The sequence below is a fragment of the Nycticebus coucang genome, chromosome 4, assembly GCF_027406575.1.
Source record: "Nycticebus coucang isolate mNycCou1 chromosome 4, mNycCou1.pri, whole genome shotgun sequence".
NCBI lineage: Eukaryota > Metazoa > Chordata > Mammalia > Primates > Lorisidae > Nycticebus > Nycticebus coucang.
The window spans coordinates 98,003,300-98,147,478 of NC_069783.1; the positions used below are offsets into that span (position 1 = coordinate 98,003,300).

Genomic DNA, 144,179 nt, shown 5'->3' on the forward strand with positions numbered 1-144,179 from the left:
TGGAGAACTGTAAATCAATATGGTGGGCAAATGCTAGGCACAGTATAGTCTAGGTGCTGTTTCATATGGGAGATTGACATTTAAATTTCCAGGAAACAATGAAGCTGTTTTCTAAAGTGGTTGTTCCAACAGCCACGTTGTACAAAATGCCCATATTCTCATAAAACTTTGGCATGGCTAGCCTCTGATACATTTTTCCCAGACAAAGAACCAATATCTGCATGTTACTATTAATGAACCACAATTTTCTTGGGTTTCTCTAGTTTTCCCCCCAATATTCTGTTTTTTTGTTTTGTTTTGTTTTGTTTCTTTCTGGATCCTATTAAGGCTATCAGTATAGCCTACAGGCTACAGTATATTTAGTCATTCAGTCTCCTTAATTGCTCTGGCCTGTGACAGTTTTTTAAACTACTAGTCTAAATTTTACAGAATCCCTCTGCATTTTTTAAATGATTTTTTTACCTTGTTCCAACTATGTTATGGGTTTTGAGAAAGAATATTATAGAGGTAAGGTGCCATTCTCAAAACATCCTGTCTAGAAGACATGCAGTCACACTTATCACTAATGATGTTAACCTTGATAACCTGTCAAAGCAATGTTTGAGTGGTTTCTTTCCTGTAAAGTTAACCCTCCAGCCTCATACTCTACTCTTCAGAAATAAAACACTGAGTGTAACACACATTAAAGGGGTGAAGAGTTAAGCTCCACCTTCTTGAGAGTGAGGTATCTACATGAATCATTTGGCATTCCTCTGTGCAGAGATTTGTCTCCTTTTCATAGTTTATCCAATAAATTATTTACATCAATAAGACTCATGTATATTTGTTTTCTATTTTGAGTTGTGATCCAATATCATGGGTTTTTTTATTAAAAAAATTTATTTTTTTATAGAGTCAAAGCATTCTATAATAGACATACTCTTATTTGACAATGTGAATGTTACTTTCTTTGCATCATTATTATTATTATTGCTTAATATTTCAATGCAGCATTTCTCTGATTTCTTTTCTGAATGTATTTATGTTCGTTCATTCTTTACGAGGTTTTTGTTTCTAGTCCTTATCTTAAACATTGTCATTGTTATTAAATTTTAAACCTCTTTAATTTTGTGAAGGCAAAAAATTAAAACCTAATAAACACATGTATAGGTAAAAATAAAAAATAAGTAAGTAAATAAATAAATAAATAAAAATTAAAAAAAATTATTTTGTAATTCAGGTTTTTCTAAGGTCTTCTAACAAAGTCCACTGGAATCTCTTTCAGGTTGTCCTCTGCATTCTTTTTGACATGAACCCATTTTGTTCATGTTTTGTTTTTGTTTGTTTATTAAGAACTTCATTATCTTCTGGCTCTACAAGATGCTCCAGGCTCATGTTGTGTGTTTCCTATCCCAACCCTATAGCTGGCCAGTTTTCCATGGTTCCTGGTTCTTTTACTGGGAGATGGTATTAAAAAGCAAGATTTGGAGGCTTGGTATGTTCATTAATACTGGGATGTTGTTTCTAGTCGTTCTCGGCAGAATAAAATTACATATTAATTTACACTCTCATAATCTTTTTTATATGTATCTGTTTGCATTTATACTAAGCTGGACATGAGTTTATATTGACGTCTCTCACTCTAAACCAATACCACATGCCATATTCCAGTCTTCTCACTTTTCTTCTCTATAACCTCCCTTTATTAAAATTGGGAAGCCTGGTTCCCAGGTTCATTTCAGTACGCATGCACATCGCTTTCAGAATTGTCGACCTTTACCTTATGAGAAGCAACCTTACTAGCTAGAGGACAGGGACACGTATAGTTCCATAACATTTTTTCCTACCCACTTCAGTAACATTACATTATTTTGTCATGGACTGAATTAAATCTTGCACTCTCTAGAACTCCTGCTTGCTTGTTTTTTTTTTAAACTTGCATATATTGAACCCTATTCTTTGTGCAGTGAAGTTTGATGTGTTTTGACAAATATCTAGTTTCAATATTATACAATGCCTCACAAATGATTTTCACCACCTTGAAAAATCTCCTGTGCTTCTCCAAGTAAAACTACCTTCTCCCTAAATGACTGGAAAGCAATTTTTTTTTTCTGTTTCTAAAATTTGGCTTTTCTAGAATGTCATTGGAATAGAACCGTAGCATATTATATCACCTTTCCAGGGTTGTCTCATCTGCCTAGTAAAATGCCTTTAAAATTCATCTATGTTGTTGCATGAATCAATAGCTTATTTCATTTTATTACTGAATAGAATTCCATTGTACCACAGTTGGTTTATCCATTCAATCGTTAAAGACATCTTGGTTGCTTCTAGGTTTGGGCCCTGTCAATGAAGCTGTTGTAAACATTCATGTGTAAGTTTTTGAATGGACATAAGTTTTCCAGTCAATTAGATAAATAACTAGGAGACTACAAAACTACTTTTAGCTTCCCAGGAAACTGCTGTCTTCCAAAGTGTTGAAACCATATTGTATCCCTACTAGCAATGATGCTACACATCTGATTTTTATTTTAATTTGTGGCTAGCCTTTTAATTTTAGCAATTCTACAGGATATATAATGTTATAAGATTATAGTTTTATTTTGCATACTGCTAGTGACTAACAATATTGAGCATGCTTTACGTGTTATTTGCCACTCAAATGTCATCTTTGAAGGTGTCTCCAATCCTTTGTGCACTTTTAAAATTAAATATTTTATTTTTAGATCATTGTAGGTTCACATATAATTATAGAAAATAACATAGAAAAGCCCTATGTGCCCTTTTCCCTGTTTTCCCCAGGAGCATACCCATGATAGTGACTTAAAACAGTCAGGATACAGAACATTTCCATGACCGCAAAGATTTTTCTTGGTACCCTTTTAAAGATAAACTCAATTTTCTCCCAACATCACTCTCTGGCAATCATTTATATATATTTTCCACTTCTAAATTTGTCATCTCAAAAATATAAAAGGTTGTGGAAACAACCTCAGTGCCCATCAACTCAGAAATGGATTAACTAATTGTGGTACATGCATACCATGGGATATTATTCAGCCATAAAAAAGATGGTGACTTCACATCTTTTGTGATATCCTGGATGAAGTTGTAACACATTCTTCTTAGTAAAGTATCACAAGAATAGAAAAGCAAATATCCCATGTACTCAATACTAATATGAAGGCAGTAGACAATTCAATGTTTGCCCAGATGGGAGAAAAACTCATTTCAATTCAAGTTGGGGAGAGGGGTAATGAAGGATGGGGAGGGGGATGAATGCTCTCACTGAATGGACACGGGGCAAGGGAGGTTGGCATACTTTTGTGTGTGGGACATAACTGCACGGTGAACTATACCTAACAAAATCAAATAGTTTGACCTGGTTGCTTGTACATTCACATTAATCTGAAATAAATTTACTTAAAATAAAAAAAATACACACACACTGTGTATTTTTTGCAGTTATGTCTCACACACAAAAGGTAGAGTTCACCTTACAGTTATGTCCCACACACAAAAGGTATGCCAATCCCCCTTGCCCCTTGTCCATTGTGATATCCTGGATGAAGTTGCAACACATTCTTTTTAGTAAAGTATCACTAAGATGAAGGAATGAAAAAGCAAATATCCCATGTACTCAACATCTCCCCCTCCCCGTCCCTCATTACCTCTGTCCCCAACTTTAATTGAAATGAGTTTTTCTCCTATTTGGGCAAACATTGGATCATCTACTGCCTTCATATTATTTTACAGATGTCCAATTTCTCCAGAGGTATTGATATTTGTTGAAAAGGCTATATATATATGGAATTACAAAGTATGTAGCTTTGGGTATTTGACCTTTTCACTCAGCATTATTTTCTAGAGATACATTTAGGTTGTTGAGCATATCCATAGTTTGTTCCATTTTTATTGTCAATTGTCATTGCAAGGTGAGAATGTAGTGTATTACCCATTTACCTATTGGAGAACACCTGGGTTGTTTCTGTATTATGCTACTTGAATAAGTACCATTTACCTATTGAAGAACACCTGGGTTGTTTCTGTATTATGCTACTTGAATAAAGCTGATATAAACATCTGTGTACAGGTTCTTATGTGAACGTAAGTCCTGATATATTATTAGTTGCATGTTTAGCTTATAAGAGACAGCCACATTCTTTTCCAAAGTACACAGAAGGAATGCATTAGTGATCCACCTTCTTTACATCCACACTAGCATTTAATGTTGCCACTACTTCTTTTTGCTTTCTTTCCTTTTTTTTTTTTGATACAGAGTCTCGCTTTGTTGCCCTTGGTAGAGTGCTGTGCCATCACAGCTCACAGCAACCTCAAACTCCTGGGCACAAGTAATTATCTTGCCTCAGCCTCCAAAAGTTTTATAGACTTACATATTACATTGAAATCTTTTATCCATTTTGGGTTCATTTCTGCATAAGGTGCAAGACTCAAGATGATGTTCATTTTGTTTCTTGTGTACAGATGTCCAATTTCTCCAGAGCTATTGATATTTGTTGAAAAGGCTATCCTTCCTACAATGAACTGTTTTTGTAGCTTTGCAAAAAATAAATTGGTTATATTTTGCATAGTTCTAGGTATGAAATCTCTAATCTGTTTCACTGACCTAGTTTTCTATTGCTAGGCCAGTTAGCTTTAATTATCTTATTAATGTAAGTTTTCAAATTGGGTAGATCAATTTCTCCCACTTTTTTCTTTTCTTCAAAATTGTTCTAGCTATCATAATCCTTATCTTTCCTTATAAAACTTAGAATAAACTTATCTGTTTTTATAAACTAATTGATACCATTGTGGTAAGAATCATATTAAATCTATATTTTCAGTTTGGGGAAGACTTGGTATATTTATTATGTTAAGTTTTCCAAATGATGAGCATAGTATATTTTATTAGACATTTGATTCTTTTTTATCTCTGTGTGAAGTTTTCAGTGTTCATGTGCTATATGTCATTCACTAGATTTACACATTAAGTATTTCAGTCTTTAAAAATGATTTTAAATAGTATTCGTTTTAATTTCAGTGTATTTATGTTCATTGCTAATATAAAGAAAAAATTAATCTAAATTTAATCAAAGAGATGAAAGAGCTGTACATTGAAAACAATAAAATATTGATAAACAAAAATGAAAAAGGCACAGATAAATGTAAAGATATTACATGTTAATGAACTTGGAAAAATAAAATTGTTAAAATGTCCAAACTCCAAAAAGTGATATACAGATTCAATGTAATTCCCAGAAATATAACAAAATACCAATGACATTCTTCACAGAAATGGAAAAAAAAATCTCCAAATTTGTATGGAACCACAAAAGACCCCGAAAACTCAAAGTAGTCTTCAGCAAAAGGAACAAAGCTAGAGGCATCATGATACTTGACTTTTTAGTTTGATCATGTTCTATTCATTTATTTTTGGTATTGTTGCTGCAATTGCCAAGGGAGTCTTCATAAAATCTTTCTCCATGCCAATGTTTTTAAGAGTTTTTCACACACTTTCTTCTAGAACTTTTATTGTTTTGTGTCTTAAATGTAAATCTTTTATCCAGCAAGAGTCAAGGTTTGTAAATGATGAGAAGTGTGTGTCCAGTTTCAGACTTCTCCCAAGTGGCTCACCAGTTCTCCCAGCACTATTAATTAGATAGGGATTCTTACTCCCAGTGTGTGCTTTGGTTTGGTTTATCAAAAAGCATCAAATAGCAGGTGATGCTATGTGACTGGGTTCATCTCTACATTCTCTAGTCGATTCCATAGAATTTTATCTCTATTTTTGAGCCAGTATCATGCTGTTTTGATCACTGCAGATTTGTAGTGCAATATGAAGTCTGGTAATGTGATGCCTACAAATTTGTTTTTATTTCTTAGAATTGCACTGGCTATTTGAGGTTTTAAGATGGAGACTTTACATTTTTCATATTTACCTGGAATGAGCTGAAGAACATTCTCATTGGTGAAGTATCATAAGAATGGAAAAGCAACTGTCCAATGTACACAATACTAATAAGAATCTAATAGATAAACAACTATACACCCCCGTGAGAGAAAAACACAATTAAATTCAAGTGGGGCAAGGGGGAGAAAAGAAAAGGCAGAGGGAAGGAGGAAGGGGGAGGGTAAGCTCTCACCTAATGGGCACAACGTTAGGGTGTACAGGACACTCTCTGGGTGAAGGGCTCGACTACAGCTTGAACTTTACCTAACAAAAACCAGACAATATAATCTAATCATTTTGTACCCTCATATTATTCTGAAATAAATAGAAAAAAGAAATATATTCCAAAGTTTTATTATAGTAACGGCACAGAAACATGAAAACAGAAACATGAACTCCTGCAATACAATAAAGAGCTCAGAAATAGATACAAACATTTATAGTGCACTGATTTTTAAAAAAGATGTCAAGAGCACAGAATGGGGAAAGAATAGTCTCGTGAATAAAGAGTGTTGGGAAAACTTGTTATCTACGTGCAGAAGAATGAAATTAGACCCTAGTCCCTCACTGTATACAGGAATCAACTCCTAAGGTGAGTTAAGACTTAAATATAAGACCCCAAAGTGTGAAATTGCTAGAAGAAAACATAGGGTGAAAGTGTTAAGATGTAGGTCTTGAGAGTGATTTTTTGCATACAGCTTCAAAAGTATAGACAATGAATATGTTCCAGCTCCATCCATGTAAACATGAAAGAGGTAAAGTCTCCATCTTTCTTTAAGGCTGCATAGTATTCCATGGTATACATATACCACAATTTATTAATCCATTCGTGGATCGATGGACACCATATTCTTCTTAGTAAAGTATCCCAAGAATGGAAGAAAAAATACCCAATGTACACAGCCCTACTATGAAACTAATTTGGGACTCTCACATGAAAGATATAACCCAGCTACAACTTAACAATAGGGGGAAGTGGGAAAGGGGGGGGTGGGTAGAGGGAGGGGAATCGGTGGGATCACACCTGTGGTGCATATTATAGGGGTATTTGCGAAACTTGGTAAATGTAGAATGTAAATGTTTTGGCACAGTAACTGAGATAACGCCGGAAAGGCTATGTTAACCACTGTGATAAAAATGTGTCAAATGGTTTATGAAGTGAGTGTATGATGCCCCATAATCATATCATTGTATACAGTTATGATTTAATAAAAAAAATTAAAAAAAACAAAAAAAAAAAAACAAAAGTATAGACAATGAAAAAAAAATAGAAACTTGGGTTTAAATCAAACAAAAAACTTTCTGCATAGCCAAGGAAACAACTGAGTGTATAAGCAACCTACAGAATAAGAGAAAAATGTGGAGGGTGCCAAAAATATATATACATATTTTAAGAATAAAAAGCTATATTGAAATGATAGTATTCAATATATACCAATAACTAAAGATGAATACAAGTCACGTTGAGCACCTCTTGTAATTGAAGAGTCAAATGCAACTTGAGTATTACAAATTTAATACATTTTTTTCCTTTCTTCAATGTGTATATTTCTTTTTGGTGCTGCTTTGTGTTCCTAAACTATGCATCAGTAGTTAAATTATTAACAAAAATACATAAAGAATTCAAACAACTCATACAAAAAAATAGCCGGGTGTTGTGGCAGGCACCTGTAGTCCCAGCTACTTGGGAGGCTGAGGCAAGAGAATCGCCTAAGTCCAGGAGTTGGAGGTTGCTATGAGCTGTGTGATGCCACGGTACTCTATCAAGGGAAATAAAGTGAGACTCTGTCTCTACAAAAAAATAAAAAATAAAAAAAAGAATTCAAACAATTCAATAGCAAGACAATAACAATTAAAAATGGGCAAAGACTGCATAATATTCCATGGTGTACATATACCACAATTTAATAATCCATTCCTGGATCGATGGGCACTTGGGCTTTTTCCATGACTTAGCAATTATGAATAGGGCGACAATAAACATTCTGGTACAAATATCTTTGTTATGATGTGATTTTTGGTCTTCTAGGTAATTCCTAGTAGAGGAATTATAGGATTGAATGGCAGATCTATTTTTAGATCTTTAAGTGTTCTCCAAACATCTTTCTAAAAGGAATGTATTAATTTGCATTCCCACCAGCAGTGCAAAAGTGTTCCCTTTTCTCCACATCCATGCCAACATCTCTGGTCTTGGGATTTTGTGATATAGGCTAATCTTACTGGAGTTCGCGCCTGTCTTCTTCAGAGAAGTTTCTCTTCAAGTTCCTTGCCCAGCCTGCGATGGGATCACTTGTTCTTTTCTTGCTTATACATTTGAGTTCTCTGTGGAGTCTGGTTATTAAATCTTTGTTGGAGACATAATCTGCAAATATCTTCTCCCATTCTGAGGGCTGTTTGCTTGCTTTACTTACTGTGTTCTTGGCTGTGCAAAAGCTTTTTAGTTTGATCAGGTCCAGGTAGTGTATTTTTGAAGCTGCTTCGATTGCCCTGGGGGTCCTCCTCATAAAATACTCACCCAGACCAATTTCTTCAAGGGTTTTCCCTTCACTCTCTTCTAGTATTTTTATAGTTTCATGTCTTAAGTTTAAATCTTTAATCCAGTGGGAGTCTATCTTAGTGAATGGTGAAAAGTGTGGGTCCAGTTTCAGTCTTCTGCAGGTTGCCAGCCAGTTCACCCAGCACCATTTGTTAAATAGGGAATCTTTTCCCCACTGAATGTTCTTAATTGGCTTGTCAAAGATCAAATAACGGTAAGTAGCTGGATTCATCTCTTGGTTCTCTATTCTGTTCCGGACATCTACTTCTCTGTTTTTGTGCCAGTACCATGCTGTTTTGATCACTATTATGTAGCCTTAAAGAAAGATGGAGACTTTACCTCTTTCATGCTTACATGGATGGAGCTGGAACATATTCTTCTTAGTAAAGTATCTCAAGAATGGAAGAAAAAGTATCCAATGTACTCAGCCCTACTATGAAACTAATTTATGGCTTTCACATGAAAGCTATAACCCAGTTACAACCTAAGAATAGTGGGAAGGGGGAAAGGGAGAGGAGGGGAGAGGTGGGCAGAGGGAGGGAGATTGGTGGGATTACACCTGCGGTGCATCTTGCAAGGGTATATGTGAAACTTAGTAAATGTGGAATGTAAATGTTAGCACAATAACTAAGAAAATGCCAGGAAGGCTATGTTAACCAGTGTGATGAAAATGGGTCAAACGGTCTATGAAACCAGTGTATGGTGCCCCATGATCACATTAATGTACATAGCTATGATTTAATAAAAAAAAAATGGGCAAAGAATCTGGATAGACTTCTCAAAAGAAGACATGCTAACAGCCAAAAAGCAAACTAAAAAGTGTTCAATAACAATAATCAGAAGAAGAAGATGGCAGCCGAGTAACAGCTTCCTTGCATCTGGGCACCGTGAATCTGGGGAGATAGGACTCCAAGCATCTCTGGCTGGTGGGATCTGCCTATCATCAGCCCTGAGAGGATACAGGGAGTCAGCAAGAGACTTCTGGACCCCAGGAGGAGGACTAAAACAGTGGAAAACCAGCAAGTGGCCGCATGTGTTCAATCCGTCTACACCTGCCCGCAACTGTAAGTTCAGTAGCAGCGAGACTGCAAACCAGAAAGGCCTTACCTGTGAACTGTTTTGGTGTCTTTGGACTTGGCACTCAGCTGAACTGCCTTGGGGAGAGCCTGAGCGGGAGTGCAGAGAACTTTGGCCTTTGTCTAGGGCCCCAGTCTGGGTCTAATAGTCTAATAGTGTTTGGCTCTGGGTCACAGGCAGCCATTGTGAGTGATCTGCCCCGGCAAGCTCCGCCCTCAGGGTCGCAGAGCTAGAACTGGGTGGGAGCTGGTAACCCAGCGACCAAGTAGCCTAAGGGCGGGGTCTGAGCCTCCTTGCAGCCCTAACCCTCGGGGGCAGAGGGAGACCAGTTTTGGCACACAGGGTAAGTGGATAGCCACTTCAGCAGTGATTCCAGTGACAAGCACTTCCCTGGGAAAGCTTCTGCTCAGCAATTGAACAAGCTCAAAGTGCCTTTTAAGTGGGCTGAAGAGAGATTTAGGGTGTCTACTTGCTGGGATTTGAGAAACTAGCAGCCTCCAGTCGTATCAGAACTGTGATTAACATCTCATACCCCAGAAGACCACGTGTTGCCCAGACAATATTCAATAACATATACATACTGCTTTGTTTTTGGTTGTGTTTTTTTTTTTTTTTTTTGGTTTGGTTGTTTTTTTTTGTTTATTTCGATGTTGTTGAATGTTGTTTTGTTTTTTAAGTTCAAACTTTTCCATACAGATCCTTTTTCTTTCTCAATTTTTCTAGTTTAATTATAATTTCCCATTGCTGCCTATTTCAATAATTAGAACTTCAGTTTTGTTAGTGTTTCTACTGCTATTATTTGATTTTCCACCCAATTTTTACCGTAAAGTTTTCTGTTTGCTTGTTTTTGTTTGATTTATAGCAGTTTTGTCTTTCCTCTCTACTTGGTGGAGGTGGGGTACTGTGTCTGATCAGGTTAGCAAAGAGCTGCTGACCTCAAGGGAACCACCCAACTGGGCACCCCCAGAAGGTGGGTTTTTTTTAAGGTTGTATCAAAGTACCCTACTGTACACCTATATTGCTCTGTCTCCCTCTTTCTGTGCCTCTCTTCTTTTTGTCAATATTCCTTTTACCCACCCCCTCTCCTTTCTCTATTTTTCTTTTTTTTCCTTATCACTCGGTTCTCCTTTCTTTCATCCCTTTTTTGCTCTTCAACCTTCTCACCCTTCTGGTCCTGTAACCCTTAGTCCACAGGCACGAGAACCTAAAGAGCAAGAGGAAGTGAAAGGAAAATTAGGGCGAGGAAACAGATAAAAGAAATCACTCATGAGGAAGAATCAGCAGAAAACTTCAGGCAACATGAAGAACCAGTCCAGAACAACCCCGCCAAGGGACCATGAGGTAGCCACTGCGGAGGATTCCACCTATAAAGAAATGTTAGGAATGATAGAAAGGGAATTTAGAATACACATGTTGAAAACAATGAAAGAAATGATGGAAACAATGAAGGAAACTGCTAATAAGTGGAAAATAACCAAAAGGAAATCCAAAAACAGAATCAAATAAGAGATGAACGATATGAAGAATATAAAAAGGATGTGGCAGAGCTGAAGGAACTGAAACAGTCAATTAGGGAACTTAAAGATGCAATGGAAAGTATCAGCAACAGGTTAGACCATGCAGAAGAAAGAATTTCAGAGGTAGAAGACAAAGTTTTTCAGATAACTCAGATAGTAAAAGAGGCAGAAAAGAAGAGAGAGAAAGCAGATCATTCACTGTCAGAATTATGGGACTTTATGAAGCGTTCCAACATACGAGCTATAGGAATTCCAGAAGGGGAAGAAGAATGCCCCAGAGGAATGGAAGCCATACTAGAGAATATTATAAAAGAAAATTTCCCAAATATCACCAAAGATTCTGACACATTGTTTTCATAGGGCTATCGGACCCCAGGTCACCTCAACTCTAACCGAGCTTCCCCAAGACAGATTGTGATGAACCTGTCCAAAGTCAAGACAAAAGAAAAGATTCTGCAAGTGGCCAGGAGTAAGCGCCAGTTGACCTACTTGGGCAAATCCATCAGAGTGACGGCAGACTCCTCTAATGAAACTTTCCAAGCAAGAAGACAATGGTCATCTACCTTTAATCTACTTAAACAGAACAATTTCCAGCCCAGAATTCTGTACCCTGCTAAGCTAAGCTTCAAAATTGATGGAGAAATCAAATCATTTATGGATATACAAACATTGAGGAAATTCGCCACAACAAGACCAGCTCTACAGGAAATACTTCAACCTGTTCTGCACACTGACCACCACAATGGATCAGCAGCAAAGTAAGAACTCAGAAATTAAAGGACAGAACCTAACCTCCACACTGATGCAAAAGATAAAACTAAGCAATGGACTCTCACCAAATAAGACGAATAGAATACTACCACACTTATCAATTATCTCAATAAATGTTAATGGCTTGAATTCCCCACTGAAGAGACATAGATTGGTTGACTGGATTAAAAAACACAAGCCATCCATTTGCTGTCTGCAAGAAACACACCTGGCTTCAAAAGACAAATTCAAGCTCCGAGTCAAGGGTTGGAAGACAATTTTTCAGGCAAATGGAATTCAGAAGAAAAGAGGAGTTGCAATCTTATTTTCAGATACATGTGGATTTAAAGCAACTAAAGTCAAAAAAGACAAAGATGGCCACTTTATATTGGTCAAGGGAAAAATACAACAAGAAGACATTTCAATTCTAAATATCTATGCACCCAATTTAAATGCTCCCAGATTCTTGAAACAGACCTTACTCAGTCTGAGCAATATGATATCTGATAATACCATAATAACAGGGTACCTTAACACTCCTCTTACAGAGCTGGACGGATCCTCTAACCAGAAATTAAACAAGGATATAAGAGACTTAAATGAGACCCTAGAACAACTGCGCTTGATAGACGCATATAGAACACTCCATCCCAAAGATAAAGAATATACATTCTTCTCATCACCCCATGGAACATTCTCCAAAATTGATCATATCCTGGGACACAAAACAAATATCAACAGAATCAAAAGAATTGAAATTTTACCTTGTATCTTCTCAGACCATAAGGCACTAAAGGTGGAACTCAACTCTAACAAAAATGCTCGACCCCACCCAAAGGCATGGAAACTAAACAATCTTCTGTTGAATAACAGATGGGTGAAGGAAGAAGTAAAACAGGAAATCATTAACTTCCTTCAGCATAACAACAATGAAGACACAAGCTACCAAAACCTGTGGGATACTGCAAAAGCAGTTTTGAGAGGAAAATTCATCGCTTTAGATGCCTACATGCGAAAAACAGAAAGAGAGCACATCAACAATCTCACAAGAGATCTTATGGAATTGGAAAAAGAAGAACAATCTAAGCCTAAACTCAGTAGAAGAAAAGAAATATCCAAAATCAAATCAGAGATCAATGAAATTGAAAACAAAAGAATCATTCAGAAAATTAATGAAACAAGGAGTTGGTTTTTTGAAAAAATAAATAAAATAGATAAACCATTGGCCAGACTAATGAGGAATAGAAAACTAAAATCTCTAGTAACCTCAATCAGAAACGATAAAGGGGAAATAACAACTGATCCCACAGAGATACAAGAGATCATCTCTGAATACTACCAGAAACTCTATGCCCAGAAATTTGACAATGTGAAAGAAATGGATCAATATTTGGAATCAAACCCTCTCCCTAGATTCAGCCAGGAAGAAATAGACCTCCTGAACAGACCAATTTCAAGCACTGAGATCAAAGAAACAATAAAAAATCTTCCAACCAAAAAATGCCCTGGTCCAGATGGCTTCACTCCAGAATTCTATCAAACCTTCAAGGAAGAGCTTATTCCTGTACTGCAGAAATTATTCCAAAAAATTGAGGAAGAACGAATCTTCCCCAACACATTCTATGAAGCAAACATCACCCTGATACTAAAACCAGGAAAAGACCCAAACAAAAAGGAGAATTTCAGACCAATCTCACTCATGAATATAGATGGAAAAATTCTCAACAAAATCCTAGCCAATAGATTACAGCTTATCATCAAAAAAGTCATTCATCATGATCAAGTAGGCTTCATCCCAGGGATGCAAGGCTGGTTTAACATACGCAAGTCTATAAACATTATCCACCATATTAACAGAGGCAAAAATAAAGATCACATGATCCTCTCAATCGATGCAGAAAAAGCATTTGATAAAATCCAGCATCCTTTTCTAATTAGAACACTGAAGAGTATAGGCATAGGTGGTACATTTCTAAAACTGACTGAAGCTATCTATGACAAACCCACAGCCAATATTTTACTGAATGGCGTAAAACTGAAAGCTTTTCCTCTTAGAACTGGAACCAGACAAGGTTGTCCTCTGTCACCTTTACTATTCAACGTAGTGCTGGAAGTTCTAGCCAATACAATTAGGCAAGACAAGGAAATAAAGGGAATCCAAATGGGAGCAGAGGAGGTCAAACTCTCCCTCTTTGCTGACGACATGATCTTATACTTAGAGAACCCCAAAGACTCAACCACAAGACTCCTAGAAGTCATCAAAAAATACAGTAATGTTTCAGGATATAAAATCAATGTCCACAAGTCAGTAGCCTTTGTGTACACCAATAACAGTCAAGATGAGAAGCTAATTAAGGACACAACTCTCTTCACCATAGTCTCAAAGAAAATGAAATACCTAGGAATATACCTAACGAAGGAGGTGAAGGACCTCTACAAAGAAAACTATGAAATCCTCAGAAAGGAAATAGCAGAGGATATGAACAAATGGAAGAACATACCATGCTCATGGATGGGAAGAATCAACATTGTTAAAATGTCTATACTTCCCAAAGCAATCTACCTATTGAATGCCATTCCGATCAAAATACCAACATCGTACTTTCAAGATTTGGAAAAAATGATTCTGCATTTTGTATGGAACCGGAAAAAACCCCGTATAGCTAAGGCAGTTCTCTGTAACAAAAATAAAGCTGTGGGCATCAGCATACCAGATTTTAGTCTGTACTACAAAGCCATAGTGCTCAAGACAGCATGGTACTGGCACAAAAACAGAGACATAGACACTTGGAATGGAATTGATAACCAAGAAACGAAACTAACATCTTACAACCACCTAATCTTTGATAAACGAAACAAGAACATACCTTGGGGGAAAGATTTCCTATTCAGTAAATGGTGTTGGGAGAACTGGATGTCTACATGTAAAAGACTGACACTGGACCCACACCTTTCCCCACTCACAAAAATTGATTCAAGATGAATAAAGGACTTAAATTTAAGGCATGAAACAATAAAAATCCTCCAGGAAAGCATAGGAAAAACACCGGAAGATATTGGCCTGGGGAAAGACTTCATGAAGAAGACTGCCATGGCAATTGCAACAACAACAAAAATAAACAAATAGGACTTCATTAAACTGAAAAGCTTCTGTACAGCTAAGGATACAATAACCAAAGCAAAGAGACAACCTACACAATGGGAAAGGATATTTGCATATTTTCAATCAGACAAAAGCTTGATAACTAGGATCTATAGAGAACTCAAATTAATCCACATGAAAAAAGCCAACAATCCCATATATCAATGGGCAAGAGACATGAATAGAACTTTCTCTAAAGATGACAGATGAATGGCTAACAAACATATGAAAAAATGTTCATCATCTCTATATATTAGAGAAATGCAAATGAAAACAACCCTGAGATATCATCTCACCCCAGTGAGAATGGCCCACATCACAAAATCTTAAAACTGCAGATGCTGGCGTGGATGTGGAGAGAAGGGAACACTTTTACACTGCTGGTGGGACTGCAAACTAGTACAACCTTTCTGGAAGGAAGTATGGAGAAACCTCAAAGCACTCAAGCTAGACCTCCCATTTGATCCTGCAATCCCATTACTGGGCATCTACCCAGAAGGAAAGAAATCCTTTTATCATAAGGACACTTGTACTAGACTGTTTATTGCAGCTCAATTTACAATCACCAAAATGTGGAAACAGCCTAAATGCCCACCAACCAAGGAATGGATTAACAAGCTGTGGTATATGTATACCATGGAATACTATTCAGCCATTAAAAAAAATGGAGACTTTACATCCTTCGTATTAACCTGGATGGATGTGGAAGACATTATTCTTAGTAAAGCATCACAAGAATGGAGAAGCATGAATCCTATGTACTCAATTTTGATATGAGGACAATTCATGACAATTATGGTTATGGGGGGGGAACAGAAAGAGGGAAGGAGGGAGGGGGTGGGGCCTTGGTGTGTGTCACACTTCATGGGGGCAAGACATGATTGCAAGAGGGACTTTACCTAACAATTGCAATCAGTGTAACCTGGCTTATTGTACCCTCAATGAATCTCCAACAATAAAAAAAAAAAAAGGAAAAAAAAAAACCAATAATCAGAAGAGAAATGCAAATCAAAGTCATAAGGAGATTATCAATCATTCCTGTTAGAAGAGCTATCATCAAACCGACAAAAGATAACTGTTGATAAAGATATTAAGGAGAAGAAACTTTCACACACAGTTGATGAAAATTTAGATTAGTACATCCACTGTGAAAAACAGTGTGGGGCATTCTTTTAAAAAATTAAAAATTGGGCAGTGCCTGTGGCTCAGTCTGTAGGGTGCTGGCCCCATATACTGAGGGTGGTAGGTTCAAACCCAGCCCCAGCCAAACTACAACAAAAAAATAGTTGGGTGTTATGGCAAGCGCCTGTAGTCCCAGCTACTCTGGAGGCTAAGAGAACGGCCTAAGCCCAGGAGTTGGAGGTAGCTGTGAGCTGTGATGCCACAGCACTCTACCGAGGGTGATAAAGTGAGACTGTCTCTAAAAAATAAATAAATAAAGTAAAATAAAAAAATAAAAATTAAAAATTAAATGTAGTCTGGGCACGGTGGCTCATGCCTGTTATTCCAGCACTTGGGGAGGCCTTGGCAGGTGGATTGCCTGATACCATGAGTTTGAGACCAGCCTGATCCAGAGCGAGACCCATCTCTAAAAATAGCTGGTGTTGTGGTTGGTGCCTGTAGTCCCAGCCACTTGAAAGGCTGAGGCAAGAGAATCACTTGAGCCCACGATGTTGAGGTTGCTGTGAGCTATGTCACAGCACTTTACTGAGGGTGACTATGATGTCACAGCACTTTACTGAGGGTGACAAAGTGAGTCTCTGTCTCCATAAAATGTATATATTGTATACATTTTATATATACAAAATATATTGTATGTATTTTATGCAGATAGAGACATTTTAATTATATATATATATATAGTTAAAAAATAGAACTACCACATGATTCAGCAATTCTACTGCTGGGCATATAGCCAAAAGAAATGAAATCAGCAATAGAATACTATTCAGCCATAAAATGAAGAACATTCTGTTCTTTGCAATACCATGGACAGATCTGGAGGACATTATTTTAAATAAAACAAGTCAGGTACAGAAGTAAAAATACCACACAACCTTACTCAAATGTGAAATCTAAGAAAGTTGATCTCATAGAATTAGACAGTAGAATGGTTGTCACCAGACACTAGGGTAGTTAGGTGGGAGGGAGAGGTTGAGGAGACATTAGTCAAAGGATAAGTAATTACAGTTAGATAGAAGTACTAATTTTAAGATCTCCATTGTATAGCATAGGGAGGATAGTTATGATGATATATTGTATCCTTGAAAAATGCTAAGAAAGTAAGTGCTCTCACCACAAAAATGATACCTATTTGAGGCAACACATTTGTTAATTAGCTAGATTTAACTATATTTCAAAACATTATATTTTATGTAATAGAATGTATAATTTTATATGTCTATTTAAAAATAAATTTAAAAAACAATTCTTTATGTTATCTTATATCCTGTGAACTTACTGAACTCACTAGGAGGTTTTTTGTAGATTCATTGGGATTGCCTCACAAAACATTATGGCTTATGGGAATCTGAACTATTACAAACCCTGCATAATCTTGGATTATTCAACTTGCTCCATTTTGGTTGGTTCTTTTCCTGGACTGAATAGTTGCCTCAGTCCATGCACCAATCATGATTCAACTGAAGACTTGAAAGGAACCCTCTTCTCCTCATCACAGCTCTCAGAGGATCTCCTGTTTCTCCAGTACTCTGCTCTCTGACTTCTAGTTGCCTTGAAATTTCCAGCTTCTCTACTCTGTCTCCTTGACACATTCTTTGGTTTCTTTCTGCCTTTCTACACCTTAGTCTGTAAATTTTTTCCAGCTTGGAGCAATTGAAGGATTTATTCTTTTCCTCTTCTTTCAGGGACCAATGTCCCGAGTCACCGGGCGTCCAATGGATGCAAATATTTGTTTTATGTAATTTGTCCAGTGACATTGTTTGAAAAGGGAGGTTAAGATAAGTTTCTATTACTACATCACAGTTGAAATAAAAAGACTCCCTCTCAGACTTACTAGGTAGGAAAGAGAATTCATTTCCTGTGTCCAGACAGCTGTAAGGAAAGGTAAGAGGCAGTCTGGAGTGAGGCTTAGTGGAAAACCTGGGACTGGGCTATAAATTATTCTCAGCATAGATTTACCTGTTCTTGGATCTTTGTGAAGAGCTTGTTGAGTTAAAACCATGGATCTAACCCTCTGTGGAAAGGAGAATGGCCATTGCACTGTTGTACAGACTAACTAGAGCAAAACAGTGTCCCTAACTTACAGTCCGGTAGTGGTGATAATTGAATAGCTTAGCACAGGGGGAAAAAAGTGCGTAAAACTTTCCCAGTAACGTGAGTAGAGGAACATATCCGTGTAATATTGACATTTTGTATTCCATGAAACTTAAACAATTACTCAGTGAACACAAGCTGAAGTGAAATTTTCGTAGAGAAAATATTGTCAACATGAAGAGATACTTACCTAGCATTCTATTCCAGCTTTCTTGTAGAACTTTATTAAGCTTAAACAGTTGCATTGCAAAAGCAAATTTTCGGGAGAAGGAACACGTATAAATGAAGTAATTATCCTTATTTCACAGTGATTATTATATCACTGTGATTATTATATGTGTTAAACGAGGGATTGATACAAACATTTGATAAACATATATACATATATTTAAATTAGAAAAGTAGCCAATAGGAGAGAGATGTTAATACGGGATCAGATATTGGGAGAAAGGGAAAGAAGAATTAATGTAATTGAGTTAATTCTTCATGTTTCTTTTGAGGAGTCAGTGATAGTGTCTAAATTGCAATTATAAAATAATGGTAAAGTGTGTCTTTAGGAATGATAAAGATCAGTACAAGACAACTTGAAATCAGAAGCTACAATAGGCTGCCTCTGAGGTCTGTCACTGGGGTGGGAGCTTAGAAGACTATTGAATTATACTGCTTTTGTTGCCTTTGTAGAAAAGTAGTGTATAAAGGACTAAGATCCAGTTACCTATAATGCTTTTTTACATGAATAACTTGTTCTCAAATATTTTAATTAAACATTAAATAACACAGAAAGAAAAAAAATTTTAAATAGAAGTTCTAAAATTGTCTTTATGTCTATAATAACTCTTTGCTGAACTTTGAACAATCGTAACCAAAATTATGTAAAGAGAAGTTGCAAATCTTAATTTCAATGTTAAGAGGCATTGTGGAGCACTGTGGGATTCATAATTTATTCTATTCATAGTCTGTTTCTTGGTGACCTTGAAAGCAGACAAATTTCCAAGAGCCTCTGTGGCATCTTGTACATATTTTAAATCCAAACCACCTGTTCAAAAGAACAAAATGATTCCATGAGCAGACACATGAAGATGGACTATTTATTAAAGAAAACTTACTTTAGATAAGCAAGGTTATGAAGAACAATGTCACCAAAAGTAAAAGCCACCAAGTCTGGTTTAAATGCGAAGACCAAATGGAAGCAATTCTTATGAACAGGAGAATAAACACTATAAAAACAGAGACAAAGCAGAGTAAAAGTACAAACATCAATACTTCATGTAAATTGCATAGTTGCTAAAGTTTAATGACCCCAAATAAAAGATAATTGAGGAGTGTTACTAAAGTGCAGCATTTCATTTTTTGCAACATGCTTTGAGTTTGGCAATATCCCCAGCTCACTACAGATGTGGATCTGTAATCTAAAGACCTTAAAATTAGTTCACTAAAGTCAGAGTAGGAACACAAGTCAGAGTCCAGATTCTGAATCAGAACTGGAGCTTTTAAAATCACCACTATATTGTTTTATTTGTCTCGAAAAAAATATTTTATGCATAACCTTGGGCCATCCCTCCTCAAGACGTTTCTTACACTCACACTGTTTCTTTTGCAAAGAATGTCCTTTCCGTGTGTAATCATGTGGAGAATTCCTACACATCTCTTAAACACACCCAACTGTTACCTCTTCTGCCCAGATTTTCCTGGTTTACTATGGGATTTCTCCCCACTTTTTGTTCTTGGTATCAAAATTGCTCTCTTTAACCAAAGCACTTATCATTTTTTTATCTTTTTGGCCAGGGCTGGGTTTGAATCTGACACCTCCAGCATATGGGGCCGGCGCCCTACTCCTTTGAGCCACAGGCGTTGCCCAGCACTTACCATTTTTAAATACTATTTCCCTTTCGGTCACCCTTTACTGGATCCTCAGCTTCTACAAGAGATGATTTCTTATGTGAGTTGATAACCAGACCAGCTTATAACATGACACTCAGCAGAGAGTGAGTACATAATAAATACTTTTCATTGGTTGAATAAATAGATATTTGGGAAACTGGCAATACACAAAAACGTATGTTGAGCTTTGTGTCTGAGAATGTTTTAGATAACAGTGCTGGTTCTATTTGCTCTCAATAACTAAGTAAAGGGAAACCATGGCTCTCAAATGTCTTTAATTAATGGGAATGACAGCATAGAAACAATCTTAATATGCCTATGTGTGTGTTTCTTTCCACTTTTGATCCTCAGGGTGACAGCAGGTAAATTATGCCAGGCACAGGGCTGAGACTATTTCGTAAAGTTTGTACAGTGGAAGGTTATTTTAGATTTCTTGCCAGCTTCCAGTTGCAAGCCTGTTTTAGTCTAAGTGGCTTTCACTCATACAGTCAAGATTACATGAACACGGAGCTGTTAAGATGAGCTCTAACAATTTTGCGGTTTCTGGGTTATCTCAAAGTTTTTCTTTCCCAAAGTACTTGTATCTTGTTCTTGTTGATTCTTCACTGGATTGAAATTTTTCTTTTTACTTCCATCCATTTAAAAGTTTACTTTTTAATTGAGATTTATTTTCCACGCAACTGCACAGGTGTTTCATAATGTGAAGGTCTGAACTTGACTTTTAATTCATTTACTTCAAAACCTTGAGATGTCTTCCATTTACATAGCTATCTCCCTGAGTGATGAACTCCACAGATGACTTTCACAAGCTGTCAATTCCCTTTGTCTTCGTCCAGTAGGAGAATAGCTATCCTAAGGAAAGAGTAGGTACAAATTACTGTGGAAGGCTTTATCTCTTGAGGGTCATGCGTGCAGCTGGTTAAATTATATTAATGGTGCACCATTATGCATCTACCTCTGAAGATCTACAAAATATTTGAGTTAAAAGGTGAAAGGGTGGTGATGGAGGAGAGGGTGATAGTTGCAAGTGTGTTCTCTTAAATCCCTAGCAGTTCATTCTGCTGACTCTCAGGAGCATTGCCCAGCATGTGTCCACTCTTGCTTTGTATCTTGCCTCTCCTCCTTTTGAGATAAGGCACCATTCAGCTCACTGCATCACTAACTAGAATGGGAATTATGTTTCCTAATTAATTTTGTGAATAGGTGTGCAGAAGATGTTTACAACTTCTGCAGACAGTATGAGGCAGCTTCCAAGAATCCTTTCAACCATGGTCTAGGGAGGAGGCCTTTTGCTCTGTTCTGGAAATCTTCTGCCATGGGGTTGTTTGGCATGTGGGAGCTGCTACCTTGGAAAAGGAATCCAAGACTGGAACACACATCTCACAGGGGTAGATTGGAACCACAATGCAGAGAAACCAGCCTCACGTACTGGGCCTAGGCTAATCTCCCCCAGGCGTTTACATGAGAAAGATAGGAACTTCTGTTTGGGTTTTCTGAAAACATTTGTAGTTAATACAATATCACCCTTCATTGCTTTATTTTCAGCTCTCTTTTGTGAAAAGATATACTTTCATAGCACTAAAAGAACGTAGATGGGCCCAAGTGTCTGTCCTGTTCAGTGTAGCTTCCAGTAGCAGCGTGGTGAAGCACAGAGGCTCAGACACTCTCAGAGGGGACTTCAGCAGCCTGCAGGTGACAGGCCCTTCAGCTTTTCTTGGGTCTGCCACAGTGGTGTGTTGGGACTGACATGACAGATCTAGAAGGCCTGGGAGGAGTCGTGTTCCCCACTGCACAGTAGGGTCCGGTGGTGCAGGGGCTGGCACAAGGCCTTCGTGCTCTGGGTCTACCCTGAGCTTGCCTTTTCCTAGGCTCTCAAACTACACCACTTACTGGTTCCTGCTTGAGTTCCCATGGCACAGGTTAGTGTCTGGAACATCCACCGTGGTGAGACGTGGGAGAGTCTTATTGGCAGTGGGATCCCTGTATGTGACTGAGTCAGGGGCCTTTGGAAAACACAGGGCCTGCCTTATATGTGTGTGGGAACAGAGAATATGAGAAAGTTTCGAGCCTGGATTGGCCCACTGTAGTTTTTCAGAGGACTTGGGCCAATGGAGTTGTGGATTTTAAAAAGTTTTACAAAAGCTGTTCAGACTGGAAAGGGAACGATACCAAAAAGTCAGCAGCAAGGACTGAGATCCAGAGATAAGGTAGGGGTCCTAGGTCACGTGGTTTCAAGGCTGGGGCTGGGGATCAGGGAACCAGGAGGCTGTGGAGCCCCTCTGCAGTCAGTCACCTCTCAGAACTTTCCACCTCCTGCAGATTGACACAGACCCTGTAAAGGAGGATTTTGTGACCTTTGAGGAAGTGTCCGTTTACTTCCTCCAGGAGGAGAAGGAGATCCCTAATGAGACCCAGAGGCTCCTATAGAGTGATGTGATGCTGGGCAACTTAGTACTTAGAACATCTCCGGAACTTGCTTCATGCAAGTCCCCCATAGTTGGTCCATCCACCTAGAAGAATCTACCCCTGTGAGATGTGTGTTCCAGTCTTGAGAGACATTTTACACCTGGATGAGCTCTAAGCCACATAGCCTTGATGGCAACCATACCTGGTGCTCCAGAGGCTTCTGGTTCTGTACTAAACTTCACCAGCTCCAGAAACATGATACTGGACCATAGCTCTTCACCATGGGCATGGATATGCCCTTGTTTATGAGGAGCTGCAGATTCCATATTTCAGGAAGCCCTTTTCCCATGAGGAGGTTGAGAAGGACTTTTCATCCCCTTCAAGTCTTCTCCAGCACCTGGCCGTTCCCAGCAGTGAGATGCCTCACAGTACCATGGGGTGGGGGAAGCCTTCTAATAAGGAAAGAAGTCATAACGAGAGGAGTGAATGCAGGAAAGTTTTCAGGAGCAAACATATTCTTCACCACCAGAAATTCCACACTGGAGAAGAGCTTGATGGATATATAATACCAAACATGGGAAAGGCTTCAGTGGCAAATACTGACTTTTTCAGCATCAATGAATTCATATTGGAGAAAGGCCATATGAATGTAGTAAATGTGGGAAATTTTTAGCTGAAAAACCCACCTAATTAGACACAGGAGAGTCAGACCTCATCCAAGGACAGTTCTGATGGCTATTCCAGAAAAAGATTTGCAAAATTTCTTTGAAGGGTGGGATAGGCACTGGCATTGGTCTCTGGTGATGCTTATGATGAGATTTATTCAGCTTCCAAGTCACCAAACCAGGGACTGCCTGCTGCCCATTATACTGATTTATGCAATAATAAAGGTCTTTTTGTTTAAATACCTTCAAATTTAGAAATTCTATTCACCATGGAGTAGTCTGAGAAGGTAATTGAACTCTGCCTCCTTGGAAGGGTAAATAACCTTTGTGAAGATTCAAATTTTGTATGCTTAAAAGGGGACAGAATGATGGCAGGGGATACTTCTTCCTCCATCTTTGGCCCAGTTTGCATTACAGCCATGGCCTCCCGGGGAAGACTGTAGGGTCTTGTGGTCCTAATATTTTTTCTGGATGCCAGGGGTCTGGTGGCTCAGAAATCAATCTGAGGCAGGGATAGCTATGCTAACTCCAGTGCTTCTGGAGATAAAATGATTTTTCTCTTGTTCGTTGGGATCTCCTAATGTAAAGCTATGTTGGGAATCTCTTGCTCTAGTCCTGCAAGGGAACTGCGGGTTCTGAAGCCCAGAATTCAGTAGTCTATTGCTAATAGTAACCTTGCTGGTAACTACTGCCTTCAGCAGCTGGGACAAAAGAGCACCAGCACAGAATGTACCTGCAAGGTCCTTCTGGGTCATCAGTGGGGGATTGAGGTCACAGCTGCATTAACAATCACAGTACGTAACTTTAAGAGTTACTAGTACTTACAGAACCTAGCACACCTGGAACAAAAATATTGGACAGGAAACCCAGGCAGAGAAAGGGAGAGGGGATCCAAGGGCCAGGGCTTTTCAACTGGGTCTGGAGCATCGTTCAACCAGATTTCCCATGCAAAGATTTAATTGTGGCTTTAAAGAAAGCGGGTACTTGCTCCAAAAAGCCACACTCTGAGGGAGAGTTGGAAGTTCACCTGCAAATGTCTGAATGGTCCTTTTCCAGGAAAGGGTGGAAAAGCAGGGATCCCAGACTGTTAGGCAGGAGGGGACTCTAAGTTTTCTCTCTGGCCACGCACTGGAGCTGTAGGGATGGAGTATAGTGCTGGCATCTGTGTCAAGTGTGGCTGAATCCTGCTTTGGGTATGAGTAAGTTAAACTTATATGTAAAATTGGATTCCAAGGCAACAAAATTCATAAACACTTGGCACATAGTTTCACTAGTGTGAAACTATAGGAACCAAGGGGAACTTTAATTGATAGAGAGACAGGGTTGATACAAAGGGGTGGAGGAGTTGGCAGTGGTAGCCAACGATGCAGAATGCTCCTCTTTATAAAAACACCCTCAGAAATGTTCCAGTGACTGAGCCTGCAGGGTCAGTGTGTACACTAAGCCTCAGGCTCTTCAGAACCAGGTACCTTGTGTAGCTGAAGTCATTATCAGACAAAATAATCTAATGGTTTTATGGATTCCTGTATCCTCTCTGCTCTGTTTACCTTAAGGCAATTTCTCCATAGACAATAAAAGAGGGATGAAAACAAAGAAGATCCTATACTCCAGGAATGTGGCTTTTGTGATCCAGCCAGCAGCCTTCTTAATTCAGGTCACAATAGCCTGCATGGTTCACAGGCCTTTCCTGCCACTGAGGCAAGGCTGCCCTTCCCCAGGCAAGAGGAGATAGATGGTAGAGTCATTATCAAGTTGCCAAACCTGATTTTCTACAGGTGGAAGATTTAGATTGTTATTTTGAGCCATTTAAAAAAGTTTGATTAAGGTATAATTGACATGCACTACAACACAGATATTTAAAGTGTATAGTTTGATAAGTTTTGACATGTGTAAACTTATAAAACCATCAAGGTAATCATGACAATGAGCTTATCTCAACAGCAAGTGCTCTTAGAGAATATCCTTCTGGGTCCCCCAAGTAAAGGATTTACATTTCTTTACACTGTACATTGGTATGCATTTTCTAGAATTTTATGGTTGGAGTCATAACGTGTTTACTCTTTTTTTGTCTCTGGTTTTGTTCCTGCTATGTAATTAGAGATTCATAAACAATGCTTAAATGAATTGTTCATTCTTATCTCCAAGTAACATTCTTTTCCATGGGTATACAACTGTGTTTATTCTTTCATCTATTTATGGACATTGCGTAATTTTCAGTGTTTGGCTATTGCAAGAAAAGAAAAGGGGACTACACACATTTATATACCATTCTTTACTTGCATATTTGTTTTTCTTCTTTTGTATTAATAACTCAGGGTGCAATTTCTGAGTTATAGATGGATATTTAACTTTTCAAGAAACTGCCAACTTGATCTGAAATGATTGTTCTATGTTATATTCTCACCAGGAGTTGAAAAGGAAACTGTTAGAACTAATGAGCGGATTAATAAAAGCTGCAGGATACAAAAGCAGCAAGCAAAAATCAATTGTCTTTAAATACTAACAATGAACTCTCTGAAAAGGAAATTAATAAATCAAACCCATTTTTATAGCATCAGGAAGAATAAAATATTTACTAAATATTTTCCTATTTATTTTACTATTTATTTACTAAAGAGGTGAAAGGCTTATAGGAAGAAAACTATAAAACATTGATAAAAAATTAAAGAAATATAGATAAATGGAAGGACATCTCATGTTTACAGATTAGAAGAATCAATATTATTAAAAAGCCTAGTATCAAACATCTACACATTCAGTGCAAGCCCTATCAAAATCTCAATGCAATTTCTTATAGAATTAAAAAAAAAATCCTGCAATTCATACAGAACCGTAAATGACCATGAATAAGCAAAACAATTTTGAGCAAGAAAAATAAAGCTGGAGGGATAATATTTCCTAATTTCAAAATATATTTCAAAACTATAGTAATCAAAACAGCATGACACTGGCATAAATACAAGCAGACCAATTTGTTTGGAACAAAATTAAGATCCTAGAAAAAAAACCCACATATATACATTGAAATTACCTTTGATAAGGATGCCAAGAATATAGAACAGGAAAAGAATAGTCTTTGCAAAATGGTGCTGATAAAACTGAATATCCAAATGCAAAAGTATAACTTTTGACCCTTTTCATATACCATTGGCAAAAATCAATTCCAAATAGGATTAAAGACTTTAATGTAAACCTGAAGCCATAAAACATCTAGAGAAAACATAGATTAAAAACTTCTTGACATTGGTCTGGGAAATAATTTCTTGGATATATACCAAAAGCTCAAGAAACAAAAGCAAAAATAGTAAGTTTGACTTGTATCAAACTTGAAAGCTTTGGCATATCAGAGGAAACAATCAACAAATGAAAAGGCAAGCTTTTCTCTCACACTGAGGGAAAATATTTGCAAACAGTCTACCAGATAAAGGGTGGATATCAAAAATATATAACAAACTTCTAAAATTCAATAGTAAACAAAAACAAAAACAAAAAAACCTCAAATAACCTTATTTTAAAATGAATGGAGGGTTAGTAGGGGGACCACACCTATGGAGCACAATGCAAGTACAAGTTGGATCTAGCAGGTGTAGAACACAAATGTCTTAAGGCTGTAATTGGGTAAATGAGGTGAAAGCAATGTTGATTAGTAGGATGTAAGTACTCCAATTTGTACAAATAATCAACACATCAAATCCCATAATGTTAGCATTAAATAAAAAAAAAATATGGCAATTAATTACATAATTTATGGCTGACAATCCCCCAATCTTACAAGACTCCCTAACATTGCCCGAGGATGTGAAAAGTTTCTATTCTGGCCATTGGAGGCTCTATTTCTGATTTTTTGAAGTTATTGACTAATCCATGATCATTTCACTTACCTGGATCTCACACACGGACTACTTAGAGACTTCACTGAGGATTGACATCTGTTCTCCTTTCTCTGGAATGTTTGGCTGTCTCATACTAGTACTAGCTAGTAAATGTTTGGGGGACTTGATGTTACCAGGTGAGGCATGAACTGTTATTTTCAGCTTCTCTTGTAGACATACACTCTTTCTAACCAACCTGGATGAACATGTTTCTTTCTCATTCCAGGAACCGGTTGTCAACCATAGTTGCTGTAACCCATGAGCAACTTTACACAGAGTTGCTCCCTAGGTCTTTTTTGTCGGGTGGGTTACACTATATTGAGTTTCCCATTTCTAAGAAGCTACTTGTGTATGGTCCTACTGCCCCTCCACCACCCAGTGCCCAGAGGGAAACTCGTACATCCTAGATGTGTGATACAGGTTTTGTTTATTGAAAACGTTTGTCTATCTAATAAGAGATTGAAGTGACGTGCAAAGAAACACACATGTTAAGGTGGCTGGTTAGGCACCAAATTCTGCATCACATATAGAAGTTTACAATGGGAGTGGAGAGGGATTAGTTAGGTGCCCAGGTTAAATTTTATTCTTAAAATCAGCTTAAGCATTTTCGAAGGATACACTTATTCTTCAGTACACTTATATCAACAATAATACAAGATAAGATATTTGAAAATGTCAATTACTAATTAAAATTTAAGTCAAGAGTAATAGGTATTGGATTGTAGAACACTGATTTTATGTTTGAAAATACTAAAGGCTATTTGATAATTGGCTATGAGGGCCTACCTTGATTTCATTGCTTTCAACCAGAAAAAAAATATTACTTTTCTATGACTTGTTAAGCATCTGCCAACATTTTATAGGGAAGATGTTATGAAGAAGACTTCTGTGGCAAGTCCTCTTGCAACAACAACAAAAACAAATGAATGAGAATTAATTAAACTGAAAAGCTTCTGCACAGCTAAGTTCACAAGAATCAAAGCAAATAGAAAACCTTCAAAATGGAAAAGATATTTGCATGTTATGAATCTGACAAAGGTTTGATAACTAGGATCTATAGAGAACTCAAATTAAGCAACAAAAAAGGAGCAAACAATCCCATCTAACATTGGGCAAGAGACATGAACAAAACCTTCTCTGAGGATGACAGATGAATGGCTAACACATGAAAAAAATGCCCATCATCCTTAATCATCAGAGAAATTCAGGTCAAAACCACCCTGAGATATCACCTAACCCCAGTAATATTAGCCCACATTACAAAGTCCCAAAGTTGCAGATGATGGTGTGTGGAAAGAGGGGAACACTTTTACAGTGTTGGTTGAACTGAAAACTAATACCGTCTCTTTGGAAAGAAGTATGGAGAATACTCAAAGAATTCAAATTAAAGCTTCCATTTGACCCCACCATCCCACTACTAGATACCTACCCAGAAGAAAAAAAAATTCTTTTATCATAAAGACATTTGCAGTAGATTATTTAGCACAGCTCAATTTATAATGGCCAAGATGTGGAAACAACCTAAATTCACATCAACCGAGGAATGGATTAACGAACTGTGGTATATGTATACTAAGGAATACTATTCAGCCACAAAGATGGTGACTTTACATGTTTTGTATTAATGTGGATGGAATTAAAATACATTCTTCTCAGTAAAGGTATCACAAGAACAGAAAAGCAATTATTCAATGTACTCAATACTAATATGAAGCCAGTAGATGGTGTAATTCACACCCCACATAGGAGAAAAACTCATTTCAATTCAAGTTGTGGAGTGGGGGAATAAGGGAGAGGAAGGGAGGTTTGGGGTACTCTAATTAACTTAATGGGCACAAGTTAGGAGTGTATGGCACCCATTTTTTATTTTTTATTTTTGTGATAAGACATTTATAATATACTCTTAGTTGTTTTGAAATGTACCCTTGCATTGTGTACAACAGGTGAGATCCCTCCAGATACCCTCCTTCCACTCGTTCTCCCCAATCCCCTTCACTCGCCATCCTCTCCCATCTTTCTTTCTGGACTATCTTTGTATTTTATTATTCATATGAATGTGTAAGTGTTTATATATTGATTTCATAATAGTATTGAGTACATTGGATATTATTTTTGATTCTTGAGATACTTTACTAAGAAGAATATGTTCCAGCTCTATCCAGGTAAACATAAAGGATATAAACTCTCCCTCTTTTTATGACTGCAATGTATTCCATGGTTTACATATGCCACAATTTGTTTATCCATTCATGATTTGATGGGCATTTAGGCTGCTTCCATGACTTGGCAACTGTGAATTGAGCTGCAATAAACATTCTGGTGCAAATATCTTTGTTGTAAAATGATTTTTGGTGTTCTGGATATATACTTCCTAGAGGAATTGCAGGATCGAATGGCAGGTCTACTTTTAGTTCCTTGAATGTTCTCCAAACTTCTTTCGAAAAGGACCATATTAGCTTGCATTCCCAACAGCAGTGCAGAAGTGTTCCCTTTTCTCCACATTCACGCCAACATCGGTAGTGTGGGGATTTTGTTATGTGGGCTACTCTTACTGGAGTTAGGCAGTATCTCAAAGTGGTTTTTATTTGCATTTCTCTGATGATTAAAGATGATGAGCATTTTTTCATGTGTTTGTAGGTCATGTGCCTATTATCTTCAGAGAAGTTTCTATTCAAGTCTCTTGCCCACAAAGAAATGGGGTTGTTTGTTCTTTTCTTATTGATTCGTTTGAGTTCTCTGTAGATTCTAGTTATCAGACCTTCATTAGAAGCATCACCTACAAAAATCTTCTCCCATTCTGAAGGCTGTCTGTTTGCTTTACTTACCATGCCCTTATCTGTGCAGAAACTTTCTAGTTTAATCAAACTCCAGTAATACATTTTTTGTATGGTTTCAATTACCAGGGGTATCTTCCTCATAAAATATTTTCCCAGGCCAATATCTTCAAGTGTTTTCCCTGCACTCTTTTCTAGTATTTTTATAGTTTCATGTCTTAAGTTTAAATCTTTTATCCAGTGAGAATCAATTTTTGTTAGTGATGAAAGGTAAGGGTCCAGTTGGAGTCTTCTACATGTCACTACCCAGCCTTTTGAGTGTGGAACACAACTACAAGAGGGATTCATCTTAACAAATATAAATATTGTCATCTGTTTATTTGTGCCCTCACATTAACCTGAAATAAAAAAAAAAAGATAAGAATTGGCAAGATACAGGGGAAAGAAATGCTGTACATTGTTGGTGTGAATAAAAATTGGTGCAGCCACTATGATTGTATGGCAATTCTTAAAAAATTAAAAATAAAATAACCATATGATCCTGGAATCCCACTGCTGGATATATATTCACAGTCATTGATCTGTATCTGGATCTGCCTCTACTAAAAATAGAAAAATTATCCAGGCATTGTGGAGGGGGCCTGTAATCCCAGCTACTCCCGGAGGCTGAGGCAAAAGGATCCCTTGAACCCAGGAGTTTGAGGTTGTTGTGACCTAGGCTGACCAACACTGTAGCCTGGGAAAAAGACCAAGATTGTCTCAAAAAAATGAATGGACAAACACCAAAGAAAAGCCAAAAAAAAAAAAACCCTCGAAGATGCTACTGAGTTTTAAAAAACAGCAGAATGGGATATACAATGCGCCTCAATGAACACGTTAACATTTTGCTAAAGCTAAAAGCATTTAAAAGTATTTCCCAGCTCTTTGTCTTCCTGGTTATTTACCTGACAAATGATATTGCTTGTTGTAGTATCTGGTACATAGTAATAGCTCACCAAATGGAAGTATATTTATTACAAGTATTATTATTATGATGCTTATTTAATTAATATTTGTTAATAGATTCAATGGTGATAATCATTATGGCACAGAGGTAGGAGTATGAGGAAGAATACATCACCAAACATTCTCAAGTTAAATTAAAAGGAGGAAATGTTATTTTTTTCTTCTAACTACTTATCCCTCTACAGAGGAGTTATTCATGCTTGTATTTTCACAACCTTCCACAAGAAAAAAGACTTGTATTGCTATAATGCAATTAAGGAAGAAGGAAAGTATTTCAATGAATAAATTGACTTTAATTTTGGAGTGATGATGGAAATAATTTATTAGCTAACAGTTAAAATATAGTAAAATTTTTGTATAATATCTATGCTAAAAATGTGGAATGAATTAGTTCTGGGGATTAATACAAAAATTAGAAATTAATTAATAATCATAGACCACTTGCAGCAATATGTTTAATGAGTCTTATCATTCCCATTTCTTGCATAATTTTTCCAACAACCTAATTATACTAGATTTTTGTTGTTTTGGTTTGAAGTGATTCAATATATTATGCTCTAATGATTCTTTAGGAACGATTTCTCAGTTTAGCAGTGTTTCAGAAATTGTTCTCCATTTCAACCTATCCATACATTGATTGGTTGGCTTATTTCTGAGCAATGTCAAGTTGTGGACACACATCACATGTGCACTTGCACATACACACATACATAGAGTGAACAGGAATCTTGGCTCCATCATGGGAATAGAGCCAACATAAACAATTAAGCAATATTTATACGGCTTATGAGAAAGCTGGATGTGAATCTTGGCTCCAATACATATAAAATAATTTTACTTCTCAGAGCCTCAGTTTCCCTAATTACAAACTATGATTCATAATAATCCTTACAATGTAGAGCTTTTATGCCTAGAAATAAGCCTTTAATAAATATTATATTAATTATAATTTTTTCCAGTAATTATAAATTTACTTATTCATTTTAGAACATTAAGCATCATACAGGGAATTTTTTATAGGTCTCTGATAAAAAAGCCCAGGGTCTAAAAAATCACTACTTGTAATTCAACAGTGGTTTATTATCACTAAAATCAAACCTTGAAGGTTTTCCTAGATCCGTCAAGGCACGTTTTATTCATTTAGTTTTTGAATTTTAGGCTATGTATACTCTATGCCACATGATTTTCTACTCAATTACATTATTATGTATAAGAATAGTTGCTTTGGGGGTATTGTTTGTATCCGTAAGTGGATTTCAATTTTTTTCCCAGACCAATAGTTCTCATTATTGAAGCCTCTTACCATCACGAGCTGAACTAAGGGACTTCAGTATAAAAGATTCTAAGACACCGATTAACAAGGAAGAAGTGCTTCTCAGGGCTGAATGAAAAATAAGATTCTGTCATCAGCAGATAAAATAAAGATACAAAAGTTTTGTTTGGTGAATACACATCTATTGTCTACCTCATTTATAAGTAAAATTATTCACAGAAAATTCCAGATTAATCTTCCCTGTGATCTAGTGTTTTTACTATAATAGAATTAAATGTTAAAAAAATTTAAATGATTAGTTCTTAGTCCTTGTGCATAAGTAGATACCGGTTATGATAACATATTAAAAATATTTTAGTGCCAAGCACATCAAAATGATATTGAATTGTACTCCTAACTATTTTACTTTAAGTTTTGGATTTGAAATGTTCAAATACCAAATTTAGTCTTTGTGGAAAATGAAAATTTTATTTTCCTGTTGTTTACTTAGTTGAAAACGAAAGAGCAGGGCAAGTATAGAAATGAAAATACCCTTAAAATGGTGAAGAATGGAGTTCAGAATACATTTAGGTCATATTCAGAATGTTCTAAAATATAAATTTCTGTGTCATTAAGTTAGATAGAGAAACTATACTTTCTCATTATTTCTTGTTATGCATCGTATTTTATTTCCTGAACACAATATACTTAACTTTGTATGAGGTTTATCTCAATATCACAGTCTTTAGAATTTATCTAATTTTAGTGCCTTAACAAAGTTGTAATCAATTTACAGCTCCATAGAAGAAGCTATTCCCAAAAATTCTTGGAGAAAGATTTGTATTGACTGACATAATTACCAGGTTTGGTTATGACTTGGAGGTGCACAGGGCTGGATAGGGAAAACAGAAACTAAAAAAAAAAAAAGAAAAAGAAAAGGAGAGAATCAATAATAAAAAGAAAAATAACTTGCCATCAAAAGGAACATTTAAGGCAAAATTCCATTTGAAGAAATCTAATGTTAAGAAATAAAATAAAATGTTATATGTCATAATGTTATTTCAGGTAAAATCATTTTATCAAAAAGACATCTGTGATCAAATGTTTAACACAGCACAATTCACAATTGCAGAGATTTGGAATCAGCCTAAGTGCTCAGCAATACATGAGTAGTTAAAGAAAATGTGCTTTATATATATATATACACCATGGAATACTGGTCAATTCTAAAAAGGAATAAAATAGTGTCACAGACAGCAACTTAAATAGAGACAGTGACTATGATCCTAAGTGAAGTATCTCAGGAAAGAAAAATGAAAACACATTTTCACTAATAAGTAAGAGCTAACTGAGGGGTGCACACAGGCACAAAAAGACATAAAGGACCTTGACTAGGAAGGGAGGGGAGAAGGATGAAAACTTACCTATTGGGTACAATGAACACTGACTTGGTGGTGGGGACTCTGAAAGCCCTGACTTCAGCAGTGTGGAGTATATCCATGTAACAAATTTTGTATCCCCTAAATATTTTCACATTAAAAGAATATTTTATGTAATAAAGTAAAATAAGTATGCTATGAATGTCTGAAGAGGTAATTAAAAGTATTTTCATGAAAGAGAGAACAATTAATTGTGAAAAATACCTGGCATTAAAATAAGAGCATTTAAGTGTGACAAGTAATCTGTGAAATATTTTAGAAATGAAAAATATAGCCTTTTAAATTAAGCTGTAATTGATAAAACAAATTCTAAACTAGGATAAGACAGAGAGTAAAATGACAAATGTAAAAATAACTCTTACCAGTTCACCAAGAAGACAACATGGAAAACATAAAAATGTTTCAAAAACATTTAGGAAACATAAAACATAAGGGACATTGTGATGATATTTTAAAATCAATATTATTTTAACTGAAAATCATAATTGTATATTTAGTGAACATAATGTGATATTTTCATATATCATTGTATATTTAGTCATTTAGTTGCACTAAATCAAGATAATTAATGTGTCTATCATCTCACTTACCTATCATTTTTCATGCTGAGATATTTGAAATTTACTATCTTAGTTATCTTAAAATGTACATTATTAGTGACTATTGTAACTCTGATGTGCAGTAGATCTCAAAACTTATATCTACTATCAGAATCTTGTACCTGCCAATCAGTAACTCCACATTGGATTCCTCTGTTCCTCGCAGCCTCTGGTAACAACCGTTCTATTCTTTAATTCTGTGAGTTCAGTTTTTAAAGTACATGTATGGGTAAGATCAGGTGGTACTTGTCTTTCTGTGCATTTCTTATTTCACTTAATGTCCTCCAAGTTCAACCATGTTATCACACATGGTAGGATTTCCTTCTTTCCTAAGGCTGAATGGTATTCTATTGTGTAAATATATTGCATTTTCTTTATCCATTCATCTGTTGACAGACACTTAGGTTGATTGCATAGCTTGGCTAATGTGAATGGTGCTGCAATGAACATGGGTTTACAGATGTCTTTTCAACATACCAATTTCAATTCCTTTGGGTATATACCAAGGTGTGAAATTACTGGATTATATGACAAGTCTATTTTTATTTTTTTAAGGAACTTCCATACCATTTTGCAGATGGTTGTACTAATGTACATTCTCCCGAACAGTGTACTGTTGGCTTCCCTTTCTCATCAACACTTACCTTTCATGCTATTAGTAAATGCCATTCTGTGAGGGGATAGATCATTGTGGCTTTGATTTGCATATTCCTAATGATTCATGATGGTGGGCATTTTTTTTTTTTTTTTGCAATTTTTGGCCATGGCTGGGTTTGAACCCCCCACTTCTGGCATATGAGGCCAGTGCCCTACTCCTCTGAGCCACAGGCACCACCCGATGGTGGGCATTTTTTCATGTACCATTTAAATGGCCATTTCTCTTCTTTTGGGAAATATCTGTTTTGGTCCTTCACCCATTTTTTTTTTTTTTTTTGAGACGGAGTCTCACTATGTCACGCAGCCTAGAGTACCATGGCATCGTAGCTTGCAGCAACTTCAAATTCTTGGGCTTAAGTGATCTTCTTGCCTCAGCCTCCTGAGTAGCTGGAACTACAGTCATGAGCCACCACACCTGGCTAGTTTTTTATTTTTTCTATTTTTCAATAGATATAGAGATCTCATCCTTGCTCAGGCTGGTCTGGAACATCTCAACTCAAGCAATCCACCTTCCTGGGCCTCTGAGAGTGCGAAGATTACAGACATGAGCCACCTTGCCAGCCTTTTTACCCACGTCTTAATCAGGTTATTTGTTTTATTGCTATTGAGTTAAGTTTCTTAATACATTCTGGATATTCACCCTAGATAAGTTGTATAGATTGGGGCATAGTGTTTCTATTGAGGAGTATATATTTTGCCTTAAAAAAAGTCCCAGAAGAAATAAATAGAGGACATACTAAAGAAAACTATTTAAAATATTAGCTTAGAATTTTCTAATCTTAATGAAATATATAAGTCTTAAGTTTGAAAATGATCTTTAAAAATAATGTAAGTATTAATGGTGAAAAATACTTATGCATGACTATGTATTGAAATTAAAATGCTCATCCTCCTTAATCATCAGAGAAATGCAAATCAAAACTACTTCGAGATATCATCTAACTCCAGTAAGATTAGCCTACATCACAAAATTCCAAAACCAGAGGTGTTGGTGTGGATGTGGAGAAAAGGGAATACTTATACATTGCTGGTGGGAATGCAAACTAATACATTCCTTTTGGAAAGATATTTGGAGAACACTTAGAGATCTGAAAATAGACCTGCCATTCAATCCTATAATTCCTCTACTAGGTATATATCCAGAAGACCAAAAATCACATTATAACAAAGATATGTGTACCAGAATGTTTATTGCAGCTCAATTCATAATTGCTAAGTTATGGAAGAAGCCCAAGTGCCCATCGACCCATGAATAGATCAATAAATTGTGGTATAAGGCGGCGCCTGTGGCTCAGTGAGTAGGGCGCCAGCCCCATATACCGAGGGTGGCGGGTTCAAACCCAGCCCCGGCCAAACTGCAACAAAAAATAGCCGGGTGTTGGGGTGGGTGCCTGTAGTCCCAGCTACTCGGGAGGCTGAGGCCAGAGAATCGCATAAGCCCAAGAGCTGGAGGTTGCTGTGAGCCGAGTGATGCCACGGCACTCTATTGAGGGCAATAAAGTGAGACTCTGTCTCTACAAAAAAATATAAATAAAAATAAAAAATAAATTGTGGTATATGTACACCATGGAATATTGTGCAGCCTTAAAGAAAGATGGAGACTTTACCTCTTACATGTTTACATGGATGGAGCTGGAACATATTCTTCTTAGCAAAGTATCTCAAGAATGTAAGAAAAGTATCCAATGCACTCAGTCTATTCATAGTTTTCTTATGAAAGCTATAACCCAATTATAGCCGAAGAAGGGTTAAGGAGAGAAGGTGGGGAGGGGAGGGGGGAAGATGGTTGGAGGGAGAGTAATTGGTGGGACCACACCTACAGTGCATCTTACAAGGGTACATGTGAAACTTAGTAAATGTAGAATATAAATGTCTTAACACAATAACTAAGAAAATGCCAGGAAGGCTATGTTAACCAGTTTGATGAAAACATTTCAAATTGTATATAAACCCAGCACATTGTACCCTATAATTGCATTAATGTACACAGCTATGATTTAATAAAAAAAATAAAAAAATAAAGATCAAGAATAAATAGATACTATTAAAGGCCACAGGGGAAATAAGAGATAGTCAATAAAAAATTTCATAGAACATAATCAGTTGATTCTCAATACTAAATTATAAGTGCAAAGTGCCACAAGAGCAAAAATTTATCAAAGTGAAGAACATGCTAAGAAGTATATTCTAACAAGTACTAAGATAATAATGACAGCTAATGTAAAAGCATTTCGTTACTAGTTCAGAAATAAACATTTAGTCCAATATATCCCATATAAAAATTCACATACTTTTAGAAACTTGATTGTTGACTAAGCAGATATTACAGAAGAGTAGAGGAAAGAGAGACATTAAATTAAAGGTGTTAGAATGACTATCTATATTGAAAAAAAATGTATCTGTGCCAGCACTTTGTACAAAGCACTTTCTTCCAGTACTTTTCTGGATGACATAAAACGTAAATGGGAAGGCAAAATTTTGAGCTTAAAGGACCTATCTTTTATAACATTAAGGTAAAGAAAATTTTCTTCAACAAGTCACAAAGTATTATTAAAAGAGTAATTTTTGATATAAAGTTGAAGTATTAAGTTAGTAAAATCATTTGAAAATTTTTTTCATTTAGCTAACAAAAATAAAAAACATGCCCCTATAAATAAACCATTCTATTCCTAGAAAAAATATACACACACCATCACAAAAGTTTGTGCATAAAAGCAAAAAGTAGATCAACATGTGTTCATTGTCAGCAGAGTTAATATATTTTAAATGCCAGTGGCTTTTTTTTTTTTTTTTTTTGCAGTTTTGGCCAGGGCTGGGTTTGAACCCACCACCTCCAGCATATGGGGCCAGCACCCTACTCCTTTGAGCCACAGGTGCCGCCCCACCAGTGGCTATTTTACAATGATTAGAAATGAATGAAAAAGAACTCTATTACTATAAAGAGGAATTAATCAAATAAACAAAAATAATATTGAAATCATTTAAAGAAAGAATTCATAGTTTTATAAAATTTTAAACATGCAAACAATATTTTACAGTATCAGTAATATGTACCAGTATAGTTGTAATACATCCTCATTTGTATAACAGTGAGTAAAAAGGAAAAAAAGGTATCATTTGTTAGGTAAAGTCCTTGTTGTAGTGTGCCCCTCACCCAAGTGATATGCCATGTACCTAACATTGTGCCTGTTAGGTGAGAACACATCAATCCCTCCTTCCTCCTCCCCCTCCCCCCCAGCTTGAATTTAATTGAGATTTCCCCTTTTGTGAGTGTGTATTTGTTCATCTACCAGCTTCCCATAGTATTGAATACCCTGGATACTTACTTTTCCATTCTTGTGATGGTTTAATAAGGAGAATGCTTTCCAGTTCCACCCAGGTTAATACAAAAGATGTAAAGCCTCCACCTTTTTATGACTGAGTAGTATTCCATGGTATACATATACCATAATTTATTAATTCATTCGTAGGCTGATGGGCACTTGGGTTGATTCCACATCTTGGCAATTATGAATTGAGCTGCAGTAAATAATGCACTGTAAATGTCGTTACGATAAAATGCTTATTTTCCCCCTAATGGATACGATTAATGTGGGATCAAATAGAAGGTCTATGTTGAGATCTTTGAGGATTCTCCATACTTCTTTCCAAAGAGGTTCTGTTAGTTTGCAATCCCACCAACAACGTAAAAAGGTTGCCTTCTCTCCACAAATGTGCCAGCATCTGTAACTTTGGAACTTTGTGATGTGTGCTATTCTCACTGGGGTTAGGTGATATGGCAAGGTGGTTTTTATTTGTATTTCTCTGATGATTAGAGACAATGAGCATTTTTTCATGTGTTGACTGGCCAGTGGTCTATCTTCCTCAAGGAAGGTTCTATTCATGTCTCTTGCCCAGGGATAGATGGGATTGTTTGCTCTTCTTTGTTGATTAATTTGAGTTGACTGTAGATTCTAGTTATCAACCCTTTGTCTGATTCCTAGCATGCAAATGTCTTTTCCCATTCTAAAGGTTGTCTGTTTGTTTTCATTGTTTTATACTTAGCTGTGCAGAAGCTTTTTAGCTTAATTAAGTCCCATTTCTTTATTTTTGTTGTTTCAATTGCCGATGGAGTCTTCTTCATAAAATCTTTCCCCAGGCTAATATCATCTAGAGTTTTTCCTATACTTTCTTCCACGACTTTTATTGTTTCATGTCTTAGATTTAAATCTTTTATGTATCATGAGTCAATTTTTGGAAGTGGTGAGAGGCGTGAGTCCAGTTTCAGTCTTTTACATGTGGTTATGCAGTATGATTTATTGAAAGGGGATTCTTTTCCCCAGTGCATGTTTTTGTTTGCTTTGTTGAAGATCAGATGGCTGTAAGAGGCTAGTTTCATCTCTAGGTTTCCTCATGAGAATGTTTTCCCCTGGGAAGCAGTAATCTTGATTCTAATTGAAATCTTTAATTTCCCCTTTTACATAAAAGAATTTGAAGCAAAAGAAATTCTGACTGTATTGCTAAACAATAAATGCATTTAACGTATAATTCCTTAGTCTTAATTTCATAATAAAAACTTTCTTGAAGGTAAAACACAAAGTGGCAGACGTAGGAGTCTGGGGAATTCAAATGTTCCTTCTTCATACACGTGCTGCTCTGCCTTCCTTCTGATTTATAATGCATACTTGTTTCATTTACCAGTTTTCCATTGCTGCTGTAACAAAGTACCATAAATTTAGTGGCTTAGAACACCACAAACGTATACAGTTAGGAAAGTCAGAAATCCAAAATGAGCTTTTTCTTCCCCTTTACCCAGGACCCTCGTGATTACCTTCGGGCCACCCAAATCTTGAATTTATCACTTGCCAAGTTGTCCATACTATGTAAATTAACATATTCCCAGATTCCCACCAGAGGAAGCATTATTCAGCCTACCACACCTCCTTTCTGACACATTTTGTACTCCTATGCCCTCCAAAGAAAGGAGAATGGGGTGGGCTAATTTCAGGTTTTCATTTCTAAAGGTCTATGCTAGTTTTGGTAATAAAAACTGGAAATGCACCATCAAGTTCATACTTCTCACAACTCTTGAAATACCCTAAATTCTGCTTCTTTTCTTACAGCAGCCCATGGGAAAGTATTAAAGCTTCATTTTCTCCTCTGTGCCCCATTTTCAGCGTGCAATTTTCAATCTCCTTTCTTATTCTCGGATATTGTGAATATTTTTCGTTATAATCATAAGCCTTCACTTTCCACTCTTACATGTGCTAATATCTTTACATTACTCCTGTACCTCTTTTAGTAAATGAAAATACCTTAAAGAATATCTCTCTCCTGGAAGATATTTTCCATTCACTCATTTCAGGTAAAACTAGAAAACATCACTTCTCGCTTTTGTTTATAAATAGTATCACTATTCACTATGTTAATCATTATGAATTGCTGATCTCTGTTGGTATTTCTGCTCTCTCCCAAGTCTTAAGATCCTCATGATATCCATCAGTACAATGCCCTTTTTTTGCTTTTATTAGTTATCTACTAGTTGACATTAGCTACCTTCTTTGAGGAATGGGGTGGAGGGAAGTAACTGCAAACTAACCCAAAGCAACCCTATAATATCGGTATGTGCAGTGTTACTCAGAAAACATTATGCGTAGTTAATAACAAACATGCTCATAAAAGATTTGTATGCTATTTAATTTTGAAATGATCTAGGGCAGGAAGAGAAGAATGGCTTTGAGTCAAATAGTTCTTTCACTGTTTAGGTTAGGGACTGCTTTGGTGGATTATTTATTACAATAAGCCAACTTTGGAACAAAATAGAGGAGCAATTGCAAGAGCCATCAAGTTATTCATGTGGGGCGGCGCCTGTGGCTCAGTGAGTAGGGCGCTGGTCCCATATGCTGGAGGTGGCGGGTTCAAACCCAGCCCAGGCCAAAAAAAAAAAAAAAAGTTATTCATGTGATCCCTACCATCTACAGTCCTCAGGGAGTCAGAGGAATCCGATGTCTGACCAAGATTAGCAGGAGAGGGCTCTCTGAGCAAGAAGACTTGGAAAGAATGCTGAGAGACAACACAGGGGGGATTTCCCGAGCACTTAGGGGAAGGGTGGAAAAGCCGTGGTCGTGGAGGATAAGGTGGCGTGACCTGACGTACCAGTTTTTAGTGAGTATACTAGAAGCATTGGAAAGAATACTTCCATGTGATACAAATTTAAGGAATCCAAAGGCCATCTAAAATATTAGGTAACTCGATGTAAATAACGCAGAAGTTGCTGCATGTGAGGCTATATTCAACGAGACTTGACTGTAAGTCTTTCAAAATTCGTTTTGATCATTTATGCCATTGTTCATGAATTTTAAAAAGCTATATCCTCAGTGATTTTAAAATATAATGTTTTGAGATGTCAGTGCTTGAGAAAAACATGCAAACACATATTTTGCCTCCAACCACTTCATAAATTTCTCTCATTTCCATTTTCTTTCACATTTTGATTTTTATCTCTTTTTCATGAAAATTGTAGTCCTATACCCCAGACTTAGTTGTGTTAATGTTGAAATCAGACAGAGCACGTCTGGCCAAAATGGGCATTATTGAAGGGATTAGAAGAACCATGGAGGGTCAAGGTAGCCCACTTTGGTGCAAATGGACTTGAGAAAAATTCTGTGTGCCAAGGGCAGGAAGTCAAGAGGATGAGCTATATGACCAGAAAGGGAGCTGCAAGGGAAGCTGTGTTATGAGCTGATCATGACAAGAGACAGAATGTTGTTTTTCTTCTTCCTTAATCTACTCATCCATTGTAAAGGTACATCACTCCCCACAGTGGACAGCACAGAGAAAGCACTCAAAACCATAGTTTTGAAAAATGCCCTATATTAGAGTAGATCTTTTGCTAAAATACTCTTTATGCAGATGGACAAATATGAGGACAGTAAATGATTTGGGGATAACTTAAGGAGACGTTTATGAGGAGGTAAAGTATTAGAAGAATCAGAGAGGCAGAATGTTGGAGGAAGCAGGGTGAGGCTGAGTGACCAGAGCATTTTAAGGAAAAAGCCACAGGTGTGACAAACTGGTAGCTACAAGAACGATAGTGGAGAATTAGGCTCGCGGGTGGGACCTCCAGCAAAGAGGAAGGATGGGTATGACCACAGCACAGGGCTGACAATAACCTCAATGAGTCAGAATGCTTGATGTGGGCTATGGCTCCTTTATTACTTCATATTTTCCTGCAATTTTCTCATCCCCCACTGAAGAAGGATTGTTTGAGTTTTCTTAGTGAAGAAATTGGGCCACACTTCATATTCCTATTCTTACCAGGAAGATTTGATATTAATTTGTAGGTAAAGGTCAACTATTAGTCTGTATAATCTTCTTAATATGTGTAAGCACACATTAACTTATGCAATTAACATGAAAACCTAAGAGATGAATAGTATTAAATGAATGCTATGTGTAAGCATGTGGGTTTCTGTATATACAGATATATACATACACAATACATAAATTATCTAAGTACTATAACATATATTGGTGCATACAAATAGGAGCTTACTTTTTATTTATGCTTGTTTTCTTTTCATTTTTTTCTACCAGAGAGTTTTTTAGGCTTATCTTAATACAAATATACACCCATACATACAGTTAAAGACTATTTATTGGTTCAAAGTATCTTGATTTTTAACACAGCTAAGCAGATAATTTTATTTTTTTAATTAAATAAAAATAACCTCATGATGCATCCTAGTACATTTTGACCTTATTTTAGTTATTTTTGAAAGAGAGCAATCACTCCAATTTCAGAGAAATATATTGAAACAAAAATGACTTATAAGTGTAATAGAAGTTATCGATGGTATAATACTCAGATGAGGTATTATTATTATTTATTATTATCAAAAAATTTATTATTATCAAACCTAGCATATCTTTGATATAGCTATAATCTCTAATGGTGGTGATCAATTATATATTATACATAAAAAGGACTATCATTTCAACTGTTAAAAAGGTAAATCCTTTTTACTTTGAACAATATAATTTTTTAAAAAATGTGTTAAATAGTAGGGAATAAGAAATAAATATCTAAGCCTCTACTTTTTGGCTAGAGATCATTTCTTTTTGAGTTATTGTCCTTCCTGATTTAGCTATATAAAATTTCTCTATACCCTCCAGCCTTTGTGTGATAATCAATCTCCTTGAGACCCCTTTGACTTCCAGAACCTGTGCAGATAGAGAAGTCACGTGAGCAGTGTGACTACTCTTGTCTTTCAAAATGGTTGGACAATTTTACATATCCATCTCATCTGCATTGTTACCCACACTTGGTGTGGGCATGCTTTTTAATGTTAGCAACCCAAATATGTGTTTCACAGTATCTTTGGTCTCAAAGTTGAACATGTTTTCATGCATTTGTTTGCCATCAACAAATCCTGTTTGAAGTGCTGTTCATACATTTTACCTCTGTTTTACTTGAGTTATTTGCTTCCCTATTTTTGATTTTAGAAAATTCTTTGGATATTTGGAATATGAGTCTTTTATTAGATATGTGATGTGCAAATATTTTCTCCTCATCTGTGGCTTGTCTTTTGATTTTTTTGCACTCAATGAAAAACTTTTGAGGAGATAAAATGTTTAATTTGATGAAGCCTGATTTATCAATTCGTTCTGTTGAACAGCCCTACTCTGGAAGATAATTTACCAAAGAATGAGCATCTCATGTGTATGCATGTGCATGTTTAAATTAAAAAATGTTTCTCTATTTTAATTTCCTTATCTGCAAAAAGTCTATTTTGCATAGGTCTACTTCAAGGAGCACACAGAAGCTCTTTCTTTCTTTCTTTCTTTCTTTTTTTATTGTTGGGGATTCATTGAGGGTACAATAAGCCAGGTTACATTGATTGCAATTGTTAGGCGAAGTCTCTCTTGCAATCAGAAGCTCTTTCTAATAGCATGCATCTAGGAAGAAAAAAGCAAAATAACAAGGGAGGGGAGGGATGGAAGAGGAAAAAAGGAAGAAAAGAGAAAGAAAGGAAAATCTACTGTTTATGAAGAACTTATTATGCATTAGATGGTGTATCATTTCCTCAGAACCCTACAGGGACCTTATGAAATAACTTCAGTTATTCCCATTTGCAGTTATAAAACCTGTAGTTCTTAAGTGGTTCATCTCAGGTAGACAAGGTAATATAGTAATATTACTTTGTTTACCTGGTAATATTGACCAAATCAAATCTAGGTCTCTGACACAAGATTTTTTCTTTTAGACTTTACTAAACTGTCACGGAGACTGCCACTATCAAATAAAGAAGACAAGTCTTGAGTACTAAAATGACACGCTGGGAGTCATTTATCTATTCAACTGTACTCTCAGGAGTTAAAAAAATTAATTGAGATACATTTTATTTTTTTTAATTTTACTTTTTTATTATTTTGGATTCCTTGAGGGTATAAAAAATTAGTTTACTCTGATTGCATTTGTTAGGTGAATTCCCTCTTATAATTGTGTCCCAGCCCTAAGAGATGTGTTATACTCCATGACCCCCCAGCCCCCTCCTTCCTTCCCTCTCCCTGCTCCCTCATTTCCTGGCTCCCCACCATGTATTAGGTCAGCCATTGTCTTCATATTAGAATTGAGTTCATTGGATTCTTGGTTCTCCATTCATGGGATGCTTTACTAAGAAGAATGCAGTCCACCTCAATCCAGAGTAATAGGAAAGTTGTAAAGTCTCCATCTCTTTCAATGGCTGAATAGTGTGCATTTAAAATCATTTGTTAAAGTATCTTAGTTACGTATTCTTCTTAGCAAAGTGTCTCAAGAATGGAAGAAAAAGTATCCAATGTACTCAACCCTACTATGAAACTAATTTATAGCTTTCATATGAAATCTATAACCCAATTATAGCCCAGGAATATAGGGAAGGGGGAAAGGGAGGGGAGGGGAGGGGGAAGGATGGGTGGATGGAGGGCAATTGGTGGGATTACACCTACAGTGCATCTTACAAGGGTACATGTGAAATTCACTAAATGTAGAATATAAATGTCTCAACACAGTAACTAAGAAAATGCCATGAAGGCTATGTTAACCAGTTTGATGAAAATATTTCAAATTGTATATAAAACCAGCACATTGTACTCCATGATTGCATTAATATACACAGCTATGATTTAATTTTTTAAAAAAGTGTCTTGATTACTTTTTGGCAAGCATTTTTATTAAGTTAGTTTTATCAAATATAAAACTTTTGCCAAGTCTACTTTTACACCTTACAGAATTGTCTGTTTAAATTAAATCCACCAAAAATGAATTTCTCTGTCCACTTACAAAGGGAAAATTTTAAAACTAAGTAAAAAACTTTGTTCCTCTACATAATTTAAGTAAAAGAGACATCTAATTCAATACACTTTATTGCCCTAGTAAGAAACAATATAATACAGACCACTAGCCTTAGAAAACCCCTCTAAAAGACATATAATCAGAGATGTTAAAAACAGTAATAAAAAATAGTCCTTATTCACAATCTCTGATGATACTGGGGAGCAAAGTCTTTGCACTTTTTAAGCCTCTGAATGTTGAAGCACGAGGGTCAGATAAGCTGTACTCTCTTTTATTTTTATTTTTTTTTCTATTTTAGTGAATGAGAATTTGTACTGCTCTTAAGAAATTACATAATTGTCTCTCTTTTTCTAATTGAAGAATATCTTTTAACAATTGTCTTTTGTCTTTCACAGAGAAAGCAAATAATAATGTCAAGATATGTTCTATTATATGCCAATCTCTACACTTACTTGCATTTCTATTTATTGTCCATAATTGCATAAGGTCATTCATTAATAAAGCGTTTGTATTATCAAGGCAATAACATGTTAACCTTGTATTTCCTTAACTAGATAGAAAATTCATTAATAATTTTTACTTATTATCTCTCGATGTATTTCGACTTTTTATTACTTTTAACTTTTGCATTGTTCTGTATCTTTCATAACATAATATGGAGGATGACAGGAGAAAATCCTTGGAATATGTAAAAAAATTGAGAAATATTTAAAATAAATATATATATGTATATTTCATGACCTGAGATTTTAGTTCTTTTGGGGGTTTTTTGTCTCAGAAAGGTATAATACTTTTTTATTGTCAATTTCTTCAAAAATATCATACGATTAACCTTTTATTAAGTAATCAATTGTTTCTGCAATTTCTCTGAAAAATACATTAGTACATTGTCTCTCACAAATACATGGAAATTAATACTACACAATTCCAATTTTAAAAGAAGGGATAGCATAATTCTAAAAGATTATTACCACAGAGGAAGCATATTCTAATATTTTAAAATACTGTTTTCATGATAATTAAGTATAAATATATATTTTTAAATAAATGCATTTTTTAAATTATGTTTAATTTTTAAAAATTATGTTTTTATCATGTGAAAATATGGTGACATTATCTCAGGTGACCCCTGGTTTATTTGTGCTAATGTACAACACCCTTTTCAGCAGGTTTCCATGATAGTTTTTCAAACCAATACTGAAATAAGACCAAGTTACTGCAAAACAACTGGTCCAGGGCGGCACCCGTGGCTCAAAGCAATAGGGACCTGGCCCCGTATGGGCTCAAACCCAGCCCCTGCCAAAAACTGCAAAAAAAAAAAAAAAAAAAGAAAGAAAGAAAGAAAGAAAAAGAAAAGAAAAGGGTGCAGAGTTTTTATTAAATCAAACTTCCTCTTTCTTAGTATATAGATGCTTTAACAAATAACATCAACAACAAAATTGAGTAATATGAAAACAAGCAAAGAGTGCTTTTAAAAGAAATTTGGAAGCAGTCTAAATTCTCTTAGACATCAAGGTGTGTGAATCACCATTCAGGGACGTGGGAATAAATGAGAAGAGAGAGACCGGGTTCCTGCCAAGGAGGCTTGTTACCTCATTGGATTGCTAACGTTTCAAGTAATTTGTGAACCATGTAATTAATTATTAGGTTTCAGAAGATCCTCAGAAAAAAAGTGAGAATGTTCTAAATCGTGTGTGATTTCAAGAAAGTGGAGTAAGCCAAAAACAAATAAACAAAAATTCTTATGAATTTGTTATTGATTCACACATGTTTAGCATTTTACTTGAGGGAAATTAGCAAGAATTAAACAGAGAAAAGTATTTTAGCCATGACATATTGCAAAATTATAAAAGGCTCGTTTTTGGTTAGTTATTGCTTTTAGTTGAATGGTTAAAATCTAGTGAAGTCTTCCAAGTTTGTTTTTGTTTTTTTTTTTTTGTTTTTTTTTTGTGGTTTTTGGCCAGGGCTGGGTTTGAACCCGCCACCTCCGGCATATGGGACTGGGGCCCTACTCCTTGAGCCACAGGCACCGCCCATCTTCCAAGATCTTTTAAATATGTTTGGTAAAATTAAGAGGATCTGGCCCTTTTTTTTTCTATGGAATAACTAACCCCCAGTTTATTTAGTAGGAATATCTTGGGAGATTTGTTATCTATCACATTGTTACTATTTGAATTTCATTAATTTCTAATCTCTCTCTTTCCTTCTCTCTCTCACTTTGCTCTCTTTCTCTCTGTCATAGCTCTAGCTGACCAGCAGGAAAGTTTGGTTGTGGTGTGTGTGTTGGGTAAGAAATAGTAAGAAAGTAAAACCAAATGCATGAAACTCACAGGAGTGAGGAAATTCGCTATTCAAAGGTGCCAGGTACTAATGGGAGGCTGAGGTGAAGTCTGGAGGCAGCAGCAGTAGGCTTAGAGGTGGGAGGGAGGGAGAGAGCATGCCGGAGTGGGCTCACAGAAACCTACAGGACCACAAGTCACTTAGGCTTTTTCATGGGAAAACCCCAGGAAGGGGTAAAACTTACTCACATGCTCTGGTGTTGACCATTAAGTTTTACTGTGCTCAGCACTGGTGGGGGGTATTGGATTTGTGATCAAAAGTATAAGGAAAAAATTGGTCTACATCACAAAAAAACACTTAGGGACATGGATGGAGCTGGAACATATTCTTAGCAAAGTATCTCAAGAATGTAAGAAAAAGTATCCAGTGTACTCAGCCCTAATATTAAACCAATTCGTAGCTTTCATATGAAAGCTATAACCAACCCAATTATAGCCCAAGAAGAAGGGGAAAGAGGAGGGGGGAGGGAGGAGGATGGGTGGAGGGACGGTAATTGGCGAGACCACACCTATGGTGCATTTTACAAGGGTACATGTTAAATTTACTAAGTGTAGAATATAAATGTTTTAACAGAATAACTAAGAAAATGCAGTGAATGCTATGTTAACCAGTTTGATGAAAATATTTCAAATTGTATGTAAAACCAGCACATGGTACTGTGATTACATTAATATACACAGCTATGACTTAAAAAAAAAAAAACCCAAGAAACAAAAAAACACATGCATAGGTGAGCCAAAGGTGACTGGTCCAACTGAGTTTCAAACAGATTATGTCAGGCCTAAAATTGGCTGCTATACTAAACAAATTTGTGAGAAAAATATAGACATAAACTTTATACTTCATAGTCATGTAATATTCCATGTTATGCATTGCCCATATGTATTTTACAGACAATACCAATAAAAGTTTAAAAATAAGTTAATTAAATATAATCATTATTTTCAAATAATGTTACCTTATACTAAAATGTAACCAAACTGTTACCTTGACATTGTAAACTGTGACCTCAACAAACTATTCCACTTAAAGTTTAAAATGTTTGGAGCAGGGTACACTAAAGAATTGTGTCTTCATTCAAAGAGATAATGTGGAGAATATTCTAGATGGTATTTGTCCTGGCTGTTGCCTTCCCATATTTTGTACCCAACTTACTGGCCAGAAGCGCTAATCAGGTTTTTTCAGAGTTCCAAGAGATTGAACGGCATACTTTCTTTTTCTTTTCATGTTCACCGTTAATATTAATATACTTCAGGGATAGTAAGTGCTTTAATTTCAAGAACCACCTAAGAAATAAAAACCACATTTGTAGTATTGGAAAAAAAACAACATGAACCTCTGTCATAAATTGTTGAGTTTGTGTTATTTTAAAATTTCACCAAGGCTATACATATTGTTTTGCAAAGAAGTGGGGGTGAAAATTTAAGAAAAAACGATTTCTAGTTATAAAATGTTTCTCAAGAGTCAAGAACCTCAGAACCACATAATCATAAACCACATTGCTGAAACTGGTACATTCACATTCGCCTCTATCAGAATTATCTTCTTGTTTTCACAAAACACACTGAATATATATGAACTTATTACTATGGATAGATTTTTTTTCAGTATTTATATCATGATGATTATTATCCAGCAATAGATTCTAAAAATTCAAGAAAAATAGGTTTCTAATATGCTGTTTCTAAATGACAACACTCTCATGTTTTTCAGCTGAAATATTCTTGGGTACCAGCTATAAAAATGCTTCTTTCCTTGTTACTTTTTATTGGATAATAATAATAAAAATGTGTGTGTGTGTATCGTCCTGTATGTCTGGGAGGTATATATATGGGAATGTATACAGTTAGTTTATCAGAACTACAACTTGCCTAACACCTTCAAGCACAATAATAAATTATATGTGCAAAAATTATGTAGTGTACATGTATAAATGTATACAGCAATTGATGTTGATACATTTATACATGATAGAAAATTAACTCATGGTGAATTTAACAAAACATTAAGTATACAATAGTGCAACTTCATAATAAATGGATTAATTTTTATATACACACTTAAAATAGGAATAAGATAAAAAAGTTTATCAGTGTCTTATCTTCCTGGGATATATTCCAAGATGAACTGTGGATGCCTGAAATTGTGGTTAGTACCAAATCCTGTCATTCTATGTGTTTTCCCATCCAGTAAGGGATGGGTGGCATATTTAACATGGATAATGCTGGAAAAAGGGAAGATTGATGTTCTGGGTGAGATGAAGTGGGACAGTGCAAAATGTCATCATGTTACTCCAAGTGCCCTGCAATTGAAAACTTAAGAATTGTTTATTTCTGGAAATTTGATTGAATATTTTCAGGCCATGGTTGAATATGGGTAACTGAAACCCTGGAAAACAAAAGGGAGGACTGCTGTCTTGCTTCTTAGATTATCAAGTTACATTTTAAAAAGAACACAGACCTCTGGTAACATGCATATATATTTATTAATCTTTTTAATATATATTGGAATTTTACTGTGTAATAAATAAAGCTAAGGATTCCAGTGTCTTCTCAAAGCATTATTTGTGTAAACATGTCAAAGTTCCAGTATGCAAAATAGGTTTCTGTTGTTAATTTTTATTCACTCTCATCCCACCATAAAAAAAAAAGCTATTTTAAACATTTATTAGCTGTTAATTTGAAATACCTTAGACAAGAATCCCTAAACTTCTATTAATGTTTCCACTGCCCTCTTAATCTTACAAGATGTTAGCAAGTTGTTGAACATTAGTTTAACAATTCTCTTTTTAAGTTTTTGAACTAAAGAAAATGCCTCACCTGTGGATGCTTGAAAGAGACACAGAGTATGGAAATGTGTTTAGACAAATAGACATTACAAGCTGGGCTCATGAGTCAACTCCTCTAATAAGTTATGTCATATCAGATAGGCACCCAAATTTTAACTGTACTTTATATTCTGTATTAGTCCATTTATGCTGCTATACCAAAATAAATGAGGTAATCTACGCAAAACAGAAATTTATTTCACATAGTTTAGGAGGCTTGAAATTCAAGATCCAGGTTCCAGCAGGTTCAGTGGCTGGTGAGGACCAGGTCTCTGCTTCCAAGACAGCACCTTGAATGCTATGGCCTTGAGAAGAGCAGAACGCTGTACTCTCACATGGCATAAAGTACAGAAAGGCAAAAGGCTACCTAGTTTTCTCTAGCCCTTCTAAAAGGTTGCTAATTTATCCATGAGGGCTCTGCCCACATAACTCAATCACTTCCTAAAGACCTTACCTCTTAGTACTACCATATTTTCCATTAAGTTTCACATATATGAATTTTGGGGGTCACATTCTGACCACAGTATATATAGCAGAACTTGCCATGTACTCTATACCCAAGTTTATTGTCATTTTCAGACTTCAGAGCACTCTCTTAACAATTTCTAGGAATTGTTTTTAAGATGAAAATTGTTTTTATATCTTTCAAAATATCTGGTACCAATTGAGTCTATGAAAATAATTTTACTTGATGCGTTTATTTGTAGAGATGGTGAGCCACAAAATTTTCTGTTTCCAAGCTATCTTGAGTCAGATATACAATATGCCTACAGGTTTGTTAAATTTAAGCGTGCAACATTGAGGTCTTGCTTACATAAAATTACACACACACTCAAGCTCTGATATATTGCACAAAGTGTTAAGAATAGATAAGCACTTTTAAAGCAAATTCAGTAATTAACATAGTAAAAATGTTGGGGTAATTGATAATTTATCTTGAAGGGGTTTTAAAAATACAATTTCCTCGGAACTACTCAGGTCCTACAAAATCAGACTTAACCTGTGGCGACCTATGAAATGGAAAGACATCTCACGTTCATGGTTAGGAATGCATGTTTCTGAAAGCTATAAATACTACCCACACTAATCTAAACATTTAGAGCAACCTCCATTGTTTATACAACATTGCAAGTGTAATTAATGCCACTAATCATATTTATTATAATTAATGACCAATTATAAGTGGTCAAAATGTGTGCACATATATAAAAAATTAAAAGAAATGAAAGAAGGTTTACAATTTCTTTGAGTGAACAAAGATAGGAAAACTGAGTCTGGGCCCTGATACAGAATGGACACTGAGTCTCAGGCAACAGAGGTAATGTATCTAGAGTTACATACAGGGTCAGTCAGTGGTGACATCTATTCTCCAGACCCCCAGCTCAGTGCTCTCTTCTAATTTACGCTTCAGCTTAAATAAAGTGTGATCTATGATAAATCAAGGTCTTGTTTGTTGCTGTCCCTATGAAGTATTCTTCCAAAAAGTCCTTTTGGAAATCCTCAAACCCTGTGTGAAACCTCAGCATTCCATTTAAACACTCAAGTTGCAGGTGAGCACATGCATGTGGAAGACATCCTCCTTAAAAATAATACACAGATGGGCAAGGCTGGGACTTGCAAATCATATTCCTGCTTTGAAAGCTGGCACCAAACATCTTTTGCTTGGGAAATCCTCAAAGGCTGTGTTTTGATGCTTTACCTCTTTTTTTCTGTGAACAAAGGGAATGCTTGTTCCCCTAACTGGTGACAAAGATGTTGAAGGAAATAAGGCATGGATTTTGTCATGCTAACCTTTCCTTTTGCCTTTTGAACTCATAACATTAGGTAAATGCAAATGAAATCCTCAATGAGATACCATTTGGGTCCAGTAAAATGGTTACTTAAAAAAAAAATAGAAAATAATAAGTGTTGGCGAAGATGTGAAGAAATTGGAATTCTAGTATGTCATTAGTGGGAATGTGCAATGGTTCACCAGTTGTGCAAAAACCAGTTTGGCGCTTTTTAAAAAAATTAGTTAAAAAATTACCATGTGATCTGCAATATCATCTCCAGTTATATCTCCAAAATAATGACAAACAGGCTTTTTAAACACACGCATGTTTATAGCAGTACTAATACAATAGTCAATGCTGGATACGGCCTCTGTCCATCAATAAACACATTGTGGGATTAGATACTGTAGAATGATACACAGCTTTTAAAAGGAATGAAGTACTGACATGCACAACATGAATGCACCTCCAAAATTGTGCCACGTGAAAGAAAATGTCACATATTATATGATTAAATTATATATAAAACGCACAGAATTTGCATCTATAGGGACAGATAGCAGATTAGTGGTTTCTAGAGATTATAAGGAAGAGGGGATGATGAAAAATTGATTAATAGGTTAAGGGGATTTACTTAGGAGTGATGACATATTTTGGTACTAGATGGAATTAGTTTTATTTTGGGTTTTTTTGGGGTTTTTTTGTTTTTTTTTGGCCAGGGCCAGGTTTGAAACCACCACCTCCAGTATATTGGGCCCATTTGAGCCACAGGAGCCGCCCCAGATGGAAGTAGTCTTTGTACAACATTGTAAGTCTACTAAATGCCCCTGGGTTGTTCACTTTAAAATGGTTAACTTTATGGGATGTGAATTTCACCTTAATACATTATTTAGAATAATATTCAAAGCATCCTTGAAAAAGTGGCTAATTCTAGTGCTTGGGTAAGAAATATGCAAGATGAAAAGGGAACATCTTGTCGTGTCAGAAAGCAAGAAAGTGCTAAAGAAAAAAAAGATGGGTGTGAAAAGCACATAGCAGCCAAATGGAGCAGCTTCCAATGGCTAAAGCTGGAACAATTTGAGAAAATAAACAATGCTGCACTGGGAAATAATGTAAAGCATACGATACACATTCATCAGCCCAGATTTATTAAAATATGGTTGAACATATAAATAGAAGGAGAGAAGAGCCAGGTCTCCCTGGCGTAACAGTTCTAAGTAATTTTTAATGCTGCAGGTAAAGTCTAACTCTTCACTATTTAAGTATTGGCTCACAGCGGCTCTTTCTTTCCAAGTGTGCAGAATGGGAAGAGGAAAAGAGACTAACTTCAAATGGAGAAAGCCAGCAAACACCATCTCACCATGATCAGAATTAGCACCAACAGCAATAAACTCACATTGGTAAGATGTGCTATGTGTAAAATAGTGTTTCACCTCTGGAGTCATTCCACTAAAAGCACACGACCACAACCTACTTCGGAGTAAACATTAGTCATCTGTTCATTTTACAAAATCTTAATTTCAGAAAATATCTTACTAGTCCTCTTCAAAACGCTCAAGGTCCTCTTAAGTGAGGAAAGTCTGAGAAACTTACACAGCAGAGAGGACCCTAAGGAGATATAATGACTAAGTGGATGGGTCCTTAAACAGAAAAATATTACATAAAATGTTAGCAAGTCTGCATACATTAGGAATAGTGTACCTTAGTTCATAGTGATGTACCCATGTTAGTTTATTAATTGTGACAAATGTATCATACTCCTGTGTGATGTGTATAAGAGGGGAGGATGTATGGAGAATCTTGGAACTTGGTATTATTTCCCAAAATTCTATAAATCTGAAACTATTCTAAAATAACAAGTTTATTAAACTAATATATTGGGCATGTAAAAACAGACACAGGGGTGATTTTCAAATTATATCTTGCACTTCTATCTCACTCTTTATCATCTGGGATTTGATAACAGGTAGAAAGAGTAAAACTGGAATGCTTATTTATTTCTCAAATTATTTTAGAAACATATATTCATAGTACATAGTTAATTACAAGTATAATTGTAGACCTTTTATTTGTAGTTGCGTATGTGTGCAGGTTTTGTTACAATATCACAAAGAAGGAGCACAATTGTTGAACCTAACTGCCATATTTGCAGAGCCATGCACAGGCCATCCATGCAATCCGGTGAATATCAATCTAAGCTGTACACTCAGATAATACACTAAAATAGATCTCACAAACCAATAAGAATTTAGTGCCTGTTATTGTAATCAACCCTTCTGATTTAATTAGTTACATTGTAAGTAAGGGAATGTACAATAATTAAAAAATTATTCACATTCCCTGTCCATGTCTTCCCGTGCCAAATGGTTGTTAATAATTGCTACCTCTTGAGGGAGATAAAATGTTATATCCCCTACAATTTATGTTTTCAAATTTATTTTTCTGTACTCTTCTAGGATAACAGCTTTCAGCCAAAACATTAAATTAAACTTTAAGTTATGGAAGCGTTTGTCAACTAACAAATCTGCATTCAACTCCCACCCTCCACTACATTATTGCATGCCGTAGTGTCATAATCTCTCTGTAAACTAAGATATACTGTGAAACTTAGCTATCTGTTTATTGATGAATCACATAATCGTTTAACCACAATTAGAAACAGAATAAATTGTAGCTGCTTCAAATTCTGGTAGCTCATGAAGATGTACTTGAATGTCAAAATATATTCGTAGGAAAAGAAAAAAATAGCATAAGTAATTTAATTGAGCTGAATTTTTAGATTTCACTAATGGGTATAATCACTGTTCCACTGACAGCGTAAGTCATTTCTGAGCACAGCAAGAAACCACTGGGAAATGCATTTTATCCATGATATGCCATGGTGATACGATTTTGTCCATACCATTCACCTCCTATAGCTAAACTCTCTTGAAAACCATTTGTTCTCTAGTAAATTTCAAAATGCAAATGATTATACTTTTAAAATCAATTTTTACCAGTCAAATCAACTTGACCAGTCTTTTGGAGATGCATTTAATAAAGTATTTATTTTTCCATTTTTTTTTCCAGCAAAATTATGCTCCAATTCTGTAGTTTAGAGAACTAAAGAAATTGGGACAAATCTGTCCTAAATCTATTTTACCAAAGCATTCTAAGCTTTGGTGTGATGGTTAATAACAGCTTCTAGAAAGAGCCTGTCTTATTTCAAATCAGACTCCAGCCTTGACTTTACTTAGCACCAGTGCAACTTAATGTCCTTGTCCATAAAGTGGTGACAGTTATACAGATCCTCAATTCCTTGTCTGAAACTCTTGGTTCCACTGTATTTTGGAATCCAGAAAATTTACCCTTTATTTGAAAGGTAATATGACATATACATTGTGTATTATATATATCCCTCAGAAAAATCTGGGGATACACTTTCTAATCAAAAACATTAATAATTCTTCAGTAAAACAAATACATATTCCCATTAAAAAGGATAGACTAGGACTTCAAGTTAATTCTGCCTGTCAATTCTGAACAGTTTTGCCCATTTCATTTCAATTATAGGAGGATTTTTGTTTCTTTTAGGATTGAGAACAAGAAGTGTGGAACAATTATAAATATACCATAGTATTTGGAAAGTTAAATTGGTTGCCATTCTTAAAGCTTTTTATGACTGTGTTAATGATAGTGATCATTCAATATATTTTGGTTCGAACATTATTGTTTCTACTCTTTCGTTAGTAAGATTCAACCACTGTTGCCAGAACTTTGTACCCACTATCCCTTAAACAGACTACCCATATGTCTGCCCTATGCCTTTAAGTCATGACATTTTTTTCTCTAATATCCTTATTTCTACAAGTTTCAAAGGCATAACTCTAGTTGATTTGTAAAGAATTCTTAAAACTTCCATATTATATTTTTCACTGTTCTAAATTAAAAATACTTATTGAATAAAACTTTCACTTAATATAATTTTCTTGTGTCCTAGCTGTATATTGTTATTTATTTGTCATATTTTAACTTAAATTTAGTGTGCATGCATGTGTTTTATTGTTATTGAAATTCACATAGCATATTCATGGACACTCTGTATAATTCACCATTAAAAAATACAATTCATTGGTTTTTAGAATATTCGCAAAGTTGTGCACTGTTCCTCTTGATAAATTCCAGTACATATTTTTCAATCCAGAAAGGAACCCTGTACCCCTTAGGAGTCACATTCCTAGTCTCACCTCCCTCCAGCCACTTGGAATCACGAGTCTACTTTCTGTCTCTCTAGCTTTGCCTTTTCTGATGTTTCAATATAATATAACCATACACTTGGTGGGCTTTTGTGTTTGGCTTCTTTTACTGAATATAACTTTCTAAAGATAATCCGTGTTGCAACATATATCAGTTATAAAAATATATGCATTATTTTTAATACCAAATACTATTCCATTTTATGAACATACCACATAATGGTTATTTATTTGTAATTGAGGAACATTTGGGTTTTATGAGTAATGTAGCTCTACACATTCATGTAAAGGTGTGGATGTATATCTGCAGTCCTCTTGAATGGGTATATTAAGGATGGATCTGTTAGATAATATAGTTTAATTTGCGGACGTGAGAAACCGTGAGAAATCCGTGGCATCATTTTGTATGGACACCAGCAATGTATGAAGTTTCCAATTTCTCCACATCCTTGCTATCATTTGCTATTGTACCTCTTTTTATTAGTAGCTGTCCTACTGGGTGTGAAGTAGTATCTCATTGTTTCCAAGTGACTAGAAAAGTTAAGCATCCTTTTACATGTTTATTGTCTATTTACATATCTTCTGTAAAGAAATGCCTATGCAAATCTCTTCTCCATTTACATTGGTTATTTGTCTTTTTATCTTTGAGTTCTCAGATTTATTTGTGTTTTTCTCACAATTCCCTTATCAGATATATGATTGGCAAATATATCATGTCATTGAGTGGGTTGTCTTTCCATTCTGTTGATAGGGTAATTTGTTTTCTTTTTTTTTTTTTTTTTTTTTTGTAGAAACAGAGTCTCACTTTATGGCCCTGGGTAGAGTGCTGTGGCCTCACACAGCTCACAGCAACCTCCAACTCTTAGGCTTAAGCGATTCTCTTGCCTCAGCCTCCCGAGTAGCTGGGACTACAGGCTCCCGCCACAACGCCCAGCTATTTTTTGGTTGCAGTTCAGCCTGCAACCAAAGGTGGTTTTCCAACAAACCGGTTTGTTGGACCGGGTTTGAACCCGCCACCCTCGGTATATGGGGCCGGCACCTTACCGACTGAGCCACAGGCGCCGCCCTGATAGTGTAATTTGTTAACATAAAGTGTTCAATTTTGGTAAACTGGTAAATGTATCACTTTTTTCTCTTGTATAGTATTTTAGGAACCATTGAAATCATTGTCTAACAAAAATTATGAACATTTGCTCCTTTATTTTCTCTTGAGTTTTATATTTTATTTCTGACATTTAGGTCTTAATATTTTATTTTAATCTTTACCTTAAGTTTTGTACACAGCGTTAAGTAGAGGTTCCAACTTCATTTTTGGCACGTAAATTGTCTCAAGAGCATTTGTTGGAAAACCACCCTTTCCCCATTAGATTGTTTTATAGCACTCGTCTAAAATCACCTGACCATAAATGTAAGGCTCTTTTTCTAGAGTCCTGATTCTATTTCATCTATATGTTTCTTTATGCCTATACCATATTGTCTTGATTATAGAAGCTTTGTAGTATGTATCAAAATGAGAAAAAAAAATAGCTCAAAGTAGTCTGAGCTCTGTAATATATGGAAATTCATCATGTCCAGAGAGAAAATGAGTAAGGAATTCCACTTACACCCCTACCATGTCCAGGATGGATGGTTTAAAGGCATGTTGTTTTTGACTAGCTACCTCACCCATTATCTTCCTGTTCCTAAGATTTGCGACACAAAGAACAATATATAGTCCATAAATGGGTAACGATATTTTAATTTAAATTATAGGTAAACAACTTAGGAAGTGCCTCTTCCATTTCCTTAACAACTCATTTGTAACAGCTTCTTACCAGAAGGTATATTCAGGGTAACTTGAATCTATAGAGTTAGGTGGTCATGCTCAAGCTTGGAGCTGGAAATAAACTCTATACTTAATCGTATTTTCTGAATCTTGTTACTAAAAGTTGACAGAATTCAGGAAGTGTGAATCCTGCAACTACATTCTTTATTTTTAATGATGTCTTTTAGCTTTGTTCTTTCAATTTTGTGTTAAATTCCTTCCCAATATCATGAACATTTTTGGTGCTACTGTCAATTAAATTGTTTCCTTAATTTTGTTTTCAGATTGTTCATTGCAATAAAGAAAAATACAATTGACTTTTAAAAATATATCTTGTATCATCCATCCTGCTGAGAGAAGATACCCAAGAAGGTTAAGGTCTGGGAGAAGAGGTCTTCTCAAGGAGACCACAAGGATATACCTGCAAGGTCCTCTCCATGGTGACTCAGCTCTTGGGAATTTGTAGACTTAACTTCCTGGAACTTGGAAATTTCCAAGTTCTGTGAAATCCTGTAGTTCTTTAGGGGCTAGGAATTCCCACTTGATTCAAACTAGCCAATGAGAAGGGTAGATGTGGGGTGGAACTTTTTGACTGTCGATAAAAAGGGAAAGCCAAGCCAGTTTGGGAGTGTGGCCATTTGGAATTCTTCTATGCCTTAAGCTCCCACCTGGTGAATAAAGCCCTTTCTTTTATAAACGTGGTGTTTGGGTGCTCTTTCTCTCCATTGGGCCTCTTCTTCCTGCAACACTGCAAATAAAGACAGTTTTACCTTTTTCATTCTAATCTGAGTCTTTAATATCTTTGCACAGTTAATATAGAGCTGAGAAGCATTAGTTTCTCTTTTCTGATCTTAAGGAGAAAGCTTTCAGTCTTTTGTATTAACTATGCTGTTATCTGTGGGTTTTATCACAGATTCCCTTTGTCAAGTTCAGCAACTTTTCTTGTGTTCTTCGTGCTTATTTTTGTCATGAAGAGGTGTCAAATCTTGTTAAAAATTTTTTTCCTGTATCTATTGAGATGATCCTTGTCTTTCATCTTCTATTCCATTATTGTTGGTGGAATTTATTTCTGCACTAGGTCTTTGGTATCAGAGATTCAGAGAATAACCCAAAGACCACAGATCAGTGGTAAGATAGGATTTATTCAACAGAAGGAATAAAAAGCACCAGGAGCTTCTGACAAAGGGAAAGATACAAGTGGGAACTCTTGCATGGGTCTTTTTTCTAGGGGTTTTATAGTATTTTATAAAAAAGAGAGGTCTGGAGAATTATATTTGGTCAGGACTTAGCAGATTTCAATGTTGATGAGTATATTAACAAATGAATGCAGTCCCTCCAGGTCCAGTGGCAGGGCATCCACTTCAGATAAGGCTGGCTGACATGAAATTGCCAGGCCTAGGAAAAGGGCATCCCTGTCCAGCCCTGAATGGGGGAACCCTGTAATGATATAATTTTTTAATCAATATTTATATGTTGAATCAACATACCAATCATTTCTGTGATTAATCAAACTTATTTATGGTTTAGAATCCTTCATATATCTTGTTGGATTTGGTTTGCAAATACTTTTTTGAGGATTTTTACATACATATATTATTAAGAAATATTTTCTATAGTACTCTTTTCCTATGATGCAAGAGCAATAATGGTATGATAATATGAGATTGGAAATTTCCCTTTCTATTACATTCTTTTAAAGCATCTATTAACCACTGTAAGCCTAGGTTTTCTTCTGTGTTGGTGATTTTTTGATTACTATGAAATTTTTTTATCTTTTTAGGTTTATTCAGATTTTATCTTTCTTCTTGTGTGAGTTTCAGTAGTTTGTGTTTACTAGAAATATGTCCAATCTATCAGAATATCCAATTTGTTGGCATATTTTTATTCATACTATTCTGTTCTAAGTGTTTTTATTTCTGTAAAGTTGGTAGCAATGTTCTTTCTTCTATTACTGATTTTGGTAACTTAAAAGTTGGTGAAAAGTCTAGCTAATGTTTTGCCAGTTTGAGTGTTTGCCTAATTTCCACGTATTTGTGAATATAAAAAAATTTTCTGTTAATGACTAGTCATTTTATTTTATGGTGCTTAGAGTATTTATATTTTTATAAGATGAAGTTTTTAAAATTTATTATGTTTTATTTTTACAGTCTAGCATATAATTTATCTGGGGGAACATTTCCTGATTCCGTATGTACTTGAGAAGAATGTTTGTGTTGGGTGGAGTATGGTAGAGATCTCTGCTGTATCCAGTTAATTAGGATGCTTAAGTTTTCTCTTTCTTTGTCAATCTTAAATCTAGTCTTGCTATTTTTGAAAATGGAATATTGATGTTTTTGACACTGACTCCATGAACCTATTTCAATGACCCTTATATATTTTATATAATCCTTTCCCTTTACTAACTACTTGGCTTTTCAGTTGTTTTCCCAAAATTATAGATTTTCTGCAAGACAAAGACCTTGAGATTCTGAAGTCCCCACGGCAGGATTCCTAATACCAGGACACATCATACCCCAAGGCATGTAATCTCTCTTTAAAAAGCCCAAGATCTCTATTAGTTTGAAGAGACAGATATAGGCAGTTTCTTCTGTTCTCCCTGCAAGGCATTCCTTCCTTCCTCATTGTCTCAATGACTGGATCTTTGTGCAGGGAACAACTGGACCTAGACAGAAATCCCCTTACAGGTTCCACAAAATCTCAGCTGTAATTGTTGAGTTGTCTATTTCTCTCCTCTATTCTATTAATTAGCTTCAATTATTTTGGGGCTATTTTGTTAATTCTATGTGTGTTTATAATTATTATGTCGCTCAACAGATTGATCCTATATTCTTTGCCTCTAAGAATAATTTTGTCTTAAAATCAATTTTGAACATATTTTCAGTACAGATCTCTTTTGGTTGTTGTCTGAATGATTTACTTTTTTACCCTTCACTTTCAAACTATATGGAAAACACATAATTGGGTCATGTTTTTAAAGCTCTTTCATTAATTTCTGGGTTTTGGTTGAAGTATTTAATCCATTTGCATTTAATGGAATTACTGTGATAAGATAGGATTTATGTCTGCCATTTTGCTGTTTTCTGCAAGTCATAAATCATTTTTGTTTCTGTGATATTACATTACTTCCTTATTTGTGTTAAGTGATTTTATTTTACTATTTTAATTCCATTATGTTTCTCTCAGCCTTCTTTATGGTATTACTTATAGTATTATTGTCATGCAAAGTAAATACACACACACACACACACTTTTTTCTTTTGAGACATAGTCTTACTCTGTCACCCTTGGTAGAGTGCCATGGCATCACAGCTCACAGCAACCTGAAACTCCTAGACTTGAGCAATCACCTCAGCCTCCCCAGTAGCTGGGACCATAGTTGCCTGCCACAACCCACAGCTAGTTTTTTCTATTTTTAGCAGAGACAAAGTCTCCCTCTTGCTCAGCTGGTCTCAAACTACTGAGTTCAAGCAATCCACCCTCCTTGGCTTCCCAGAGTGTTAGGATTACAGTTGTGAGCCACTGCTCCCAACCTTATCTTTATACAGGGTGGACAATTTACTATGTTACATTCCACATGAACTTTATGTCTCCCTGTATATTATATACCACAATCAGCACATATTTGTAGCTATTGCTTTTTGCAGTTGCCATTTATATCAGATAAGCAGAAAACATAGTTTCCAAACAATAAATTCTTTAATACTATTTTTCCATATAATTAACTTTATTGATGTTGTATGTTTCTTTATTTGCATTCAACTTACTATTTAGTGTATGTTTACTTTAGATTGAATGATTCTCTTTGTTAATTTTTAAGGAAAATTCTGCCAGGGATGAATTATCTCATTTTTTGTTTATATAGGAATGTCTTGTTCTTTTCCTCATTTTTAAAGGACAGTTTTGTTGTGTATAGAATTTTTGGTTCACACTCTTCTTTGAGCCCTTTGAACATGTTATAGAAAATGAAAGTGAAAACCTAAGGTCTTTTCTGGGCATGCAAAGAACTGTGGCATGTGCATAGCCTTCACTATGTACATGGTCTTTGACCGTCCCTTGAATATGTCAGACATCTTGTGGACATCTCACTCTCAAACTTTTTGTTTTGAGAGTTTTCGGTCAGGTATTTATTTGCACTAACTGTTATCAGCACCTCAGATGGTGTTAAAAATTGACACTGGTTGTTTTCAGCAAATCCCCCTGCCCTGGGGAAAAACCTGTTCACACCATGTGAGTTCTGAATCAAGTCAATGAAGACAAGCCTTGTAAGTAGATGTTTTCAAGGACTGCAAGGCAAGTAAAATTACAAAATTTTCTGGGAAGGAGGCTTTGAAAGACACCAAATCTGCTCTTTCTGGGCTACTGGTTTCATCATGATTTGGAGACTATTGGTTTTTAAGGTTATCGTGGAACTGGGTGAGGGGGGAATAAGGTTAATTAAAAGGCTTCCAATCTTGCCGTTCTTATTGTGACTTGAACATTTGTTTTGAACAAGTATTCTTTAAATTGTTGGTAACATTTGCTTAATTTCCAAAGTTCAAAACAAAATTTATTTTGACTAATCTTGCTGTGTTGTTCCTTTTACAGAGAAGTAGATTTTTGGAGGTTCTCAGTCTGTCATTCCCACTAATGTAACGTGTGTATATTAGTCTTGCTTTTATTGTTAGAGTAATAATATCTTAGGATTTTAATTTTAGTTCTTTTTTTTTTTTTTGCATTTCTCATTTCTCTTTGGTTACTTTCATCAATTGGGTCAAAAAAAAATCCACTTTGCTTAAAGAGGCATGTGATCACTGTAGTGATACTAAAATGAATAACTTACGTTTGAGAGATATATTTATTTATTTATTTATTTTCAGGAATAATTTAAAAGTCACATGGGAGGGCCTGATAGATGCAGAGATCAAGCTATACCAGTAGAATTGGAAGAAGAGAGAGAGAACAAGAATCTGAGAATTACAGAGAAGCTCAGGAAACAGATTAGTCTGGGCTGGATCAAGGCTTAGATGAAAGGACCCAATTTGTAAGCCATCGCAAAAGAAGAACATGATTCACAGTGAGAATTAGGACACTAGGGCTAAATGTAGGGACTGCTAACCAACATTTAAGGAAGCCTCACATAATTTGAAGTGAAACAGCGTAAAATCAAAACTGCTCCACATACAAAGAAGTATAAAAATGTGACTTAAAATTATAAAAGAAAATCAATATGAATAGACTTCAAAATGACACATGTCTTAGAATTAGAAGAGAATTTAAACTATTAATTGTACATTCAAACTCATAAGGACAATCCTAAAAAATTAATAGGTGAGAAACTATCAAAAGGAAAATGAAATTTTTTACAAAGAACCAACCAAACCATATATGTTATATGTTTTAAATTTAAATGAAATTAGGTTTGGTTATATATCTTCACTAAATTGTGAAGGTGCCCTAGCATTGATTTTGTTGAATTTAATATTGTTTCCTCTGCATTTAACTGCTTATACATGTCTTATTCGGATAATATTGACCTATGACGCTCGGCTCCTGTGGCTCAGTGGTTATAGTGCCAGCCACATATAGCAGAGCTGGCAGGTTCAAGCCCGGCCTGGCCAGCTAAACAACAATGACAACTGCAATTAAAAAAAAAAAAAATAGCTGGGTGTTTTGATCGGCATCTGTAGTCCCAGTTACTTGGGAGGCTGAGGCAAGAGAATCACTTAAGCCCAAGAGTTTGAGGTTGCTGTGAGCTGTGACGCCACAGCACTCTACCAAGGGTAAAATAGTGAGACTCTGTCTCAAAAAAAATTGGTCTATGAAATAGTCTAAATGAAAATATTTTAACATTGACTTATATTTGGTATTTTATAACCTGATTTTGATGTTTTTGTTTTAGTTTTTAATCTATAACAGTGTATTGCAATTGTAACATCTCTGGTATTTTGTTAATAAAAGTATCTAAAATATGAAATTCCGTAAGAATCTCTAGTATCCTATACATACTAAAATACACAAAACATTTTAGCTAAAATTGTAGCTAAAGCTGCCACAAGAATAGACTGATAAATTGATGATGGAAAATGAGGAAGAAGAAGAAAAGAAGAAAAGAGGAAAGAAGGAAAAGAAGGAAGAGAGGGTAGAGGAAGAAAGACTAGAAATATGTCTAAGAGTAATAAATGTGTTTATTAAACTGAAATTACTTTCAAAAAAGAATACGCTTAATTCATTAATCAATGCATGGTTAAAATGTTTTAGTGTCAAGAAAAAGAGCTCTGGGGATGGGTAAGAGATTAGTATTTGAGAGGTAATAGATCAGTCAAATAATTGTATTATATACATTATCTCATTTAATCTTAATAACAATCAGTGAAGACAAAAATATTGTTTCACTGAATTTAATGGATGAAGACAGTGGAGGTTTAAGACATAAGTGATTTGTTTGAAGCCACATGTTCAACTACGGAAAATATAAACAGAGCAATTAATCCTAACAAACCTATGGACTTCAGGTGCTACCTGTTTTCAACATTGACTGTTTTTTTTTTTTTTTTCTGAGACAGAGTCTCACTTATTAACCCTCAGTAGAATGCCATGGTGTTACAGCTCACAGCAACCTCCAAATCCTTGGGCTTAGGCGATTCTCTTGCCTCAGCCTCCCTAGTAGCTGGGACTACAGGCACCAGCTGCAACACCCAGCTATTTTTTTGTTGCAGTTTGGCCGGGGTTGGGTTTGAATCTGCCTCCTTCAGCATATGGGGCCAGTGCCTTACCCACTGAGCCACAGGCACCACCCCAACCCTGACTTTTGATGACAGAAGAGATGTTCCAATTAAGCTATTGCTGAAAATGATTGCCAATCTGTCCCATCTGGCAAAAACATTGTGCTCATGACAATTCAAATGTTCTATCAAGTAGGGAATAAAGATTTGTATGTTTAATTGTTTCCTTTCTAGTGACACATAAACCACATATTATTCAGCTTGAGGGAATGTTCATCCATAAGCTTCACTCTGAAAATGTACAATGTTTTCCCAACTTGAGTATACATTCTCCACTGAATAGATACTGTTATATAAAGTACCTAATCTGTTTGGAAGTCTCTCACTGCAGGGAGCAGCAGTGACATCGTCTATGTACATGACAATAGCTATGAAAGTGAATTGGCTCACTAAACTTACACATAAAAGTCAGGGAAGAAGAAGAAAGAAGGAGGAGGAGGAGAAGAGGAAGAAGAAGAAATTCTAACACAGCTCTAAGGTTTCTGCATAAATTGCTTACCGCCAAGTATCAGGATGTTTCCAACTAAAATACTTATATGTATAACAGATAGATTTTTTTAAAAGGTAGGAATTTAGTAGGGCTGAGTACATTGGACACTTCTTCTATTCTTGAGATACTTTACTAAGATGAATATGTTCCAGCTCCATCCATGTAAATATGAAAGAGGTAAAGTCTCCATCTTTTTTAAGGCTGCATAATATTCCATGGTGTACATGTACCACAATTCATTAATCTATTCATGGGTCAATGGGCACTTGGGCTTCTTCTATGACTTAGCAATTATGAATTGGGCTGCGATAAACATTCTGGTACAAATATCTTTGTTATAATGTGATTTTTGCTCTTCTGGATAGATATCTAGTAGAGGAATTAAACAAGGGTACATGTGAAATTTACTAAGTGTAGAATATAAATGTCTTAACACAATAACTAAGAAAATTCCGTGAAGGCTATGTTAACCAGTTTGATGAAATATTTCAAATTGTGTATAAAACCAGCATATTGTACCCCATGATTGCATTAATATAGACAGCTATGATTTAATAAAAAAAGAGAGAGAGAGAAAGGAATTTAAGAAAATCCAATCTCTGGCATCCACATTGGTTCATCTATTTAAAAAATATGATAGTCTTATGAGAGCATCTTTATTATTTACTTGTATGAGTTTGGATACAAGATTATTATTTTTTATACCCTCTTCCATTAATCTATTCTATATCCTCACTGCCAAATTAATTATCTTAATGAAGAAAGTCTAATGATGTAACACTTGATAAAATTTTCAGTGATGATTAGATTTTCATTGGTTGTACCCTATTTTCAATTAAGTAGCTCACATTCACAAGTCTTTCCTATGTTAATTCCAGTCTACTATTTCTACTGTATGTCCCCACTTCTCTCTTATTATTTCTCCTTCTATATTTTTAATTTGAAACTAATATTACTTTATCTTTATGTTCTAAATGATGTTTAGAACATCATTACTTCTATCCAGATTTGGTACTCAGCAAAAGTTTTATGACAGTGAAATATCTTGATTTCAAATTGACTATTTGTATCTAGGCAGCCCAAGAAAAAGTAGCATGCCACCCCTAGCCAAACCCACTGTTACTTCTTGAACATTTTAGATGACACACACATACACAAATATTTTACCCTATCATCCTCCAGAAAGATTGCTCTTAACATATCATGTATATGTATGACTACATACAGTGTAGTCATAATTTCTTTACTCCTAGTTATTAGATTTCTAGGACTCTTTCTTTTCTAGCTATCATCAAGGATGCTTGAAAGTTGATGTTTTTAAAATATCAGGTCTGACTATTATTTGCCCTATTTCCTAGTTTGTTTATGCCATAATTTTGCTTATTTTTTATATTCTATAGTCATCGTTTAGTACGTTTTTACTCTCTACTTTCTAGTATAGCACACTATTCAACTTAGTAACTCTGCAAGCTTAAGGTCAACAGTCATCAAGCAAAAGTTTCTTAAAGGATTACTTGAATCACAACACACACAGACTTTCTCTCCCAAAAAGATTCACTATCTTTTGGGTTCTTCAGGACCTGGAATACTTTCTACATGTGAAATGTTTCTTTGCTCTGCTGCTTACACTTAAAATCTCATCAAATAATCTGTTCCTCTTTACAATAATTCCTTTTATTTTATTTATTTATTTATTTATTTATTTATTATTTTTATTTTTATTTTTTTTTATTAAATCATAGCTGTGTACATTAGTATGATCATGGGGCACCATACACTTGGTTCATAGACCGTTTGACACATTTTCATCACACTAGTTAACATAGCTTTCCTGGCATTTTCTTAGTTATTTTGCTAAGACCTTTATATTCCACATTTACTAAGATTCACATATACCCTTGTAAGATGCACCGCAGGTATAATCCCATTAATCCCCCTCCCTCCACCTACGTTCCCCCTCCCTCCCCTCCCTTTCCCCCTTCTCCCTATTCTTAGGTTGTAACTGGGTTATAGCTTTCATGTGAAGGTCCTACATTAGTTTCATAATAAGGGTGAGTACATTGGGTACTTTTTCTTCCATTCTCGAGATACTTTACTGAGAAGAGTATGTTCCAGCTCCATCCATGTAAACATGAAAGAGGTAAAGTCTCCATCTTTCTTTAAGGCTGCATAATATTCCATGGTGTACATATACCACAATTTATTAATCCATTCGTGGATCGATGGGCATTTGGGCTTTTTCCATGACTTAGCAATTATGAATAGGGCTGCAATAAATATTCTGATACAAATATCTTTGTTATGATGTGATTTTTGGTCTTCTGGGTATATACCCAGTAGAGGGATTATAGGATTGAATGGCAGATCTATTTTTAGATCTCTGAGTGTTCTCCATATCTCTTTCCAAAAGGAATGTATTAATTTGCATTCCCAGCAGCAGTGCAAAAGTGTTTCCTTTTCTCCACATCCATGCCAACATCTCTGGTCTTGGGATTTTGTGATGTAGGCTAGTCTCACTGGAGTTAGATGATATCTCAAAGTAGTTTTGATTTGCATTTCTCTGATGATTAAAGATGATGAGCATTTTTTCATATGTCTGAAGGCCGTGTGCCTGTCTTCTTCAGAGAAGTTTCTCTTCAAGTTCCTTGCCCAGCCTGAGATGGGATCCTTTGTTCTTTTCTTGCTAATGCGTTTGAGTTCTCTGTGGATTCTGGTTATTAAACCTTTGTCGGAGACATAACCTGCAAATATCTTTTCCCATTCTGAGGGCTATTTGCTTGCTTTACTTACTGTGTTCTTGGCTGTGCAGAAGCTTTTTAGTTTGATCAAGTCCCAGTAGTGCATTTTTGAAGCAGCTTCAATTGCCCGGGGAGTCCTTCTCATAAAAAACTCGCCCAACCCAATTTCTTCAAGGGTTTTCCCTGCACTCTCTTCTAGTATTTTTATAGTTTCATGTCTTAGGTTTAAATCTTTAATCCAGTGAGAGTCTATCTTGGTTAATGGTGAGAGGTGTGGGTCCAGTTTCAGTCTTCTACAGGTTGCCAGCCAGTTCACCCAGCACCATTTGTTAAATAGGGAATCTTTTCCCCATTGAATGTTTTTAATTGGCTTGTAAAAGATTAAATAACGGTAATTAGCTGGATTCCAGATATCTACTTCTCTGTTTTTGTGCCAGTACCATGCTGTTTTGATCACTATCAATTTGTAGTATAGTCTGAGGTCTGGTAGCGTGATTCCTCCTGCTTTGTTTTTATTTTTGAGTAATGTCTTGGCTATTCGAGGTTTTTTCTGATTCCATATAAAACGAAGTATTGTTTTTTTCAAGATCTTTAAAGTATGACAGTGGAGCTTTAATGGGGATTGCGTTGAAATTATATATTGTTTTGGGTAGTATGTACATTTTAACAATGTTGATTCTTCCCAACCATGAGCATGGTATATTTTTCCATTTGTTAACATTCTCAGCTATCTCTTTTCTTAGAATTTCATAGTTCTCTTTATATAGATCTTTCACGTCCTTTGTTAGATAAACTCCCAAGTATTTTATCTTCTTTGGCACCACTGTGAATGGGATAGAGTCCTTAATTGTTTTTTCAACTTGACTGTTGTTGGTATATATAAAGGCTACCGATTTATAAATGTTGATTTTGTAACCTGAGACGCTGCTGTATTCCTTGATCATTTCTTTTTTTTTTTCTTTCTTTTTTTTTTGTATTGTTGGGGATTCATTGAGGGTACAATAAGCCAGGTTACACTGACTGCAATTGTTAGGTAAAGTCCCTCTTGCAATCATGTCTTGCCCCCATAAAGTGTGACACACACCAAGGCCCCCCCCTCCGTCCCTCTTTCTGCTTTCCCCCATAAACTTAATTGTCATTAATTGTCCTCATATCAAAATTGAGTACATAGGATTCATGCTTCTCCATTCTTTTGATGCTTTACTAAGAATAATGTCTTCCACTTCCATCCAAGTTAATACGAAGTATGTAAAGTCTCCATTTTTTTAAATGGCTGAATAAGTATTCCATGGTATACATATACCACAGCTTATTAATCCATTCCTGGGTTGGTGGGCATTTAGGCTGTTTCCACACTTTGGCAATTGTAAGTTGAGCTGCAATAAACAGTCTAGTACAAGTGTCCTTATGATAAAAGGATTTTTTTCCTTCTGGGTAGATGCCCAGTAATGGGATTGCAGGATCAAATGGGAGGTCTAGGTTGAGTGCTTTGAGGTTTCTCCATACTTCCTTCCAGAAAGGTTGTACTAGTTTGCAGTCCCACCAGCAGTGTAAAAGTGTTCCCTTCTCTCCACATCCATGCCAGCATCTGCAGTTTTGAGATTTTGAGATGTGGGCCATTCTCTCCTTGATCACTTCTAAGAGTTTTGTAGTAGAGTCCCTAGTGTTTTCCAGATATATAATCATATCATCTGCGAAGAGCGAAAGTTTGATCTCTTCTGACCCTATGTGGATACCCTTGAACGCCTTTTCTTCCCTAATTGCAGTGGCTAAAACTTCCATTACAATGGAAGACAATGGGCAGCCTTGTCTGGTTCCTGATCTGAGTGGAAATGATTCCAAGTTAACTCCATTCAATATGATATTGGCTGTGGGTTTGCTGTAGATGGCCTCTATCAGTTTAAGAAATGTCCCTTCTATACCAATTTTCTTAGGTGTTCTGATCATGAAGGGATGTTGGATGTTATCAAAAGCCTTTTCTGCATAGATTGAGAGAATCATATGGTCTTTGTTTTTTAATTTGTTTATGTGCTGAATTACATTTATAGATTTACATATATTGAACCAGCAAGCCTTCCTCAGGAGAACGGAAAGAGAGGAAGTAAGCAACTTAATGGGACATCTCAAGAGACTGGAAATGGAAGAACACTCCAACCCCAAATCCAGTAGAAGAAAAGAAATAACCAAAAATCAGAGCAGAACTAAATGAAATTGAAAACAAAAGAATAATACAACAGATCAATAAATCAAAAAGCTGGTTTTTTGAAAAGATCAACAAAATAGATAAACCTTTGGCCAACCTAATCAGGAAAAAAAGAGTAAAATCTCTAATATCATCAATCAGAAATAACAAAGACGAAATAACAACAGACTCCTCAGAAATCCATAAAATCCTTAATGAATATTACAAGAAACTTTACTCTCATAAATATGAAAATCTGAATGAAATTGACCATTACTTGGAAGCACGTCACCTTCAAAGACTTAACTAAAATCAAGTGGAAATGTTGAACAGGCCCATATCAAGTTCGGAAATAACATGAACCATACAAAATCTCCCCAAAAAGAAAAGCCCGGGACCAGATGGTTTTACGTCAGAATTCTACCAAACCTTGAAAGAGGAATTAGTACCTATATTACTCAACCTGTTCCAAAAGGTAGAAAAAGAAGGAAGACTACCCAACACGTTCTATGAAGCAAACATCACTCTGATCCCCAAACCAGGAAAAGACCCAGCAAGAAAAGAAAATTATAGACCAATATCACTAATGAATATAGATGCAAAAATATTCAACAAGATTCTAACAAACAGAATCCAGCAACATATCAAACAAATCATACATCATGACCAAGTCGGTTTTACAATATTCCTACTGAGCATCCCAATTTATTTTAGTCTCTATAGCTCAGATCTCTTTAGCTAATTGTTTATCCTTATTGTTAGGAAAGTCTTTGAACATTGCTGCCATTACTGACTTTCCTTGGCTCTACTATTTATTTCCTTTCTAACCTTTTACTTCATTTTCTTGGACCAAAGTATATATTTTTTTAGTATAACTGATCAGTTTATGCCTTTAATCTCCCTCACACACACACGAAAAATGTTTAGACAATTTAGTGTTTTCTTTCAGCAAAGGAGAGATCACATTAATATACATCTGATACCTTCATAAGAAGCATTTTTCTCAAGATAAATTTATTTAAAATCAAGTACATTTCATGTTTTGTTTCTGTGTATAAAAATGTATGTATAATTTTTTTAGAGATGGAGTCTTGCTATCTTGCCCAAGCTGGTCTCAAATTTCTGGCCTCAAATGACTCTCCTGCTTCAGCCTGCCAAGTATCTGAGATTGCAAGTGTGAGCTACCATGCCTGGAAACGAGAGCTATAGTTCGATGATAGTACTTTAATGCCAATAATACACTCTAATTTCCCTAACCCCCTTCCTCCTCTACTATTTATTCATAAATACTTAATAATATCCTACTATATACCAAATATAGTGTCAAGTCCTAGGGATATAATTGTTAGTAAAACAAACTCTGCTTCCTTTCTGGTGTAGCTTCTATTGTGGTAGCAGAGCAAGAAATTGATTACATAGTCATATAATACATGTACAATTTGCACACACATAAATATCCCACAGGAAAACTACAGGATTCTGCAAAAGTATATATATGAAGAAACTGGTGGGTTGTGAGAAGTTCATGGAAGATTTTCCTTAAAATATGACGTTTAAGCTAATGTGTGGAAGTGTTAACTGTGAGGATAGGTAACAAATGGCAAATGAAATAGATAAAGGTTGGTTAGAAGTGCATGAACACAGAAGAATAATGAGGGGGCTTAGCGGGTATGATGTAAAATTCTGTAGGCCAGAATAGGAATTTAGCTTTAGGATAAAATGAGTAATGGAATGATTGACAAGGGAGAAGATATCATCAATCCTTTTTAAAGGACCTTTTTGGCTGTACTGGGGAGGGTCTTCTAGTAGAGTAGTTTAGGAGTGAACACGGGATTCACAAAGACCAGTTCATAGGCTAGTTTACACAATGATAGTGAGAGGTCTGGGAAGCAGTGAGAGGTCTGGGAAGAGAATCTGGGGAGAGGTAAATTACAGAGATACTAGGAGGCTTGAAGACAGACTGAATGAAACAAGAAAGAGGTAGTGAGAATAACTCCTATGTTTCTGTGCTACGCCAAGGTTTCTGGAGAGGTAATGGCTATTCACTGAAATTGGGATATTAAGTGGAAGGGCGATTTGGAGGTGTTTGGAAGATCAGGAGTCAGAGAAGCCTGGAGAGACGTAGCCTCTTAACTGGAAACAATCACAGATGTCATGAGTCTGACTACGTAGCAGAAAAGAAGAGAGACAAAGCTATGTTCTCCCACAGCAGGGTGACGGGACCAAAGTGTCCAAAATCAAATCAAGAGAAAGACATGTGGCTTGAAAGGATTAGTGAGTGAAACTAATGACCCATAGAACTGATTAGAAAAAAAGCAGATATAAGATGAACAAAGTCTTGAATTACTGGTCAGAGCCAAAGGAAATTTTGAGTGCGTAAATTTAAAAGCAGAGACAAAGGCAGGATCACCAAGGTATTTACAGGCAGGAAGTAGGACATGTGCCCTATTAACTCTCCAGACATAACCAATGGGGATGATGGAGAAAGAAGGGCCTCCCAGAGGGAGATGTGTGAAAAACAGTCCACTGAAGAGCCTCAGCATTGGTGCATTGAAGACATAACATTTGATATTTCTGAAGAATACATCCTGAATCTTTAAATAATGAATCTTTCATTGATGATGATTAAAGACAATAATTTTTAAAAATAGGAATTGTTTTCCATACTGCAGTCAAACAATTGTCAGAGAGTATTAATAAGTTTATAATTTAATGAACTTTGAATATAGCAGCCCAAATATAATAGTACATCCTTATTTAGTATGAGTTCTCAATAATTAAAATCAATGGAGTGAAGAAATATAATATTTTCAATAAATCCTAGAAAAATATAGTTTTCCATAAGTGCCTAAAATCTATGCTACTTTTGTAATGGTGTCCATATAATAATTTGACTTTTATAATTTGCTGTATACCAGTATATATTTCAATTTCATATTCTTATGAATATTTTGTTGTGAGGTTAGCTCTTATTGAATAAATATCTCACTTCTTTCTCTGTTTCTTTCAGTTTATGTAAACCTGTAAGCTCCTCAATTTCAGAAACAATATCTTATTCATCAAGTAGGTTTCAGAGAACCCTAAGCATCACAAGGGCACACTAATGTGTGTTAATGACTAGTTTTGTTTTGGGCAGACACTCCATCACATATTGACCATCCAAAGCAGACATGTATCCCAATTTATGCTAATAAAAATTCATTTTCTAACAGCCCACTTCTTATAAAATGTATTTTAAAATAATTTGCTTATTAATCATATGCATTTTTATATTTAAATCTTCTAAACTATGTAGAATATCTGATAATACTTGTACATATGATAAGTCAACTTATTTTTGGCTCATTACTTTTTTTTAAACAGTGTGTTAGATATGGATTTATGAGATTTTTAGAAGTGATAAAGTTGAAATTAATCCCAGCTCTAATTGAAATAAGGATTAAAGACTAAAGGGCTGCTATAACCATGACACTTGTTAGCCATTTTGTCTCTTTTCATTAAAGTTCTAAAAAGCTATAGATTTTGAAATGTTATGCTAGGCAGACTGTACTTAAATTTTCATTTTCTTAATATTTAAATATTTTAATTGAGCCAATATTCCTTTCAAAATAAGAGATGAGACAAATGCCTTCCAATGGTTAAATTGGAATTGGAACATTAATTAAATTTTTATTAATTTAAATTAATAAAATTAATAAAATTAATTTTAAAAATATTTTTAAAAATATTATTCTAATTTATCTATGGAACATTCCTAAGACTTAGCAAAAAAGTGTTAATTGAAAGTCTATATGTAAGGTAGAAAATAGGAAATGTTATGATAATAACAATTTCTTCCTTTATTTTTTATTTTTGGGACAGAGTCTTTCTCTGTTGGCAGGCTAGAGTGTCGTGGCATCAGCCTAGCTCATAGCAACCTCAAACTCCTGGGCTCAAGGGCTCCCTGCCTCAGCCTCCTGCATAACTAGAACAATAGGCACCTGCCACAATGCCTGACTAATTTTTCAATTTTTATAGAGATGGTGTTTTCAAACTCCTGACCTCAAATGGTCCTCCACATTAGCCTCCCAGATCGCTAGGATTACAGGTGTGAGCGCAACACCAGCCTAGTAATATTTTCTTATCCAGGTTAGAAGATAATTTGAGATATTCTCTCAGACTGGTATCAAAAGTAGTCCACTCAAACAGCAAAAATGTGGAGCAAATTATTTTTAAAACTGTTTTTTATTAAAATTTAAAACTTGTAAAGACATTTTGATCATTTCAAAATGTTGTACTTGGTTGTGAAAAGCAATATATATATATACATATGTTTAATATATATATCTACACACACACTAATCTATATGTATTCTGCTAATTATGATGAAAGTGGGTGTATACTTCCATCTTAGTTGATGGAAAATTGTCCTGTGGCCTACCATCCACTATCTAAAGAGATTAATTATTTAAATTAATTCATTTGTCTAGGAGCTTCAGAGAAATGAGATTTACTGAGCATTTAAAATGATTCCGGTTGGTCTCTTTAGGTAGTAAAATAATTGCTTTGGAAAAACAGTTTTTCCCTCATAACAAAAAATCATTTTAGCATCAGAGTGGATAGATGTCAATTTCCAGCTTTTTCTGTTTGGTGTGATTTTGGACTTCACTCTAAATTTCAGCTTCTACACATGTAAAATGTAAATAACTCTAACTTTTTTGCTGGGCTCCTTTAATTCATTAATGAGTTAAATGTGATGCTTTCCCTCCATTAATTTTTCAGGTGATATCAATTCTCTTTTTATTTCCCTCCTCCTTGCATTCTTTACCTAAATGTGCAAACTGTTTATCTTAAAATAGGAAATAAGAATACTTAACATTTAAACTTGTTCAAAAATATAGCTTCTTTGTTGAATAAACCAATCTGATATTTCTGGAGTGCCAATAGCAATCATTAACTATAACAACTTTTGGAGTAATAAATGAATTTATAGTCATTCTTGCATTAAAAATAAAAACCACATGAATAGTGGTTATATAGTATATATTGTAATATATAATGGAATAGTATATATTGGTATATAAGTATGGTTGCATTTCACATTGTTTATATAAACTGCTTCTTTCTCTAAGTTTTCCAGACAATGCAACTGATATAATTTGTGCATTTTATGGTGTTTCCTAAGGCAGGATTTGGCCTTTTCCATTATTTGTAAGGGGCTAATCAGGGTCAAAAGATAAAGGAAAAGAGTAGAATATGATCAGACACTGCTACAGAGAGATAAGGATGTTTTAAGGGGGTTTTCTAAGGGCAATCTGACCAGCTTCAGGTGAGCAATGGATAAAGAATAGAATTTTGCAAACATTTAAAAAAATTTGGACCCAAGAACATTAAAGGAAAGATTTTTTTTGTTGTTGCAAAAGACACATGTGCACACAGGCACACATGCAAATGAGATATTAAAAGGAAAACAGATCTGAATTTTAGGATGTACATCTTTTACCAACATGTATTAAAAGTCCATTAAGCATTCTAGAAGACAGTTTCCAATTTTTCAGTGCGTCTAAGCTGTAAACAATACATGTCAAAAGAAAGAAAAAAATGATGATTTCAAAAGCCTGGATTGTTTCAGAGGACTCACTAGAAAAATCAATAAATAAATAAAATGAGAACTTAGAACTTTTATACAACAATTTTAAAGATTTTTCCCACACGGAATCTACATAGAACTACAGAGAAGGACTTCATGTGTTTTAGAAAGTTACCAAAGCAGAATCATTCCACTTTGCTCACTCTTATTACATTTGTTGTTTATAACACAATATAAAGGGAAAAAGAAGAAATAACCTCAACCTTAGCAATCTCACCCTATCACCAATCTCCTTAAATTAGTTCTTCACACCTTATACCAAACTCTCAGGACTCCTGGGTTACTTTATAGATATGTGTTCTGGACTCAGGATACTATTCTCATATTATTAAGATCATAATAATTATGGGTATGACTGTTTTATTTGCTAAGGATTTCCTGAAACACTTCCAAAAAGGCAATCCTCAAGCTTCACAGAGTGTATATTCTTTATTTGAGATGTGGATTCACGATATTTCTTGCTAGTCCACATTTTAAAGTTGTTTACAGTAGGGAAGATTTTATAAGTTGGGCAACTGTTTTGGTAAACTCTGTACTTTATCCTGCCTATGTTGCACACGGGAACAGTTCTGGAAACTCATTGCTGAGTTTGTGGGATCACCAGGTGGCAGGTTACTGCACCCTAACTCCAGCTGGTCCCATTAGTCTATGGAAAAATAACATGACACACAGCTTAGTCATATAATGCTGAATTATATCATCTATAGGGATAATCCCTGGTTTGTCTGGACTTTAGTCATAAATCCAGTAAGGTGAAAAGCCTGGTGAAATTCCCTTTTCACAAGAAATGTTACTTTGAATCTTTTTTTCTTTTATGAATTGCAAGATTATTACAGCATGCACTTTTATTATTTTTTTATTAAATCATAACTGTATACATTGATATGATCATGGGGCATCATACACTCGCTTCATAGACCATTTGACACATTTTCATCACAATGGTTAACATAGCCTTCCTGGCATTATCTCAGTTACTGTGCCAAAACATTTACATTCTACATTTACCAAGTTTCGCAAATACCCCTGTAAGATGCATCACAGGTATGATCCCACCGATCCCCCTCTTTTAATCACCACCCCCCTCCCTCCCCTCCCTTTCCCACGTCCCTCTATTGTTAGGTTGTAACTGGGTTATAGCTTGCATGTGAGAGCCCCAAATTAGTTTCATAGTAGGGCTTAGCACATTGGGTACTTTTTCTTCCATTCTTGAGATACTTTACTAAGAAGAATATGTTCCAGCTCCATCCAGGTAAACATGAAAGAGGTAAAATCTCCTTCTTTCTTTAAGGCTGCATAATATTCCACGGTGTACATATACCACAATTTATTAATCCATTCGTGGATCGATGGGCACTTGGACTTATTCCATGACTTAGCAATTATGAATTGGGCTGCAATAAACATTCTGGTACAAATATCTTTGTTGTGTTGTGATTTTTGGTCTTCTGGGTATATGCCCAGCAGAGGAATTACAGGATTGAATGGCAGATCTATTTTTAGATCTCTGAGTGTTCTCCATATATCATTCCAAAAGGAATGTATTAATTTGCATTCCCACCAGCAGTGCAGAAGTGTTCCCTTTTCTCCACATCCACGCCAATATCTCTGCTCTTGAGATTTTGTGATATAGGCTAGTCTCACTGGAGTTAGATGATATCTCAAAGTAGTTTTGATTTGCATTTCTCTGATAATTAAAGATGATGAGCATTTTTTCATATGTCTGAAGGCCGTGCGCCTGTCTTCTTCAGAGAAGTTTCTCTTCAAATCCCTTGCCCAGCCTGCGATGGGATCCCTTGTTTTTTTCTTGCTGATGCATTTGAGTTCTCTGTGGATTCTGGGTATTAAACCTTTGTCAGAGATATACCCTGAAAATATCTTCTCCCATTCTGAGGGCTGTTTGTTTGCTTTACTTACTGTGTTCTTGGCTGTGCAGAAGCTTTTTAGTTTGATCAAGTCCCAGTAGTGTATTTTTGAAGCTGCTTCAATTGCCCGGGGAGTCCTCCTCATAAAATACTCACCCAGACTGATTTCTTCAAGGGTTTTCCCTGCACTCTCTTCTAGTATTTTTATAGTTTCATGTCTTAAGTTTAAATCTTTAATCCAATGAGAGTCTATCTTAGTTGATGGGGAAAGGTGTGGGTCCAATTTCAGTCTTCTGCAGGTTGCCAGCCAGTTCACACAGCACCATTTGTTAAATAGGGAATCTTTTCCCCACTGAATGTTTTTAATTGGCTTGTCAAAAATCAAATAGTGGTAAGTAGCTGGATTCATCTCTTGGTTCTCTATTCTGTTCCAGATATCCACTTCTCTGTTTTTGTGCCAGTACCATGCTGTTTTGATCACTATCGATTTGTAGTAAAGTCTGAGGTCTGGTAGTGTGATTCCTCCTGTTTTGTTTTTATTTCTGAGTAATGTCTTGGCTATTCGAGGTTTTTTCTGATTCCATATAAAATGAAGTATTGTTTTTTCAAGATCTTTAAAATATGACAGTGGAGCTTTAATAGGGAGTGTGTTGAAATTATATATTGCTTTGGGTAGTATGGACATTTTGATAATGTTGATTCTTCCCAGCCATGAGCATGGTATGTTTTTCCATTTGTTAACATTTTCAGCTATTTCTTTTCTTAGAGTTTCATAGTTCTCTTTATAGAGATCTTTCACGTCTTTTGCTGGGTAAATTCCCAAATATTTCATCTTCTTTGGCACTACTGTGAATGGGATAGAGTCCTTAACTGCTTTTTCAACTTGACTGTTGTTGGTGTATATAAAGGCTACCGATTTATGGATGTTGATTTTGTAACCTGAGACGCTGCTGTATTCCTTGATCACTTCTAGGAGTTTTGTAGTAGAGTCCCTAGTGTTTTCCAGATACACAATCATATCATCTGCGAAGAGCGAAAGTTTGATCTCTTCTGACCCTATATAGATACCCTTGATTGCCTTTTCTTCCCTAATTGCGGTGGCTAAAACTTCCATTACAATGTTGAAAAGCAATGAAGACAATGGGCAGCCTTGTCTGGTTCCTGATCTGAGTGGAAATGATTCCAATTTAACTCCATTCAATATGATATTGGCTGTGGGTTTGCTGTAGATGGCCTCTATCAGTTTAAGAAAAGTCCCTTCTAGACCAATTTTCTTGAGTGTTCTGATCATGACGGGATGCTGGATATTATCAAAAGCTTTTTCTGCATCAATTGAGAGAAACATATGGTCTTTGTTTTTTAATTTGTTTGTGTGCTGGATTACATTTATAGATTTACGTATATTGAACCAGCCTTGAGACCCTGGGATAAAACCAACTTGGTCATGATGTATAATTTGTTTGATGTGTTGCTGGATTCTGTTTGTTAGAATCTTGTTGAATATTTTTGCATCTATATTCATTAGTGATATAGGTCTATAATTTTCTTTTCTTGTTGGGTCTTTTCCTGGTTTGGGGATCAGCGTGATGTCTGCTTCATAGAATGTGTTGGGTAGTCTTCCTTCTTTTTCTACCTTTTGGAACAAATTGAATAATATAGGTACTAATTCCTCTTTCAAGGTTTGGTAGAATTCTGACGTAAAACCATCTCGTCCTGGGCTTTTCTTTTTAAGGAGGTTTTGTATAGTTGATGCTATTTCTGAACTTGATATGGACCTGTTCAACATTTCCACTTGATTCTGGCTAAGTCTTGGAAGGTGGGGTGCTTCCAAGTATTGGTCAATTTCCTTCAGATTTTCATATTTCTGAGAATAAAGTTTCTTGTAATATTCATTAAGGATGTTTTGGATTTCTGAGGAGTCTGTTGTTATTTCATCTTTGTTGTTTCTGATTGATGATATTAGCGATTTTACTCTTTTTTTTCTGATTAGGTTGGCCAGAGGTTTATCTATTTTATTGACCTTCTCAAAAAAACAGCTTTTTAATTTATTGATCTGTTGTATTATTCTTTTGTTTTCAATTTCATTTAATTCTGCTCTAATTTTGGTTATTTCCTTTCTTCTACTGGGTTTGGGGTTGGAATGTTCTTCCTTTTCCAGTTGCTTGAGATGTCCCATTAAGTTGTTAACTTCCTCTCTCTCCATTCTCTTGAGGAAGGCTTGCAGTGCTATAAATTTCCCTCTTAGAACTGCCTTTGCAGTGTCCCAGAGGTTCTGATAGTTTGTGTCTTCATTGTCGTTTTGTTCCAAAAAATTGGCAATTTCTTTCTTAATCTCATCTCTGACCCAGCTATCATTCAGCATAAGGTTATTTAACTTCCATGTTTTTGTATGAGTATGCAGATTCCTGTTGTTACTCAATTCAAGTTTTATTCCATGATGGTCTGAGAAGATGCAAGGAATAATTTCTATTCCTTTAAATTTACTGAGGTTAGACTTGTGACCTAAAATGTGGTCAATTTTGCAGTAAGTTCCATGGGCTGATGAGAAGTATGTGTATTCAGTTTTGTTGGGATGAAATGTTCTGTAGATGTCTGCTAAATCTAAATATTGGATGGTTAGGGTTAAATATAAGATTTCTTTGCTCAGCTTCTTGCTGGAGGATCGATCCAATACTGCCAAAGGAGTGTTGAAAACTCCGACGATTATGGAGCTGGAGGAAATCAAGTTACTCATGTCTGTTAGTGTTTCTCTTATAAATTGAGGTGCATTCTGGTTGGGTGCATAGATATTAATAATTGAGATCTCATCATATTGAGTATTACCCTTAACAAATATGAAGTGACCATTCTTGTCCTTCCTTACTTTTGATGGTTTAAAGCCTACTGTATCTGCTAATAAAATTGCAACACCTGCTTTTTTCTGATTACCATTTGCCTGAAATATGGATGACCATCCTTTCACCCTGAGTCTGTATTTGTCTTTTAAGTTAAGATGTGACTCTTGTATGCAACAAATATCTGGTCAGCTAACCTATGCCTCTTTAGAGAACAGTTTAAGACATTCACACTAATGGAGAGTATTGATAAGTCTGGTGGAATTTTGGGTATCGAGTTTTTCAAAGGTCCAGTGGACATTTTTAATCCTCTCGCCAGTGTGGAAGTTGGAGTTTGATCCGAAGTTTCTGAGTGAGTTTACTTTTGTGGTATAGGATTGGGTTGGTCATTGTGGAGGATAGGTCTGAGAATATCCTGCAGAGCTGGTTTACTTATGGAAAATTTTTTCAACATATGAATGTCATTGAAGTATTTAATTTCTCCATCATAAATGAAACTCAGTTTAGCTGGATACAAGATCCTGGGTTGAAAGTTATTTTGCTTTAGGAGATTAAAAGTTGATGACCACCCTCTTCTGGCTTGAAAAGTTTCAGCAGAGAGATCTGCAGTTATTCTAATATTCTTTCCTTTGTACGTAATAGTTTTCTTTTGCCGGGCTGCTGTGAGAATCTTCTCTTTCATGTTAACTTTAGTGAAGCTAATTATGATATGCCTGGGGGATGAATTATTGGGGTTGAATCGTGCTGGGGTTCTGAAGCTGTCTGCTATCTGAATTTCAGATTCTCTAGGCATATCTGGAAAATTTTCTTTCATAATTTCATGCAGAAGGACCTCTGTGCCCTTCGAGGCCACTTCATCATTCTCTGAAATCCCAATTATTCGTATATTGCTTTTCTTCGAATTATCTGAGAGTTCTTTGAGTTAGTAGTCCGTTTTTGCTCTCCATTTCTCTTCCTCTTTTAGAGATTGGGAGCGTTTGAAGACTTTATCTTCAATGTCAGAAATCCTTTCTTCTGCTTGCTCCATTCTGTTGCTGAGGGATCCTACTGTGTTTTTCATATCTTTGAGGGCTGTAAATTCTTGCTTCAGTGTGTCTAAGTCTTTGGTGGTTTTTTCTTTAAACTCGTTAAATTCTTGAGACAACTTTTGAATTTCTCCTCGAATTCCTAATTCCATTTTATTAATCTTGTCTGCAATCCAAATTCTGAATTCGATTTCTGACATCTCAGCCCGTTGTTTATGAATGGGATCTTCAATCACATCTGCCATATCTTTTCTTGGGGGGGTTGATCTATTCTGGTTGTTCATATTACCAGAGTTTTTCCGCTGATTCTGCCCCATGGTTATTTTACTCCCTTTGATTTTTTTCCCCGTACAGTGTTGTGACCTGAGAAACTGGGGCCCTGTCTTGTGTGGTGGGGCTAAGTGGTTCTGTATTGTTTTCAGCTGGTTTCTGTTCGATCCTATTGTAACGTTTACTCTGGCTTGAAGTCTCAGCTGTGTGGAAAAACCAGCAATTAAGTCACCCCGCCCGCCCACCTCTGGCACCAGTTGGAAAAGGAAAATCAAACCTGCCTACAGCCGCATACCCAGGGCACCACCTGAAAAGTCCTCAGTCTATTAGTTCAGTTCAAAAGGTCCAAATCGATTGTCTCAATCAGCACCTGTCTCGGGTGGGAGAGTTCAAGAGGTCTCTGGGAACTGGATCACAGGGGTCTGGTGACTCCTCTGATATGCCTTACTCCAGTGCTGCGTGGAGTCAGGAGGAGCCACCTAGCAAATAGATCAGTCTGGGAAGGTTGATGTCTCCTTCCCCACTTTGCCCCTCCATCAGACCCAGTCACTGGTATCTCTGCAGATGGCTAACCCAGTTGCCTGTAGTGAACAGATACTCCAGGGGTTTGCACCTGCCTGAATTGCAAGGAAGTCTGCCAGACCCCTGCAGTCTACCACTATCTAGCAGGAGCAGATGGGGCCTGACATCTTTGAGTGCTTGATGCAGGTGGTGGGAGGGAGGTGTTTACTCAGGCTTAGCCCTGTCCCTGATTGATGTTGCTAACAGAACAGAACAGAACAGACAACTTTGTGGGGTTCTGTCTCTGTTTCTGCTAAAATCACCTACAGAAGACGGGCTGTTCTGAGTTCAAACATCTTTGCTGCTGGAGGTTTGTGTCTGATTACCTCTCTGTGTTGGCCCTGCCCTGGAAGCTTCCCGGGTTTGTGAGCAGCGTCAGGCAAATCCTTTGCTCACTGGTGGCCTCCTCTGGTTGCCCATGGAGACAGGGGGTGTGGCTTCAGAATATCCAGAACTGAGCCGTTTTGCTTTTGTTTGCGTCCTTGTGATCACAGCTTGCCTCAGCGGTGTTGATGTGCGTTCTTCAACCTTCTCTTTTGGTGCGGCTCAAATCCACCAGGATACTTACTAAATTCCTGTCCCTTAACTCTCCTTCTGGACGGGAGCCTCTGTTGAAAGCTGGCTTTAGTCCGCCATCTTGTCTCCTTGCTCAGCATGCACTTTTAAAAGTATTGGTACCAAGGCATCATTCACCTAAAATAAAATGCACAGATCTTCACAGCTTAATGAATTGGTGAAGTCAGTAAGGATGATGACTTTAAGAGATTATGGTTATAAACTTAGGGATTTTAACAATTTAATGTGCTCACTAGCCCAACGAGAAAGAACATTTCCAATTCCCAGAAAATGTCCTCAAGATTCATTCCATTAAGCCCTGCCATTCCCCAATGCATTTAGAGGAAACATTTCTGGCTTCCAAAATCAGCAAGAAATTTTGTACAAAGAATCTTCTTGTACAACACATAAATGGTATCACATAATATATCATTAATTGTTGTGAATATGACTGATTCCTTTTACAAAACAGTGTGTTGTATGAAATTCATTCATGGTGCATATTTCTGTAGGTTTTGTTTTTCTTTGTTTATTCCTGAACACTAGTTGTTGCATGAATAGACACAAATCTGTCAGACAGTTCTCCAACCTTGTTATGCACGTTCAGACTCCCACTAGCCATCCAGTTGCTCCAATTCTTTGCCAGGATCCAGTGTTGTCTGTTTTATTTCAGCTATTATATTGGCATCCAATTGTTGATTTAAATTGGCATTTCCCTGATGACTACTTATGTTGAATTTATTTTTTTTTTGCTATTGGCCATGTACAAGGTCTAAATCTTGCTCCTTCTTCTTGGATTGATTGCCTTAAAGCTGTGTAGGCTCACTTTATATGTTCTGAAATAAATCTTTGTCTAATTTATGTACTATGATTTTTGTGAAGGAACATGGTGGTATTATTGTCAGTTCAAATTAATAGTCTTTATTGTGAAGAGAAGTTTTAGATTCAAAGAAAACTTGAGTGGAAATGCAGAATTTCCATGTATCCCTCATTTCCAGTATTCCTAAGAACTACCTTTTTATTCTCTCGGTGGCCTCAAAAGGCTTTGTGAATAAATAAAAGGCCTCTTTTTCCAGGTTTTTTATCACTGACACATGATCCTTGTCAGTTCAGCTACATATGTAATAAGATTTAAATTCAAGTTGGAATTTAGGATGCTATACTTTTGACATTGGCCCACATACTTTGCTTTACTATGGATTTTCGTTTAGGTAACCTGTTTGATGATTAATCCAATTTTTTTTCTGTTTTGTTATTTATCTAATTAGGTATGTTCTTTTATGAGACAATCTTGGAAAGGAGAAGGAATAAGAGATAGGATTTGGCCATCAAAACCATTTCTCAACTTCTCATAATACAATTGTAAAATGATCCTGATTAGTTAGAAACATGCAAATTGATGTGCATGTATTTAATACAGCTCTTTAAAATTTGTTATTTTATGGTAAAAATATGCACATGTGGCTTGGCGCCTGTAGCTCAGCCACTAGGGTGCCAGACACATACACCAAAGCGGCAGGTTCGAACTCCCCAGGGCTGCCAAACAACAATGACAACTCCAGCCAAAAAATAGCTGGGTGTTGTGGTGGGTGCCTGTAGTCCCAGCTACTTGGGAGGCTGAGGCAAGAGAATCGCATAAGACCAAAAGTTTGAGGTTCCTGTGAGCTCTGACACTACAGCACTCTACTGAAGGCAACACAGTGAGACTTTTCTCAAAAAAAAAAAAAAAGAAAAGAAATTCACATGTGCAAAAAGGAGTAAATCAACCTTGACGGTGCTCAGATGTAAGACACACTGGTGTTCAAGCTGACTGCAGAATTAACAAGAAGTGGTGACCAAGTGACGAGTATATTAAAAATGCTGTAATTTTTTATTAATATAGTATAATTTCAGTTTACAGAATTCTATAGTCAAACTTTAATCTTAAATGATCAAGATTAAAGTATATATTTAATTATTTGTACTATTTTAATTTAATTTAATTTTTATTTATTTATTTTTTACTATTTTAATTTTAAAGCAATGTGTGCTTTAAATTAGTCTTGACGACAACGTGTTGCTTCCTTCCTGACAGTTACCGGGATGTGTATGTGGAACATTCATCAGTGAAATCAAACAGCTTGAACTCTCCAACATAGACAATGGGCTACATTAAGAGGCAATATGTTCTCCTTTACTATAGGTATCCAATTTGTCCTCAAAGATAGTTCAAAGTTTTTCTTAATTGATGTTTATTGAACAATAATGATTGTAAGATTTCTTCAATCTTTATATCTCTCTATATTCTTTTTTAAATCTTAGTATACCAGGAAAAGTGATACCACCATTTGCCACTTGAATCTAATTAACTCTTTTAAAAACAGGATTTGAGTCTTTTTTGTAATTATTTATAAACTTAATAGTAAAGTTATAGCAAAAGAATATTACTAGGCATTTTTTTTTTTTTGAGATAGTATCTCACTATACGCCCTAGGTAGAGTGCCTTTGTGTCACAGCTCACAGCACCCTCAAAATCTTGGGCTTAAGCGATTCTCTTGCCTCAGCCTCCAAAGTAGCTGGGACTACAGGCGCCCACCACAACACCTGGCTAATTTTTGGTTGGAGTTGTCATTGCTGTTTGGCAGGCCTGGGCTGGATTCAAACCCACCAGCTCTGGTGTATGTGGCTGGCGCCCCTAACTGCTGAGCTACAGGTGCCGAGCCTATTACTAGGTATTTTAATAACAATTTAAACTTGTAAGATTTCATTGCATCATGTAAATTTTGGTTCACCAAAAATATTAATATAATCACTCATACTTTTAGCAAAATAAGATAGTCCAGGTTCTTGTTGAAAAATATTGCGTGATAAAATCCTTCTTATTGAGTATCTATGTGGGAATTATTATTGTCTATTCTTTGTCTATAGAAATACATGATTTTTCTACAGACAAAGAAATTTCTTTTCACGAAATTTAAGGCAATGTAGGATTTTGTCATCTGAGGAGTGACGCTTATTGGATCAATTTTATCATCATCACTATATAGTCTAGAGTGCTATCTATCTCTTTGCATTCATCTTCCAGTTTGTCTAATTGTGAAACATTTTTATCTACTATTTTCTTTTATCTGACACCTTGGGCAGAAAATGAAAACATCTTCACCCTAAGTTACACTCAATAAAAGCTAAAAGTTACAATGCCTCCAGACTTCCTTTACATATTCTTGAAGAATGTTCCAGTAGTTTGGACTACACCATAAAAAAAAAAAAAAATTCACAAAATGATGATTTAATATCTTCTCCTTCTAGAATATTCCAACATTCTTCCACTCTCTTAATCTATTCTTTTATGGCACAATTGATAATAATGTGGAATAATAAATAAAGATAGTATGAAAATATTCCAAGATTCAGGAAAAATAAAATGAACATGATCATATTGTTATCAATGGTTTATAAAAGAACTCAGTGGACTGGTATGATAATCATAAGATAGATTGGGATTTATTCTAGTGTTTAAGTTAATTTTGTCTTTGTTATTAGGAAGATTTCCAAAAAATAATAAAAGTCAGGAAATATCTAACTTTACAAATAATTACAACTGCTCAAGATACTCAAAACCTTAAATTGTACCCAGTGTATCCATTATTAATTGACAGTCTTCTGAGAACTTGACTTTTAAATCAGGGCAAGCACATAAAAAGTAAATAAATTTTCATTAGATACGAATTCCAAAGAAACTTTATAGTATAAAATATTTATTCATCAAGATAAAGTTGCATTGTGTATGTGAAATTTGAGGTGGAAAAAGTATAATAAAAATACATTTGAAGGGCAGATATAGTGGCCTGTAATCCTGGCACTGTGGGAGGCAGAGGTAGGTGGATTTCCTGAGCTCAGGAATTCAAGACTAGCCTGACCAAGAGTGAGACCTCCTATCTCTACTATAAATTAGGAAAAAACTAGCTAGATGTGGTGATGCACATCTATAGTCATGGCTACTGGGGAGGCTAAGCCAAGAGGATTGCTCAAACCTAAGAGTTTGAGGTTGCTGTGAGCTATGACACCACAGCACTCCACCAAGAGCAACAGAGTAAAACTCTGTCTCAAAAAAAGAAAAAAAAAAAAATGAGGACAGACTTCTAGCAAGGAATACTGAAAAAAAAAAAAGTCTTCTAATAAGCCAGTTAATTCATTTATTCAGTCAAAATTAGATTTTGAGAATGTATTCCTTTATAAACCACTATGGACTATAACTTGGGCAACGATTGGTCTTAGGAATGAATTTTTGTGTTGTTTTCCTATTGGTACTTAAAAACTGCCACAGAAGTTTTACTTGGAATTTTGTGGATTATAAATTTGGGAAAGCTTTAACTGGGCAGGTTGGTGTCAGCTGGGACAGCTGGGGTTAGAACATTTCCTTTTAAGATTGCTACCTAGTCCACCATCTTAGGGCTCCTTTCTCAGTGTAATTTTTCATTCTCCAGAACCTTTTCCTGTATAGCCTGATTTTCCCACAAATTATTGGTATCAGGGTAGTTAGAGTTCCTACCAAGCTGCTAGGTCTCCCAGTGGGAGTATTTCAGAAGAAATGGACAGAAGCAAGCTTCCTTACTTTTAAGACCTACCTTTCAAAGCCTCTCATCTTTATTAATACCACATCCCTTTGGAAGAGTGATCAATTCAGCCCGTTTGTCCAGAACTTTCCTAGTTTTATGATGGAACTGCTTATATTCTTGGAAATCCCCCGATCCCAGATAAACATGGATGATTCCTCACCTGATTCTTCACCTAAGTTACCAAGGCTGGCCTACCTTTGAGGAGAAGGATTTGCAAAACATTTGTGGCCAAGTTTGGGCTACCACAGTCCTTGATGTAACTTCAAATATTTACATTTCTTGCACATGCAATATATGCCTTTTATGGCAAGCACCTCAGCCATATGAGGTCCAAGTATGAATAAGGCTCTTGGGCAGCATTTATTCAGCTACGGATTTTCTTAGTCTGACTTCTGAGTTAAAGAGATAAGTTGCATGCTTTTCCCACACCCCAAACTTACAAGGCTAAGACAGAAATAGGATAACTGCACTAAAAATTCTTATTCAAAAAAGTAGACACTCAGTGGTCCATAACAGTTCTAAAATTCAGCCAAAACATGTGGCCATGACTTTGCCTAGGGCTCAATCTCAGTCTCTGGAATGTTCCCCATGGATCTTGGGGAACAAGATCTCTTGGAGTCACTCTTTGAGTTTTCCCTCTTTTTCCTTAATAGCCCATGTTTAAAATTGAGTAGCTTTGTACAACCCAATTACCATTTGTATAAGGTCGGGATTCCAAAAATCTCTTCATTTTTTTTTAACATTTCTGCATTTTATTTTATTATTATTATTTTTTTATTAAGTCATAGCTGTGTACAGTGATATGATTATGGGGCATCATACACTTGTTTCATAGACCGTTTGACACATTTTTATCACAATGGTTAACATACCCTTCCTGGCATTTTCTTAATTATTGTACTAAGACATTTACATTCCACATTTACTAAGTTTCGCATATAACCTTGTAAGATGCACCACAGGTGTAATCCCACCAATCCCCCTCCGTCTACCCACTTTCTCCCTCCCTCCCCTCCCTTTCCTCCTTCCCCCTATTCTTAGGTTGTAACTGGGTTATAGGTTTCATGTGAAAGCCCTAAATTAGTTTCATAGTAGGGCTGAGTACATTGGGTACTTTTTCTTCCATTCTTGAGATACTTTACTGAGAAGAATATGCTCCAGCTCCATCCGTGTAAACATGAAAGAGGTAAAGTCTCCATCTTTCTTTAGGGCTGCATAATATTCCATGGTGTACATACACCACAATTTGTTAATCCATTTGTGGATCGATGGGTACTTGGGCTTTTTCCATGACTTAGCAATTATGAATAGGGCTGCAATAAACATTCTGGTACAAATATCTTTGTTATGATGAGATTTTTGGTCTTCTGGGTATATACCCAGCAGAGGAATTACAGGATTGAATGGCAGATCTATTTCTAGATCTCTAAGTGTTCTCCATATATCTTTCCAAAAGGAATGTATTAATTTGCATTCCCACCAGCAGTGCAAAAGTGTTCCCTTTTCTCCACATCCACGCCAACATCTCTGATCTTGAGATTTTGTGTTATAGGTTAGTCTCACTGGAGTTAGAGGATATCTCAAAGTAGTTTTGATTTGCATTTCTCTGATGATTAAAGATGGTGATCATATGTCTGAAGGCCGCACGCCTGTCTTCTTCAGAGAAGTTTTTCTTCAAATCCCTTGCCCAGCCTGCGATGGGATCCCTTGTTCTTTTCTTGCTAATGCGTTTGAGTTCTCTGTGGATTCTGGTAATTAAACCTTTGTCAGAGACATAACCTGCAAATATATTTTCCCATTCTGAGGGCTGTTTACTTGCTTTACTTACTGTGTTCTTGGCTGTGCAGAAGCTTTTTAGTTTGATCAAGTCCCAGTAGTGTATTTTTGAAGCTGCTTCAATTGCCCAGGGAGTCCTCCTCATAAAATACTCGCCCAGACTGATTTCTTCAAGGGTTTTCCCTGCACTCTCCTCTAGTATTTTTATAGTTTCATGTCTTAAGTTTAAATCTTTAATCCAGTGAGAGTCTACCTTAGCTAATGGTGAAAGGTGTGGGTCCAGTTTCAGTCTTCTACAGGTTGCCATCCAGTTCATCCAGCACCATTTGTTAAATAGGGAATCTTTTCCCCACTGAATGTTTTTAATTGCCTTGTCAAACATCAAATAACAGTAAATAGCTGGATTCATCTCTTGGTTCTCTAGTCTATTCCAGACATCTATTTCTCTGTTTTTGTCCTCTAAAGAGGCACAGGTTAGCTGACTGGATACAAAAACTCAGGCCAGATATTTGCAGTATACAAGAATCACATCTTACCTTAAAAGATAAATTTAGACTCAGGGTGAAAGGATGGTCGTCCATATTTCAGGCAAATGGTAATCAGAAAAAAGCAGGTGTTGCAATTCTATTTGCAGATACAATAGGCTTTAAACCAACACAAGTAAAGAAAGATAAGAATGGTCACTTCATATTTGTTAAGGGTAATACTCAATATGATGAGATTTCAATTATTAATTTTACGCACCCAACCAGAATGTGCCTCAATTTATAAGAGAGACTCTAACAGACATGAGCAACTTGATTTCCACCAGCTCCATGATAGTTGTAGATTGTAACACTCCTTTGGCAGTGTTGGATAGATCCTCCAATAAGAAGCTAAGCAAAGAAATTTTAGATTTAAATCTAACCATTCAATATCTGGATTTAGCAGACATCTACAGATCATTTCATCCCAACAAAACTGAATATACATACTTCTCATCAGCCCACGGAACCTACTCCAAAATCGATCACATCTTAGGTCACAAATCTAACCTCAGTAAATTTAAAGGAATAGAAATTATTCCTTGCATCTTCTCAGACCACCACGGAATAAAACTTGAGCTGAGTAACAACAGGAATCTGCGTACTCATACAAAAACATGAAAGTTAAATAACCTTATGCTGAATGATAGCTGGGTCAGAGATGAGATTAAGAAGGAAATTGCCAAATTTTTGGAACAAAACGACAATGAAGACATGAACTATCAGAACCTCTGGGACAAAGACAAACTGCCTTTCTACAGAGGCAGTTCTAAGAGGGAAATTTATAGCACTGCAACCCTTCCTCAAGAAAACGGAAAGAGAGGAAGTTAACAACTTAATGGGACATCTCAAGCAACTGGAAAAGGAAGAACATTCCAACCCTAAACCCAGTAGAAGAAAAGAAATAACCAAAATTAGAGCAGAATTAAATGAAATTGAAAACAAAAGAATAATACAACAGATCAATAAATCAAAAAGCTGGTTTTTTGAAAAGGTCAATAAAATAGATAAACCTTTGGCCAACCTAATCAGGAAAAAAAGAATAAAATCTCTAATCTCATCAATCAAAAACGACAAGGACGAAATAACAACAGACTCTTCAGAAATCCAAAAAATCTCTTCATTTGGAACTGACTCTGTTCCTTTCAATCCAAGTGGATAAAATTCCTTTCAACGTTGTTTTACCTTTCTATGTATCCAATTGTAATCCCCTCCACTGGACAAAAGTCCCAATAATGTTTCTGTTTAAGATAAACTTTCCTATACCTGGGACTCAGTGCAAGAGTACTATACTTGAGATGCTTAGAAGCATTTTGTCTAATTCAAAGAATCTACAAAGCATAAATTCAGATTGAAAGGATTTTAGGCAAGTAGAGAGGGTTTAAGAGGCACATTCTTAGGACTCTTACAGGTTCTGTAAGCACATATATCTTTCTAAAGTCTCATAAAGGGTTTTGAAGCCATAGTAAACAGAGCTTTACCCTATGGCCATGCTTTTTACTAGATTACCTGTAGAAGAAAGTAAGGATGAGAAAGAATTTTATTTCTGAACCCAGAATTCTTTCTCATCTTTATATTTCCTTTAAATTCTGCTTAAAAAATTAAATTTCGGTTTATTTTTGCCTTATCTATATTTTATCATATGTATCTGGAATAAGCAATTAGGCAGTTTCAACACTCTTTCTGAACAATCTTCTTAAACAAATACTCACATATACTAGACATATTTTCTATTTACCTCATTGCCACAAACAGTAGTGTTGCCAAGGTTTCCTCTGCTGCATACCAGGATTCAAAACCAACTTCATCACTGCCCTTTAAACTCCTGATTACAACTTCTAATGACAACAGGGGAGGAAAAAAAATCTTCAAATTAGGCAATTGGTTTATTTATTCACTCACCAATTGTTTCTAAGAGGTTATCATCTACAAAGCAGCACAGTAAAGATTAAACAGGCAGGCAAGATGGCCCTGAGAGGAGGCAATGGTACCATTTCATTCATTAGGAACTTTGACTTCATTTCAGAAGCCAAGTCTGAGTAACAGAATGGAAAGAATTCTGGCAGTGGGAATGGAAAGAAAGAGACACATCAGATAGAATATTCATCAAGCTTTCCCAGTAATCCATTATCTCTTCTTCCAACTCTATTACTATCTATCCATCTAAATGAACAATTCTTCATTATGTGTAATATTGCTAGAACTAATAGAAAATGCAGTTTATAAATTCAACTATCTGTTGTAAAAACGTAAATAGGGGAGTTTGTTTCAGACTATTTCTTGGCTCTGAAAGCCACTTTAGTTAAAGGAAATTATCAGTCTCTTTCCAGTGATTCGGTTGCTAATCAGTTTCCTAAGAAAGTCACATCCAGATGAAGGAGATGGTTGTTGAAGTCTTCTAGAAAACACTGCTGCTTGTTGTTGACTAGGATGGAGATGCAATTGATAAGCTCTTGGCTTATCCCTCCATGTGACTGTCATTCCTGGTGACTTAAATGTAAGTAATATAAGGTCATCTTAGACAGTTTTGAAGTGAAATTGCTTCTGCAGTTGGACATATCTAAAGTCTAAGAGCATCTTAATTTATTTTTAGTATGTGTTATAAAAGGAAACACATTTATTCAAATACCTCCATTTTATTTCTGGTTCATCCTTATATGCAATTTTCTCTCATAAAGAAAACAGACATTTTGATTTTGTTATCATATCCAGTGATAAACTCTTCTTTACCTATTTATTGGCTTTAGTTGTAACACCTATCACCTATTATGAGCAATACCTGAGAAATCAATTATTCATCTTTAACATTCTAGGTGCAAAAGCTCTATTCTTAACATTCTGACATAAAAGCCATGTATTTAACTTCTAAGAGTGGCAGAACATTTCCACCAGTTAGACCCTACACTAGAATAGAAATGGTAATAAACCCAATTAAAATTATACAAATAAAAGAACACAGCAGTTGAATCACAAAATACAGAAATGATTGAACATTCTCTTTTTCCCATGGGTAGGCATGAATGATTTTAAAGACAAGAATGACTTCTTTTGAGAACAGAACCTTCATTGCTTTTTAAAAATAATTTGAGTTCAATTGGATAGGTAAGCATGAGTTAAAAAAATATTTTCTTAGACCCACCAAAAATTGATGATATTTATTTACCTGACAGGTAAAATTTTACTATTTCCTTAAAAGCAATTATTTTAGCTCTTTTAAAAGAATGTGCTATGTAAATATTCTATGTATTTCTTTTCTTCCCTGATATGTCATTATGTGATATCAGATTTTTGTCTAAATTACCCACTATGTGTCTGAAATGAAAACCGTGTGAACATACACTACCACTATTCTCCCAGTAAAAAACAAAGGAGAAAAACATGAAAATCAATGAAGTAGTGGAAATCATCCCCAATGATATTTAAAGAATGATAGAATTTGGAAAATGGAGTCAGAACTGATGCTTACTTGGCTAAGGATCTGGTTGAAGCTTGGAAATAAGAAATAAAAATGATCTAAGCCAAGTCACAAAGTATCTAAAAGTAAATGAAACAGTACAAGCATGTGTAAGTGACATTTTTTTGATGAGTGACATTTTAAGAAAAGTAGAAAAGCACACTCTTTTTTAGAATGTAAGATAGATAAAATGCTTAAGATTTAATTACTCTTGAGAAGTACAGCCAGTCACCCTGACTTGCCCTAAGACTGTTCACGTCTTTTTTTTTTTCCTTGTCGCTCAGTTAAGCATAAATTCATAGATTTCATGGTTAAGAGAGCCTGAGATGAGATGCTGGTTGCTTGCACTTAGTCCTGCCACTTCTTATCGGACCATCTGCTGTCACCTCAAAAAGCCAAGACTGTATAATCTCGGTAAACATACAAACCATTCCTGCATTTAATTTTGGTTGGAAGGAAGACCCCATTATGTGTATTGATTTTGAAGTGTCACTACCTTCTTTTGATGAATTTTCAGTACCTTTAGCTACTGACTGCCTTTCCTTGAACATAATATTAAGTCTTAGAAGTGTTTACAGCACACGTCTTACATAAATGCTTAACAAAGTTCATGATCTTAGAAGTAGACCCAATTTGCATAAAAGTCTGCCTACGAGTTTTATTCACCTTCTGGATTTAAGAAGCATTTGTCATCTATGGACCCAAATGTGCTGGAGCTGGCAGAGTTAGTGATAAGCAGAAGCAAGGATTGCTGGTTGCTGAAATACCAGTGCCAGTTAACACTCCTGAAAACTCTCTTGGCTGAAGACTGGATTGTACCTGACCGTTGGGGCATGTGTGTGCTTTGCAATCTGTCTGCATGTAAGCTGTGGCATACAGGGGACAGGAGAGGAAGGTTTGGGGAAAAGCAAAGGAGATCAAGTAATCATAGCTATGTGAAAAATAAAACGTCTTTATAGAGGTTGTACCTTTTCCTCAAATCTTTGGCTGCAGATTTTATTTTACTCCACCCTCAAGTTTGTTAATTCTTTAGAGGTCTACAAAATTTAAAATGGTACCACATATGGATTGAAGAAGCTTAGCAAGCTTACTTGTTTGAGCCTATGAAAATGAAAGGAAATGAGAAAGTATGGAAATCTGCCAGAAAAGAAAAATGACTCATCATTTGGAGGCCAAAGACAATATAAAGATATTTTTTAAATGTTGAAATGGGGGGGGAAAAGTCATCAATCCAGATGATGCTCACAACAGCCAGTGAAACTGTTCTTTCAGAATGAAGGTGAAATGACATTTTCAGAAAAAGTAAAACTAAGAATTCATTTTCAACACACTACTGGTGCAAACACTGCTAAAAGAGGAGGGGGAAAAAATGAGGCCAGTAGAAATGCTTCAGAAATGAATGAAATTGTAAATATGGCATAAAAATACAATAATATTTTTCTATTCTTTTCTTAATAATTAATACTCCATATTCCCTTAAATTAATTTTTTTGGAAACAAACATTATAACATTGTCTGATGGGATTTATTAGGTATAACATAATAATGTTATCACAAAGAATGAGATGGACTGGTGGGAATAAATAAAAATATACATTGTTAATTTTTTTTATATTTTAAAGAAGTGATCCGATTTAAGTTCTAAATAAAATGTGAAGAGTTGATTGTTCATGATAATGCCTAGAAAATTCTATAAATGAATAACTCAAAGACATACAGTTAAAAAGAGAATAGGTAAATTGGAATGAAATTCTAACATAAAGTTTTTAAATCTAAACAAAAAGAAGACAGTGAAAGGGGGAAAAAGGAGCAAAAACAGTAGATAACAGGAAAGCAAATAATAAAATGAAGTATGTAAGTAGAACTACATCAATAATTACATTAAATTTTAATGGATTAAGTCCTCTATTAAATGGGTGTGGTTTTAGCATGGGCATGAAAAGTAAGGCTCAACAGTCTATTATCTATAATAGATGTACTTTAAATATAAAGAAATAGATACGTTAGAATTCAGTGGATGGAAAAAATGTAGCACATAAATAATAAGTATAAGAAGGTTACAATGATTATACATATTGTTAGATAAAGTACATTTGGAGGCAAAGCACAGTCTAAGGGATAATTTATAATTCATGAAAGGGTCAATTCATGAAGAAAATATAACAATCATAAATATGTATGCACTCACTTAACAGAGCTTTAAAATACAATAGGCAAAAATGGGCAGAATTTTAAAATCATAGCAGCAGATAAAAATCCCTCCAAACAATTGAACAACAAGAGAAAAAATCAGCGAAGACATAGGAATTTGAACACTATTTTCTCCCTTCAGCTAATAGATATCTGTAGAATAGACATTCATTTCAAAAACTCATTGTACATTTTAAAAGATAGACCCTTATGCTGAACCATAAGTCAAATCTCAACAGAGTTCAAAATATTGAAATCATATAGAGTATGTTCTCTGACTACCATGAAGTTAATTAGAAAGTATTAAAATTAAGATATTTAGGAAAATAATAAATGTTTAAAATTTAAACACTATCTCAATATATCCAAATAAAAACAAATCACAAAGGAAATTAGAAAAATCTTGACCAAAAATATAAACACATTTTAAAATCAATGCAATCCCAGTATAGCAAATCAATAGAAAAAATTTATAGGGTTTAATTCATGTATTAAGAAACAAAAAAGTCCAGAATTGATGAACTAAACTTTCACCTTAATAAACTAAGAGTAATTTAAATCTAAAATAAGTAGAAGAGAGAACAGAATAAAGATGAAAACAGAAATCAATAAAATGTAAAATAAATATTGATAGAGAACAGCAAAGGAATCAAAGGGTAGTTATTTGAAAATATGAATAACAGTAATAAAACTTTAGCTTGAATGATTAAGAAAAAGTTACAAAATGTCATTTTCAAAAATGAAAGCAACATCGCCATATATTCTATAGATACTAAAAGGATAGTGGTTTTATGAACACAAATTTGACAACTTAGATGAAATAAATTCTTTCAAAAACATAAATTGCCAAAGTTGACACAAGATGAAACAGAAAGTATGAATAGCACTATATTTATTATTTAAAAAATATATACATATGTAAGCATCCCTTCAAGAAAACTGCAAGCTTTCTTTAAATTATGGTTTTCTAGCAAATTTGATAAAACGTTTAAGGTGCAGTTAACAACAAACTTCCACAAACTCATAAAATAAAAGGTCCGTGTGTGCAATCTACAATTTATTTTAAAGGGTATACATAAGTGTTACACCAAAGTCTGATAAAGATTTTGTAGTTAATAAAATTAGAGACCGATATTTCTCATGAAAAGGGACACAAAATGACTTAACAAATTGTAAGTAGATCAAATGCAACAATATATTAACATAAGCTATTTAATACATCATAACAAGTGGAGTTTAATGTGGAATTCCAAGTGTTATAGGTAAGCTCCAAGGCAGTGCCTAATGATCCCTGCATCCTGGCATTCATGTTCTTGTAATCATTTCCCATTGAGCATGGGCTGGATTTAGTGACTCACTTCTAACTTCTGATACTCGGTTACTAAAAAGAATATATTTACTGCAATTATGTATTGCTTCTCTCTCTTTCTCTCTCTCCCCTCCATGCCCTGCCCATCTTGAGGTGCTCAATGGAGAGAAATCCACCTGTTTCATACTGAGGGAGTCATATGGCAAAGAATAGCCAGTGAGAAATAAATAAATGGGATAAAAAGTCATGCTTATTGATTGATAGTCATCATTGTTAAGATACCATTTATGCCCAAATTCACCCATAGATCCAAGGCTTTTACATCTGAACCACCACTATGCCTTTTATACAAATTAGCAGACTTATTTTTAAAAGTTATATGGTAACACAAATTATCCATAATAGCCAAAACATTAAAATAAGTGAGAAGGATTTATAAATTACTAGAATTACTATAAGGTTAGTGCAATTAAGACAGTGTGATGTGTGCATTAAAATAGATATATAGATTGATGTATAATTGAATTAAACAGAGTAGAGATTTCATAAATATGATCAATTTTTAACAAAGATGACACAAAAAAATCCAATAGCAAAAGGAAAGTCTTTAGTTTTGGAACAGTTGAATATAACTATAGAAAAAATGAATTTTGACCTGTATCCCACATAACACATAGATATCAACTTAAAATTGACTATATGTAGCTCTAAAGGTAAAAGTTAAACCTGCAAAACTTCTAATAGAAGACAAATGAGAAGTCTTTCCTAACCTGGGGTATGACAAGATTTCTTAGGGCAGAAAAAGTATGAATTACAAAGAATACTTTTAGTTTTATCGAAAGTAAAAATGCTTGCTCTTCAAAAGTCACCACTAAAAAGGGGGAAAAGACAATCTATGGACCGGAGGAAATATTTGCAACCACTATTTCAGACAGCAAACTTTTACCCATAATACATAAATAACTCTTATGCCTGAATAACAGAAGATTAAAAATGACCCATAGTAAAATGGAAGAAAGATCTCACAAAAGAAAATATACAAATGTGCATTGAACACAGGAAAGAATAATAGAAATCAAGGCAATGAAAATGAGACAGAAGAAAACAAAAAACTACAATGAAATATTCCTAACTACCCGTTAGAATGGCTAATACTTAAACAAATACCAATTTGGCAGCGTCTATGGCTCGAGGAGTAGGGCACCAGCCCCATATACCAGAGGTGGTGGGTTCAAACCCAGCCCCGGCCAAAAACAAAACAAAACAATTTTTCTGGTGAGGCAATGAAACAAGTGAAATACTCATATGCTGCTAGAAGGAACACAAAATGGCACAACTACTTCAAGGAACTATTGGCAAGTGTTAGAGAAATTTAAATTATACTACAATATGATTCAGACTTTCTACTCATAGGTATTTGTTCAAGAGAAATACTGACGTTAATACTTATATACAGATGTTCACACCAACATTTTTCAACATAGTGAAAATTTGGAAACAATCTTACCAACACATGAACACATAAGCTGAATGAATAAATTAAGGTATGTGTACAGAGTAAGATACTCATTAGAAATAAACAGGAAAAGGAAACTGTTACATACAGAAATAAAGATCATTTTCAAAATTATTAGGGGAGTAAAACAAGTAAGACAGAAATAATACATGTGATGTAATTCCACTTGTAAACAATTCTGGAAAACGCAGACTGATTTGTGGTGACAAACAGATCAGTGTTTGCCTGTGCTCAGGATGGAGTGAGTCACATACACACTTCCAAGAAAAAAGAAAACTTTTAGAGGTAATGGAGATTCTGTATCTTGACGGTGGCCATGTTTTCATGGATATGTACTTCAAATCACACACTTTAAATGGATGCAATATATGAATTACATTTCAGTAAAACAGATCAAAGAAGATTCTAAAATTTGAGTCTAAACCTCACTCACAGAGGAAAATGAACTAAGCCACACGGAGGTAATTATAATAGCACCAGGATGAAATAAGAAAGCAAGATGGTTACTATGGAATAATTCTGTCCAAAACTAATCAGGCACACACACAGTTTTAAGTTCTGTGGTCTGCCTGCAGTGAAACAAGATGAAACAGAAACTTTGAAAGTGCTTCAGGAAAACTCAACTTGGTACCGTTCATGAATTGCCGGCTCTCTGTTCCTTTTTCTCAAATTTGGTGTACTAACTAAGTATCTAGGGGGAAAAAAATACACAGGGTGGACATAAAGTCCATGTGCAATTTAAAATAGTTTAACATAGCAAATTGCACATGAACTTTATAGACACCCTTATATACACTGTGAGGGGTGTGTAGTATATAGATAGTTATACTACAGGGAGCACTTTGAACGAATTAAAGTCCAAAGGAAAGAGTAATCCCCAGGTGCACAGTGTGGAGAAGTCATCACCGAAGAAATGACACCAAACACAACTCTTAAAGACTGGCGAGGTAGTGGGTAAGTTGGACAAGGAATCCATAAAGAGTTATCAAAGGAAAGCCAGGGAACCAAAAGACTGGGTTCTGCAGAGAAATGGCAGCTAAGGGAGGAGGGTTTCAGGGAAGCGGTTTCCCAGCTTCTGTTTGATCCATCTGTGCCAGCATCTTGCAGCGTTATTTATTATTAAAATTCAGTACATCTCAGAAGTGTGTTAACAATGCCATTTTCAATTTAAAATGGGTGTATGGGCTCTGAACAGTTACTCTAATACGTTCAGCTGGGAAGCCTGCCATTGGTAAAATGAGACTTCACACGTAGGCATTGTCTCTTGGCTAACTCTATTATGGACAAAATAATGCCTACTCATCAATTAATCAGACTGATTCACTGAGGCAGAGGGCAGCCAAGCAGTGATGATTTAGATCAGTCTTACAAAGAATTTGCAAAGAGAATTAGGCCCACAGAAACCCTGTGGCCCACCGAATTTGCATGAATCCCATTAGCTATCCACTGGTCCCTCAGTGCTCTTAACCATCCACCCAGTTGCCAGCCCCTGCTCTTTTCCCATTCACTACACAATGTTTCCACCCTCCCCCCCACCAGATGTCTTCATTCCCTGATTCACAAAAATGGAATTGCCAGTCTTCAACAAACTTCTCTACTCCACCTTAAAAATTCTCTTAATTTAGAAAAGTAGTCTCTCCCTTTGCCCAAGGTAAATTTGTTCTTCCCATTTTTTAAACTTTCTTTAAAACGTTGTTCTGCATATTAACCACTTTACCTTCTTTCTAACTCTTCATTTTATGTTTATACTAAGTCTTTCAATGAACTTACCTCCCCTTCACTTTAAGTGAAGTTTTATCTAGTATTTCTAAATCTTGCTAACTACTAAACTCAATACATTTTGGGGCTCCATAAAGGCTTTGAAATGGATGTAAAGAACATTCACAATGAGTACCTAAATCTCTCCAACATTGTCACTGCTTTTGCTTATAGTCACCGGCTTCTTTCAGGCATGCATCATCTCTTGTTAGATAGATTTCTATTACCCTGTAAATGTCTTCGTGTGTCTGATTCAACCCTGAAAAACCTCTACGCTTCCCTCTCTAGTATTCTAGAGCTCAGACCTTGTATCACTCATTATTACAGGGTAGCAACATCCCCACCCCCAACCCCAGCACATCATGAAGTAGTTTTCCTGTCTCTCTCCACTACCTCCACCTGGTACTCTTAAGCCATATCAAATTGTTTAAAACTCAGGTGCTCAATGTTATCTGGTACACGCTTTTGCCTTTGTATATATAGTTAGGTCTGCTGGGAAAACTACTCAGCCCAGCACCCCTCCCATTTACCACTAATTTGTTAATGTGGTAGACTCACTGCACCAATGGGCCTGGGTCTTCACTTCCTTCTTCATGAGCCAGGACTCTGTTCCACGCTGGCCCTTGGGTTAGCCATCTGAAATTCAGCAAGCCTCAGAGCACAGGGGACACCATGGGTCCACCCAGCTGACCCAAGGACAAGGGAGAAAGCCCCCACCATTATGCCATTCCTCTCTACTGTGGTTTCTTATACAGCAATGCTGAACTGACATAGACTATGATTTCCAGACACTACGTAAATCATCTTCACATGTCCAGTATTTGGCAGAAAGTAGCAGCTCAAATGTTGTGAGAAGAATCAGTAATGAAGGAAATAGTGGGTATTTACCAATACCCATTCCTCCTCTTTCCTACACCTCGTTGCTAGCAATTTTTACCGTGTGTATCTGATCCCTTTGGAAAGGTTTAGAAATGACACTCATTACTGCAAAGTATGAATCATAATTTCATCATAAACATAGATTGCCCCAAAACCAAGGTTGAAGCAGTATGGAAAATGCTCTTTGATGAATCTTACAAGGCCCAGGTATATACTATTATCAATAATCTGTGCTTCTTCTAATGCTAGATTTTCTAACTATAACAACATTGCATATAATGAAATTGTAAAATTCAAGATGCTGTTACTACTCTTGAAATAGCGAGACATTTTAAACTAAGTCTTGAATTGACTTGAGTTGGTATGAATGTGAGCTTCAGGTCTTACCCACCTTCAATTCAAATACCAGTTTATTTTATGGAAATTAGGTGGGGAAAACATTCATGAGTTTCCCCAGTCATTCTTTTGAAAATTAACTTGTAATTATTCTTAAGAAGGTGCCCTTCAAAATAATCTCTCTTCTACTTTAGTTATTCAAACATTAGCCTCTTCTATTTTAATGAAATTACAATAGCATTTTGAGACCTTGTTGAAACACGCCACAAGATTATTAATGGCAATTTTTTAGGTTTATCTAACCAGTCAAGCATTCGACAATCCACAAATTTGGCTATGTTTATGATTAAGCTACACAAACCCTAGCGTATTGTCATACATTTAATTTCTAAACATTATGACAATATAAACAGTATCTAGTATACAAGAAAAATAGTTTTCATGAATACATATAAGATTAGTTTCCTTTTCCCTGTCTGACATGCATTCATTCATACATAGATTAATTCCACAAATATTTTGAGAGTCAAGTACATTTGAGCATAGGCCAAAAAAGGTAAAAAATGCACAGATTTTGTGGAGAAGAGAGATATTTAAATAATAACACCACCATGAGTGCTATCTTCGATATATATACACAATTTTGAGGAAGAAACTGTTCATATATTTTCCTGAGGAGTCAAAAAAAGAGAAATGGTTTGGGGAGGAACTGTTACAGGCTAAGAAGGATCTGCTAGGTAGGCAGGGCATGAAAGGGTACTCTGAGACAGAGATAATGGCACATTTAAAGTGGGGAGAAGTCCTGCTGGTTCTGAGAGGAAGTCTCTTTGACTATCAAATATAGTATATTCCCTGAAGGCCGGTTTACTACCCTGTATCTTATTTTAAGATGTGCTCCCAAAGATGCGCTAGGTCTTATTTTCCAGGGACGTCTTATCTTTCCTGTGAGTAGGTCTTATTTTTGGAGGATGTCTTATTTTTGGGGAAACGGTATTATGAAGTAGTATCCACCTTTCTGTCCAATAGCTACCTATTTTTTGTCAAAATTGTGTGATATACATTTAAATTAATTAAAGATCAGTGCCCCCCTCACCCCATGATGGTAAATACGAATGCACTTAGTACTCAGGTGTGAAGGAACTAAGACAATCCCATAAATGTCTGTATAGGCCAGGCGTGGCAGTTCATACCTGTAATCCTAGCACTCTGGGAGGCCAAGGCAAGTGGATTGGTGGAGCTCAGGAGTTTGAGTCCAGCCTGAGCAAGAGGGAGACCCCATTTCTACTAAAAAAAAAAAAACTAGCTGGACCTGGTGGTGCACACTGGTAGTCCCAACTACTCATGGAGGGGGAGGCTGAGGCAAAAGGATCACTTGAGCCCAAGAGTTTAAGTTTCCTATGATCTATGATACCCTGGCACTCTAGCCTGGGGAAAAGAGTGAGCCTGGGGCAAAAAAAAAGATATGTCTGTGCAAATGAGCCATATGTCCCAGGTTTATAGGACAATGAGAGAGTCTTAACCAGTAAAGCAGTCTTCAGCTTGTACCCTGGCAACAGGCTGGTCAAAGAGGGTGTGTTTAATAGTATATTCTTCAATGAAATGTCACTTTTTCCTCAAAGTGCCCTCTATCTGAGCTAATTAAAATCAGTTTAGCTGCACAGTCAGCACACCAAGTTGCTGACTTTCTTGTTGTCTGACTACATGGTTCAAAAATGAATTCTGTTGGGGGATAAACTTGGGAACTTGAATAACATGCTCTCTTTTTCTCTCTTACATATTATTAGTAGTCACCCATATCACATGTGAATAACAATTAAGTTGAAAAGGCATGACTATTGCTTGGTCTCCCAAATCCAGAAAAATACTTATCTTCCTAAATATATCTGAATCTCTTGGTACCACTTAATGGGAACGGGGCTGGTGTTACATCTTGAACATTTTTTAACTACTACTACAAGACTCTGCTTGAATAATACCATTCAAAATCAACTACTGTAAGTACTATTTGATTCCAGTAAGTTAAAGTATGCACAGTAAGTATACATTAGAACTCACCTGTCCCTCTCACACACTTCCTACATGGCCCATGAAACCGAGAGTAAGAGTATATTGTACACATTGGCATACTTTCTCCTTGCTCCTAAATATATGCTTAATGTATACAAGGTTGATAAGTAAGTGGTTTAAAGAATAAAGTTCGGGTATATGTGAAACTTGGTAAACAGTATGTGAAGCTAGTGAATGATGTCCCATGATCATATCAATATACACAGCTATGATTCAATAAAAAAAAAAAGAGTAAAGTTCATGTGATAAAGTTGTTTTGATCCTCATAAAATATACATACAATTCAATTAACAGATGATATTTCATCCAAAGCAATACCATGAAGGCTAATAAAATACTTATGCGATTTGTTATGCTTTATAATATTTAATACCTCGATAATGTTGGCAGAAAGACACGTAAGTAAATAAAATAAATAGACACGCTTTTACATTATTTGAATTATCTGTTTATTTAATTGGAGCCCTTTATTTCAATTAGTATAAAATAGGAAGATTTGGTTTAATTAACTATCATGCATGTGGGAACCTTCTGCTGGCTCAGAAGCAGATCTCTAAAAAGCTACCAGCATTTATGATATGCAGCCCTGGAAAATTTCTTGAGTTCAACTTTGTTATTTATTCCTTTGACAACAAAAATTTCTATAAAAAGACAATAGATGCATCAACATATTCCTATTTGCACTGTGAATGATTCCAAGTAACTTATTACACTGTAAGATATTAGAAAAAAATATATAACTCTGAGGCAGACAGGAGGGTTTCCCTCCTGTGTGACCCAGTGTGTCAGTTACAGTGTCATCTTCAAAACAAACTACAAAGTAATTGAAAACTCTGACGTATCATGTACTAAAATTGTTGCCAAGAAAACAGAATTTCTAAGCTCATCTATTAATAATTGAAATGTATGAAACATAGCTTTATTTGCTATGAAGTTAAGAGCCACTTTATAGTGATTTTTATAGCTGAATCAAATGATGTCATGGCAAATAAAATGAAGTGCCACAAAGAATTTATTGCATTTTACTTTTACTGTCATTATTCTCACTTTTATTTTGGAAGTAATTCCTGCAAAGTATAGACCTTTGCAGTGCCGTGTTTAGAGCTAGAATAAAAGTTTCCCTTATCTCTGTGGAGACTATGCTGTTCCTTTTCTGGCTGATCTGAGCTTCATCTTCATCCACTAGATTATCAAGTGATACAAGCTGTACATCATATACCGATAAGCTTATCTTTCTCCTTTTCTGCGCCAAATTTTTCTGCTTTCTGAATTAACCTATGCTAGAAGTTATTTAGGAAGAGAACATTTCAAATATGTAATTCTTCCAAATTTAGTACTTTTAATTCTTTAATTGTTTGATTTGGTTTGTGACGGAGTCTCACTTTGTCAGCCAGGATAGAGTGCAGTGGCATTATCACAGCTCACTGCAACCTCAGACTCCTGGGCTCGAGCCATCCTCCTGCCTTAGCCTCCTCAGTAGCTGGAAGTAGAGGTGCCTGCCACCATGCCCAGGTAATAAAGCTTATGTATTTTTCCCAATGCAAAAGCTAAATAAATCCACCAAAAATTCAACATTCAATTCAAGAATCCAATTAAAAAAATTTACAGAATCAGTAACAGAAGAAGCATTCCTGCTGAAAGATTACGGAGATAAAGAAAGAAAGATGACTGCATTAGAGACTGAATCATGCACTCGTGCTTTCACTCAAATATTAATTTAGAATGAACCAAATTCAACCATTATTGGCCACCTAAAATACACATAAATAAATTCCTATAGTAAGGGGACTTCTTATCAGTGTTTCAGAAGTTATTATTTCCCGAGTGTCTACCCTATGATGATTAGCACTTTGCAAATATCATTTCTTATGATTAGAACACCTCTGGTAAACAGATTCTGAAACTGGTTTAAAGATAAGTCACCCAAGTCCTAGAAGGTAGAACTTAGGTTGGAATCTTGACTAGGATGCCCACGGCATATTAAAGATTACTATTGTCACCAGTGTTGAAGTTAATTTCTCAAGCCCTTGAATTTGGGGTGGGCTTGTGACTTCTTTAATTGATAAAATTCATTGGAAGACATGCCTTGCCAGTTCTGGGTCTGTTGATTAATTGGATAGCAGACTCTGCTTCCACTCTCTTGGAGCACTGAAACATTCACTTGTGGAATATTCTCTCCAGGCATCCAGCAGCACACATAGGTTTTCTGGTGAACAGCCACGGCTGAGCTCCCCTTGGTGACCAACATCCACTGCCAGTCATGTGTGGGAGGCCTCTTGGGCATTTGGTCCAGTTGAGCCTTCAGACGTTCGCAGTTTCAGCCAACACTTGACTTCATCAAAGACATCTCTAAGAACATTCACTTGGGCCCAGTGGACCCACAGAACTGTGGGAAATGGAAGCAAATTATTATTTTAAGCCACTAAAATGAAGGTACTATGAGATTCAACAATAGAAAACCAAAACCATTTCAAAAACCTGTGACCTTTTCACAAATAATTATGCGTGGTAGGGAATATAGAGCAAGCTTACAAATATCCAAACTGAAAGACAAAAATAGGGTAATTTAAGCAGCATATAAAAAATAAAGCAATGGGGTTAAGGAAAAATAAGGATATGGAACTGAAATCTGGTGGCTGTGAGTGACAGCAGGTGAAGTTGAGGAAGATTTGGTCTAAGCACTCCTTGTTCTTAGCACCTCATGCTCTACACTTGTACTTAGCGTTCAGTACTGTTCCTAGAGCTTAGATTTCAACCTCATCCTACAGCCTTTGGCTTGACCATCCACCTTTGTTTGGCATATCATACCACTTTCAAGTCAGCACTCTAGAACCCCATCAGAGATCAAACCAGTTTGGCTTTCTTTCTTTCTTTCTTTTTTATTTATTTATTTTTTGAGACAAGAATCTCACTCTGTCGATCTAGGTAGAGTGCCGTGCTGTCATCACAGCTCACAGCAATGTCAAGCTCTTGGGCTTGAGCAATCCTCTTGCCTCATCCTTCCCAGTAGCTGGGACTACAGGAGCCTGCCACAATGCCCAGCTAATTTTTCCATCTTTAGTAGAAACAAGGTCTTACTCTTGCTCAGGCTGGTATTGAACTCTGAGGTCAAGTAATCCACCTGCCTTGGCCTCCCACGTTGTAGGATTCCAGTTCGGCTTTTAAAAGAGACAAAGAGGAAAAAGTAGTGGCCATTTTGCTTTCTGCCGAGAGTATAGAAATCTTTATTGAAACAGAGAGGAATTCCCACTACATACTACTACTATCACTGGGGAAGTGTGGTGATATACAAAAAGTACAGATTTCTCCTTGGACAGATATCAACTCTATTGGAAGCACCAGTAAAGGCCAAAGGCACTATAGACTTCTGCTCCAGTCAAATGAGGAGAGTGAAGTCAACTTCTTTCTTCTTCCCTTTTTCTTCCTTCCTCCTTCCCCCTTGCCTCCTCTCTTCCTCCCTCTCCCCTCCCTTCCTTCTTTCTTTTTTTTCTCCCTTCCTTCATCCTTTTCTTCTTTCTTGCCTTCTTACATTTCCTCCTGCCTTTCTTCCTGTCTTCTTTTCTTTCATAATTATAAATGCTACTTGATAATATTTATTTATAATGGAGTTTAAATAAATAAGAAGGAGACTTTCAGGAAAGAAGTGTCATCTCAGAGGAAGTAGGCAGTGAGCAAGTTAAAAACTCATTTAGGTAAGTTGGGCTTAATCAAGAGGAATGTTCTCTCCAGGCATCCAGCAGCACACATAGGTTTTCTGGTGAACAGCCACGGCTGAGCTCCCCTTGGTGACCAACATCCATTGCCAGTCATGTGTGGGAGGCCTCTTGGGCATTTGGTCCAGTTGAGCCTTCAGACGTTCGCAGTTTCAGCCAACACTTGACTTCATCAAAGACATCTCTAAGAACATTCACTTGGGCCCAGTGGACCCACAGAACTGTGGGAAATGGAAGCAAATTAGGTAAGTTGGGCTTAATCATAATAAAATATGTCAGGGCCAGGAAAGTGAAAGACCTGGCTGGAGTAAGAAGTGGAAAGGGCAAAGGCATACCACAGTATTGTTTATTCTTTGTAAAGTATAGAAAGGACAATTATGCAGGAAAAAACTATGGAATTGGGCTCAGAGTAAGGTTAGTGAAAGGAAAAAAAAATTGGAAAAATTTGGTGACAGTGTGGTTTATAGTTGGAAAATTATAAACACTATTTAACAGGTGGTGGGGCTTAGCTGAGCCTAGAGGATATACATTGTGTTATATGTATTAGTAGAATATTCTATACAATTATTAGTTATTTTAAGATTTGATCTGTTTTGGGTGGTGCCTGTGGCTCAAGGAGGAGGGAGCTGGCCCCATATACTGGGGGTGGCGGGTTCAAGCCCAGCCCCGGCTAAAAACAGCAAAAAAACCCGAAAGGATTTGATCTGTTTTTGCCAGATATGTAAGACAAAAATCCCACAGCAATTTTTACCATTTTTTCCTTAATTATCCCCTAGTGCTTTGCTATCTATCTATCTTATGTTTCTGCTATTAAATATATATTCCAATTTTTTTAGATAGTCTTAGAAAATTGAGAGTTTTATCATAATGTACTATAAACAGTTTCATCAGCCAAAATGATGAAATTATTTTCACCTCAAATTAATACTGTTGAATCAGCAATTTTTTAAGGTGTGTATTTACTCCCTCTTTATCTTGATTCTTTAGGTGCACTGCAAGAGCAATATTTGAATATTAACAGGCAGTAAAATATTGCCTTTGGCCAAACATATTTGCAATCAGAGGAGATTTCAACGTGCAGTGTTTTGCTGTATGTTGGCTCAATGTCATCTCTGGGGACATCTATTCTAAACTTTGCATTGGAAATTCATTGCACTCAAATGTTAAATTCTACATTTTCAGCATTTTAATTTGTGCTTCCCCCACAAGTTTTCTCTTCTACCTCCTTCTTTTTCCTGTCTTCTATTGGATGTAAGTTTCTCTCTTTCTTACTAGTTTGGAAGGTGTTACTCTATTTAGGTAATTTGACACTTGCTACTTATTGCTTACAATGTTCTGTGTACTGCGTAAGGTTCTGCAAATATAACAGTAAATAGGTCAAATAATTGTTTTCTGCCCTTCTTAAGTTATTATCCTAGAAGAGGGAAACAGTGAATATATAAATAAGTGAAAAAATAACAATTATTTATTTTTACCTCATATATAACTTAAACAAGTAAAATCTTTTATTTCCATGAGCTTTGAACTCATACTTTAAAAAATGATATTTACTCTTTTGATTACCTATTTCCAGCTCCTGGATGATAAAAATATTTTAGGACACTAATTTCTTTGAAATGTCAAATTATTTTGAATTTTTTTTTTGTTGACACATAATATTGGTATACATTTATGGTGTTTGTAATATTTCATTAAATACATGTAATGCAAATTGATCAGTCAGGGTTTTAGGATATTTATCATCTCAAATACTTGTAAATTTTAACTGCCAGGAACATTTCAATTCCTGTCTTCTAGCTATTTTGAAATATATGACACCTTATTGTTAAATATAGTCACCCTATTCTGTTATCAGCCATTAGAACTTCTTCTATCTAAAGGTAGATTTGTACCATAAACCAAACTGTCTTCACCTCCCCCCAACAAACACCCTTCCCAACCTCTGGTAATTATCAATTTACTCTGTACTGCCATGAGATCTACTCTTTTAGCCCAGACATAAGAGTGAGAACATGGGATATTTGTCTTTCTATGCTTGGCTTATTTTACTAAACATGCCTCCAATTCCATCCATATTGCTCCAAATAGCAGGATCTCATGCCTTTATTAACAACTGAATAGTGTTCCATCATGTATACATGCGTCACATTTTATCAGCTCATCTGTTGATGGACATTTAGGTTTATTACATGTATTTCCTATTGTGAATGGTGCTAAAACAGATACAGTCTGCAATTATTTTTATTTTTCATGTTATTTACATATATATAATTATTCACAGGTTTACCAGTTTCTCTATGAGCTATTTCTCTGGCATCTTATGCCTTGCTTCTAAGTTCCATTTGTTTATTTACTTTATACTCTTTTAATGAATTGTAAGTAATGTGTATAAGTGCACACATGTTTAGTCATTGATATTCTTCATTTTACCATAGTCCACCACTATGTAGTTTTAGTTTTTTATCTTTCACTAAATAAATGTTTCCTCATATCTGTCTTCCAAATGATGTATATATTCCAAAACATGATACTGGAATTTTGTCTTCAGTAGGTTCTTTGTCTCAGTGATTTGAAGAATGAATCCATGGACCACAGATCAGTGGTAAGACAGGATTCATTTTACAGAAAAGAATACAAAAACACCAAAGCTCCTGGCAGAGAGAAACAACCCAAGTTGGGGAAAAAGGCTCTCTCTCTCTTTCTGTCATTCTGTCTCTCTCTGGGCTCTTTGTCCAGGGGTGTGTGTATATATATATATATATATATATATATATATATATATATATATATGCATGGGTCCTCTGTAGTTACATCTAGTGGGGACTTGGTACTTACATTTAGCATGGATGGGTCCTCTGTAGTTACATTCTTTTTTTTTTTTTTAGCTATATGCAATAATAACTCCATTGCATTAGTTTGCAATTGTTTCTGTAAAAACTTACAGTTTTAGTGGATTAGAAGAACACACGTTTATTATTTTAAAGTTCCTTAGGTTGAACGTTGGACATGGGGCTTACTGAGCTAAAGTCAACATGTCAGTAGAGTTACATTCCCTCCTGAGGCTTTTTGTTTTCCTTAGCTCATTGTCCCAGTTTTCCAGTTTTGAAGCCAGCCATGGAAAGCTGAAACATTTCCTAAGACAATGGGAAGAATCTAACTTCTTAGCAGAATTGGTGGTTCCTTAAAACTGCAGACTTTATGCTAGTTACACCACTAAAGTCATTAAAATTGAAGCCTTCATTTCTATTAAAATCCCAAAACATTATGGGTCAGTATATTTAGCAAATTTATATACCTCTGAATTTCATTTTTCTTTATGAGAATTTCTTTTTTTCCCTAAAGATCAGAAAATTTTTTAAAGTTTCTCTATAAATTTTTACATATCATTATGATATGTCTGTAGAGGAAATACATTTATATAAGTTCAGTACATCAGGGGCTAATGGTCGATATTTGTATTAGACTCCATTAGTATGGTTCTGGAACTTTGTTCAGCTATATTTAGTAGAATAGGAAAATAAATAGAAAGTAACAAATATCAGTGCTGAGGACCTGACAAAGCAGAGACAGTATAAGACAAAGAACTAGCAGATTTGAGCTATTAATATTTGTTGATAATAATAATAAATGAGTCAATTCTGCTTTTTTAATCAATGAGGTTACTTATAAGGAGAACAAATATTGCATGTAATGAGAATTATAGAACAAAAGAGTTAAAGAATAGAATATATAATCCCAAAGAGAAATTTTGAATTTATGTCCTGAAAATGGTCTATTTTTGCATGAACATCAAGTTAAAAGTTCAGATGAACTAGTGTATACTTTGGAGGTTGTGAATACAGAAGCCAATGGCAATGAGGATTTCTATGAATTAGATTCTGGAGCCATTAAGTAATAAAAGAAAATAATAATAACAAAATATGAATTAAAAAGAGTTGGAGACTGGTAAGTAAAGAAAACATAATAATGACCTGGGATTTTTACTAAAGATTACACAGTAATATCAGTAATCTCTCTTAGAAATTAATCAGTACTATCCATAGACAAGAATAGCTTGTGAATATTCCAGACTTTGGGAAAGATTAAGGCTGGAGAGAGTATACTGGAGATCATAAACAGAGACAAGCCATATTAGTATGGGAATGGTTTCACCTTTGATTGCATCACTCCTTCTTCAAAGATAGCACAGCAGCAAATAGAGGGGTACCTTTGGCCTCACAGTTTCTTAAGTGGGAAAAGAGAGTTGGAGGCAGACATTCAGTGTCCACATCATTCTGATTACCTTTCTGGCGAGCCCAGTCCTATTTCAACCAATGAGAAACATGAGGGTGTTGGCCGAGATAGACCACTCATGGTCAGTTAACACAAAGAACAGCAGTGAGGCTCACAGCAAACAGTATATGGATCCTGGCAGTGGCTATCCATTCCAGCATATGGAAGCACCACACCAGAGTTACTAGCCAAGGACATTGCTCAGTAGGAAACACAGTCCAGCAGTCTGCCAGGCTCAAATTTCTAGCCAGCTTTGCCAATCAGCTCTGTGCTCTGCTTCAGCCTTCCCTGGGCCAGGAGATAAATGAAGACTTCCAAATGTCTGAGGAAGTGAGCTTCTGATCTCCCCAAACTCGGAGGCTAAGTGATAATCCCACAAAGCCTTGGTACTCTGGTTGCCCTTCTCCAGGCCATAAGGCAAATACCAATTCATTAACATCTCTGGAATAAAACATCTGGCCTTGCTCAACCCCAGGGGCCAAGAGGAAATCCCATAGAGCCTCAGTGAACCAAGTAAACCTTCCCCAGGTTGGGAAAGAAATCTGTATCCAGTGGTATCTGTGGCATATAGCATCATTTCCTGCTCATCCTGAGTGGCCAAATAGCAGCCCCAGAGATTTCACATAATCTTGGAGCCTATCATGTGGCCCTGCTCATCCACACAACAGTACCACCCTCCAAGGAAGAGAGCTTGCCACTGTGCCTGAGCAGAGGTAATTGCAGAGCCCACTCAATGGCTCTACCTGGTTGCATAGTCCAGAGAGCAGTCTCACCAGTCCAGGAAGTGCCACCAGAAGTTTCACTCAACCTCAAAACATAGGCCAGAAGAAAGTGAGAAAATATATTAAAAGTGCTAAAGGTAAAAAATTGGCCAATCAAAAATACTTTACATGTTATAACTATTCTTTAGTATGGGGAAAAATAAACAATTTCCCAAAGTAAGCTAAGGGAGTTCATCACCATTAGGTGATTGCTCCAGTAATTGCTAAGGGGGTTCTTTAAGCTGAAATTAAAGGCTACCAATTAATAACATAAAACAAGAAAATAAAAAACTCAATAGTGAAAGTAATAAATAGTCATATCAGAATACCTTTAATTATGTAACGTTGGTGTGTAAAGTAATTTTATTTCTACTATATAAACTAAAATAGAGAAATACTAAAAAGAACTGTAACTGCTAGGCCTGGTGGCTCACACCTATAGTCCTAGCACTTTGGGAGGCTAAGGTGGGTTGATTGCTTGAGCTCAGGAGTTCAACACCAGTCTGAGAAAAAGCAAGACTGTATCTACAGACACATGAAAAAATGCTCATCATCTTTAATCATCAGAGAATGCAAACCAAAACCACTCTGAGATGCCATCTAATTCCAGTATCAGTAGCCCACATCACAAAATCTCAAAACTACAGATGTTGGCGTGGATATGGAGAAAAGGGAACACTTCTGCACTGCTGGTAGGAATGAAAGCTAGTACGTTCCTTTTGAAAGGAAGTTTGGAGAACAACACTCAGGGATCTAAATGTAGACCTGTTGTTTGATACTGCAATTCCTCTTCTAGGTGTATATCGAAAAGACCAAAAATCATTTGGCAACAAAGATATTTGCAACAGATTGTTCATTGCAGCTCAATTCATAATTGACAAGTCATGGAAGAAGCCCAAGTGCACATCAAGCCAGGAATGGATTAATAAAATAGTATATGCATACCATGGAATACTATGCAGTATTAAAAAAATGGAGACTTTACCTCTTTTATGTCTACATGGATGGAGCTGGAAAATATTCTTCTTAGTAAAGTATCTCAGGAATGGAAAAAACAATATCCAATGTACTCAGTACTACTATGAAACCAATTTATAATCAGACTTTCGTGTGAAAGATGAATCACAACTACAGCCTAGGATGAAGGAGGAAAGGGGTGGGAAAAGGATGGGGGGGGGGTCGATAGAGATAGGGTTAATACAGGGAACACACCTATGGAGCATATTGCAAGTACAAGTTGGATCCACCAGGTGTAGAACACAAATGTCTTAACACTGTAATTGGGTAAATGAGGTGAAGGCTATGTTGATTAGTAGGATGTAAGCACTCCAATTTGTACAAATAAACACATTGAATCGCATAATGGCATAAATGTATTCATAATCTATGTACAAATGATTTAATAATAATAAAAAAGTAGAGAATCTAGCTGGGCATTGTGGCAGGTACCTGTAGTCCCAGCTACTTAGGTGGTTCTGAGTAAATATTACTGGGACTAGTGGATCATTTCAGCCCAAGAATTTGAGGATGTGGGAGCTATGACACCAAAAAAAAAAGAAAGAAAAAAAAAAAAACTAACTAAGTAAGAAATATAAATTACATAAGAGATGAGGGAAGGAGTGAAAATATACAATGTATTATGAAATTAAATTTGTTATAAAATTAAAACAGCCTATTATAAGTATATAGTATTTTATGTATGCCTCATGGTAACCATGAAGAAAAAACCTATAGTGGTTGCAGGAAACATAAAAAACAAAAACAAAATAAAACAGAAACCCAAAGCATACCACCACAGAAAACCAATAAACCATAAAGTGAGGTAGAAAAAAGCAAAAAGATCTACAAAGCAACCAGAAAACAAATTGTAAAATAGTAGTAGCAAGTTCTGACCTATCTCTAATTACTTTAAATGTAAATGAAATAAATTCTCCAGAATCACTGAATATATTAAAAATGATTCTCAACTATCTGCTACCTACAGGACACTCACTTTACTAGTAATCATACTTACAGACTAAAAATGAAGAAATGTCTAAAGATATTCCATGCCGGTGGAACTTGAAATGAATGAAACTGAATGTGTCCCTCCAGAATTCATATGTTGAACTCCTAACCTCCCAAATGGATAGTATTAGGTGGTGAAGACTTTGCAAGATGATTCGGTCATGAGGGCAGAACCCTTATGATTGGGATAATGCTATTCTAAAAAAGGTCCAAGAAAGCCAGCTGGTCACTTCCATAATGTGAGGACACAGCAAAATGTTACTATCTGTGATACAGAAAACACTAACAAACTGGATACTAAATGTTCTGGAACTTCCTAGCTTCCAGATCTGTGATAAATAAATTTTGGTAGTTTAAAAGCTACCCCATCTATGGTATATTTTAATAACAACCATAACACACTAAAACACTGAACTTAGAACAATTTGTCTTCTGTTTCAAGAAGTGAGATGCTCCCTAAATGTACCTGGTACTGTGTAAATCCCTACTCCCTATTTATTTAATAAATTTGGGAAATGAGGCAGGCGTATGTGATCATATCTCTTTATGATCTACTTGATTGTGGTGAGCACACTCTGGTCGGCTACACGAGGCACATGCTTCATACATGAAAGTACTGCCTCATGCAGGAAGGCCAGTTGTCCTACACTGTCTGTAATGAGAGAGTTAAGTCTGTCTTTTTCTGGAGTAATTAGAAAGTTCATTGTGTTTCATATACCCAAGCCTCATCCTCCAAAGTTGCCATTAATAGTAAGGAGTTACACTTTTATATCTGCCTAACACTCTTTCAACTTAACTCTCCCTAGGTTCAGAACTTGAGGATTTCTTATTAATTTTGTTATAATGTGTCATCTGGGTAAAAAGTTAATATGTCTATGATAGTTAAGTTGTATTCAATTTTGGCAGTTATAAAGACATTTTATATGTTTTGAGACATAACTTTATAGTCATCCCTTAGGTCACATTGCACTAGACCTAGAATAAAATGTATTATGTGTTGGGGAAAAAAATATCTTGTCAATTTTATGGAAAAAAATGAAAAAAAAGGTAACTATACTCTAGGATTCTAGAATTACTTATTTCATAACATCTAGATTTATGGAAAATCAAAATTTGTAAAGGAAAAATAAAACCCAACAATTTATATATCTCTATGTAGTATCTATCTATGTATCAATACAGAGAAATTAATTTTTTTTCCATAATTTTAGGCCAAACCTAGTTACCCAACCTGGGAACATTTTCTCACAAAATAAATGTCCAAATGTCCTGAAGGGTATCTTTACATGTCTCAAAAATGGTGTAAGGGCACCAAACTCCCTGTTATTCAAATCATCCACAGAAAAGTAGGTATATCTCAGAGATACTGTGGATTTTGTTCCAGATATTTGCAATAAAATGAATATCACAATGAAGCCAATCACATGAAACATTTGGTTTCCCCGTGTGTTTAAACGCTAGATTTACAATATACTGTAGTCTATTAAGTATACAGTAGCATTATGACATAAAATAATATATATATACCATAATTAAAAAAAAACATTTATTACTTAAAAAAAGAAAAAAAGCTAATGCCCATTTGAGCCTTTAGCAACATACATTCTTTGTTGGTGAGGAGTCTGGCTTCAGTGTTGATAGCTATGACTGACCAGGTGGTGGCTGTTGAAAGCTGGGGGTGGCTGTGGCTATCCCTTACAATGTGACAATTAAGTCTGTCACATCAGCTGTCTCTTTCTTTTATTACAGGTTTCTCTGAAGTGAAGATGATGCTATTGCTAGCATTTTACCCACAGAAGAACTTTCAGAATTGGAATCAATCTTCTCAAATGCTGTTGCAGCTTTGTTAACTAATATGATCTAATATTCTAAATACTTTGTTATTATTTCTACAATGTTCACAGCATCTTTTCCAGAAATGGATTTTACCTCAAGAAAAAAATTTCTTTGCTTATCTATAGAATCAATTCCTCATCCTTTCAATGTTTACCACAAGACTAAAGCAATTTAATCGTATCTTCAGGCTCCACGTCTAATTCTAGTTATCTTGCTATTTTCAACACATTTGCAGTTTCTTCCTCCATTAAAGACTTAAAATCCACAAAGTTATCTATAGAGTTAGAAACAACTTCTTTCACACTCCTATTAATGTTGGTATTTTGACTTTCTTGCATGATTTATGAATATTTTTGGTGGCATTACAAAATGTATTTCTTAACTAATTAGACATGAACGTCAAAATTACTACTTCATACAAGGACTAAAGTGTGGACGTTGTGTGACTAGGCTCAGAAACAACATTAATCTTCTTATACATCTCCATCAGTTCTCCTAGGCAGTTATATGAGCAGTAGTATTTTGAAATAATTTTTTTGGCTATGCAGTAGATCTCAACAGTGGACTTAAAATGTTCAGTAAACCAGGCTGTAAACACATGTGCTTTGTTATTCATTTTCTAGAACACAGGCAGAATAAACTTATCACATGTCTTAAAGGTCTTAGGATTTCTGGAATGGTAAATGAATATTGGCTTCAACTTAAAGTCATCAACTGAATTACCTTCTAACAACAGCCCATTTTTTAAAACTTTGAGACAGATCTTGACATATCCATAATTATCAGAGTTCTAGATGGCCTCTTCTTCCAATGGGAGGCTGTTTCTTCCATGCTGGAAATATGTTGCTTAGTGTAATCTTCACCAATGATCTTAGCTGAATTTTCTGGATAGCTTTTTGGACCTTCTTCATTAGCACCTGCTTCTTCACCTTGCACATTCATGTTATGAAGCTGGTTTCTTTCATTGAACCTCATAAACTAACCTCTGGTAGCTTCAAAATTTGCCTCTACATGTTTCTTAGCTCTTTCAGCCTTCATGGAATTAAAAAGAGTTAGTCCCTTATTCTGGATTAGATTTTGGCTTAAGGGAATGTTATGACTGATTTGATTTTCTATCTAGACCACTAAAACTGTCTCAATATCAGCAACAAAGCTGTTGTACTTTCTTATGATTTGTGCTCACTGGAGCACACTTTGAATTTCATTCAAGAACTTTTGCTGTATATTCACAACTTGGCTACTAGTTTTGTGCAAGATCCAGTATTTTGCTTATCTCAGCTTTTGGTATGCCTTTATCACTCAGCTTAATTATTTTCAGCTTTTGATGTAAAATGAGAGGTGTGTGGCTTTTCCTTTCATTTGAAAACTTAGAGACAGTTGTTAGGGTTACTAAGTATGCTAATTTCAATATTGTTGTATCTCAGGGAATAGGGAGGCCCAAGGACAAGAAGACAAATGGGGGACACAATCTGATTGCAGAGCAGTTGGAAGACGTACAAACTTTATTGATTAATTCAGAGTCTTACATGGCTGTGGTTCTTGGCTCTCCAAAATAATTACAGTAGTAATGTCAAAAATTACTGATTATAGATCACCATAAAAGGAATAATAATAATGGTAATAATAATAATAATGTCTCTAACACAGAGACACCAAATAAGTTCACACTGTTGGAGAAATGGCATTGATAGACATGCTCAAAGCAAAGTTGCTGCAACACTTCAGTTTGTAAAAAATTGTGATATCTTCAAAGAACAATAAAGTGAGGAACAATTAAACAAGGTATGCCTGTACCCTAAAAAGCTATCACCCATTTCCCACCCCACCCCCCACAGTCATATATTCTACAAACAAGATGGCAACCTCAGGAAAGGTGTAGGAGGAAAAGAAGTTTCAATTCTGAAGGAGTCATTGTGAACAATGAAAAGATGCTTTCTGGAAGTCTTTGGTAAATCTATCTACAATAATAGGGCTTCTCATTAATGATCTTAGCCAATATTTATTGGATACTTCCTACATGCAGACATTCTTACAAATATTTTAACATATTTATTTCTGAAAATCACCAATGAAGCATGCCCTATTATTATCCTAATTTTGTAGAAACTAAAGCACATAAAATTTAAGTTGTTTTCCCAAGATAACACAGTTAGCAAATGGTAGAATATATACACCTTCTTTTACTTGGGTGCATACATACTTTTATGTCCCACCTGGGCACAAAACAAGCACCAAAAAACCACTCACACTCAGAAGTTATGGCTCTTCCCTCTACTTTTATCTACCTTGATTGACAAACTTCAAATAACCTTTCAAAATATTCCTCTAGTAAGTTGCATACCAGAAAATCTCATGAAGATAAGTGCAGCTCTAAGCTCTTTGATGGAAAAAAAATTTTTTTTGGAAAATTTAGACTTTTTTCTGAAGTAATAAGTAAAGTATTCCCAATTTTAATTATTGGATTTGGAATTTGAAATGCCATTCTTCAATCTCATTGGTCTCAAACTCACTGATAAAAAAATTTCCCTAAATGAGTAAGTGGGACAAGTAAAGTGTAACTTTCTAAATTGGTACTGACCACTGGCTACTGAACTGATTTCTATTCATGTCCTCCATTATGTTATTTTCACAAGTTAAAGGTAAACATTTTATATTAAAGATCAAATAAAGATGTTCTTTAAGTAAAAAAAACAAAGAAATAATCAAAGAACAAAATATTCCTCCCATTTTCTGCATCACGAGGGTTCTGTTATGTATGTGTTCATAGACATAGTCCCCTCATCTGTCCATGGAGCTCACTAGAGTTTCTTTTTTCTTTGTGCTGTCACTCTTCAGGATCCATCTGTCAAAACTTCCAATATTTAATGCTACACTCAACCCACTCCACCTGTTCAATGTGCTGATGACTGATAATCATCACTCTTGAGGCATCAGTGCCTTATATGGCCAGCATAGACCCTTCCGTAAGGGTCTCAATTTCTTTCTGTGGACTACACTTCAGGATTTCCAATGGAGTCCAGTCTTGTTTTATAAAAATCTCATAATTTTTTGAATGTTTAGAATAATTTTAATTAAGAAATATTGTGAAGGCAATAAAGAGAGTTTTAGTATATTCTATATCCACTCTGATTTCCCTATTATTAATCTTGTTGAAGTATGTTGTAGTTATCACAATTGATGAACCAATATTTGTACATTTTTATTAGCTAATGTCCAAAATTTGCTCAGATTTCTTTAGAGTTTTTTTTCTTTTTTTTTTTTAAATCCAATGTTATTTTCCTTTTTCAGGATAACACATTACATTTAGTTACCATTATCTTCTTAGGCTTCTTTTAGCTGTGACAGTTTTCTCAGTTTTTGAATACCTTGAAAGCATGAGGAGTACTGGTCAGGCATTTTGTAGAATTCCCCTTAATCAATATTTGTTGACATTTTCCCTCACAATTTTTGGAGGAAGATCCCAGAGGTAAAGGACCATTGTCATTGCATTTTATCAAGGGTATGACATAGGTGTTGAGGTGATCTTGACTACCTGCTTATCTGGCTGAAGTAGTATTTTTCAGGTTATTTGACATTTACAAATATGTTTCTGAGACTTTCATGGGGATTCTTTTAAAACTATAAATAAAATTAGGAGAATAAAAATCTTTAAGATATTGTCAATTCCAATCCATGAACATGGAATACCTCTCCTTTAACTTAGTCTTTCTTTTGTATGTCATATGTTCTGAATGTCTGTGTCCCCCATAATTTATACATTGAAATCTTAACCAACCTCTAAAATGATGATACTAGGAGGTGGGACTTTAAGAAATGATTAAGTCATGAGTGTAGAGCCCTCGTGATTAAGATTAGTGCCTTTATAAAAAAGGTTCAAGAGAGCTAACTAGTTCATTCCATAATGTGAGGACACAGTTAAAAGGTATTTTCCATGATTCAGAAGGTGGGCCTTAACTAGAAACAATGTGCTGATGCTTTTGACCTTGGACTTCCAAAGCTTCAAAATTGTGAAAAATTTAAGTTTTGTTGTTTATGAGCCACACAGTCTGTAGTATTTTGTTATAGTATCTTGAATCACTAAGGCAGAACACTGCTATCAAGACATGGGAGTCTGATGTAATAAATGCCTAAAAATGTGGCTGCAGCTTTGGAACTGGGTAATGGGTGGATGGTACAAGAGTTTTGAGGAAGATGTCATCAAAATCCTACATTGTCATAAATGGACTATTAAAGGTATTCCTGATGAAAGCTCGGAAGAAGAAATGGAGAACTGTAGAGAAAGCCTCAAACTTCTTAGAGAATATTTAAGTGATTGTGAACAGAATGTTGGTAGAAACAGGATGGAAAAGACCATTCTGATGAAGATCTCAGATGGAAGTGAGAAACAGATGGAAACTAGAGGAAAGGCAATTCTTGTCATAAGGTTAAAAAAAAGTGGTTAAAATATGCTCATGTCCTAATTTTTTATGGAAAGTAGAACTTGCTAACAATGAAATAGGATATTTGGTTGAAGAACGCGTCCACATCTCCCCCTGGATATTGCTCTAGTGGAGTCTCTCTGAAGTAGCCCCAACCTCTGCTGTGTGGTTCTCTGCCTACACCCCACAGCTCTCAGGGGTATCCTTTGCAATCTAGGTGGAGGCAGCCCAACCCTCATTCCTTTGCTGGGTACACATCAACAAAATCCCACCACAGCCACAAATGGGGTGCTGAGCATTGTGGAAACAGTACAAAGAGAGGAGTCTGCAGTGTTAAGCAGTGCAGGGCAGTGATGGCAATGGTAGTATTTTGAGCTTGTGATGGGCGAGACAGCCCCGATAATCAAAATCTGCCAACCCTGAGGCAGGCAGTCATCAAACCTGAATCTTCTTGCACCTTGATCTTGGGCTTTCCAGTGTCTAGAAATATGACAAATTTCTGGTGTTTATAAGCCACTCAGTCCATGGTATTTTGTTATAGCAGTTCACATAGACTAAGACATACTTTTCATCAGTGTTTTCCATAACATTTTAAAACTTTAAAAAAAATCTTTATTACAGTTTCCAGTTTTGAGGACAGTGGTACAACTTGATATATAACAAAGAACAAAATCCCTGGTATAAATTCTTTCCATCCTTTATTTCTAGGCCCTTTAGTTTTCTCTGAATGTGTCCCAACTGTCTCTGCTCATATCACAAATTCCTTCCCAAATGATTTGATGCACAGATACATTGGCACATGAGAGTGAGCACAGCTGATTGTGTAGCTAAAATTCCTGTTACAAAATTCATTTGCATTGCTGTTTTGTCTTAGTTGATGGTATCCAAATCATGCTAGCTGTTGAAACTGTCACTAAGAAAGAACTTAGTGTTTAGAGGATGAATGAATTACTCAGTGAGTCAAAGAGGAAGAAGTCACTACAGTAACATAGAAGGGCACTAGAAAGGAGGATTTAGGGTGCCACAATTTTCATCCACTACTGTGTTTTTACCAGGGCTGGTTTGGACAGTTGTTTCACAGAGGTCTTGTTTAGAGTCTTCTCTGTGCTGATTTCTTCAGCCCAAATGCCCTCCTCCTTCCATTCATGCCTATTGCTGGCATTAGAGTGGGGCTCACTCTTGCTTCTCTGACTTGCCCTATTCCATTTTTAATACTTTACTTGTGCAAACTCTAACCTATCTGGATATACACATGCCGCTTTTATAATATGATTCTACAGTTCTTGAGGGTTATTAATAATTATACTTCAGCTAATTTTTATACATATATTGTTTCTCCTTTGCAGGTTTTAACTAATTAATTAATTAATTTTTTTAGCTTAACAAAGAGAGATTTTATTTAAAAAAAAAAAACAAAGAAAGTTTAGAGAACTTCTAAAGAGGATTGAAAATGGATCCCTCTCATGCAGGAGTAAAGGTGAGAGAGATCCTTACCAGGTTTTTAAAAAAAACCTTCTTCCAATTCTGCATTTTCTAGGTATTTCTTACTATAGCAGACTTCATGATGTTTAAATGTACAAAAAATAATTTGTCAGTGGAAAATTTGTCATTTTTCTTTTGTCAAAAGAATAATGGGACAAAGAGTTTAGCTGCACTGATTAAAAAGTACTAATTGCTTTAAATAGCATTTATTTTAAAGTAAATTTGTTTTATCTTTAAAGAATTTTTTTTTAACAGAGATAATTCTTAAATTATCAAGTAGGGCACAGTCAAGTCTCCATTATAAAGAGAATTATGTTCAAGGTCTTAAAAGTATAATTGGGCCTAGCAGATCATAAAGCCCTTTGTTTCCAGCATTTCCTTATTTTATGTTGACTTTTAAACTTATCCCACTTTCATATCAAGTACAAGCCTGCACAATACTATTTAAATTCAGATAATTAGTAATCTCCTATTTGTGTACTTAGTAATATCCTAAACCCCAGATACAAAATACTAGACAAGGATTTTAAATTTGACTAGATTATTACATTGGCTGTGGATTTTAGTACATACCAGGAAATAGGAAAAATCTTAATGGAGAAACAGAACTAAGGAGCAGCATATATGGCTACTGTTTCCTAATTGAGGTTCTTAAGCCTAGTCTGCTTATTTAATGAAAAATTGAGGATTGCCAGATTGCTGGCACAGCTCTACTTGGAAACACACCAGCACTTAATGTTAATAACTAAATGTTGTTTGGAATATTACCCTCATTCTCTCTTATAAATTGGGACACTTACCTAGCTATTCAAGTCTCTCTTATGTAGACATTTTTCTTATTGCCTCATTGTGGCACCTATGCTGTATCGCAGTTAAATATCAATTGAAAAGAAATAAGGAAAAGAGAATTATAAGGCCACATTTCTCTTTGCTTATTGCAAATCAAAGATTGGCAAATACAGGGCAGTGCCTGTAGCTCAAAAGAGTAGGGCACCAGCCCCATAGGCCAGAGGTGGTGGGTTCAAACGCAGCCCTGGCCAAGAACTGCTAAAAAAAAAAAAAAAAAAAAAAAAGATTGGCATATACACACACACACACACACACACACACACACACACAGGGTATCCATAAAGTTCATGTCCAGTTTACTATGTTAAACTATTTATATACATATGTATATATATAAAATAGCTGTATATTTATATATTCATATATATGTGGGCAGTGGGTCAATTCAGCGCACCACCTGTTTTTGTAAATAAAGTTTTATTAAAACACAGTCATACTCATTTTCTTATGGTTTTCCCATAGCTGCCTTTGTGCCACAATGACAGAGTTGAGTAGCTGTGAGAGACCATATGACCAACAAATATTTACTATCTGGTCCTTTCATGATAAAGTGTGTTCATGTTATGTTAATGTTACATTAATGCCCTAATGTTACAACTTGATTAAAACACAAGTTTTACATACAAGTGAGTTAAGAACACTTCATCATTTAGCTTTAATGTCTACTAGGAACAAGAGGCCTTATCAAATATTTGAATAAAACCACTAAGGGTAATAACTAATAATATAAATCAGTTTCTATATTGTCTTCAAAATGGCTTTTATAATTACACACTTTAGACTTTCATTGTTTTCCATCATTTTATTGGTAAACTGATAGACTAAGAATGTGTTGCAAGCAGTGCAAAAAAGCCCTGCTGTCTCAGTTATCTTTATCTTTATTTATTCATTTATTTTATAAAGAACAAAGAAAACTGTTCTTGTTGGGTTTTCAAGCAATGCAGAATTTTGTTGTCAGCTTCTTTTTGCATCTGTTGAGGCCAACAATGTAGGCTGATGTCTCTTCTTGTTGAAATAAAATATTAACTGTTAATGCCCAAGACAAGGTGATTGATTTCAAAGGCCAGTCTCCTTAAAGTGTTATTTTCTGGTTCCAAAGTCTACATTTTATACAAAAGCACAATTGCTGACTTCAAAAATAAGTTTACAAGAAAGAAGTAGACATCTAGAAATGAAGAACATTCTAAATATGCTGAATTTTGAAATCTTGCAATTGAAATTTTTGAGGAAAACAGTTTCTTGACTTGTGTTAACAAAGGCTTTTATAGTCTCAAAAATACCTCTACATTTTCTTCCCTTTTTTCCCTTTGAAGTGCATTTTAAAGGCTGAGTTTTCCATCTTGAGATCTTTTAACTCGCTCATGTCTACCCCTGCTCATAATGGACAGTGGTTAGGAGACTATTCTCCGACATTCAGAATCCCTTATTTTCTGTCTTACTTCTAGTTACTTTCCACTCTTTACCTCCATTTCTTGCTATTTCTCCTACTGCTTTGTACATATTTTAAATTCTTGGTTCCACCTCCAGGACCCATTTCCTCTCCTGTTCCTTTTCTTTCTCTGCTTTTTCCCTCTTTTAATTATTTGAAATGAAGCATCCATGTTGCTTTTCTTCTTCTCATCTTATTCTCATTGTCATTTTGCATTTGCTGAAAAATTCTTGCTTTTCTGGTATGACAAACTCCCAAAGTCCTGATAACAACTTTACTGGATAAATGGAACAGTAACAACCACTGGCCTTTCATAACTAAGACAAAATAAATTATGGTTAGGGTTTCGGGAGACGAATCCTTCCTAGAAGTGCCAGCCATGACTTACGTTTACTTACGCTGTTTGCCTGGTGCCACACATTGATAATATTTGATGAAATTATGACTGTATTGAAATGCAATCAGGTCTTTCTTAGCAGAGTTGACTAGAAAACTAAACTAGAATTATCTAAAGTAATTTTTTTTTTTTTTTTTTTGAGACGAGTCTCCCTCTGTTGCTCGGAATAAAGTGCTATGGCCTCAGCCTAGCTCCCTGCAACCACAAACTCCTGGGCTCAAGCAGTCTTCTTTCTTCAGCGTCTCAAGTAGTTGGGACTATAAGCATGCACTACCACCTCTGGCTAATTTTTCTACTTTTAGTAGAGACAGGGATCTCTCTCTTGCTCAAGCTGCTCTTGAACTTCTGAACTCAGGCAATTCTTGCCCTCCCAGAGTGCTGGGAGGTAATGTAATTGACATATGGTCACCTGATACTTAAATAACTTTTTAAAACAACATCTTTAAAAACATCAAAGCAAAAATAGGAATATAACGGAACCTCAGGGATAGCAGAAGGGAGACAGTGCAGGCTCATTCTACCTAATATCAGGCTTCCTGGTGTTTTTCAGATCATTGGCTTCACAATCTCCTACAAGAGGCTGGCTTCTTCCACACAAGGGGAGTTTCGACTCATTAATAACTCTCCTTTTGCCACCTAAGAGGGCTGGTTATCTTTCTTGATTGCAATGAGAAAAGTCTTGGTGAGGGATTCCAAGTGTCCAAGCTTGGATTCTGAGCCAGGTAATGTAATTGACATATGGTCCATGATACACAACTGGAGGCAGATCAAGGAGAACTTCCTTCATCAAAATAAATTACTGCTCTCATAAGAAAAGAAATCTATAGACAAGAGAGCAATGTGTGTCCACTGCAGGCTGTTACCACATAGTGATTGTATTGTCTTTTCCTTCTCTAAATAGTCACTTCAACAAGGACACAACCTATGACTCATTGGATCTGTTTCTCCAGCCATCTAGCACAGTGTTAGACATATAATAAAATCACATATAATTGACAGATTTTGATTGCACATTGAATCCCCATCATTATTTGAATCTCCAACTTCTTTTTCTGTCAGCCAGAGAAAACTTTTTGCTTTCTAAGGGTCCACCTGTTGGGTCAGGCACACATTGATAATCTCTATATCTTGGAGTCAACTGGTTTGTGAATTTTATTACATTTGCAAAGTCCCTTCACCATAGTTATATGTTTGATTGAATAACCTGAGGATGAGAATATTGGGGAAAGAGGGCATCTTTAGAATTCTGCTTACCAAAATAAAGTCATTTAATTTTTTTTCTAAATTAACATACCACAAAAATTGAACCCTAATAAGTAAACGTTTAATGGATAAAATAAGTGGTGAAGTGTATGGAAATAGGATATTTTATTCTATTTATATGTGAAATAATTTGTGTAATTGGGTATCAGCTTGCTTTCACAACCCCCTAATTACACAACAATTCATTTCAAAACTTGGGTATGTATCAGTACATGAGAGGAAATGGTCAGAGAATTAAAAAATTCAGGTATGATCACATTTCTTTTCTTCAATAAAAATACAGAATTTTGAAGCAGACTTCCATAGTAATTTATGCTTGTCCTTAAAGAAAATACCTCAATTTTTTTCAAAACCAAAACAAGCATTGAATTTCAATAAATGGCATATTTATATGCAATAATTTCACAAGAAGATGTTTTCTTGAATAAAATCATTAGTATTTTCTAGAATGGGTAGGTAGACCTAGGAATACTTTTCCTTTAAAAACTTGTGCTGTCTTAGAATTAAAAAAAAAAGTCTATTAAAATTAAAAAAATCAGAAAACAGAAGGAAAAAGAAAACCCTCCTTTAGCATATACTTAGAAATATGCCCTCATAATGCTGTTAATACTTGGCTTCTTCAACTATGTTCATGTATCCTGGCTGTTCAAATATTAATAAGGTATTTTCATCAAAAAAAAAGTTAGGGCTAAATTTATATCAAAGTTAAGACTAATAAATTAGAAGTTTTCTATTCACAGATATTTTTCAATGATTATATGTGTGCAAGAGAGAAACATTTTAATGTTTACAAGATGATTTTGCACACATTGCCTCTTTCAGTTGCTTTACCTAAAATTATTCTGTATTCCTTAACACAATTCCTCTGTTACCCCATAACATTTCATGAATTTATTAATTTACCCAAAAATATACAAAATTTTTTTCAAATGAAACGACTAAATTTTAGGTGTGTCTGAATTAAACTTGAGTGAAAGAATATCTCCCTCACCATTGTCCTCGTGAAGAAGGATCACCTTTTCTTTTTGTGTTGCTATTATTTTATTTTGCTTCTAATGATTTCAGCAATGTTTCCCTGCTCCTTTGTCCAATTCCCACTATTCACAACTATTTTCTTGGCCTGAAGTTTTACTTCTTGTTTTTTCTTTCCTGATCCTCCTTTAGTCTAGGACTTTATTCTGCTAGCCTGTGGTGCTGTGGGAGTAAAAAACTTCTGCGTAGTCAACAAACTTTCCTCAAAAGTTAGACATCAACAAGGCCTGTTTTTGTACTCCTAATTTTCTCCCATGGCCCCACGTCTTTCCTTCTTTAACTTTCCAGAACACAGAATCTAAGGGATATAGTTTGGAAATAGTGTGCTCATGTTGAAGTGGAGACACCTAGGAAGTGCAAATAAATTCACAGAAGGACACAAGGGAAGTCAGCCTTGGAAACATACAGGCTATGGGCCATGACCCTTTTTTGCAAGAAACAGTGTATAGTAAACATATCTATGTCTTTAACAAGCTTTGGATATGATTTAATGAATTAAAGCATAGGACCCTAACTTAAAAAATGAATATCTTAAAATTTATTAAGATTAACAATGAATAGAAGCATAAACTAATTTCAAAATTAGAAGAAAGTGATAGGGAGGGTAAAAGAGATAGGACATAGAGTGGTGCTCAAGAAATCATTGACTGGAGCCCAGTCAAACAATATCAAAATCCATTTCTGCTACATACCAGATAAAAGATTTGAAGTTAAGTTTCACAAATTTTTTGAGGCTCAGTTTTCTTATCTGATAAATAGGCATCATGGTATTTCAAACGTAATATTTTAATTATTTTTAGTAAAATAAAATACTTTTTAAATAGTAAAGAACACAAAAGAAAAGTCAAATAAATACACAGTGATTTTTTTACTTACTCTCATCCTCAGAATGTCCATTTGTGAGCCAGCAAGTAGAAGACAATTGCGTCATTTTATAAAAAATGGACTGTGTTGTAAATCAACAAAATAAAAGACTTAAGTGTTTCCTAAAACTAAAATACAAGATCCATTTAAAATACAAGATCCTTTGGATCTGATAACAAATAGAGAATCAAGTGCTTAATTTAAAATAAGTAAAACGTAGTTTTTGGAATGTGAAGCAAGAGTAGCCCACCATGGGCACAAAAAAAAAATAAATTCTGCAAGTATTTGGAAAAAGGGTCATAGGATGTTCCATTATGATTTGTCCCTGTTGCGCTATGGCAAAAATCTCAGATCATCTGAAGTATTTTGCATATGTATGGATTTCCATCAGTCTGTATTGTTTCAAATACATCTACTTCTAATCATTAAAAAAATGTTAAGGAGTTAATGTTCGTAAAAGATAGAAGATTCTTTTTTCATTCTTGCCTTTTTATTGTGACTGGTATATATGTTGGTTAACGTTGTGTGTCAAGTTGACTGGGGTTAAGGGTTTTCAGAAAGTTAGTAAAACATTATTTCTGGGTATGTCTGTGAGAGTGTTTCTAGAAGGAAGAAATTAATATTGAATCAGTAGACTGAGTAAAGAAGATCTGCCCTCACCTGGGTAGAAAGGCATCAACCAATCCACTGAGGGCCTGAATAGAATAAAAAAGATAGTGACTCCTCTGTTACTTTCCCCTGGAGCTGAAACATCCATCTTCTCCTGCCCACGGACATCAGAAATCCTGGGTCTCAAGCATTCAGACTCTGCGACTTACCAGACTGTACTTGCATCTCCCCATACCACAGTCATAAATCTCTCTCTCATACACACACACACACACACACACGTGCTCGCGGACACACACACACACGCAGACTGGAACTATGACTGTTGTCATATGTCAGGAAGGAGAATACATTTCAAATACATTTCATAAATCTTCCAAGTGTTTGGTGATTTTCCTATTCTTGAGATTCACTTACATTGCAATATTTTGCCTCCCTCTTCTACTGCTTCATCTTCTCACCTCAGCTTTCTGGCTAAAAAGGAAAAAAATATATGTGTGTGTGTGTGTGTGTATCTCCAAAGAATATATAGTAAAATAATATTGAGAATGAAACATCGAATACAAAATCAGATTTAAAATATCTATTAAAGAAAAACAGAACTACAAGCTTAAAAAAGACCCAGAGGTAAAAAACAGGCAATTACAGCATTAAGGATACTTTTTTGTTAGAATTTATAAAAGCCACATAACTATTTTTAAAAATTATGTTGTCTGGTGAGCATGTTTCTCTTGATGATCCATAAAGTTCTTCTTTTACTGTATAAAATACCTGGCTCTAGATGGGAAAAGGGGGCAGGTGGGGAATCTAGTCAACACAGGGAAATAAATTTTTCAAAGAAATGTTGATGTGTCCAATGGAGAGAGTCATTGTAAAATATATCATCTGTTAATAAGACAGCCTTTTTTCTTTTTTTAACTTAAAAATTACTCCTATATGACCCTGATTAATTATCTTGGGAATAAAACATCAGGTAGAGCTAGCTTTTCAAACAGGGGCTATAATGAGTGATATTTAAACTTTTATATGTTGTTTGTCACCAAAATTAGAACAAATTAGGAATAGGAGAGTAAGGACTGGCTTGGTCAACCTATGACAAGCAACGAGATGTGGTAGAAAGGATGGCAAAAATTCCTCCTGGCAGACAGTGGCACTTCTGTGCAATCAGACTATCCCCAGTATCAACTGTGGTGGGTGGAATAACAGCTTCTTAATGATGTCTATGTCCTGACCCCAGAATCTATGAATATGTTACTTTACAAGATAAAGGGGACTTCACAGATGAGATTAATTTAAGAACTTGAGTTGGGGAGATTATCCTGGATTGTCGAGGTGGGATGCATATAATCACCAGGATCTTTCCAGCAGGAAGCAGGAGGATCAAGGTCAGTAGTAGGAGATGGGAAGATGGAAGCTAGAGTTTGGAGTGATGGATCCAGGAGTCAAGGAATGCAGGTGGCTCCAGGAGCTGAGAAGACAAGGACATGGCTTCACCCGTCCTGGCCTCCAGGGGAACCCAATTCATTTGATATCTTGATTTTAGATTGTGACCTCTACAGATCAAAACAGAGTTTTACAAAGACCTCTAGAGAAGTGAGAGAATAAATTTATTATGTTTTAAGTCACCAGGCTTGTGAGAGTTTATTGCAGCAGAAACAGGAAACTAATGTGATAGTACCAATATTTCTACCATAATAAATACATTCTTCTAATATTGATGAATATTTCAGAAATTCACATGGTGGGTGATCAAATTATTTTTCCGGAGAGTGTTTATGGTCTTGGAAAAAGGTTTGTACCCCAAATAGCAAAACTAAAATAATAATAAATACATATAGTATTAGCCATCATTTATCAAGCCCATTCTTATTTCCTGGGAACTCTGCTAATCTTTTAAATTGCATTAACACATTTAATTGAATTCTCACACAACTGTATGAGCTAAGTGTTAATATCCATTTTATGTTAGATAAGAAAATGAGGTCTAGGGAAGGAATTAAGCTGGTCAATAGAAGATTTTTCAAATGCTGGAGCAGCATGTCCATCACTGTGGAGGGGAGCTTGGGAGAATAAGGAAGAAATATGCTTTTTAAAGAAATACAGTTTTTTTTTTTAATATCCTATTGTAGAATGAAAGATAAAATCAATCAGTCAATTTTTTGTCGACATTTGACACTTAAGAAAAGAGAGGGTGGAAGGGCATTCTCCATTAATTGTAGAATATCTTCAATGCTGGCTTTACATATCTCACTGTGAAGTTCATTTTTAACGTGGTATTGACATTGGAAACCACTCCATTAGATAATTGTGATTTTTCACCTCTATAAATCTGTCATCAAAGGCAGTTTTATGGCATATTGATATTCTTTTATACTTATTTCAAAACTAGATTTAGATACCCCAAGATAACTGTTTTGCACATGTGTCTGCATTACAAGCATAATTCATTTTATTGCACTTCACTGTTACAGGTTTTACAAATTGAAGTTTTGTAGCAACCCTGCACCCAGCAAATCTGTCATTACCATTTTTCCAGCAGCGTGTGTTCACTTAGTGTCTGTCTGTCACATTTGGTAACTCTTTCAATGTGTCACTCTCTCATTATTACTATATCTGTTATGGTGATCTTTGATGTTACTATCCTAAGTGTTTTGGGGCACCAGGAACCACACCCATATAAAATGGCAAACTTAATACATGTTGCCTGTGTTCCAAACTCTGTTCCTTGAGATATAAGAATATTGAAATTAGGCCAAATAATAATCATACAACGGTCTCTAAGTGTTCAAGTGAAAGGAAGAGTCTCACATGCCTCACTTCAAATCAACAGGTAGAATGATTAAGCTTAGGGAGGAAGGTCTGGCGAAAGCTGTTAGGTTTAACCATTGGCCAAGTTGTGAATGCAAAGAAAAAGTTCCTGAAGGAAATTAAAATTGCTGCTCCAGTGAGCATAGAAATGATAAGACAGCAAACCAGACTTAGTCCTGATAGAATATTTTAGTATTTTGGATAGAAGATCAAAACAGCCACAAATTTCCTTTAAGCCTAACCCAATGCAAGGCCAAGACTCTCTTCAGTTCTATGAAGGCTTAGAGAAGTGAGGAAGCTATAAGAGAAAATTTGAAGCTAGTAGGGGTTAGTTTGTGAGATAAGGAAAGAAACCATCTTCATAACGCAAAGAGACAAGGTGAAGCAGCAAATGCTGATATAGAAGCTGCAGCAAGTTATTGAGAAAGATGTAGCTGAGATCACTGATGAAGGAGGTGGGTACCCCGAACAGCAGGCCTTCAATGTAGGTAAAATAGTCTTCCAATGCAAGAAGATGCCACCTAAGACATTTATAGCTAGAGAAGAGAGGTCAATACATGACTTCAAAACTTTAAAAAAATGGCCTGTGTCTCTTTTAAGGGCCGAGGTAGCTGATGACTTTAAGTTGAAGCCAATGCTCATTTACCTTTCTGAAAATCCTAGAGCATTTCAAAATCATACCAAATCTACTGTCTGTGCTCTTTAAATAAAAGCCCGACAACAGCTCAACTACTCACAACATGGTTTACTAAATATTTGAAGCTCCCTGTTGAGACCTTAACAAAGATCGAAAGAAACAAAATTTCATTTCACAATGCATTTCACTGATGATACACCTGGGCTTCCAAGAGGTCTCAAGGAGATGTACAAGAAGATTACTATTTTCATGCCTGCTAACTCAATATTCTTACTTTAGCCCATGGATCGAGGAGTGATTTTGACTTTCAAGTCTCAATATTTAAGAAATGTATGTTGTAAGTCTATACCTGCCATAGAGAATGATTCCTTTGACAGATCTGGGCAAAATAAGTTGAAAACCTTCTGGGAAGTGATGTGTAGCTAACACATCACTCTTTTAGATGCCATCAAGAACATTCCTAATTCATGGGAGAAGGCTGAAATATCAACATTAACAAGAGTTTGAAAAAAGTCGATTTCATCCCTTACAGATGACTTTGAAGGGTTTGGGATTTCAGTGGAGGAAGAAGCCACAGATGTCGCAGGAATATCAAGAGAAGTAATATTAGAAGCGAAGCCCAAAGATATGAGTGACTTGCCACAATCTCATGATAAAACTTGAAAGGATGAAGCAGAGAAAGTATTTTCTTGAGATGAAACCTATTCCTCGTGACGATGCTATGAGCATCGTTGAAATGACAACAAAGGATTTAGAATATTACATAAAGTTAGTTGGAAAAGCAGTAGCAGGGTTTGAGAAGATTAACTTTTATTTTATTTTATTTTTATTTTCTATTTTTGACTGGTTCTAATTTTATAAGAAATGCTACTGGGGGTAAAATACTATAAAACTGCATTACATGCTGTGAAGAAATCTTTCACTAATGGAAGAATCGATTAGTGGAGGAACGCTAACCTGGTGAAGGTTAGCCACCCTAACCTTCACCAATCACTGCCCTGATCAGTCAGCGGTTGTGAACGCCAAGGCAAGACCCTCTACCAGCAAAAATATTACAACTTGGTGAAAGCTCAGATGGTCATTAGCACTTAATATTTTTTACTTATAAGGTACTTTTTAATTGAAGTATATACAATTTTTTTAGACACAAAGCTATCACACACATCATAGACTACAGTATAGTGTAAGTATAATTTTAGGAAACCAAAAATTTCATATGACTCATTTTATTGTAGTATTTGCTTTACTGCAATGATCCAGAACCAGTCCTCAGCATCTCTGAGGTAGGCCTGTACATTGCATGGGCAGGTGATTTTTAAAACAATTCTGGCTTCTATAGTATTGCTTCAATCTCTCTATAACATTTTTTATTAAGTAATTCTTCCATAATGCAAATATGGCACCATTTTCAATGTATTCACAAGCTTTTAGGATTGAAAGAAAGAAAAACAGTTATTAAACCCAGCAGCACCTTACAAGTATATATTTATTTTTTAGAGTTTGAAAGATTGAAGGCACACCTTATTTTAAAGAACCGTACACAAGAGTTCACAAGAATAGCTTAAATGTTCTATGATATCTAACCTTCTTCTCTTTAAAAAAAAAAAAATGTTTTCATAGCTAACACATAATGTCCAAACTGAACATTTTAGTATACGTATTTAGAAAATAGGATTTTTTTGTATATAAGAAATACGTCATAAGTTCAGTTTATTAATTTTAAATAAGAAGTAGAACTTTCTAGCTGATTGAGATACTTTTTTCAACTCCTAAGAGCATTTTCTGTCAGGAAGAAAGCTGGAGACAGATGGCCGATTGTTTATTCTTTAGATCATCTTTTTGCGAGACTCCATATAGACAATCACTTTTCCTTTAACACGCAGTTTACTCAGATGGATTTAGTACATTTATAGGAACACAGATTTTTTTTTGTGATTCCACCCCTGGTTCATTTGATTGGGCATTTGCATTTCATAAATGTTAATCAAAAACACGTGCAAACTATTTTTTTATAAGATACATTTCTTAGATGTTAAACTCATCATTTTTGGTAATTATTCGTAATTTTAGGTAAACCTTTACTCTTACCCCATACGGATGTAATGTATTACCCTATTTGGTTTTATCTCTACCTCTCCCTCAGTCTATACCTATTTTTCTTTTCTTTCTCTTTTCTTCATTTTTTTTTTTTTTTTTACTGTGACTCTGCTTTTCCTAGTCTTCTTCTTCACCTTTTTGGTAAGAGTATATTTTTGGAAACTGCATTATAAGCCTGATTTCATTTAATAATCATCCAAATTATCTTCTAATTATCTACTTCTGCATTTTTCAAGTATATAATGTGCCATACATGTGAATTTTAGTAATCATAGCAGCAAGGGATATAATCTCTCTTCTGAAATGTTCTGTCTCCATGCTCTATAATTTCCACATGAGCCATTTCTGTTAGCTTCAAGTTAATATCACTTGGAAGATTTTCCCTTCTTATTTCTTTTTTTTTTTTTTAATTAATCCGTTCTTCAGACACTATGGTAAGATGGTAGGAAACATTTCCTCACCAGGGTCATAATGTGGTCTGATGCAGTCACACACAGCATGCAACTACAAAACAACAAGTATAAAATGATCAGCAGCACCACAGATAGGTGTAATGGAGCAGAAAAATATGGAATGTGAGAACTGAGGTCATGGTAGAATCACCAAACAAGATATTATTGTTAAGTGTGAGGTTCTAATGTGCGTATAAATATTTAGAGCTTCTTATGTACCTCGGAAAATGAATTCTCAGACATACAGCCTGACCTGATATGTCACCCCCAAAATAAACCTTCATAATTGCAAGTCTTGAATTATTCCCTCAGAGTCAAACAACCAATGGGACTTGATTTTACTTTGCATGCTTACATCTTGACTCACCCCTTCAGAGGTACGAATGATTTTTCCTTGAGCACAGTTGTCAACATGTAGTCACAGTATCTGACAATAAATGAGCGTTTTTATAAGGTGTCAGCTACAGTAATTCTATCATACATATTTCATCATTGGGCTGTGAATCACTAAACAAACAACTGAAATGAGATGCTTAGCAATTGCAAGGAAACTTTGATCTGAAATTCTCTTTACACTATGAGAAATTCCCACAGCATAGCACAAAGCTTATTATCTCTAAAGTTTTAATGTCTTGGGACTGTGGATGGTCGTCCAAGAGTAACATTCTCTCAAGTAATCAAAGTGCATATCTAGCAGTACCACCTTGCTATTTTATCTATCAGTGGCAGAGAAAAAAAAACGACATATTAAATAATTATGTGCTATTGCTTTTAGGACACAGTATGGCTTAAGAGATGTCCAAGTTTTAAAAAGTGGTCTTAGAATTGGTGAAATAAGTTATTTAAATTTTCACTTCTTTGACTCTTACTACGTGTAATGAAGATTCCCGGAAGAAGAAAAAGTAGATGAAGATGAAGATTAATATTTAGATTCAATGGTGCTAACATAGTTCAAAGGCTTGATGAACAATAATGGAGTCATAATATCCTTAGAACTAGTGCATAGAGTGTGCTGTTAGTTCTGACACAAACATAGATGTAAAATATTTTTAGTTACAGATTTTAAAATATGTATTGATTTCTTAAAACAGTGAGTTAATGTACTATAGTGATGCTTAGAATCATCTCGTCTTTTCAAAATACGCCTCTTTGCTGCATAATATGAATCACTCTGACCTGTTCCATTCTAGCTTTATTTGCGAAACTTGGTAAATGTAGAATATAAATGTTTTGGCACAGTAACTGAGATAACGCCGGAAAGGCTATGTTAACCACTGGGATAAAAATGTGTCAAATGGTTTATGAAGTGAGTGTATGATGCCCCATAATCATATCATTGTATACACTTATGATTTAATAAAAAAATTAAAAAAAAAATAAAAAAATAAAAAGCATTTTAAGGCATTTTAAACACTGTTCTGTCTCTCTATCCTGTGAGTGTGTGTATGACAGAGAAAGAGAGTAGAAATAGTTTACTTGGTAACATCTCTTAGCCTAAACACAGAATATAATACAAACTACCATATTATATACATCTAAAAGTATAATTACAGTACATACAGAAATATAATAATTATAGAAAGATGTACTGAAAATCAACTCAATGCAGAATATTATTATTATACATACAAAGTAAATATATGCTAAATTAACTGCCAGTTGTGATTTTTGCCTTCTTAACTGGTAATAGAATTCTGTTTGGTAATAGAATCTGAATTCAATATTTCTTGCTGGGTAGTAGCAAAATCAGGTTGGAGTCGCAACCAAAATTTGGTTCAGATATTGAAACTGACGGTGCCACCCTGCCCCCCCCACACACACACACCCCAAGACTGTGTGAAAAGGATTTACTTCCATAATTTGGCCTTCTGGGCAGAGCACTATGACTCCTGAAAGGTAGGAGACTAGGAGATCAAGAAAGTGGCTCGAGAATGCATTTAAGACGAGACTGGCTTGAGGTGCTCACAGTGTGGACAATGGGGCTCCTGTTCGGGGGAAAAGCTTTTATCCTTTGGGTCTCCCACTGTAACCAAAGGTGAAAGCACATAGGCTTTCTGACCAGCTTGCCCAGGAGATGATGAGGCTTAAAATATGTCAGCAAACAAAACAATGGAGTCAGGCTCTTTAATATAGCAGTTGTGTAACTTAGTTTGACCAATATGAAGTATGCAAATAATACTTTCAATTATCAGGAAATATCTTTTAAAAAGTAAATGCCCTTAATAGCCATCATCCCTTTTCTCTCTCCAGATGGAAGGATTGTAGGCTTAGCAGGAATCAGAACCTACATGGAGAATAGAGGAGTCACCTTGTGAATAAAGGCCACTTCCAGAAAAGCACTTACAGAAGTGCCCGGAAGGGTCTTGCCCCTCAGGGGCATTATATCTTCACTACCACTAGCTGAACTTGTAGAAGAAAGACAAGTAACTGCCTGTCTCATTTAAGCCCTCTGCTTTTTCAGGCATAACCAGGTTTAATCCAACCTGTGACAATGAATAAGGCAAGGCATGAGAATCAAATAAATTATAATATACCCCACGGAGTCTGGGCTGAAAAATATTCACTAATAGCTGTAATACACACCTATGTCATTTACCATAATGTACTTCCCAGAAAAGACTATAACGAGAGTGCAGAAAAGGGAATGCTGATAGCCAGAGGAATGAATGAGCTTCAAGGGAACATGAAAGTTGGTATAGTAGGTAAGAAAGGAAAGCGTAGAGGTTGAGAAAAATATTCTTGAGATGGATATCAAAGGTTTCCTAAGGGGTGAGTAAGGAGCAGGGTTTGGTGGGAATACAGTGGAAGCAAGCAGGGAGACTGAAGTTGGAGTTTGAGATTATATGATAAAAGGTTTCTAAAGGTTGTTGCTGCCCAGCCTTGTTGTACTAACAACAGCACAGAGAAAGGCCAGTGCAGGGAGGCAGTAGGGATTGCAGTGGAGAAAGAGTTTATTCTGCAGAGTGCCAAGAAGAGAGATGAAGAAATTTCTCAAATCTACCTCCCCAGGAATTGAGGGGACAGGGTTTTTAAGGATAGTTTGATAGGTAGGAGATTAGGTAGTCAAGATTACTAATTGGCTAAGTTTGGGGCAAAATTATAGGAGTGTGGACATCATCTTCTTATTTTGTTTCAGGTTCTAGGGCCATGATTCCATTTGAGTTGATTTCCTTGGTGTGGGCTGCTGGTCTGGGTGGGTTAGCCAGTCCACTGGAATGGGGGACCTGGAAGATATCTTAGAAGCTACCGTTAGGGTTCCAGACAGTGATGTTATCTACAGAGGAAAGTTAACTAACAACTGTGCAACTCCAGAGCAGCATTATAGAAAAGCAAACAAGGGAACAATGGCTGATTATTATCATTATTTTTAACTAAGTCTGTTCCTTAGAGTTTTTTCCAGTGGGGGAGGGTTCCTTAGTCTAGTTTTTGCCTTGCACTCATCCTTTCATCAATCTGTAAGGTTTGAAAGTGATAAAATTGTTTTATGTGTTTTTAAACATAAGCCGTGAATCTATTAGCAGTTAGTAGAGGATCCAAGTACGTACACGGAGATCCATGTATTTGCTAACTGTGGCAAGGAGATTCAATCAGTCTTTGTTGTATTTTTGGCAGCAGGATAGGAGTTGAGCACAGCAATGAGGACCTGAGAATGAAAACTCCTCAGAGAAACAACAGGTGCAAGGAAACGCTCCAGCAGACTTTGCTCACGGTAACGCTAAGAAAGGTGGGAAAAAACAAAACAGAGTCTTTCTAATTCCTATCAGGCTTAGTAGTACATTTTAATACTACTACAGTGAATTAATGGGCCTAAGCTATAGATAAAATGACATCTACTTATTCAGGTTGCATCCGAAAGGTTTTCTATGATTAATTGGCAATAGGGTTTTCTTTCACTCATGTGGGCTGATTGTGGAAAGGCAGAGCCCAAGCCTCATAAAGAACCATAAAGTCAAGACTGAGTCAATAAAAAATCATCTAGGCAGAAGCTTGTCACTTGAGCTAAAGAATGTGCAAAGGAGAGGGTGGAGCAAGATGGCAGCCGAGTAACAGCTTCCCTGCAACTGGGCATGGTAAGTCTGAGGAGATAAGACTCCAGGCATCTCTGGCTGGTGGGATCTGCCTATAATCATCACTTTTAAGATACAGGGAGTCAGGAAGGGACTTCTGGACCCCAAGAGGAGGACAAAAACAGTGGAAAACTGGCAAGTGGTTGCGTGTGTTTGATCGACCTAATCCTGCTGGCAACTGGCGCCGCCTGGACGTCCATAAGAGCTGTGCCATGACCCCTGACCCACTACCCACACCTGCCGGGCCTCCACAGGCCCTGACCAGGAACTGCAGGAGCCGCGCAACCCCGCAACCTCCCTCCTGTATCCTCCCTGCCTCCACACTGGCCTGCTCATATGGCCAGGGAAACTGGTAGCCACGTGCCCTCTGGAGCTCTCTCTGCCTCTGCACAGAGCCCTTCTCCTGGCTAGAGACTGCTGGAGCCTGGGGCTCTCTGTGCCAAAGTCACTGAGAGCCAGGCACTCCGAGAACCATGCGCACCACTTCCCGCCCTGTTGCTGGATCCAGGTGTGTCACACACCGGAGCTGCTTCCACAAACAGAACTCCCTAGCTGGAGCAGCCCCAGAAGAACTACACAGGGTCACTCCCTACAAAGATCCAGCAACAATAGAGTGATCCCATCGGGGTCTAATCTTGGAGAAACATCTCCTCAACTCTGAGGACGACCAGACGCAACAATGAAAAACAATCATGAGGCAAAATCAACAGAAAAGCTCTGGCAATATGAATAGTCATAGTAGGTCAACTCCCCCAAGGATTAATGGGGCAGACACAGCACAAGATCCCATGCACAAACAAATAGCTGAGATGTCAGAAATCAAATTCAGAATCTGGATAGCAAATAAGATCAAATTAGAATTCCAAGCAGTAACCCAAAAGATATCTCAAGAATTCAACGAATTCAAAGACCAAATGACCAGAGATTTTGACACATTGAGACAAGAAGTTGCATCCCTCAAAGATCTGAGAAACACAGTAGAATCCCTTAGTAACAGAATGGATCCAGGAGAAGAAAGGATTTCTGACATTGAAGACAAAGCTTTCGAATGCTCCCAAACTCTCAAAGGCGAAGAGAAATGGAGGGCAAAAACAGATCACTCTCTCAGAGAGCTCTGAGATAATTCGAAGAAAACCAATATTCATCTTATAGGAATCCCTGAAAGCGACAAAGTAGCTTCACAAGGCACAGAGTCTCTTCTCCATGAGATTATGAAGGAGAACTTTCCAGACATGCCAAGAGATTCTGAAATTCAGATAGCAGACAGTTTGAGAACTCCAGCATGACTCAACCCAAATAAGACATCCCCCAGACACATCATAATAAATTTCACTAAAGTTAACATGAAGAAGAAAATTCTGAAAGCAGCCAGACAAAAGACAACCATTACCTACAAGGGGGAGAATATTAGAATAACTGCAGATCTCTCTGCTGAAACCTTTCAAGCTAGAAGAGGATGGTCATCGACTTTTAATCTCTTAAAACAAAATAACTTTCAACCCAGGATCCTGTACCCAGCTAAACTGAGTTTCATCTATGACGGAGAAATTAAATACTTCAATGGCATTCACATTTTGAAGAAATTTGCCATAACTAAACCAGCTCTTCAGGATATTCTCAGACCTATCTTCCATAAAGACCAGCATAATCATCTGCCACAAAAGTAAACCGACCCAGAAAATGTTGATCAAATTCCAACTTCCACAGTCACAAAAGGATTAAAAATGCCCACCAGACTCTTGAAAGGCTTATCAATATTCTCAATTAATGTGAATGGTTTAAACTCTCCTCTAAAGAGGCACAGGTTAGCTGACTGAATACAGAAACTCAAGCCAGATATCTGCTGCATACAAGAATCACATCTTATATTAAAAGACAAATATAGACTCAAGGTGAAGGGATGCTCATCTATACTCCAGGCAAATGAAAAGCAGAAAAAAGCAGGCATTGCAATCCTGTTCGCAGATGCAATAGGCTTTAAACCAACCAAAATAAGGAAGGATAAGGATGGACACTCATATTTGTTAAAGGTAATACTCAATATGATGAGATCTCAATTATTAATATTTATGCACCCAACCAGAACGTACCTCAATTTATAAGAGAAACTCTAACAGACATGAGCAACTCAATTTCCTTCAGTTCCATAGTAGTTTGAGATTTTAACACCCTTTAGCAGTGCTGGATAGATCCTCCAAAAAGAAGCTAAGCAAAGACATTTTAGATTTAAACTCAACCATTCAACATCTGAACTTAACAGACATCTACAGAGCATTTCATCCCAACAAAACTGAATACACATTCTTCTCATCAGCCCACAGAACATACTCCAAAAATCGACCACATCCTAAGCCACAAATCTAACCTCAGCAAATTTTTAAAAAATAGAAATTATTCCTTGCATCTTCTCAGACCATCATTGAATAAAAGTTGAACTCAATAACAACAGGAACCTGCATACCTACACAAAAGCATGGAAGCTAAACAACCTTATGCTGAAAGATAGTTGGGTTATAGACAAGATTAAGAAGGAAATCACCAAATTTTTTTAAACAAAACAACAATCGAGACACGAATTACAGAACCTCTGGGATACTGCAAAGGCAGTCCTAAGAGGGAAATTTATAGCACTGCAAGCCTTCCTCAAGAAAACGGAAAGAGAGGAACTTAATAACTTAATGGGACATCTCAAGCAACTGGAGAAAGAAGAACACTCCAATCCCAAACCCAGCAGAAAAAAGAAATTACCAAAATCAGAGCAGAACTAAATGAAATTGAAAACAAAAGAATTATACAACAGATCAATAAATCCAAAAGTTAGTTTTTTGAAAAGATCAATAAAATAGATGAACCTTTGGCCAACCTAACAAGGAAAAAAAGAGTAAAATCTCTAATTTCATCAATCAGAAATGGTAACAATGAAATAACTACAGACCCCTCAGAAATTCAAAAAATCCTTAACGAATACTACAAGAAACTCTACTCTCAGAAATATGAAAATCTGAAAGAAATCGACCAATACCTGGAAGTATGCCACCTACCAAGAAATAGCCAGAATGAAGTGGAAATGTTGAACAGGCCTATATCAAGTTCTGAAATAGCATCAACTATACAAAATCTCCCTAAAAAGAAAAGCCCAGGACCAGATGGCTTTAAGTCAGAATTCTACCAAACCTTTAAAAAAGAACTAGTACCTATACTACTAAACCTCTTTTAAAATATAGAAAAAGAAGGAATATTACCCAACACATTCTATGAAGCAAACATCACCTTGATCCCCAAACCAGGGAAAGACCCAACAAGAAAAGAAAATTATAGACCAATATCACTAATGAATATTGAGTCTAAAATACTCAATAAGATCCTAACAAACAGAATCCAACAACACATCGAAAAAATTATACACCATGACCAAGTGGGATTTATCCTAGGCTCTCAAGGCTGGTTCAATATACGTAAATCTATAAATGTAATTCAGCACATAAACAAACTAAAAAATAAGGACCATAGGATTCTTTCAATTGATGCAGAAAAAGCTTTTGATAATATTCAGCATCCCTTCATGATCAGAACACTTAAGATAATTGCTATAGAAGGGTTATTTCTTAAACTAATAGAGGCCATCTACAGCAAACCCACAGCCAATATCATATGGAATGGAATTAAATTGAAATCATTTCCACTTAGATCAGAAACCAGGCAAGGTTGCCCATTGTCTCCATTGCTCTTTAACATTGTAATGGAAGTTTTAGCCATTGCAATTAGGGAAGAAAAGGCGATCAAGGGTATCCACATAGGGTTAGGAGAGATCAAACTTTCGCTCTTCGCAGATGATATGATCGTATATCTGGAAAACACTAGGGATTCTACTACAAAACTTTTAGAAGTGATCAAGGAATACAGCAATGTCTCAGGCTACAAAATCAACACCCATAAATCTGTAGCCTTTATATATACCTACAATAACCAAGCTAAAAAAAACAGTCAAGGACTCTATTCCTTTCACAGTAGTGCCAAAGAAGATTAAATATTTGGGAGTATACCTAACAAAGGACATGAAAAATCTCTACAAAGAAAACTATGAAACTTTAAGAAAAGAAATAGCTGAAGATGTTAACAAATGGAAAAACATAGCATGCTCATGGCTAGGAAGAATCAACATTTTTAAAATTTCTATACTACACAAAGCAATATAAAATTTTAATGCAATTCCTATTAAAGCTCTATTGTCATATTTTAAAGATCTTGAAAAAAATAATAATTCATTTTATATGGAATCAGAAGAAACCTCGAATAGCCAAAACATTACTCAGCAATAAAAACAAAGCAGGAGGAATCATGCTACCAGACCTGAGACTTTACTACAAATCGATAGTGATCAAAACAGCATGGTACTGGCACAAAAACAGATAAGTAGATATCTGGAACAGAATAGAGAACCAAGAGATGAAACCAGCTACTTACCATTATTTGATCTTTGACAAGCCAATTAAAAACATCCAGTGGGGAAAAGATTCCCTATTTAACAAATGGTGCTGGGTGAACTGGCTGGCAACCTGTAGAAGATTGAAACTGGACCCACACCTTTCACCATTAACTAAGATAGACTCTCACTGGATAAAAGATCTAAACTTAAGACATGAAACTATAAAAATACTTGAAGAATGTGCAGGGAAAACTCTTGAAGTAATCGGCCTGGGTGAATATTTTATGAGGAGGACTCCCCAGGCAATTGAAGCAGTATCAAAAATACACTACTGGGACCTGATCAAACTAAAAAGCTTCTGCACAGCCAAGAACATAGTAAGTTAAGCAAGCAGACAGCTGTTTGAATGGGAGAAAATATTTGCAGGTTACCCCTCTGATAAAGGTCTAATAACCAGGATCCACAGAGAACTCAGACATATTAGCAAGAAAAGAACAGGTGATCCCATCTCAGGGTAGGCAAGGGACTTGAAGAGAAACTTCTCTAAAGAAGACAGACGCATGATCTACAAACACATGAAAAAAAGCTCAACATCCTTCTTCATCAGAGAAATGCAAATCAAAACTACTTTGAGATATCACCTAACCCCAGTAAGAGTAGCCCACATAACAAAATACCAAAACCAGAGATGTTGGCGTGGATGTGGAGAAAAGGGCACACTTCTACACTGCTGGTGGGAATGCACACTAATACATTCCTTCTGATAGGATGTTTGGAGAATACTTAGAGACCTAAAAATAGACCTGCCATTCGATCCTGTAATCTTATTACTAGGTTTATACTGAGAAGATCAAAAATCACAATATAACAAAGATATCTGTACCAGAATGTTTATTGTAGCCCAATTCATAATTGCTAAGTCATGGAAGAAGCCCAAGTGCCCATCGACCCACAAATGGAGTAGCAAATTGTGGTACATGTATACCATGGAATATTATGCAGCCTGAAAGAGAGATGGAGACTTTACCTCTTTCATGTTTACATGGATGGAGCTGGAACATATTCTTTTTAGGAAAGTATCTCAGGAATGGAAGAAAAAGTATCCAATGTACTCAGCTCTACTATGAAGCTAAATTATGGCTTTCACATGAAGGCTATAACGCAACTATAGCACAAGACAATGGGGAAAGGGCCAAGGAAGGGGAAGGGAGGGGGGAGGTCATGGTGGAGGGAGGGTCATGGGTGGGGCCACACCTACAGTGCATGTTAGAATGGGTACAGGAGAAACTTACTAAATGCAGAATACAAATGCCTAAATACAGTGACTAAGAAAATGCCATGAAGGCTATGTGAACAGTTTGATGTGAATGTT

The 144,179-nt window shown here is 35.8% G+C and overlaps 1 long non-coding RNA gene across 1 annotated transcript; it reads left to right on the forward strand.

Annotated features, from left to right (window-relative positions):
- The first annotated feature begins 17,979 nt into the window (after positions 1–17,979).
- On the forward strand, positions 17,980–70,770 carry LOC128584646 (uncharacterized). Its single transcript, XR_008379704.1, has 4 exons — positions 17,980–18,017; positions 35,228–35,362; positions 53,326–53,431; positions 70,108–70,770. It is a non-coding gene; the product is annotated as an uncharacterized LOC128584646 (long non-coding RNA).
- The last annotated feature ends 73,409 nt before the right edge of the window (positions 70,771–144,179 follow it).